Genomic DNA, 144,179 nt, shown 5'->3' on the forward strand with positions numbered 1-144,179 from the left:
CATTTGGCATGACCACTCGTCATGCTTCAGTGTAATCTCGTGAAACTCGGGGAATATTGAGCTCTCACCATGTCTTCCAAAACCCATAAAAGCGGATTGTTCGCCACAAAGAAATCAGACGACAATTCAGCGAGGAAAGATGGCCCGATTGAGCAGAGAAGACCGCCAAATTGCATTGGGTCGTTTACAAGCAGGCCAAAGTGAAAGTGCGATCGCCAGGCACTTCCACGTGTCCCAGAGCACCATCAGTAGACTGTGGGTCAGGTTTCAAGCCACTGGCTCCGTTGCTGACTTGCCACGAGCGGGAAGACCAAGGGCGACAACTGCTGCTCACGACCGCTTCATACGGCTCCGCCACCTCCGGAATCGTTTCCTGTCGGCCTCATCTTCTGTCCAGGCTCTCCCCGGGCCACACCGATTATCGGACCAGACCGTGCGGAACCGCCTGCATGAAGCTGGTTTGAGAGCTCGCAGACCTCACAGAGGAGCTGTCCTCACCCGCCGCCATCGCCAGAACCGAGTGCAGTGGGGCAACCAGCACCTTCGCTGGACCGTCCGGAATCACTGGAGACACGTGTGGTTCAGCGACGAGTCCTACTTCCTGCTCCAGCGACATGATGGTCGGAGGAGGGTCTACCGGAGAGTAAACGAACGTTACGCGCCCAACTGTGTGGATGAGGCACCCGTTCATGGTGGTGGAGGCGTCATGGTGTGGGGGGCGATCAATACCGCTGGAAGGAGCACCCTGGTGCACGTCCAAGGGCGCATAACTGCCCAGCGATACGTGGAGGAAATTCTGCGCCCACACGCCCTTCCTCTTCTGGCTGACCAGGATGCCATATTCCAGCAGGACAACGCTCGCCCGCACACAGCACGACTCACCACCCAGTTCCTCACCGACCACCATGTCCAGGTGCTTCCCTGGCCATCCATGTCGCCAGACATGAACCCGATAGAACACCTCTGGGATGAATTGGACAGACGTGTGCGCAGGCGAGAAGAAGCGCCGGCAAATCACCGCGATCTATTGCAGGCACTTCAGGAGGAGTGGGACACCATCCCACAGCAAGATATTCGGCATCTGATCCAGTCCATGCCCAGAAGGTGCCGGGCAGTTGTTGCTGCTCAAGGCAGTCACACCCCCTACTGACTTGACAGCCTCGGCACCCAATCGTATTGATTGACTGATTGATTTGAAGATGCAAATGAACTGTGTGTGCATTCAACTGTGTCCATACCAAATTTCAAACAAATAATCTAAATATTGGATTTTCTGTTAATTTTTTCGAAAAATAAAACAAATTTGGCAAGTAGCAACTATGCGTTTCTTTTTTTGAACAGTATAGCTCTACAAGTTTACAGAGGTAAAGAAGCAGAGGGGGGAATAAAGTGGTTTAAATGTGTTGAAGGTTAGCACTGCAAGCAAAACTAGTACTAGAGGTTCGCTCAAGGCTCTTGCGACACTGTGGATAGACTGACTCGGAACGCTCTGATTGTGACAGCGTGGTGGAAAATACTCGTCAACACCAGGGACCTATATCTAATATAGGTCTATGTCAACACTGACTGCATGGAATAGCTTACAGTGTTTTGGTGTGGACAAGTCGAGTGAATGGAATATTGATCAGGTGCATGGAGTGATTGAGTCTCTATTGGCGAGCTATTGTCAGTCCGTGATACAGCGAATACAAGGTACGTTTAGTTACGTAACCTTCAGTCCGTGATACAGCGAATACAAGGTACGTTTAGTTACGTAACCTTCAGTCCGTGATACAGCGAATACAAGGTACGTTTAGTTACGTGATACAGCGAATACAAGGTACGTTTAGTTACGTGATACAGCGAATACAAGGTACGTTTAGTTACGTGATACAGCGAATACAAGGTACGTTTAGTTACGTGATACAGCGAATACAAGGTACGTTTAGTTACGTAACCTTCAGTCCGTGATACAGCGAATACAAGGTACGTTTAGTTACGTGATACAGCGAATACAAGGTACGTTTAGTTACGTGATACAGCGAATACAAGGTACGTTTAGTTACGTGATACAGCGAATACAAGGTACGTTTAGTTACGTAACCTTCAGTCCGTGATACAGCGAATACAAGGTACGTTTAGTTACGTGATACAGCGAATACAAGGTACGTTTAGTTACGTGATACAGCGAATACAAGGTACGTTTAGTTACGTGATACAGCGAATACAAGGTACGTTTAGTTACGTAACCTTCAGTCCGTGATACAGCGAATACAAGGTACGTTTAGTTACGTGATACAGCGAATACAAGGTACGTTTAGTTACGTGATACAGCGAATACAAGGTACGTTTAGTTACGTGATACAGCGAATACAAGGTACGTTTAGTTACGTAACCTTCAGTCCGTGATACAGCGAATACAAGGTACGTTTAGTTACGTGATACAGCGAATACAAGGTACGTTTAGTTACGTGATACAGCGAATACAAGGTACGTTTAGTTACGTAACCTTCAGTTTGTGCACAGGTATGTGCTTTTTGGTTTGTGTTAATCATGGGCGGATCAGTTTAATATTGCAAAACGGCCATGCATATGCTATACAAGCAGCGCATTTTCTTAAGTGATTACGGTTTCGACGCGGATATGCCATTGTCGCATTTTAATTATTGGAGACTCAAGCGGTGGCTCAAGTTAATCAGAGACATACATGTCTCTGAGTTAATGAAATAAGCTCCTTAAAAAGACAATAGTAGTTTGTGATTGGATTTCTTATGAACCTTTCAACTTCTGCACTCACTGATTTTTTTCGAATGCAGTGTATGTCAATGGGCATGGCATTCACAGCTTTGTTACGTCAGTGCAATCTACTCTATAATTCTTAACTCATGTCAAATGAACTTACATTTTTCATTTAAGCAATGTATTGTATGTAAATTGATGATATGTTCTTACTTTCATTTTATTATAATCATGTAGTAGTAGTTTTCTTTGACTTGCTTATTCTTTAGCAATTTTAGACTAGTCCCTCGGGGCGAGGGCCAGATGTAAAAAAGCAGATCACTGCTTACTCTATTATCCTCGTTAAATAAAGAATTGTTCTTGTTCTCTTTCTCTGTCTCTCTCTGTCTCTATCTCTGTCTCTGTCTCTGTCTGTCTCTGTCTCTGTCTCTCTCTCTCTCTCTGTCTCTCTCTCTCTCTCTTTCTGTCTATCTCTCTCTCTCTCTCTCTCTCTCTGTCTCTATCTCCCTCTCTCTCTCTGTTTCTACTTGTCACGGTTTCTTTACCTTCTTTTCTGTCTGTCTATTTGTCTGTCTATATTTCTGTCTCTCTGTCTTTCTATGATTGTCTCTGTTTCGGTGAGTGTCTCTGTCTCTCTGTCGATGAATGTGTGTGTGTGTGTGTGTGCATGTGTGTGTGTGTGTGTGTGTGTGTGTGTGTGTGTGTGTGTGTGTGTGTGTGTGTGTTTCTCTCTTTCTCAGTCCCCCTTTCTCTTGTTGACAAGTCCTTTGTGTTAATTTTCTGAGAAGGAAAGACAACACCGCCAACACTAACAACAACAACAACAACAACAACAGACAAACAACAACAACAGACACACAAAGCGTTTACATTAGGATCACTGAGTCCATTATACGTATTAACCTTGCACGGTTCGATTTAAAACGCCCCAATCCTGTATACAAACTTCTAAGCAACCTACCATACTCATGTCTTCCGCAAATTAACACAAATCAAACACAGTAGCGGCCGCATTTGGGCCGCTTTCATGCATAACATTGCACAGAGTTTTCTGGTCAGGCTTGTTTTCACGCTTCAGTGAGAAGGCTCGTCGGCAAACCTTGAACTGCTAACCTTCCTTTCTTTTGTCCAGTCACGCATCATTGCAAACGCTGGAAGCGTAGTCTTCGGCCTGGCGAAAGTGTGATCATATTGTGATCGAACAGACTAATACTAATCAAGTTTTATTGAAAAACTGCACCCTGTGGGATTCCCTGTACACTAGATTGCCAATTTTAAAGTCTTAGGTATACAGGGAATCCACCTACAGGAACTCGACCTACAGGGAATCCCACTAGGCTTTTGGTCGACATAGACCCCATCAGCAATACTAATAGAGCTATTACGTTTATACTAGCTATATCGCGAGGTGTACATACACAGGTTGGAACCAATACCGACATTCTGTTTGCACGGTTACTGAAATACACAGTGAACGGATATGGGGAGCTTGAAGTATCTTTGATAGAATAACGGTACGGATTTTCTGAAGTATGGTTAAAGCTTTTGCGGTCAATTGTGTTTTAGGACTAGCTGAGTTTTTAGAAAAATGTACCGAATGGCTTCTACCTGTCGGTTTTGTTTTTTCTGTTTTGCAGTAGAGGTGTGGTAATAACGATTTGTCAGTCACGTATAGCCTACACCCGGTCGGGTCTTTAATCCGCTCAATCTTAGTTCTGTTGTATCAGCTTCCACTGTTTGTAATAGCCTAGCTATAATCAATGCTCACGGCTAAGGGACAATATTATTAATGTGCAGAACTGTGCTGAGAGGAGAAAGTGAATGTTCTCAGTTCAAAATTAGTTGCAAAACAGGGTCTTCAAGCGATCAGTTTGGGTCAACAGCGGGTAGGTACTCCTCTGGAAAACACTGTGTGTTGATAGGAACGGGGCAACGTTTTCCTGTGCTAAAAATGAATGGGCTGACGTGAGAGATGTAGGCCCAGCCTGAACTTTCTCAGTCCAGAGACCGGACTTAGCTACAAAACAGTGTCCACACTGAACTTGAGCGGTCTCTTTCCTGGATGATTTATAGCCCTTGGTTGGACATTGTTTTCTGTGGACAAATAGTGAAACGGCTTTATTTGTCACAACAGACATATCTCAAACGAGTTCTTATTCGTGCAAACATTTGGTTGTCTTTTAGCTGGAAAGCCTTCGAAGGAGAACGAGGGAGAGAATTAGGAGAAGCGAAGCGAAACAATCGACTTTTCGCAGCCTGCCTATGACGAGCAGAAATAATACAGCATTCAAAGGAGAACAATAAAGAAATATAAGGATTAGGACGAATTAGAAACGGAGCTGTGAACAAACTCCTGTCCGCATCGTCTCTCACACCGTGACGTCACAACTATGACGTCACTCACCACGAATCTCAAAGACCCTCGCACGTGCAGAGTGTTCGTGTCTTCTCCATTCGGAGGGATAGAGCGCGAGCGAGAAGAGCTCGTGGCGCTCTATTTTCCCCAGTTAGCCGCGCTATGCCAGGCGAAGGGCGTTCAGTTCGTGACAGTGGACATGCGATGGGGGATCACGGAGGAAGCTGCGAGAGACAACCAGGTCGTTAACATCTGCCTGCGGGAGATCGACCGGTCTGACATCTTCATTGGAATCTATGGCCAGGTGAGCGAGGATGATGAGACACAGGGGGAGGGTGTGTGTGTGTGTGTGGGGGGGGGGTCGTGTGGTGTGCGGGGTGTGGGTAGGTGGGTGGGTTATGGTGAATGTGTGTGTGCATAGGAGGGGAGCTGTGGTAGGGGGGGGGGGGGTATTTACGTCCGTTCGTGCGTTCAAGCGCGCGTGTATAAGTGCGTGTATGTTTCTGTGTATGTTCGCGTATGTGTGTGTATGTGGGGGGCTTCTTTGTCGAAATGTGTGTGTGTGTGTGTGTGTGTGTGTGTGTGTGAGTGTGTGTGTGTGTGTGTGTGTGTGTGTGTGTGTGCGAGCGTGCGTTCATGCGAGCGTGGGTGCGTGTGTGTCAATGTGTGTATGTGTGTGTGTATGTCACAGTGTGTGTGTGTGTGTGTGTGTGTGTGTGTGTGTGTGTGTGTGTGTGTGTGTGAATCAGATTTATTCGTCACGAAAAACGAATTTAACGGAGCAGATTGACAGTAACCGACTGATTTCTTCCATGGGTAGATGTTTTCGTGTGACGGTCGTGCGTGTAATTTATGTGGGGGCGTGCGTGCGTGTATGCGTGTGCGTTTTCTGTGTTTGCGTTCGCCATTGCTGTACAATCTGGACGTTCGCCATTGCTGTACAATCTGGACGTTCGCGTCATTTACAAAATGTAGATTGCATCTTTTTTTCTCAGTGGCAGCGTTGATTTGGGCACATAGCAAACATTACATTACAAAATTAAAAAAGAAGAAAGGTAGGTTGTTGGAACGTTTGTTATTGACAAAACAATACATTCACAAATATATCGACCCAACGGTCTTTTAAGTGCACAGACAAACAATTAATAACGAAAACCTATCTGGCTGATTTTTCGTCACACGAAAACATCTACCCATGGAAGATTCATTCGCTTGCGGTTTCGTGGCTTCGTGGCAGGCGGAAGAAAAAATCAGCCAGATAAGTTTTCGTTATTAAATAAATGTTGCCATCTTCAACATTACAAATTATATTTTCATTGAAGCATTGAAGCATTTTTGACGGTTCACCTGGTACACAGTAGTAGGGATTTCACAGTAATGAATAGAAAATATTAAAAATGTTATCCAGGCGTTTCATCAAACGTTTTTGACTTTTTGTTTACGTAACAGTTTTGAACACACTTTGACATAGTAAATAACTCTTCTAGTAAAAGGTAGCACATGGTAAACACTAGTGTTTAAATGAACACTATAGTGTTAACCATGTGCCGCCTTTACTACGAGGGCTGTTCCATTATTATTTAGAATCCAGGCTCTTGGCGTTGAATACAAAATCATGCCGTCAGAAAGTTAATTATCGTGAGACTTGACACGCAAATTAAAGTTTCATTGATTACTGTGTTCAAAAATGGTTACAGAAAGGGTGTTCAAAAATGGTTACAGAAATTTGAGAAAAAATGGTTTTGAACACCCTTTCTGTAACCAAAAATGGTTTTGAACACCCTTTCTGTAACCATGTTTGAACACCCTTTCTGTAACCATTTTTGAACACAGTAATGAAACTGTAACGCTTGATGGTTACAGAAAAAGTTTTCAAAACTGGTTACAGAAAGGGTGTTCAAAAAGGGTTACAGAAAGGGTGTTCAAAAATGGTTACAGAAAGCGTGTTCAAAAGTCGAACACTTCAGTTAAGAGTGTAAACATTATTACTGATTTTTGTTTTTCTGTGTGTTTATGTAACAGCGTTACGGGTGGCACGGGTCCAAGGATGAGGAGTTACAGCGTAACGTGGACCTGTCCATCAAGCGTTACCCGTGGCTGAAGAGCGTGCGTGACCGCAGTGTCACGGAGTTCGAGTTCATGCATGGCCACCTCAACAAGCCCGGAGCTGTGCCTGCCGCTTTCGCCTTCAGGGCTAAGGTGAGTTGTTGTTGTTCAAGGCTATAAGGTGAGTTGTTGTTGTTGTTCGAGGCTATAAGGTGAGTTGTTGTTGTTCGAGGCTATAAGGTGAGTTGTTGTTGTTGTTGTTGTTGTTGTTGTTCGAGGCTATAAGGTGAGTTGGTGTTGTTGTTGTTCGAGGCTATAAGGTGAGTTGTTGTTGTTGTTCGAGGCTATTAGGTGAGTTGTTGTTGTTCGAGGCTATAAGGTGAGTTGTTGTTGTTCGAGGCTATAAGGTGAGTTGTTGTTGTTGTTGTTGTTGTTGTTGTTGTTGTTGTTCGAGGCTATAAGGTGAGTTGTTGTTGTTGTTCGAGGCTATTAGGTGAGTTGTTGTTGTTCGAGGCTATAAGGTGAGTTGTTGTTGTTGTTCGAGGCTATAAGGTGAGTTGTTGTTGTTGTTCGAGGCTATTAGGTGAGTTGTTGTTGTTGTTCGAGGCTATTAGGTGAGTTGTTGTTGTTGTTCGAGGCTATAAGGTGAGTTGTTGTTGTTGTTCGAGGCTATTAGGTGAGTTGTTGTTGTTGTTCGAGGCTATTAGGTGAGTTGTTGTTGTTGTTCGAGGCTATAAGGTGACTTATACATAACATGTATGTATGGCCACCCTTTCGTACAGTCCACTACACAATACGCAGGATTCCACTTGACCTTCCGCAGGACTACACATAAGTTGACCTGGAAGATCGAACCCGTGACCGTCCGCATGGAAAGCCTGCGTTTTATCGACTAGGCCACCGCGCCCGTCTAAATTCTCATTAATTTTGAAATGTACCCCTCTGTCTTTAGCCCACCCGCAAATTTGAAGCTATGCCTGCTTAGCGGGTTGCCTTCAAGGTATACGTAAGGTATTTTGTTCTCAGGGTATTTACTAGAACATTTCCTATATTCTCCATATTAGTTACGTCATAGCATTTGGCCACCTCAATCTATTCCAGGGCTATTCGAATTGTGTTTGCGTTTAGGACTATGGTAAGCTCTTTTGTTCATTCTCTTTGTTGTTTTGATCACTTACTTTTCGGGGAGATGTCTATGGTACACTATATTCGTCAACCCTTCTACAGTTTAAAGGGTAGACTACATCTATTCTTTTTTGACATCTCAACAGAAGCGGAGTTTCTTATGTGATTTTGCGTGTGTTGTTTGTATATATGTATGTGTGTGTGAGAGAGAGAGAGAGACTGAGAGAGAGAGAGAGAGAGAGTGTGTGTGTGTGTGTGTGTGTGTGTGTGTGTGTGTTCGTATGTGTGTGTGTGTGTCTCTCTCTCTCCGTCTCAGTCTGTCTGTTTTATTCACCAGATGAAATGTGCGAAGATGCCTCAAATTAGTGAGACATGGAAAGATCTCTCTCGCTCTCTCCTGACAAATGTGACAGGAACTTGCGTAATATTAGCGGTGGTATAGACAGTGCACCAGCTGATTGACAATCTGGGAGATAAACGATATCACTCCACGATGCGAACGACTGTGCTAAACCTGAATGACACAGACTGCGATATGGTTTCCATGCCGCGACGGAAACGTTGAATATTTTGCATTGTTTTAAATGTCTCGCAAAGCTATACCCTTTACCTCAACCAACCCCTTTTGAAATGAACCTTCGTGTTTATTAAAAAAAAAAAGAAGTCAAGTCTGTCTGTTTGTCTGTCTGTCTGTCTGCCTGTCTCTCTCTCTCTCTCTCTCTCTCTCTCTCTCTCTCTCTCTCTCTCTCTCTCTTTCTGCTCTTCTTACTTGTTCTGTTCTATAAATAATCGACAGCCCTGGTATAAACTAAATGATTGTTGGTGGAGATAGGCTTGGAACGACCGAGTGTGTATGGTCTCATTTATTTGTGTATTCTTGTTTTCTTGTGATTCGCATGTATCCCCCAACTGAAAGGGGCTGTTGGCCTATCTCTGCCCCCACCCACATTTTCACCCCTGTGTTTCTGTAGGAAGCACGCACACCCGATTGTATTTCATATCCCATACAAATATCTATTGTTTATGTCTTTGTCGCGACAGCAAATGTTATTTAAATATCCTTCACAAATGTCTAGTGTTGATATCTTTGTCTTGTGCAGGCGTACGACAAGACTATGGCGCAGACGGCAGACGACCAAGTGAAACGCAAATACGAAGTGGAGAGCGCACAGGCGAAGAAGCTGTTGGATGATTTGAAAGAACGAGTGAAGAAAACCAAGACTAAGGTCGGTATTTCATTTTCGATCATGCGTCTAAAAACTGCAACAGTTTAGTCTACACTGTCCTAAAAGACCAAACAATTAATACTGTACTGTACTGTATTGACGAAGACAATTCGAATTTCAAAGCACAACGTTTTGACCACTGCGATCTTCCTCAGGTACACAAATCAGACAAATCAGACAAATCAGACAAATCAGACAAATCACACAAATCACACAAATCACACAAATCAGACAAATCACACAAATCACACAAATCAGCACACTGTACTGGCATTGGCCTACTACTTTCCTTCCTCTAAACATACTTTTCTTTCTTTCTTTATTTGGTGTTTAACGTCGTTTTCAACCACGAAGGTTATATCGCGACGAGGGAAAGGGGGGAGATGGGATAGGGGAAAGGGGGGAGATGGGATAGAGCCACTTGTTAAGTGTTTCTTGTTCACAAAAGCACTAATCAAAAAATTGCTCCAGGGGCTTGCAACGTAGTACAATATATGACCTTACTGGGAGAATGCAAGTTCCAGTACAAAGGACTAAACATTTCTTACATACTGCTTGACTAAAATCTTTACAAACATTGACTATATTCTATACAAGAACCACTTAACAAGGGTAATAAGTGAAGAATTTTATGGGTGAGAAAAGGAAAGTAAAAGGACTTTGGGGAGGCAGAAATAGAGAAGAAACAAGAAAAAGATCCTAATTAGGTTCACGGCATCGAGAGTGATGCGACCTTCTCTCAGAAATTAGTAGAGAAGGCTCCCCCATCCACCACCCGGGGGACGCGCCTCTACGCCAATTAGGGGGCGCGAGGCTCTGAACATACAAGAAGATAAACTTACAGACAAAAACGTAGACAGCCAGAGGGAAAGACAGACCAAACAGACAGACGGAAAGACAAATGCATGCTTACACGTAGCAAGCACGTACCATTGTGAGTGGAGCCCCCCCCCTTCCCCCCTCCCCCTTTCCCTTCTTCTGTCGTGTTTGGGTTGAATCTCAGTTTGGTGAAGAATTTCGCTGCTTCTTTAGTGAAGAGCAGATTGTATTGATTTTATGACACCGACATGACGTAACATAAGTATTGTTATGTTATTAAATAATTTTTTTTAATGATATTCCTTCGCATTATCTTTATTTGTCACCTAATGTTGTTGTTGTTTGTTATTGTTTGTTGTTGTTGTTGTTGTTGTTGTTTAATGATCGACATAGTAAAGATTTATTTTTGACCCTTTTGCGCCTGTGATGATGATGATGATGATGATGATGATGATGATGATGATGATGATGATGATGATGATGATGATGATGATACTTGTTTAATTTTTATCTATTTAGTTTTCTCACCTCACTGCAAACAACATTTTTACATTTTTATGTTTCCAGTGCTTCGCCATTCACGACAACTACAACACACCAGAAGAAGTGAGTAAAGCATGGACATTTTCTGAGACTTTTTGGTTTTGAATCGCGCGATGTCTGATCGCGGTACCAAAATGTATGGACGTCGACAACTGTCAGATAATTTACTTACGCCAACAATTGATAAGGATCAGTTGGCAAAGAAAAGCCTGGATGCCTGATGCGGAAATTTGTCAAGCTTGGCCATGAGGGTTTTCAACTTAAAATTGAATTGTCAAACACATACACTTAAATATAAGCCTAAATGAGACAATCGTAGAACACATGTACGTAAGATAAGGTTCAAGAAAAGTGTCCCAAATTGTGTTCCAAATTCAGGGAAGATGTTGCAAAGTGCCAGACTTAGTTCGCGAAGAAAACCGTGGCAGTGTGTTAAAAATAAGGTGGACTCATGACGACAAGCAAAAATCTTGACTCATTCCGTGAGCATTATTTCACGTTTAAAGGACACATCTACATAATAGACTCTGGACGGAGAGAGTTAATTTATTTGGGATACTGTCCTTAAACTGTGCCCATACGGGTTCTTCTTAGTATTCAGGAACAATCATAGTACTTTGGGATAAGCGTAGTATCTTGGGATAACCATCGCATTTTGGGATAACCAGAGTATTTTTGGATAACCATCGCATTTTGGGATAACCAAAGTATTTTGGGATAACCATATCGTTTGCAGGCGGCCAAATTTTTGTTCGAGGGCATGAAAACTTTCATGGAAAACGTCCTCTTGAAAGACTCGAAGGCTCAGAGCCCACGTGACCTTGAGCTTGCGTGTCATGACGCCTACATGGCCAATCGTACGTCGCTTTTCATTGGTGGAGACGCCTACATGAAGGAGCTCAACCAAACTTTGCAGAAAGGTCAGCTCTCATTGGACGCTTTTGTAACTTACCAAAAAATTAACTTGTGACTCGTAGAAGCGGAAGTAAGGATGCGGAAACATAAAGCAACACCCTGGGGGTCTATATTGTTTTGTAAGAAGTTTCATTCAAAATCATATATTATAGTGTGAATCCATCAGAAGTCGTCTAACGGTTCGCCGGTCTCTATGGTTATTTTTTTTAACGATTCCAATGTCAACACTATAAACAAAATCGTTTCAAAATGTCTGTAATTCAAGACCAAAGTCTAGAATCTGTATACTTAGAAACTGGTCAAATGTATTTAAACTGAAATGTACTGCGACAAATCTGCAACCACCGATTTTTGGCCCTCCATTTTTTCTAAGAAATAGTTACCGTTTCGCTTCAACACGGAGAGCGGAACTCACTTTCTGATTGATGACAGTGGTACCTCCCATAACGACCCTTACATTTTACGGCTCGATCCCTCCACATGACAACTCATTTTTCTCTGACGGATTATTTCTCCTTCTATTTCTTAGTATTTCTTACCCGTATATTGCGTCACTCTCTCTATTACGATTAACGTCCGACCATCAGTGGACTTATAACGACTTTTCCACACATTAAAATGATTCTGGTTCCATTATCTACACAATCTCTGAAAATGTTAATCATGCCGACAGGTGGTGTTGGTCACCTGGTTGTGGGTCCGGCGGGCAGCGGCAAGGGCGCAGTGGTCAGTAACTGGGTGGCCGCGGTGAAGAAAAAGAAAAGCCACGAGCTCATCTATCACTTTGTGGGCTGCAGCAAAGATAGTACCAGTAAGTCCGCTTTACTTCACATAAAATCAACAAAACTACTGTACGCACGTGTTAACGAAGACGATGCAAATCACAATGTTCGATGTTTCGACCCGAGGGTCTTCCTCAGGAACACAAAACACAATGTTCGACGTTTCGACCCTAGGGTCTTCCTCAGGAACACAAAACACAATGTTCGACGTTTCGACCCTAGGGTCTTCCTCAGGAACACAAAACACAATGTTCGACGTTTCGACCCGAGGGTCTTCCTCAGGAACACAAAACACAATGTTCGACGTTTCGACCCGAGGCTCTTCCTCAGGAACACAAAACACAATGTTCGACGTTTCGACCCTAGGGTCTTCCTCGGGAACACAAAACACAATGTTCGACATTTCGACCCGAGGGGATTCCTCAGGAACACAAAACACAATGTTCGACGTTTCGACCCGAGGGGATTCCTCAGGAACACAAAACACAATGTTCGACATTTCGACCCGAGGGGATTCCTCAGGAACACAAAACACAATGTTCGACATTTCGACCCGAGGGGATTCCTCAGGAACACAAAACACAATGTTCGACGTTTCGACCCGAGGGGATTCCTCAGGAACACAAAACACAAAACAAAGCGAATAAAAGAAGAGGACAGACGATAGAACAGAAAGAAGAACTACAGATGTCACGATTTACGAACCAAAACAAACTGTCCGTGTAACTTTCTTGTGTGTATTGTGTGTGTTTTTTCTTGTTTTTTTTTCTCACATCCTAACATCACATTTATATCAATAGGCCGACCATATCTATATCCACACACACACACACACACACACATATACACACACTGTGTTGTGTTTGTGTTTGTATAGCATCATTCCGCCTTCTTCATTTGGAGATAAGTTCAGTTGTCTGTAATGATGTGTCTGTCCATTATAAAGACCACTGGGTCGATGTACTTGTGAACGTCTTGCGTTGGCACATACTAAATGTTCTTTTAACTTACCTTTGTTGTTTTTTAATCTGGATTTTGGAACATTAGCCGTCTATCTGTATCCGATGTCCGCATTACTTCATCCCGTGTATACTACATTGGGTGTGCACGTTAAAGATCCCACGATTGACAAAAGGGTCTTTCCTGGCAAAATTGCTTAGGCACAGTTAATAATTGTCTACCATACCCGTGTGACTTGGAATAAGGCCGTGAAAGGTAAATATGCGCCGACATGGCTGCAATCTACTGGCCGTATAAAATTTCATCTCACACGGCATCACTGCAGAGCGCCTAGAACTGTACCCACGGAATATGCGCGATATAAGCTTCATTGATTGATTGATTGATTGATCTTTAACTTTTGCGGCGAAAGCCAGACGTCCTATGAGAGATGATAGAGGTTCTGCAACCTCCAAACAGGGGTGGGGGGTGGGAGGGGGGGGGGGGGGGGGTGGAGGAGGTGGCGTTGGAGAATCGTACTGACTTCCAGTGCTCTGTTTCACGTGTTTGGTAACTTGTGCGTGCTGTGAACAGGATTTGCCAGAAAGAGTAAGAGGACAGTGATTGTTCTTTGACGCACTGTCATATACTCCCTGTAGGTGTGAGCGGCATCTCTCTATCTCTCTCTCCCTGTAGGTGTAAGCGGCATCTCTCTATCTCTCTCTCCCTGTAGGTGTGAGCGGCCTCTCTCTATCTCTCTCTCCCTGTAGGTGTGAGCGGCATCCTGAGCCGGCTGATCGAGGAGCTGGAGACCCTGGCCGGGGTGGTGAAGAAGCGCAAGGGTCTGGAGGAGCGCGAGGAGGAGGACGCCAAGCCCAGCAACCTCAGCGAGATGTTCCAGCAGCTCCAGGTCGTCATGGACAAGGCCGCCAAGAGGAAGAAGATCCTCATCGTCATTGACGGCGTCAGTCGCATCGAGCAGCAGTCCAGAACCTCCAAGGTAGAGGGTAGATACTCTCTTTTCCGTACGCATGTTATGGTCACTGGCCTGAGGTTAAATCTACCTACACCATGACTTGTAATTCTAGATTAAGACATGGGTTTACAGGAAGCAGCAGTCCAGAACCTCCAAGGTATAGGCTCTGAAGATACTCTCTTTTCCATTTGCATGTGTAACCGAAGCACAAAAATCACTTTTGGAGGCAAAGCCAGTCAAACAGGATTGTGATTTTAGAGCTAATTTCTCAGCCCTTCAATAACTGCTATAGGAACGCGAAGATTCCCAGGAGAATACCAGGTGACATCAGCAGCCAGTCCCCATCACAAACAGTACTCTACGATTGACAGGTGGCTAGCCGGTGTAACACGAGAAAATTACTCCCACGAGATTTTTACTCCGGAGTAAACATTTCGTACGAAAAAGTTACTCCCTTTACGAAAAAAAGCACTCCCCCATTGCACGAGAAAATTACTCCCCAAGACAGGTGAGTTCCGAGTAAACATTTCGTACACAAATGTTACTCCCCTGACGAATAAATAACGAATAAATTACTTCACCCCAACACGAGCAATTTAACCTCCCATGCCAGGTGTACGAAATTTTTACTCCCTTGTTCCCTGTTAGTCTTGGTGGTGGAAGGGGTGGAAGGAGGGTAGCGCGACATTCGTGTGCGCGAGATCACCTATTGGCATTATCCCTTCGCCCGCATCCCATTTTTGCGTACGATATTTTTACTGGAAGTAAAAAATAATGGGGAGTAAAAATTTCGTGGAGGGAGTAATTTTGTCGTGCCTTGGGGAGTTCTTTTCTCGTACGAAAAGTGTACTCGGAGTAAGAATTTCGTACGAAATATTTACTTCAGAGTAAATTTTTCGTGGAGTAAACATTTCGTGTTACACCGGCAACGTAGGAGAAACGTGTGAGCTACGACAGAGACTATACAGTCTGTGTACTCTACAGTCTCTGGCTACGATAAGTAGCCCGTGCTCTTGCTGGCAGGCAGCAGTCTGCCTGTAACACATGTAATGGTCATTGGCCAGGGGTTAAATCTACCTACACCATGACTTGCAATTCTAGATTAAGACATGGCTTTACAGGGAGAGAGAATCTCTTTAGTGGTGTTTAGGTTAATCCGACATTTCCGTTATTTTATCAGACAGACTCTTAAAATACAGGTAGAAAATGGTCAAATTCTACGCCTGAAAACACTTTTCTGGCCGTTTGTGATCTCGTACTGATTACATGTATAGCTTGATCGAAGAGCATACAACTTACGATGGTTGTACAGGTTGGGAAAGTTCGGGAAACTTTTTTCTCTGCATTGTCTTTTCATCTATTATTCCTCACAATTGTCGTGATTATCCATTTACAAAGACTCTCTGATGTAATTGAGCGATTTGACGTGTTTTTTTTAGGTCCTGGGTGCAATGAAACTTGTTGGCAAAAAGTCTGATTTTCAAAGAGGGTATTAATTTTAGGCCTAAAAAAAATTAGGTGTGGTTACGGTAACCCGACCTACCCTATGTTTAGGGGCCGACCCTATAACTTTTTATTACATTTGTCCAACAAAAAACAAAAAAACAAAAACAAAAAGCGAGAAAAAAGCAGAAAAAAACGAGTGCAGAAAACGCAATGAAAGCGAAAGCGCTAGAGTCGCACACTTATTTCCCTGTCAAGTAGGTTTAATTTGTACACATTAGAAAAAAAAAGTAAAAAAAAAAAAGTGATTGCCTACCTTCCTACCCTATTTTTTTGGGGCTGTTACCTTAACCACACCTTTTTTGGGGGGCCTTATAACCAGCGATCACAAGGGGTGTAATCAGGTCTGAAGAATGTGTGAGGCAAAAATGGGATCATTTGGTCTCAGTTTAGGAATGGAGTTACGGGCCTTCTTTTGAGGAGACTGACATTTTCATAAAGGGCTGTCTGGGTTTCGCAGTTTGCTCGCTGACTGCTAAACTCGTAAGTAAGTTTGGGTGAAAAGGTTTCTGCATAGTACGTGACAATGACAGTGCTGTTAGTAAACAGAATAGCGACAGCAACGGGACCTTCGTGGTAAAAACAATACGGCGAATAGCCCTGTTTATACTTGGAAAACCTCGCTTACAAATGTGATGCAACGTTGAAGTTCTTCTTTTATTCCACAGCCGTTGTTCTGGCTGCCCACTACCTTGCCCCCTAAAGCCGTCACGGTCGTGATGACGTGTCGCGAGGATCATAGTGACGTCATACAGGAACTGACGAAGCGAGGTTTCAGTATCACCAAAATGAAACCACTGACGGAACAACAACAGAAAGAGTTTTGTGTGGTGAGATTGTGCAGTACAAGTTTACATTGTGTGATCTTATACACTGTCTAACATCTGACTTCCTGCCGTTCTGTGCGTCTATGTGTCCGTGTGTGTATGTGTCTGTACGTCACGTCCCCCGTCCGCCGCCCCGCCCCCCACCTTCCCCCTCCCTCTCTCTCACTCTCTGTGTATCTCTGTTGATCTCTCGATCTCTGTCTCTGTCTCTCTCCCTCTGCCTGTATATATATACATCTCTCTCTCTCTCTCTCTCTCTCTCTCTCTCTCTCTCTCTCTCTCTCTCTCTCTCTCTCTCTCTCTCTGTTACAAATGTTCTTTTGTCTCTCTGCACAAAGGACATCCTACAGCACACGCTTATTTCTGTGCTCATGAGTGAAAGATGACAGTAAACACGCTTTATTAGAACATTTTGGTTTTAACAAATTGTATTCAAGAATTTCAAATCACAATACCGCATTCATATAAAGAAGTTTAATTATATCAAAGTACATATAGCACAACAAGCAAAGAATAGTTTATGGCACTTTGCATTTTAGCAACAAAACTGTGCCTCTCACAATTGTTTTGTGTGTATTTTCTCCCTCCACATAGGGAATCCTGCAACAGAACAGCAAGGAGTTGTCCCCCGCCCAGCTGAAGAAGATTGTGGAGGTCAAACAAGCGGAAAACCCGCTATACCTCAAGATTGTTATTTCGGTCAGTGATCGTCTGTGTGTTTTTGTCTGCCTCCCCCCTCAATCCCTGCTCTTTCTGTCTGTCTGTCTGTTTATCTGTCTGTCTGTTTGTGAATGAATGTAAATGCGCTAATATGCTATCACTGAGGTACAAACAACAACTCCAATTATACGTTCCCTCCACTGTATTGGGTAAATTCAAGGATACAGTTATGATACATACACACATATACACACAATCATGAATAATAGAAAGATATCAGGGTTATATATTCAAAACAGGGTACTCACAGGTTTGAAGACAGATTTGAAAATCCCGTGCAAAAACTAACCATAATATTACCCTGAGTGTATCAAAATCGCTACCCGTGAGGTAGACAGAAAAACAACCACACACAGTCCGTGAAATCACAAGCACACTATATCCACAGTATAATACCAACACACGGCAAGTGTGTAAGTAGAAAACATACAGTCACTGTTCACAGTTATGATTCTGACCAGACTGCGGCAACCATCTGATCTAGATGCTAAACACTAATCATATCTTAATTAAATAGGTTCTCCTGAACATGGCTTAGCTCAGCTAGAGCACACACAAAAACTGCCGATGTGTCCTTCACTTGAAAAAGTAGCGGTGTACTTCATTCTCCGACTGGCGATCTCGACCTAACCAGTTCACTTCGTCCTGTGACCTCTCGGTTCCAACTATCCGGACTGTAACCTCACTGCTAGCTTCGTAAAAGTCCCGTCGAACTTCAGCTAAACTGATCCATAGAAATAAGATATTCGGCGGCTTCTCAGATTATTATTCTTCCCCAGCATCTGGCCGCAATCTTCTTCTTATGGACAGGTTACTGGACGCACTGCACAAACATGAAGAGCGGACATCTTGTTTTTACAATCTGTCCTCTACGAACTAGTTTCTGCAATGTTAATCGGTTCAGCTTACGCAATACACAAAATATCGATATTCGAATGCCTATGAAAGTTACCTGTTAATGTGAATTGACGATCGCGTCTCAGAAAACACAAGTAAGGGCTGGAACCTGTTCCTGCATTCTCTCCGGGCATTTTATCCTCCCGCGCGATTAACATCGAGACCTTTCTCCTCGATGGACAGTCGTCAATTGTGCTGCTAAACTAGCTCCGATTCACGAAGTCAACTGTTCTCTGGTTTGTGAGCTGTGTTAACTCCGTGCAATACACTTTCCACGTGTATCTGGTTGGCTTCCGTGTTTTGTGGAGGGAACAAATGCTAACTCGGCATGACTCAGTTGTTAGCTGTTTCTTTCTTTATTTGGTGTTTAACGTCGTTTTCAACCACGAAGGTTATATCGCGACGGGGAAAGGGGGAAGATGGGATAGAGCCACTTGTCAATTGTTTCTTGTTCACAAAAGCACTAATCAAAAATTTGCTCCAGGGGCCGGCTTGCAACGTAGTACAATATATTACCTTACTGGAAGAATGCTAGTTTCCAGTACAAAGGACTTAACATTTCTTACATACTGCTTGACTAAAATCTTTACAAAAATTGACTATATTCTATACAAGAAACACTTAACAAGGGTAAAAGGAGAAACAGAATCCGTTAGTCGCCTCTTACGACATGCTGGGGAGCATCGGGTAAATTCTTCCCCCTAACCCGCGGGGGGAGTTAGCTGTTTGATTTCCTTTACACTGTTTATCTGTCTGTCTGTCTGTCTGTTATCTGTCTGTCTGTCTGTCTGTTATCTGTCTGTCTGTCTGTTTGTCTGTTTGTCTATCTGTCTGTCTGTCTGTCTGTCTCTCACTCACTCTCTCTCTCTCTCTCTCTCTCTCTCTCTCTCTCTCTCTTTTGCTCTGTCGCTGTTTCTCTGTCTCTCTCTCACTCTCTCTCTGTCTCTGTCTCTCTCTTTTGCTCTGTCGCTGTTTCTATGTCTCTCTACGGCTCATTTTATGTCTGTTTCTCCGCTCCCCCTTGCTTTCATCTTGAAGTTAAGGAACTGTTAGTGTTAGGAAACGCTACCGTTGCTGAGCTTTGGTTCAGTTTTGTGTGTTGCATGTAGTTGACTTATTTGTACTTTGTGGGAAAGTACCGATATTATATTTTGTAAACACAATATTTATGCTTGGACGAGAATGCAGGTGAACTTTCTAGTCCTGTCAAAACAAGTTGTTTACCATGCTGTTTTAGTCGTGAGTTCGTGGCGTTCGTTCGGATTAAGTGCGTCGGCGCTTTTTGATGTACGTCATAGAGAATGTCGCTAGTTTAGTCCATGCACGGCTCGTATAATGTAGTTGTATCGTGTTCGGTCTGGAATATTCTCGAGATTGAGTATTTACTATATATGCCAGCGCGATTTGAATGTTAAAAAAAGCTTCTATTTGAGTTCTGCTACGATGTGCAGTTGTATGTATTGAATGCTGAATAAATCCTCGAACTCAATTTGACGAGTTGTTTTCTGCTGCTGCGAAGACGGGCGACGTAGAATAAAAGAACACAACTATACGACGTTTGAGAACTTGTGGCAATCTCAAGTGTCGTGTAACAATTGGGGGCCAAGCCAAGGATCTACGTTTAACGCCAAGGGTTTTCCAGTAACAAAGACCAGTGTCAAGACAGTCACAGGAGGTAGCCATCAATCGGGTGTATCCTGAGGGATCAGTATTGAGACTACGGAACCGTGGATTCGGTGTGACTGGTGAAGAGTTTGGTAATCGCCGCAGCTCGGTACGGTGAGCGACGCCGGAGTGTATCGGGATTACAGAGGTTAGCTGCCGTTTGGACGAGACGGACTTCGTCGCGGAGCTAGTGCATTAATACTACGAAATACGACTGGGGTACGTCGTGTACGTATCGTGAGCAGAGTGCGCCGTCACGTTAGACGAGGAGGGTGGCAGCCTGCGTCTACGAAGGTGAACAGCGACGAGAGAAGCATCGGAGGTGCAGTAGAGACTGTGTTCTTTTAGAAGACTACATTCGTCTACGTTCGGGGCTGTGAAAGAATACAGACGAACGCACCGGAAAAGACCAGAATGGCTGAGTTCTGGGGAAAAGGAATTGAACTGGGACTAAAAGGCAAGCAGTTGACGGAGTTCGTCGAGTCCCAGACACGACTGCTGGCGCAGCGTGAAGAAAGACAAGCGCAGCGTGAAGAAAGACAAGCGCAGCGTGAAGATAAAGAAAGACAAGCGCAGCGTGAGCGTGAACGTGAAGAAAGAGAAGCACAGCGTGAAGAAAAGCAAATGGAGCTGAAACGCTTAGAGCTCCAGATAGAAATGGAGACCAAGCGCTTAGAGCTTCAGACAGAAATGGTGCGTGTTCAAAATGAGCACGAGGCACCACGCCAAAGAGATAACCAGCAGCAAATGCTACACAGGGCACCGAAACTTCCAGCATTCGCTGACGGGAAGGACCAGATCGACTGCTACCTTGCAAGATTCGAGAGGTTCGCTGAGAGTGCTAGATGGCAGCGCGACGACTGGGCGATTCAACTCAGCGCACATTTGACTGGGGCAGCACTTGAGGTCTACACTAGACTCTCAAACGATGACGCCAGAGACTATGATGTACTGAAGGAAGCTCTGTTGCGTTGCTACAACTTCACTGAAAGGGGCTACCGTCAACGCTTCCGCGAATGCCAGCCATTGTCTGGAGAGACACCGAGCCAGTTTGTGGAGCGCCTGTCGTCATAACTGCAGAAGTGGGTGGAGTTATCAGGTGAAGAGCAGTCATACGAGAGTCTGCGGGACTTGATCGTGAAGGAGCAATTCCTTAATGCCTGCCCGAAGGACCTGGCGACCCGCTTGGAAGAGCAAAAACTGCGGGGTTTGAAGGACATTACTGATGCTGCTGAGCGTTATCTCATTGCTCATGGAAGGACCCTGGGGACGTCAAAGTCATCGAAACCTTTCCAGAAGAGCGGGAACCAGGGAAACCAACCTGCCAAGGGACAAACTGAGTCCGCACCATCATCCAATGAAGGGCAGAACATAACGTGTTTCCATTGCAATGCCAAGGGCCACCGAGTCGCCAACTGTCCCCAAAAGAAAAATAACGGACATGTCAATGACAAAGCGCAAGAACATCGACGGAGATATTACGACAACAAGAGGCAAACGAGTGGCTCGAACCAACAAGTATGTGCGAGCAGCGTCATACTTCCAAGGGCTGCCGAGCAAGTGGCTACACCATCGGACGTTGAAGAATGTATATCTGATGGCCAGCTTCTACTCGCCAATGGCAGGTCAATCTCTGTCGTTGCCAGCGCAGCTGTGTCAGTGTCGAACATGCCCGTGTCGAAGGGATTTGTTGAGAAGCAGGAAGTGACTGTTCTCAGAGATTCGGGCTGCAATGGAATCATTGTCAAAGAAGATCTGGTGCCGACAGAGAAGTTCACTGGTGACTTCAAGTGGACGCTCATGGCTGACAGCAAATGCGTGAAGGCACCAGTGGCAAAGATCCAGATAGATACTCCATACTTCACCGGAGAAGTTGAGGCCGTCTGCCTGAAGAAGCCCTTGTACGATCTACTAATTGGGAACATTGGGGGTGCGAGACGTCCTGATGACCCTGATTTCGAATGGAGAATGGGCTCAGCTCAGCCTGCTGCTGAGGAGGAAGACCCACTGCCATTCGCGAATGAAGATATCAGCGAACTGTTACGAGATGACAGAGCAACTGTGCATCGCCGCGACCAGCCGCAGGTTGTAAGCGCTGTGACGACCAGAGCCCAGGCGAAGAAAGACAAAACAACTACGCCACTCAGGGTCACCAACAGTTCTGCAACTGCTGTCGTGGACAGGGATCGGCTGATTCAGCTACAGGAAGCTGATTTGACCTTGACAAAGTACAGGAGTCGTCCTGTCAAGGAGATGACTAAGGGCGAAGGCACTGTGCACTTTGAAGTGAAGGCCAAGATTCTGTACAGAGTGTTCCAGCACGCGAGAGTCAACGGTGGGAAGCCATTACGTCAAGTTCTGGTGCCTCAACCACTTAGGCGCCAGGTGATGGAGGTGGCCCACGACTCTATTATGGGAGGTCACCTGGGGGTCAAGAAGACATCGGACAGAATCCAGGCTGCGTTTTACTGGCCAGGACTGCATGCAGATGTGACTCGATTCTGCCGATCGTGCGATATTTGCCAGAAAACCATACCTCGAGGAAGGGTCCCGAAAGTGCCGTTGCAGAAGATGCCTTTGATCGACCGACCTTTCAAGAGGGTGGCCATTGACCTCATCGGCGAGATCAAACCGCCAAGTGAAGAGGGTCATCGTTGGGTACTGACCCTGGTAGACTATGCAACCAGGTACCCAGAAGCCGTGCCTCTGAAGAAAATTGACACCGAGACTGTTGCCGAGGCACTTGTGGACATTTTCAGCAGAATTGGGGTTCCTGAAGAGATCCTCACAGACCCGGGGACACAGTTTGTCTCTGAATGCATGGAAGAGGTCAACAGGCTGCTGAGCATTCGTCACTTGACTACGACACCCTATCACCCGATGTGCAATGGGCTGGTCGAAAAATTCAATGCGACGCTGAAGTCCACGCTGAAGAAACTATGCAGTGAGCAGCCAAGGCAGTGGCATCGCTACATCAATGCCTTGCTGTTTGCATACAGGGAGGTGCCACAAGAGTCCACTGGATTCTCCCCGTTCGAGCTGATGTACGGGCGGACCGTGAGAGGCCCGATGCAGATACTGAAGGAATTGTGGACGAAAGATGTGGACACACCTGAAGTGAAGAACAGTTACCAGTACGTGTTCGAGTTGCGAGAGAAACTGGAGGAGACTCTCGAGATTGCTCGAGAGAACTTGAGAAAGTCTCAGGATAGTGGAAAGCACTACTACGACCGCAAAGCCGTAAACAGGAAGTTTACACCAGGTAACAAAGTGCTGATACTGCTTCCCACTGATCACAACAAACTACTGATGCAGTGGAAAGGCCCATACGAGGTTGAGGCCGTGGTAGGGATCAACGACTACAAGGTGAATGTCGGCAAGAAGTCCAAGATCTACCACGCTAACCTCCTGAAACTGTATGTGGAGAGACCTCCGGAAGCAGTACAGGTCGCAGCAAGTGCGGAAGAACCAGCCAAACTAGACGAGTTCGACGGTGAGGAACTACTGGAGTTGGGAGACCTCCACAAGAAAGAGGGAGTGGATGACGTCAAGTTAGGACCTGACCTGACGGAAGACCAGCAGAAGGGGCTTTTGTTGGAAAACGTCACCAAGATCCTCAATGCGCCACGTCCTGAAACCAAGAAGCAGGTGCGATCCTTCCTTGGATTGGCTGGGTACTACAGAGAGTTCATTCCAAACTTCGCCGCCATAACGGCGCCTTTGTCGGACATGACCCGAAAAGGATGCCCCAACCGAATACTCTGGGGACCAGCTCAGGAGAAGGCATACCAGACCGTGCGCGACCTGATGTCACGAGACCCGGTGCTACGCCTTCCTGATACTGCCAAAGAGTTCATCTTGCGTACAGACGCATCGGACGAAGGGATCGGCGCCATGCTGATGCAAGAGCATGGAGGTAAACCGTTTCCGGTCAGCTATGCCAGCAAGAAACTGTCAGGAGCCGAGAAGAACTACTCGACCATGGAGAAAGAGTGTTTAGCCATCGTGTGGGGAATCAAGAAATTTGAACTCTACCTCCAAGGGGTGAAATTCGTCTGATCACAAACCCTCACCTACCTGAACTCTGCGAAGTTTGTGAATAATCGTATCATGAGGTGGGTGATGTACTTGCAGAACTTTGATATGCGAGTGGAATCGATCAAGGGTTCAGACAATGTTGGAGCAGATTTTCTCAGCCGAGTATGTGATTAAAACTGTGTTCATTCTCCAACAGACTAATGTACATACCTGGATTTCAATCTGTTATGTATACATAATATGTGTACAGGTAGCGTTTCAATGATTGAAAGAAATTAGGTAAATTTCTTCTGGTGTTGGGGGTAATGTTAGGAAACGCTACCGTTGCTGAGCTTTGGTTCAGTTTTGTGTGTTGCATGTAGTTGACTTATTTGTACTTTGTGGGAAAGTACCGATATTATATTTTGTAAACACAATATTTATGCTTGGACGAGAATGCAGGTGAACTTTCTAGTCCTGTCAAAACAAGTTGTTTACCATGCTGTTTTAGTCGTGAGTTCGTGGCGTTCGTTCGGATTAAGTGCGTCGGCGCTTTTTGATGTACGTCATAGAGAATGTCGCTAGTTTAGTCCATGCACGGCTCGTATAATGTAGTTGTATCGTGTTCGGTCTGGAATATTCTCGAGATTGAGTATTTACTATATATGCCAGCGCGATTTGAATGTTAAAAAAAGCTTCTATTTGAGTTCTGCTACGATGTGCAGTTGTATGTATTGAATGCTGAATAAATCCTCGAACTCAATTTGACGAGTTGTTTTCTGCTGCTGCGAAGACGGGCGACGTAGAATAAAAGAACACAACTATACGACGTTTGAGAACTTGTGGCAATCTCAAGTGTCGTGTAACAGTTAGCACGAATGTAGCCTCGCCATTCGTATTGGTGCGTTCATTACGCTGTAAAAACCGAATATTTGACAAACTTGCTCAGGTTGGACTTTTAAATCCTGCCATATTAAGTCGGCTGATCAAACAAACAAACAAACAAACACACACACAAACGAACAAACAAACAAACAAGAAACATGCAAACAAACAAGTAAACATACATACAAACAAACAAACAAACAAACAAACAATCAAAAATACTATGAACAAAAGAAAAAACATTTTAAACTCGAGAGAAAAAAAGCAGAAAGACAGCAGTTATTTGGACCCAATGAAAACAGAATCGAATGATATTCTGTGTCTGGAGATAGCTAATAGTACGTTACGTGGTGAGAGGAACAAAGTCATGCACATTTACAGGGCCGGACCAAATGAGTTGTAAGGGGGGGAATTCCTCCTTTTTTGGGGGGGAAATTCAGCGAAGTAGCAAAGCCACAAGCGCGCGGCGCGCGAACTAGGGGGGTCCGGGGGCATGCTCCCCCGGAAATTTTTTGAAAAACGGTTAAAATCTGTGCAATCTGGTGCATTCTGGGCCTTGTTTTGAGGGTTAAGAGCAGCATTGTTTTGGTGCTAAAACTATTGAATAAAATTTGTTAGAGACACACACAAAATTTATTAAAAAAACCAAAACCACTCAAAGCAAGGTACATGCTTTTTCCAGGGGTGGGGTTTCGGAACCCCTGGAACCCCTCCCTGGGTCCGGCCCTGCATTTATGCAAGTCTGTGTCTGAGTGTGTGTCTGTGTCTGAGGTGGTCGGATGAATTACACAATGCAGCTGAACTATTCTGTTCGTCTTTTTGCAGGAGCTGTGTTCATTCGGTAATTTCCGGTTACTGGACTCCAAAATTTCCAGTCTCATGGAGGCAACAAAGTTTGTTTCAGATATAATGGTTAATTTAACTCTGTCTCGTCTGTCCGTTAACCTTTTTCTCGAGTTATCCTGACTCTCCTTAACTACAACGTGGTTGGTGATAAAACTTCCTGATAACCCAAGTCTTCACCAGTTATCCTAACCGCAAAGTAGGCCTACATCCCAATATTAAGCGGTTTGATATTATAATAAACTATTTTTCCTCCATGAATACCAGCTATTGTGTTTTCAGCGTAGCAATAGGGTCCGATATTTAGACGAGACAAGTATAATGCGACGAGTCGAAGACGAGTCGCATTATACTTGTTCGAGTCTAAATATCGGACCCTATTGCTACGCTGAAAACATAATAGCGATTATATAGCTGTTATGACCTTGATTTGTTGTTCCAAACTTACAAAATGACAGTTTTTGCGTCGATGCGTTGATCTCAGGTTTTGATAGCAGACAAACTTCTTACGCGCATCATGTTCGCGCAGACATGCACACCGCTACACGCTTTCTGACTTTGGAAGAAAAACTGACTCCAAGTGCATTCGATTTCACAACACAGTTGTTGAAACAGCTTTTTAAGTTGTCAGTGTATGCTGTTGTCGATAGAAACATCGCCGCGTGGTACAGATGTGTAAACCGGAACCATGCGTCGGCCATTTTTCTCAATATGCTTTTGGATATTGAGTAAAATGGCCGACTTCGGCAGCAATATGCATTGATGATCTGGAGAGACCATCCAATCACAGCCCCCGAATTCCCCCACGTGTTCATCAGAATAGCTATATTTGTTTCATACTCAGGGATGTCTAAATCTGCTGCAAGAGCTGAATGTCCATGCTTCTTATAGTTTAAAAAGCCAGCTAGGACACTCTCTTTGTGAAACCTGCGCTGTGCCTACATTTGTAACGCCTGTTGACCGGCTTGCCTTCATTGTTATTTGATTGTGTCTGCATCTGATACTGCAGCTTCTACATAAAGCCTTTGCTGAAATCTGTCGAGGCTCTGTTTATAAGAGTGTTTCTTAAGTGATGGACAATTGTCACTTTGAATTGCTGTTTGATTGACAGGGCGACGCGGCAGTAGTCTCCCTTTCACAGCAGCTGCCCTGCAGAGTTGTCAGCCGACCTTCAGCACTGAGCTATTTATAGCGCTAGCCCAAGCGTTCAGTGGCAAGAAGCCTACTTCAGCATGCCACAAAGCCTCTGGAACAAACTGGAACGCCTGGAGCTCTCAGCCTTAAAACTGGCTCTGGGCGTTCCAAAAGGGGCCATAAACTGTCTCGCCTATCAGGAAGCAGGCATGATCCCCCTGAAGGAAGAATGTCACCTCCGCTGCGCTCAGTTCGTTGCTCGAGCATCGGCTGTACCCAACACTGTACAGGAAGTGTTCACGGCAACCTTCCATCCGACACAAACCTCCTGGCACGAGACCTGGAAAGAAAAGAAAACATGCTTGGCGGAGCGGTACGAAACCCTCCACGACCATACCATAGATGTACTGACCCAGTGCCAAATTGACCAGACACGAATGGCTGAGCTGCCAACCAATCCGTACCCATCATGGCTGATCGAAAAGCCACAGATCAGCCACACGTATGGCGACGCAGTTTCCAAAAAGGAGAACCCACTCCTCCTAGCGACCATGGCCAGGGAGATTCTGGACGGCAGGCTCCGCAACTACCTCAAAGTCTACACGGACGGCTCTGTCCTGGACAACGGCGAGGTGGGTTGTGCTTTTGCGATCCCAGAGTTCAACTTGGTGCGAAAATATAAACTAAACGAGGGGGTCAGTATCTTCACGGCGGAGATGTATGCCATTCTCATGGCCTGCTCCCACGTGAACGACAACATGGCCATACCCATGGGAGTGGCAATCCTCTCAGACTCGAAATCCTCCTTGCAAGCGCTGGCAAGCGAGACAGGCAACAGACCAGAACTCCGCATGGAAATCCAGGCTCTATGTCACCAAATTATGGTTCGGGGCACCGACCTCGTTCTCATGTGGTTACCATCCCACACAGGCATCAGGGGCAATGACCTGGCTGACAGGGCAGCAAAAGCCGCGGCCCTCTCCGAGGGCCCGGTCCTAGACCTGAAATATTCGGTCACAGAAGCGAAAGGCAAACTGGCTAAGGCTGTGAGAAAAGGGTATGGCGAGACCCTCAAGGAAAGATGCACAAAGCACGGATGGCTAGCGCTGCCTCCGGACAGAAAGGGCCACCATCACCCGTTCCCCCTGAAGGAGATGCAGTTGCTCCGGCGCATTCGCACCGTGAGCTCCTACTACTCCTTCACCTTCCCCCGCTGCGAATGTGGAATGGCCCTAGACTTCCACCACCTCTTCGCAGGTTGCCAACCTCTGACCCCGGAGATGGCAACACTCTCCCAGTACAGGACTTCCCACGGACTAAGTCTACACGACTTCCTCCGACCTCATCAGTCCCTCGGCCTGATACCGATGAGAACCTTGACCCGTTCCATCCTGAAATCGTCTGTTGCCAAATGGTTCTGAGGATGCTGGAGATGCAGGCCCAGCCAGAACCAGTTCAGACTTTCGAAGGATACCCCCAAACACCCCATCCTGTCAGGCCCACCCCCATTCCTGAAATCGTCTGTGGCCAAATGGCTCTGAGGTTGCTGGAGGCATAGGCCCAGCCAGATCCAGTTCAGACCTTAGAAGGACCTCCCCCCAATCCTCCCTCCTGCTGCCAACCGTCGAAAGGACAAGGAACCCAGAGGTCTGTTGGTAGAGCCTTGGCCCTGGAAAGGACAGGGTTCCCGACCCTCTATCTTGCACAGGCCGGTCGAGCCTAGCCTCTGGACAGGCACGGAACCTGGCAACCTGCCAGTTGAGCCGTGTCCATGGAAGGGGGAAGGTTCCCGGACCTGTGCCCCATGGTTTTTTTTTGTTTGTTTTTTTTATTGTTTTTTTTATATTTTTTTTTTATATGTGGGTGTGGGTAAGTACCACAACCACTTAAGGTTCCCCATATTAAACTATGTGTATCTTTTTTTTTTTTTTTTTTTTTTTTTTTTTTTCTCCCTCGTACCACAACCATCTAAGGTTCCCCATATTAAACTATGTGTATCTATGTTTATATCAATAGTAAATGTCTATGTGTTTATTGTTAGTAAATGTTCTACGTTACATGTATTATGAGTGTATCTTAGGTCTACATATTAATCTAGCTGGATGATCTCGGCATAGCACATCTTACTTCATTAAGCTACAAATTATTTGCTATTACTATTATTATTGCTATTATTATTATTATTATTATTATGAACCAACCACTTCCTTCGCTGCACCTGCCCACCTGCCGTGTTTTCCGCCGACGGGGCCGAAATCGCGTGTGGCCCGTGCACTTGTAAGTTATTCCTTACTCTTTAATTATTTACTATTATTATTATTATTGTTATTACTATTATTTTTATTATGAACAAATCATTTCCTTCGCTGCACTCGCCCACCTGCCGTGTTTCCGCCGGCGGGGCCGAGGTCGCGTGTGTCCCGTGCGCTAGGCTTATAGTTAATGCCACGTTACATTCATATATTCCATGTGTCACCTTAGGTGTATATATTAGATTAGACAGCCAGCCTCTGCCTACCATATCTGAGACGTCCGTCTCTTTTGGGAGGAGGAGGGTGGCCTTTGTAGCTGTGCGAGAGTATGCGAACGACTGTGTATGACAGTGTAAATAGCCTATCCTCTTTTTCTCACCCCCACCCCAGAGGGGGTTACAGAGACACATCTCTGGCCTCCTCACCTGATCCCCTTCCCATGCCTCTGTAGACAGAGGGTGCCATAAAGGCGTTGATGAATAAACCGACACAAAGTCGCAGCCCTGTACATATGTTTTTAACCGGCCAGTATAGGTCCTAGGGAGGACCGGGTTTGCTTTTCGCCAGTTGACTAGCCGCCGAATCCACAAGTACGTAGAGGGTGCCTCAGCTTCTCCACCACGACCCTCCTTGGTCTGACACTCACTCCTTTGCCATGATCAGTCGGATGCCACTTTTCACAATTTTATTCTAAAGTACCAACAAATCAAATCAATTCCCTTCCGGAATAGCAACGTTCCACGTTTCTTGAATACAAAAGCATTTCTGCCTCGGAATGAAAGAATAAATCTCTACAATCGTGTATCTCCTGCAAGGAATTGATTTTAAATCCTGTTCTTCCAGCATTTCCATTACGGAAAGTAAAAGTTTTTTTGTTTTTTGTTTTTTTGTTTTTTGTTGTTGCTCATCTTCACCCAGGCACACATCGTAGAGCTTCGGCTCTGATATCTTTGACCCAAATTGCTCTAAGCAGAGAGGTCGTTAAACTGTATTTTCGTCGTTCAGTGGCTGCGGGTTTGACATCTGTGGATTCTAGAGAGTTGTTTGTGATAGGGTCTGACGACTGCTGTCCCCTGATACGCGCTTGCAAACCTTTGAGTTCACATAGCAGATTTTTTTTATAACTAATGTATTTTTTAATTTTTTTTAGATGCATCATTATCTGGATTGTCTTCGATCGAAAAAAACGAACTTGCTGTGCAGCTTATCCGCTGTCTGCGCCTTTTTGCGTTAAATAAAATCCAGTTTCTTCTTCTTCTTTCGCGTACAATGTACAATACGGTACATATAAATTTTGCCCAAACTCACTGCTTCACTGGCTTTGTCTCCTGATGTAATTGGAGTGTTTGGGGGGCAAATGGTTACACTTGATTGATGTGTGGCAGTGTGGCCGGGCTGTTCGAGCAGTTCCTGGTACGACTGGAGGAGGACTACAATGGACAAAAGGAGACGATCAAGACACTCATACCCAAGGTACAGGGTATCGTGTGTGTGTGTGTGTGTGTGTGTGTGTGTGTGTGTGTGTGTGTGTGTGTGTGAGTGTGTGTGTTGTGTGTGTGTGAGTGTGTGTGTGTGTGTGTGTGTGTGTGTGTTTACCGTTATTAGCATAGAGAGAACATTTTGGCAAAGAAAGTTTCGACAGAGACATCAGAGACCAACTTTGTGTGATGACCTACTTTGATTTGTGTGATGACCTACTTTGTGTTTCACGTGCAGGTGATGTGCGGCCTGACACTGACGAAGAAAGGCCTGACAGAGACAGAGATCAGAGAGATGCTGGACGTGCCCTCCGCCGCCTGGTCACCCGTCTATTTCTCCATCAAGGACTTCATCCTTGACCACTCCGGTCTCCTCACGTGAGTTTATCGACACACGCCGCTCGATGAGAAAAATGTTCAAGTAACGAAGGGTTGCCTTTCTGTTTGTCTTTTTAAATCTCCCTTCCCTCTCCTTCTTTCTTCCTTTCATTTTTATTTTCCCTCCTTCTTTTCTTCCGTTCTTCTCTCCTTCTCTTCTTCCTGTCTTCATTCCTTCTTCCATCCTCTCCTCACTTCGCCCAAAGACACTCCAGGCTACGCTTGGCATATTCTTGATTCACTGATGGCTCCCTCACTGGTGTGGCCACTGTGTCTTTTCAGCATGGCTGTTTTTCTTCCTCCCTTCCTTCCTTCCTCCCTGTCTTTCTTCCTTCCTTCCTTCCTTCCTTCCTTCCTTCCTTCCTTCCTTCCTCCCTTTCTTCCTCCCTTTCTTCCTCCCTTCCTTCCTTCCTTCCTTCCTCCCTCCCTTCCTCCCTACCTTCCTTCCTTCATCCTCTCACCACTTCGCTCCAAGACACTCCAGGGTAGGCTTGGAAAATCTTTGATTCACTGGCCCCCTACTGGTGTGGCAACTTAGTTATGAGACCAAGGGTAGGGCGGATGGTTGCGAGAGAGGTCATAGCTGTCAAGGGAGGGGGGAATGTTTACAGCGCCGTTTGCGGGGCTGTGCGCAGTACACGCCAATATTAAGCTCAGGCACCGTCGCTACTGACGCGCCTCAGTTATATACCGGACAGCGCATCCTTATACCAGAACAAAATGCACCGCACTATTCTGGCCTTCTGGCCTCATCTCCAAGGCAGATTGATAGGAAGAGGTGTAAGTCACACCGGCCCTACATAGTCTTGAGTCGAGCGTTTGAAAATGCCTGAGCTTGAAGGCGGGTGTAACTTACACCTGTTGGTATCAGTCTGCCTTAGAGATGAGGACGACAGATGGCCAGAATAGCGCGCTGCATTGTCCTGCATAGAACTAAGGCGGACACCAGTTCTGGGGACAGAAAAACCAAGGTAGCATAGCAGCGTCAGTGCCTGAGCTAAACATTGGCGGGCACTGCTCTCAGCCCGGCACAAGACACTAAACATTTCCCGTCCCTTCACCTCTCTCGCCCCTAGGCCTACCCTTGGTCTCATGCCTGTACAGGCTCAGGCATTTCCAAACGCTGGACTCAAGACTACATTGTGTGTCTCCAGCCTGGCCTTCCAGGAGCTGCGCGAGGCGGTCCACAGGAGGTACATGTCCACCAAGAAGGAGAAGGACCAGTACCTCAGGATCATGATTGCCTATTTCCAGAAACAGCGCAAGGTCAGTTTACTACATAAGACATACGATTGTATTGTGACAACCACGTGCAGGACACAGGAATGTTGCTTGGATTTTAAAAAAGAATAGCGAAAAGGAAATGCAAATGGCTACCTACAAAAACCACTTATTAACATAATCTTTATCTACGGTGGAACCCCCCTTATAAGACTCCCAATTTAAGACTTCCTCTCTTTTAAGACGTTGCTTTTTCAGATGTTCTGTTTATAGCGTCTTTTAATTTACCTCCAATGAAAGACTCGCTCCTTTTTAAGACCTGCTTTTATTGAGATTTGTGAGGATCTTTAAAGGGGGGTTCCACTGTATCATTGGAACATAATGTAAGCCTATGAGTCCTATTGTTGGAACATAATGTAAGCCTATGAGTCCTATCGTTGGAACATAATGTAAGCCTATGAGTCCTATCGTTGGAACATAATGTAAGCCTATGAGTCCTATCATTGGAACATAATGTAAGCCTATGAGTCCTATCGTTGGAACATAATGTAAGCCTATGAGTCCTATCATTGGAACATAATGTAAGCCTATGAGTCCTATCATTGGAACATAATGTAAGCCTATGAGTCCTATCATTGGAACATAATGTAAGCCTATGAGTCCTATCATTGGAACATAATGTAAGCCTATGAGTCCTATCATTGGAACATAATGTAAGCCTATGAGTCCTATTGTTGGAACATAATGTAAGCCTATGAGTCCTATCATTGAAACATAATGTAAGCCGTATGAGTCCTATCATTGGAACATAATGTAAGCCTATGAGTCCTATCATTGGAACGTAATGTAAGCCTATGAGTCCTATCATTGGAACATAATGTAAACCTATGAGTCCTATCATTGGAACATAATGTAAGCCTATGAGTCATATCATTGGAACGTAATGTAAGCCTATGAGTCCTATTGTTGGAACATAATGTAAGCCTATGAGTCCTATTGTTGGAACATAATGCGAAAATTTGCGATTTGTCGGCTGCTCCGTCATCCTGCTCAAGAGGAGAAACCGCAACACTGTACATCTTGTTGCTACATGTTGACTCAATGTTATTTATTGGCTCACACGAATGGATTTGTTTGTTACTTCACACAGACGATGTTTGTTTGTTGGTTGACACAACCAAAACATACGTTTTTGTTACCTATAACTAGTTCAATTTGTTTATCCTGACTGCATTTTGTTCGAAATAAGCTCTAAATGTGAAGCAAATAAAACTTGTTACTATATACTATGGCTTTTTGTTATCTGTTTTGTGTGTTTGGATCCCATGTTACGTTAAACATGTGTGATGTTACACAACTTTCTGACCACCCCTCGTATCCAAAAAGCATAAACGTATCTTTTGTTTGGCATGGCAACGTGACATATGTCTATATCTTTTACATAAACCGTAAAAACAACCTATTCAGACACTTTCAATTTTCACGAAGCATGTCACGCTTTTGGTCGTACACAGCTTTGTGGAAGGACCCACATGTGTCCGTGTGTTGCACGTGTCTGCCTGCCTACCCGTATACCCGCGTGCCTGCCTGTATGCCTGCATTCATGTGCGTTCGTGTGTGTGTACAGTTGTTTGCAGCGTCAGTCAACCTGGAGAACGCCGCAGTGGGACGAGTGGCACAAGAACTCCCCTGGCTGCTGCAAATGCTGGGTGACAGGGACCTGCTGATCGACACTCTCGTCGACATGGTGGTCTTCGGACGAATGTTTATGTAGGTAGCCATTTGCATTTTCCTTTTGCTATTTTCTTTTTAAAGATACAGCCCTGGCTGATTCCCTTGAATTCAAAGGGCTGAAAAAATCAAGAATTAATCAGTTTTGCAATATATATGCTTTAAATACCATTTTAGTGCACCATGCGATTAATTTGACCAACCAGGATTGATTATTGAATACCGCCCTGAATCGCTCTCTCGAGTTCAAAGGGGTGAAATACCAAGAATGCATCAGTTTTGCCATTATATGTTTTAAAGACAATTTTAGTGCACCATGTGATTAATTTGACCAACCAGGATTTATTATTGAATTCCGCCCTGAATCACTCCTTCGAAATGAAAGGGATGAAAAGGCACGAGTGAAACAGAACCAAACAACAAGCAATTAAGGTCTGTTATAGGAACGTCTAATTGTGCAAAACAAAACGTTTCGGTCACTGATCTTCGACCCAGCAGTCTTTTAAGTGGACAGACAGAAGAACACATATAATACAGAAAATAATCAATCTCGTTTGTGTCTTCGGGACGAGCTTCTGGACAATTTGTCAGATGATTTATTTTCTGTATTATATGTGTTCGTCTGTCTGTCCACATAAAAGATCGTTAGGTCGAAGATCAATAACCGTAACGTGTTGTTTTGTCACAATTAAACGTTCTTTTAACGTACCTTGCTTGTTTTTTATTCTGAATTTTGAAACGTTGACAGTTTATTTGTTTTTGTATGTCTGATCAAGAATGAATCAGTGTTTCAATACATCTTTTACATACATTTTTGTGCACAGTGTGACTTATTTGACTAATCACGAATTATTTTAGATGACGGACTAAATCGTTATGCGGTCAGACCGGAACCCTTTTGTTTATTTCTTAGAATATAACCTGACAAAACGATAACTGTGTGTATATATATATATATATATATCTGTGTGTGTGTGTGTGTGTGTGTGTGTGTGTGTGTGTGTGTTTGTGTGTTTGTGTGTGTGTGTGTGTGTGTGTGTGTGTGTGTTTCAGGGACGAGGAGTACGAGCTGATGGAGATGTGGCGTAGCACGGGCATATCGGGCGAGCAGATCGCACAGCTCTACCTGACCTCCATAGAGGAGCGCCGTCAGAGGTTCGTCAAGGAAGCTACCAAGAGCACCGTCAACCAAGTGATTGAGCTATTTGTAAGTTGTCTGTAGGAATGCGTAACTGTAGAAATATTATTATTAAGGTTTATAGCCAGCCTCCCACACCTGTATGTATGCAGGTGTTGTTCTGTACACTTTATAGCCAGCATGTCACACCTGTTTGGTACCTGCTGTGTGCAGGTGTTGTCCTACCTGGACGCCCTGACCTACTTCTTGGAGCTCAACCATTTCACACAGGCTGCGGAGGGGGTGCTGCGACAGCGTCTTGCTGTACTGGTCAGTTGGAATCAGCTAGTTGTCTCTGGGGCCGGATCTTGGCAGGGGGCGGGGGGGGGGGGGGGGGTCGTCCTGTGTTCCTTGTTATATGTATGTGTTTGTGTTTGTGTGTGTGTGTGTGTGTGTGTGTGTGTCGGGGGGGGGGGGCACATACAAAATGATGGTGATATGTTTCGCTTGTGTTTGGCCTATGACTAATACGTTATGTCACAGCATACACGTGTCAAGTGAGACCAGAAACGCACTGAAACGCAACCTCTCACAGAGCTATCAAAACATACCCGCAGTTTGAGGCAGATCTCGCAAGACCACGCAAGGTATTGCAGAATATCGCGCGACTTCGCGGCGCTGGCCGATAGGGCTAGTCGCCTTTTTCATTGCCCGCGGCCGCGTTGACACTTTCACTCACAGAAAGTGAGAAGCCAGTATAGCGCAGTAGCGTATAGCGCTTCACAGGAAAGCCCGCTTTTCTCTATTCTTTTTAACTTTCTGATTTTTTTTTAATCCATGTTTTTGGAATCAGGAAATGTTGGATCGATCCTTCTTGGTGACGTCACAAGTTCTCCATCACGCGAAGGTCACAATTTGAACCTCTCTACTGATCGTTGAAAACAAAAGTGATTATGTCCTTGCTCTGTGCAGGAGAGTGTGTCAGGTAAGATCCCGGAAGACCGACGCCAGAGCATGCTCAGCATGGTGAAGGTCAAACTCAGCTACATCTACGCAGAGACAGGCAACTTCGATCAGGCACAGAAACTGCTAACGGACGTTCTCAAATTTCGCATAGAGTGAGTTCTTGTTATGTTTTACTGTTTCTGCATTTTTTTTTTATTTTTTTTTTTAGCAATTACTCGTGTTGGCCCCGTGTGAGGTTCACGGTTCCACTGTCAGTCATTGGCTAATGATCTAGTTTAGTTACCAGGTAGAAAAAGCCTCGACGTGCGCCAAATTCGCAGTTGATTCTACCGTACCAGAGACTGTAGATTACACACTCTGTGTACTCCACAGACTTGGATTCTGCCGGCTAAAACATCAGCTTTAGCGTTCCATACGAATCCATATAAGGTCAGGAATAAAAGCAGGTTCTTGTCTATGGCTGTGTTCGTAAGTGTCAGTTAGAGTGCCTTGGAGAATGAGGACTATAATCATGCGCTTGCGGCGATCATCCTTTTTATGAGGATGACAGGCGCATGTTCTTTTCAATGCTTGTTATTTTCTCAGGTGCCAGGGGGCTGGTTCCGCACAACTCTCGCTCATTCTGTTACAAATGCCGTATGCAATAAGAGCGCCCCCTTCCCTATTTGTTTATCAGTTCCGTACGACTGCGTGTTTCAGTCTGGTGGAGAAGTCCAAGGGGGAAGAAGCCCTGCTGGCGCTGAAAGACCTGGCGGGCTGTTACCACGCCATAGGCCTGCTCCACTCCAAGACTGGCGACCTCGACAATGTCAGTTGGTCTTCATTACGCTTTGCTCAGTTACATCTCTATTTGTAAGATGCCGTGATGATGATGATGATGATGATGATGATGATGATGATGATGATGATGATTGAGGAGGAGGAGGACGTACGCTGACGACGATGATGATGATAACAACGACGATGGTGACGACGGCGATGATGACGATGATGATGATTGATGATGAGGAGGACGACGACGACGAAGGCGATGATGGTGATAACAACGACGATGGTGACTACGGCGATGACGACGATGATGATGATGTTGATGATGATGATGATTGATGATGATGACGACGACGGTGATGATGACAACGACGACGACGACGACGATGATGATGATGATGATGACGATGATGATTATGATGAGGAGGAGGAGGAGAAGGAGGAGGAGTATATTATTCTGCTTTGTCTACAGCAGAGTTTTAACTCCAAACACTGGATTTGTCCACCGCGTCTTAGTCCGTCCATTACATAAATTCTTCCATCCGTCAATCTCCCCCCCCCCTCTCTCTCCCTCCCTCCCTTCTGGAAAATATGACCACCACCAAGAACGAAACCCGTGCAGTAAAGAAACAATCTCGTGTAAGCGATCCTCTTCACCATGGCAGATCGCCCAACGCTTTTACACGAGAGAAGCTAAGCACTTTCACCACGACACTCACCAACAACCTGGCTACACGACACTCACCAACAGCCTGGCTACACGACACTCACCAACAACCTGGCTACCACGACACTCACCAACAGCCTGGCTACCACGACACTCACCAACAACCTGGCTACCACGACACTCACCAACAACCTGGCTACCACGACACTCACCAACAACCTGGCTACCACGACACTCACCAACAACCTGGCTACCACGACACTCACCAACAGCCTGGCTACCACGACACTCACCAACAACCTGGCTACCACGACACTCACCAACAACCTGGCTACCACGACACTCACCAACAACCTGGCTACCACGACACTCACCAACAACCTGGCTACCACGACACTCACCAACAACCTGGCTACCACGACACTCACCAACAACCTGGCTACCACGACACTCACCAACAACCTGGCTACCACGACACTCACCAACAACCTGGCTACCACGACACTCACCAACAACCTGGCTACCACGACACTCACCAACAACCTGGCTACCACGACACTCACCAACAACCTGGCTACCACGACACTCACCAACAACCTGGCTACCACGACACTCACCAACAACCTGGCTACCACGACACTCACCAACAACCTGGCTACCACGACACTCACCAACAACCTGGCTACCACGACACTCACCAACAACCTGGCTACCACGACACTCACCAACAACCTGGCTACCACGACACTCACCAACAACCTGGCTACCACGACACTCACCAACAACCTGGCTACCACGACACTCACCAACAACCTGGCTACCACGACACTCACCAACAACCTGGCTACCACGACACTCACCAACAACCTGGCTACCACGACACTCACCAACAACCTGGCTACCACGACACTCACCAACAACCTGGCTACCACGACACTCACCAACAACCTGGCTACCACGACACTCACCAACAACCTGGCTACCACGACACTCACCAACAGCCTGGCTACCACGACACTCACCAACAACCTGGCTACCACGACACTCACCAACAACCTGGCTACCACGACACTCACCAACAGCCTGGCTACCACGACACTCACCAACAACCTGGCTACCACGACACTCACCAACAACCTGGCTACCACGACACTCACCAACAACCTGGCTACCACGACACTCACCAACAACCTGGCTACCACGACACTCACCAACAACCTGGCTACCACGACACTCACCAACAACCTGGCTACCACGACACTCACCAACAACCTGGCTACCACGACACTCACCAACAACCTGGCTACCACGACACTCACCAACAACCTGGCTACCACGACACTCACCAACAACCTGGCTACCACGACACTCACCAACAACCTGGCTACCACGACACTCACCAACAACCTGGCTACCACGACACTCACCAACAGCCTGGCTACCACGACACTCACCAACAACCTGGCTACCACGACACTCACCAACAACCTGGCTACCACGACACTCACCAACAGCCTGGCTACCACGACACTCACCAACAACCTGGCTACCACGACACTCACCAACAACCTGGCTACCACGACACTCACCAACAGCCTGGCTACCACGACACTCACCAACAACCTGGCTACCACGACACTCACCAACAACCTGGCTACCACGACACTCACCAACAACCTGGCTACCACGACACTCACCAACAACCTGGCTACCACGACACTCACCAACAACCTGGCTACCACGACACTCACCAACAGCCTGGCTACCACGACACTCACCAACAACCTGGCTACCACGACACTCACCAACAACCTGGCTACCACGACACTCACCAACAACCTGGCTACCACGACACTCACCAACAACCTGGCTACCACGACACTCACCAACAGCCTGGCTACCACGACACTCACCAACAACCTGGCTACCACGACACTCACCAACAACCTGGCTACCACGACACTCACCAACAACCTGGCTACCACGACACTCACCAACAGCCTGGCTACCTCTTGTGCAGAGTGGGATTTTTGTGTAAAACCAATTGCTTAAATTCATATGGGTGTCACGAAAGAAATCAAAACTCTGCGCAGGAAGCAGCCAAGCTGTTGATCTTGGCTTTATCTCATTTCCCCGTGAAAGCCTGAAGAGTGTTGATCTTGGCTTTATCTTATTCCCCCGTGAAAGCCTGAAGAGTGTTGATCTTGGCTTTATCTCATTCCCCCGTGAAAGCCTGAAGAGTGTTGATCTTGGCTTTATCTCATTCCCCCGTGAAAGCCTGAAGAGTGTTGATCTTGGCTTTATCTCATTCCCCCGTGAAAGCCTGAAGAGTGTTGATCTTGGCTTTATCTCATTCCCCCGTGAAAGCCTGAAGAGTGTTGATCTTGGCTTTATCTTATTCCCCCGTGAAAGCCTGAAGAGTGTTGATCTTGGCTTTATCTCATTCCCCGTGAAAGCCTGAAGAGTGTTGATCTTGGCTTTATCTCATTCCCCCGTGAAAGCCTGAAGAGTGTTGATGTTGTAAATAAGATCGCCTACACGAGAAGTGATTTCTGACAAGGAATTTCGAGAACAAAGTTTGTCCCGGTGACGTCATTACAGCGTTGTAGAAAACTACACGCAGGATCACCGCCAGGCTGTGCATGTTTCGGTATTGTATCTCATTAACCAAGTGTTTTCCCCCAGGCTGTGCGTGTTTCGGTATCGTATATCATTAACCAAGTGTTTTCCCCCAGGCTGTGCATGTTTCGGTATCGTATATCATTAACCAAGTGTTTTCCCCCAGGCTGTGCGTGTTTCGGTATCGTATATCATTAACCAAGTGTTTTCCCCCAGGCTGTGCATGTTTCGGTATCGTATATCATTAACCAAGTGTTTTCCCCCAGGCTGTGGAACACTACAAGAAGTCGATGGAGATTCACGGCAAGTTGGAACGACCTGTGGAGTTCGCCGACAGCATGAACAACCTGGGCGTCATGCTGATGAAGAAAGGCGACTTTGACCAGGCCGCACAACTCTGTCTCAAAGCTCTCAAGGTATTTATTTTTTGGGGATGTAAAATTATTGATTTGAAAAAATTGTTTTAATGAAATGCGTATATTAAGTAGGAATCTTATTTGTCATTGGCAAAAACGCCTAAATTTATTTCAAATTGCAAACAACGCATCCGTCATTCAGGCGGGACTTCCGAGCTTATATAGAACCGCCTTAAACTTCCAAAAATTACCGAAACTTGTATGGCCATTTCGGCAGATTCACTAAGTAAATATCATCTGGCAACACACCTGATTATGCGTTGCCACATTGCGCTGTGATTTTATGTCCCATCATTTAGGACAAATACTTCTTGATTCATTTTGATGGTCTTCTTCTTCTTCTTCTTCATCGGCGTTCCAGGATTAATTTGATGGTCAAATGCACAAAGCACTAAAGGTGCTTCAGTAGTTTCAAATGACAGTTGTGTTTTTCGTCTATGTTTCTAGATATTTTTCTTCAGCGTCTTGAACTGGTGGTTGTGCTGCTGCTCCAGCTATTTTGTGTTTTGTTTTGTTTTGTAAAATCTTTTTGACGCTGCTGCTGTTGTCGTTTTTGAAGCACAGGCTCTTTGTATTTTAAAGTTGTTGTTATAGTTGTTTGTTTGTGTCTGTTTTTTGGGGTTTTTTTTTTTTTTGAATTTGCCAAGCACATCATGTGGGGCGTTTAATAAATACCACTGATTGTTACAATATTCCTTATAAACAGTTATAAATATATTTGAGCTACAATGGACATTAACATTTTCATGTACAATACCTCTTTATGGTCTCCCATAAATTAACTCATGTTACTCCATGGTTTGTGCCAGAATCTACTACATTTATGGGTTTGTTCACGAATTGCCTCCCCTGTCATACTCCGCCTTCCACACTCATGCTATGAACAAACGCAAACACATTGGTGATGGTATTGTCGCTGAGTGATTTCACTCAGCGACTGCATTATTGAAAGGCACCATCTTGATGTATATCATCAGTCAAATAATATACATTTAACACATACATTTTTTTTATACATATTTCAACAAAGACATTTTCATCATGTACCAAAATTAATGTAAGGGCATGGGCTGACTAGATAGATGGACACATGTACCCTGTTTTATCACACCCGCCCTTACACACAAACAATGACTGCCTTTCCACTTGTATATATGCAGCTATTGGAAAAATGGCAAAAATATTTACAACAATGCAAAAAACATGTAAAAGCTGTCTCGATATGCAGCGGTTGGTTAAGTGTCACACTTTCTTACAACATATTTACACCAATGCAATAACAGGTCACATTGTGTTTTAACCCCAAGGGCGATAAAATTAAGCCACCAACCAGCCCAGCTGCAACCGCCTCATCAGTCACACGCACACTCATATATAGCTGTTATTCAATTATTTGTTGTTGTTCTTGGTGGTGATTGTTGTGTTATTTTGTAATTGTTGGCTCTCAAAAGTCTCACAATTCGTTTCCCATCGTTCCATGTTTAACCTTCTTGACAGATTTACGAAGCGGAGTACTTTGGTCACCTGCCTCCTATTATCGGCGTGCTGACTGGCAACATCGCTGTGTGCTACCGAAACCTCAACAGATTCGAAGAGAGCGAGCTGATGTATAAAAAGTAAGACTGTCATTTTAATCATACATTTTCTTTCAATTAAATACTTTCATATCGAAGCATTTATGGCAAAATGTGCCCGAATGTTTGCATTAGAAAGGCAGAAATACAGTTTTCTTGCAATTTTCGTGTAACCTTTTCTTCTTTCTTTGTGTGGGGGAGGTTTGGTTTGGGGGTCGAGGGGAATCCACAAAAAAGACAACTGCAGAACGTTAGTTTTCACTGAAGCCAGCTGTCCTTGTGTGTGTCGTATGCAAGGGCAGTTTCTGTCCTAAATATCTGGTTGGAAGCATTGTGTGAGATTCTCAACGGTTGTCTTTCTCTATGAAGTCTTGATTTTAAGCTTGCTCTATTGTTTTGTGTCATTAGGTTAACCTAGTTTAAATCATCTATTTCAAAATTCGTGCAAAGGTATGTGAAATGATCGCACATACTTTGTCAATGTGTCGTGTCCCGAGCAGTACATTAAATTTAAAACCATCTATTTGAAAGTGCGCGCAAAGGGACGTGAAAGAATTGCACAAAGCTCAGTGCGTTGTCTAAAGTTGAGCAGCTACAGTGGAACACCCCATTTAAGACCTAAAAGAATGTGAGAATATCAGGTCTTATGTAGGAGGAAGTCTTAAAATGGAGCTATATTTAGGCCTACAGACATTATCAACAAAAAATCTGAAAAAGTCGGGTCTTAAACTGGAGCTATATTTAGGCCTACAGACATTATCAACAACAAATCTGAACAAGTCGGGTCTTAAAAGGCGAGGTCTGAAATTGGGGGATCTTAAAAGGGGCTTTGACTGTACTTTTGCTGTTGTCACATCTCTGTTGCAGAGCAGTAGACATAGCAGAACGAGCGCTGGGGAGAAATCATCCCAACGTCGCAGTCGCTCTCACCAACCTCGGTACCCTGGAAGTCAACAGAAACATGCACGAAGAGGCTGACAAATACTTCAGTGAGTCTCTGGCAATACACAAGGTAAGAAGGCGTACAGTCAGCAGTGTTTTTGTCGCCGATCTTGTTGAGATGTTACATTTAATAATACAAAAGCCTAGATCTAATGATTGTATACAACTGATTACTGACAATCTCTAAATTACCATTTCACGGGCCTAGCCTCATTTCCTAGTTCAAAATAGTGCCTAAATCTTCTCTTGAAACTTTATAGTCCTTGAAGAATCATCCAACCGGTCTACAAGGAGTCACATGTTCTGGCACGAATTATGGCCTAAATTTTCTTTCAGTAGTACCCCCTCCAAAACACCCTCCCCCCAACCCCCCCCCCCCCCAAAAAAAAAACCTCCCCCTTCCGGAACCATTCCACAGGTGTTACCGTATTCCCTGATTTTAATTATAACCTAATGCATTGCTTTTATTGTAACAGTCTTTTGTAGACTTCAGATGAAAGTACGGCAACAGTTTCTTGATTGTAATGTTAATATTACTCGCATACAAGGTACCCACTTTTGAGAAAGTTCTGTAAGTTTGTTAAGACACTTTTTATTTTATTTGTGAAGACTCTATAACGTGCCCTTTTCATCTATAAACCAATCTGATTGTATATGACAAACTGGCGGGTCCCCATGTGGCAGATAGGGGAACGGCCCCCAGATATGGGGGCCAGATGCGAATATAGAATAAGCAGTCCCGGACGCCCGGACCAACTAGCGGTGTCTCTACCAGGACGGGATGGTTTGGCAGATGGCACTGACTACCCTATAAATGCCCTACGTGTCCGATCAGTGACGGTTACACCATGCGAGTAAGAACCGGATCACAAGCTCTAGCCCCGGGGTCCCACCCCGGTAAGAAATCCCCCATGTGTTCCCAGGGTTAGGTTTTTGAGCCAGGAACTTAAGGGCGGGGTAACCCAGAAAGAAACATAAGGGCTGAAGTCGGAGGATCTGGGCCAACAGGCGCACCTTAACCAACCATAGATCCAAGCAAATCGCAAAAAAGCGAACGACAAGAAGAAGTATGACAAACTTGGTATCTGTATGTGAGACTGTACATGAGGCGGAAACATTGATCTGTGGCACAAACAATGCCACTTACTTTTGGCACGAAGCCTTACATTACATTGCGTGTGTGTGTGAAAACAGCATTGGGACACGATCATATTGATCATATTGATCATATTGATGTCGCAAAGGTTGACACCTACAGACACAGCAGTCTATTCATTTGTCCTGACACTTGTTTCAGGCGTGTTCGTCTGGTCCCACCAACAACGACTTTTTCAAGACCAGGGAGAAATACGTCTACACGCTCATCAAGCTCAACAAAGTCAAAGAAGCTATGGCGGCATTCACTGACCTTCGTAAGTAGGCTACATGAAAAATAAAACCAGGGCTGTGGTTTGGCGGCGGCATAATGCTGAAACTGATTTGAATAAACCAAAAATATTGCCGCATCTGCCGAATTTTGTTAAGGATGGGCAAAATTGACGATATGGAAATGTTCTTACGCCAGACTGGTTCTGCTGCCACCCTTGTAATTAGCACCCCTGCTACTGTTTTGTTCCTTATTAGGTCATATCGTTATGGTCTTTATAGTTTATGAACCATTTCGAAGCTGGGTTGGGAGAGGGGAAGAAGACTCTCTGTTTCAGCGCACCGCGTGACACCACTAGACGTGTGAAGATTTTCTAAATGGTCGCTAGGCTATTTACGTCTATTCTAGGGTGGTACCTGTGGTGAAAGTACTCCCTTGGAATCAGCAACAAGTTTTTCCGTACATTGCAGATGGCATTCCATGACAAGTATATTTTAGCCGCGATGAGAGACTCTATTTAGGGAGCACTAAAAGTGTTCTGTATTTGGCGTCCTACCATCACAGAAACCAGCTAAATATATCTACATTACCTGTGACATGTTGTTGTGTTGTTGCTGCTGCTACTGCTGCTGCTGCTGTTGTTGTTGTTGTTGTTGTTGTGAGTGCCCAGTAATACATTCAAACGTTGATAAGAACACTTGCCAAGGGCTAGTTTTAAAGAAAGAAACCTGTCTTGAATTTGCCTCCCAGATGACCAGACCCGCAAGGCCAACCTGTGGTCCAGAGCGTGGCCAGTGGTGTGGCTGGAGGTCATGTCACTGATGCTAACCAACGGTCAAGCTGCCAAGGCGGCGGCCGTGGCTGAGACCTTGCTGAAGGAGGGTCCGAGCAACGACGTGGTCTACACCTTTCTGGACAAGGCTGACCGGGCTATGAAGAGGAAGGAGAAACGGCCGGCTGAGATGACCGTGGCTTACGCGTTGGAAAAGTATGTGAATTGGTTTATGGGGGTGAGGGTGGTAAAGGGTGGGGTGGGTGATTGGAGGGAGGTAAGGTGGGGTGGGTGATTGGAGGGAGGTAAGGTGGGGTGGGTGATTGGAGGGAACGACTGCTTGCGCGAGTTCGGTTGTTCTTTGGTTCTGTGACTGTTAGGGCCCGTCCGGATGGTCCTTTGTGTGTGTGTGTGTGTGTGTGTGTGTATGTGTGTGGGTGTGTGTGTGTGTGTGTGTGTGTGGCTGGCTGTTTATGTGTGTGTGTGTGCGTACGTGCGTGCGTGCGTGTGTATGTGTGTGTGTGTGCGTGTGTGTGTGAGCGTGTGTGTGTGTGTGTGTGTGTGCATGCGTGCCTTGACTTGAAAGTGGCTTTTTCATGGCATTGCTTCTTACTCTTTAAGGTGCCAGGAGACTGGTTCCGTGCAACCGTCACCTAATTTTGTCGTCTACATTTAGAGCGCTTAATCAGTGACTTCCACTTGTTATTTCATCTCCTGGTTGTCACTCTGTCTCACGTGGTCATGATTCTCTCCCCAGGAACCCAGCCAGCCAGCTGCTGCTCACCTACCAGGCGCAAGAGGTTCTGATCCCAGACGGGAAGACCGCGGAACTTCTAGCGTTGCTTGACCAGTCCGAGGCCGCTCTGAAGGCCGGGTCCAACCTGTACCACGCGGCAGTCACGTGGTGCCAGGACAAGGGCAAGAAACAGATGGCCGACGCCGTTATAGAGCACGCGGCGAACAAGTTTCCCGATGACGTTGTGAGTTTTGTGAAGAATGGCTTTGTGAACTTTGTCAAGAATGACTGTCAAATTTATAATTAGTTTGAGATCTGAAAATGAATTCTATTTCTTCTTTTTCTCTCTCCCCTGAATCCAGTCATATATAAATAGGTAATGTCTACTCTGAAAAAGTGCTCAGAATGAAAGAAAATCGGTGTATGCAAATCAGGTGTTCGCTTGCTTCGCCGAGACGAGCGCTATCCGTTTCGGTCTTCGAGTTTGGGTTAGCAAAGTCTTACTACACGTAGTCTCGGCGAAGACTTTTTTTTTTAGGGTTGATGTTTTAGTTTCAGGCCGACAGATTGACTAATTGCTTTGATATGGCTTCGCGGGACTTGTTTGTGGATCAATTGTTGTTGCTTTGTGTCAGAACCTGGCGAGCCAAATGGCCAGCAGGCTGCGAGACGAGGAGAAATTCAATGAAGCCATTCCCTACGTGCATCGACTTCTGAAAGCCAAGTCCGGCGAAGCTAACGTGCTCTTGTTCTGTGGCGAGATACTTATGCGCTCTGGAAACCTTCCCAAGGCCAAGGAAATCTTCACCAAAGTCACACACTTGTGCAAACCAGACTCGGGTGAACATAAGCAGGTACGAATGAAGTACATCAAGATGTTTGCAGATATCTTCCTTCGTGTGTTAACCACAGTATCAGAATTTGTTTCTGAATTTATTTCGTAAAAGATACCTATGTCAATCTGCGAAATTCATTCGACACTGACAAAATTCTAATCTGCACAGGAACCAGCCAGGCTGTGGTCGTGGTTGTGTGTCCAATTCGTAAGATTGACTCATCCCGAGAAAAAGCCTTGAAAGATCGTGATCATGGCATGATGGTTTATATGAATGGTTGCACAAAGGGAAGGTATCTTTAATTGAAAACCTTTAAAAGGTAAATTGTTATGATAAATGTTTCTTTGTTTCTTCCTCCGCACTCTCTGCCTCTGCACTCTCTGCCTCTGCACTCTCTGCCTCTGCACTCTCTGCCTCTGCACTCTCTGCCTCTGCACTCTCTGCCTCTGCACTCTCTGCCTCTGCACTCTCTGCCTCTGCACTGATTCAGTCGTTACAGTGTCATAGTTTACCAGACACAATGAAGCTGTTATGTGCATTAACTACTCAGCGTCCCTTTCGCTAGTTCATGACTTCCAAAATTAATTTTGTTAAAACATTCCCATATATACAATCTTTTTTTGTTTTGCTTTCATAAATGGTCTTTCGTGAATAGGTCTTATAAATTACTTTCTTCGTTTTCTCTGCCAACTTGTTGGATTTTGTGCTTCGCAATACTGAATTTCCTACCGTCCCCATTCATCCGTCAACACCTAAACACCTTTACACCTCCTTCTAAAATGTTGAACATGACATACATGATTGTATTTAATTTCTGTGTTTGTTGTTGACAGGCAAAGAGCGCCCTTAGTATGGTCGACATGATGGCCCAGCAGAAGAAAAAATGAATCTTTCTTCAGCGAATATAGACAGTGTTCCGGGGGGGGGGGGGAAACTCTGTCTGGATTGTGTGTGTGTGTGTTTGTGTGCGTGTGTGTGTGTGTGTGTGTGTGTGTGTGTGTGTGTGTGTGTGTGTGTGTGTGTGTGTGTGTGTTGCCGTAGAAGAATTGCACCCCATCAAAACGGCGACTGAGGCATTCATGACGTCACAATGTATGATGAGCTCCGATATGTATACGTCACGCAGTCGCTACCTGCGTGGGTTCGAACAGAAATACTACAGATCTCTGGTTCGAACCACAGGTTCGGCGAAAGTTTCAGGGCTGGGAGAATATGAAGACACGTATGCATAATCTCTCGTCTCTCATTATGATGATCGTATCTGGAAACATTGACGAGACAAGCCTAATGCCGGCGTGTCAACGAAAACAGCCTCAGTGGGCTTGTTCTAATCAAAGTAACACATGGCATATCCTCAGCGTATTACAGCGTATAGGCCAACTGGTCCAAAAGGACGTTGAACTCTAATAGTCAGTCAATCAGTCTGGTACGCCTTTTTTTTTTAAAGGGGTCTCAAGGGAGCTTATTATTCATTGCCGCCATGGTAGCTTTTCTCCACTGATAAGTGCCTGAGACCGACGTTTGCCTCACTATTTGCAAGGGACGCAACCTCCCCCGAAATCTGCGTATGCTGCCTGTATGGCGGGGTAAAAACGGTCATACACGTAAAAATCCACTCGTGCTAAAATCATGAGTGAACGTGGGAGTCCGTATGCCCATGAACAAAGAAGAAGAAAAAGGGACGCAACTCTTCTACAGCGAGTCCAAACTCCGACAGAGTTATTTCTGGAATTCGTCTGATGACCTCAATCCAAGTTGGCAGCATTGTGCGGCATCAAATCTGCACGTGATTCTCGAGAAGAAGAGAATGTCAGTTCGGCAGAGCTTGAACGTATGAAAGTTTCTGGCTGAAAATGTAAGAGCCAGATAGCCTACTGAAACGATTTGATTGAATCGTCTCCATAAATATGCTTTGTGATTTTGTTAGAAATTGTAGCCTATGTCTTGCCATGTTTTGAGGAAAGTTTTGTGAGCAAAAGAACAAATTTGATAATGACTGAATTGTCCCCAGAGCAGTTATAATGTATGGTCTTGTCATGTTGTTTATGAAGATTTGTAAGATATAAATCGATGTTCGTTTTCGTTGTGGTGATGCTTAGGTTATTTTCTGTGTGTGTGTGTGTGTGTGTGTGTGTGTGTGTGTGTGTGTGTGTGTTACCGCATTTGAACAGTTTAACTGCCGCATCTTCATCATCATCATCGTCGTCGTCGGCGGCGGCTGCGTCGTCATCGTTACAGCTACCAGTACCACTATCACCACCCAACCACCACACCAAATTAATTGAATTAACACTTACTCTGCGCTCAATATGAGAAAAATAATCTCGACTGTAATGCAGTTTGACGAATCACAAAATGAGATCGCAATGTGATACGGTCTTGTTCTTGATAGGGAGAGTCCACTGTATTCTAAAAGTAAAACTGAGAATCAGTATTATTTTGTATTTGATGTTGTCTTCAGATCTGTGGCTGATGTGGGCGTTTTTTCCCCTTTGTTTCAGTGTGTGTGTCAGATAGAATGGTTAATAGTGTTGGCATTGTAATCTCAGATTGTTTCTAACATTTAATTGTTTCTTACCGTTATGCTATCCGTCCCGTGATTCCAATTGTTATGTGCTTGGTTTATTGCATAATAAATTTGTATCTAGAATCCGTTCATCTTTATTCCGCTTTTGGAGGTAGAGGTGTGTGTGTGTGTGTGTGTGCCTGTGTGTGTGTGTGTGTGTTTGTGTGTGTGTTTGTATGTGCACGTGTGTGTGTATGTGTGTCAGTGTGTGTGCGTACGTGTGTCACTGAGTGTGACTGAACTTGATGTGTGTGTGTGTGTGTGTGTGTGTATGCAGTATTGTGGGCGGTACGTGCACGCGTATGTGTGTGTGTGTACGTGTGTAAGTGTGTTTGTGTCAATGTGTGTGAATGTGTGTGTGCGGGGTGTGTGTGTGGTATGCAGTATGTGTGGGTGCGTGCGCGTATGTGTGTGTGTGTAGGGCCCTACGTCGCCGGCCGGTCGGTGAGTGTGACGGCCGGGTGTACGTGTGTCAGTATGTGTGTGTGTGTGCGGTGTGTGTGTGTGTATGCAGTACAGTGTGGGTACGTGCACGCCGGCGTGCGCGTATGTGTGAGTGTGTGTGTGTGTGTGTAGTGTGCATGTGTGTCATTAATGGAGTGTGCGACTGTCAAGGGTCAAACACAACATTTAGAGTATTGTGTGCAGACTGTTGCACATTCACTCCGTGCAGACCGTGATCATTAGACAGACTGACAGCCAACCAACCAGTCAGTCTCAGTCGGACATACCCCACTGACCCCCCCCCCCCCCTCCCCCCAACACACGCACACATCCCACAACCACAATCATTTAATAAAACGGCTGCCGGTTTGGAATTTATTGTACAAAGGCTGATATTTTGCATTGATACATTCACAAAAACTTCTGTAGAAAAGACCCGCTATCTCTTCATCATTTCAACATCTGCCCGATTGAACGGAAAAATGAGTTCCCGAAATCAAGGACAGCAACTCCGTTCGGCACGCGACGCAGCGCCATGACAAACGCGAACTCCGAAAGCTCAACAGTTCTGTGTCAATCCGTCAGGTGCCTGTGGCATATGTCGTGCAGAGTTATCTTTTCCTTGACGACTGTTTACGTCTGAGAAAAGATGGCCGACTGACATAAGGTCGGTTTCAGTTGTGAAGAGAACAAGAGCGTTTGCCCTGAGGTTTGTGTTATTGCTGTTTTGCAACATTTGTTTCGTACTAGAAGATAAAAGTAAATTATTTGACTCATTTGTTTCAACGATTTCTGTCAAGCAACATTTCTTCTCGGATTCTTACGTAAATGCCTCGTTGTAAACTGCACAGCAGTTCGATCAAGGTTTCATTTTCGTTGTGAATTATGCGATCATTTGAGAAGATCTTAGCTATAAAAAAAAAAGTGGATAACGTTGCACTTTACAATTCGACTCGTTGGTTATAATGATGTTTCGCACTGAGGCCAGCTCAAGGAGAAGCTCATTTTGGTTCAACAGGAATGAACTTTTTACAAAGTACAATTTAAACATGCTGAAAATGCATGTTAACCAAAAAAGAGATTGTGCATTTTAGCAGTGTGTTAATATATGTCAGGACTACGTACGAAGTCTTTAACAAAAAATGTTTTTTCTTACTTATAAATACCTAAGCCGAATTGAAGCCTGACGATCAAATTATCTTTTTAATAAAGATCAAAGGTCGTTGTCTACATTTTTATACCGAAATTGCCATTTGATCATTAAAATGCAGAGACTATTATCTACAATTATCAACAATACACCCCCTTTCGATCAGGAAAGACGAAGCCAGTGTAGCCGTTTGAAAATTCATTGTAGTATTCCAGCGTAGTACTCATAGTACTAGTAGGATATCCTTATTTGGAAAATGCTAAGCGCAAAACTCCTCTCAAATCCCGTGCATTTCGTGCGTTTAAAAAAAAGCGTGGACAGCGCTCAGTGTCAAACTGTTGGTGCACTTGTTTGGGCGTGGCTATAAGCATAGTGACGTGAATTTGATTGGTCAGTATTTTTAGGCAAAGCACATGTGCACATCCTAGATACTGGGTCACAACTATGGGACATGGACACCAGGAAAAAAAGTAGGACTGAATTGAGTGAAATACTCTTTTTTAAGTGCAAAAGACATGCCTGTATCTTTTTCTGTCAAAGAGAGGACCTTTCATATCGGGGTTTCTTTAGAAATGACAATTAGACACATGCAGTATGCTCTATGTCGTGGGTTACATGGTTTCCACTTTAGGCTTCAATATCCCACAGGAAAGAACTTTAGCTCAGTTATTGCATGTGGCATGTGGACAACATTGATAAATAAATATGCAAACATGAAAGTTTGAAATTACAAGTTTCCATAAGTTAACTAGATCGAAGTAGAAAGTGGAAACCGTAACCCACGCAATTTCCAGGTGCAAAAGTTTTTCTTGTAGGTCAAATGTAGCAACTAGCCTTTTGGGCACCCTTTTGGGTTTTAATACATGATAGAAAGATTTAAGTGAGCAAAAAGTTTTCGATCTGTGCTCACTGGGTTTATGTGTATAGAGATAATACTGTCGTGAGTTACATGGAAACCATAGTTTGTAATGTCTTTTATTTCCAAAGAAAAGAACTAAAACTTGATTATTGCAATTTGCATGTGGACAACATTGATAAATAAATATGCAAACATGAAAGTTTGAAATTACAAGTTTCCATAAGTTAACTAGATCGAAGTAGAAAGTGGAAACCGTAACCCACGCAATGTCCAGGCGCAAAAGTTTTTTTTTGTAGGTCAAATGTAGCAACTAGCGTTTTGGGCACCCTTTTGGGTTTTAATACATGATAGAAAGATTTAAGTGAGCAAAAAGTTTTCGATCTGTGCTCACTGGGTTTATGTGTATAGAGATAATACTGTCGTGAGTTTCATGGAAACCATAGTTCGTAATGTCTTTTATTTCCAAAGAAAAGAACTAAAACTTGATTATTGCATGTGGACTACATAGATAAATAACTATGCATACATGAAAGTTTGAAATTTTCAAGTTTCCATAAGCGACAATCCTAAATGAGAGAATTAATCGATTGTCGATCGTGCGTTGCAGAAGAATCGAAAATTTCATAATGGCGCCGATCATGAGAACACATGTGCTGCTCAAACTTTGCACCAGATCAAGCTTTAATCAGCAAAATATCGCAAAATTCGTCGATGAATATATGCTACAATTGTCAAAAAAGATTTTACAGGTCTCAAACAGTAAAGATACAGCGTGGTCTGTCGTGAGTTACGTCTCAAAAACCGGAAACGAATACGATTGGGTGGATAAATTCTCATTGTCTATTCACATGACCGGGTCAAACGTCATGAATGGAACTTTCGACGGTGTTCCCGCGATCTCACAACGCGTGTGTGATAGGCAATGCGGGATTTGTCGTCTGCTGTGGCCATGCTTTCGTGGGTTACAGATGGAAACGAAACAAGGGTGGGGTACATTCAAGCGCGATTATAAGCTGAAATAAATTTGTTTCCTACCGTAGTGCTGTGTTTTGAAAACCTAAATGTTGTTGAAATAAATAAATAATGACTTTGAATAACTTTGAGATTTCCTTTGTTCAGCAGATCGCATTTTTTGATGAAGTTGAAACCGGAAACGACGGTAACCCACGATTACGTGTTTTCTTTGCCGATCAAACTCCCAGAAGAAGAAAAATAGATGTAATTCTTGAGTGTGTATGTCGAGAATAATCCTTCAGCTGACCCATAAACATCACAATAAAATTCACAGAGCTTTATTCTCCATTATGTACAGCTGCAACACAGACTGGTGTATTTTTGTCCCAGTTTTAGGTGCTGTTTTGGGGGCATTTTGGCTAAAAATTAAATCGTTTAAAACCCACAGCAATGTTTGGAAACCCAAACTTGGTTGTTACAGTAAGTCAAATCCATCCCCTTTGACATCAAAGCATCCCCTTTGTCATCCATTGCTCAGAGATATTGTGACAGTCATTCAAAGTTGACAACCCATAGTATTTCCCAGTATCTAGGACGTGCACACATGTTCTCAGCAAACAGAAAACAAAATATTAGAAGCGTGAGTCACACTACCCAAAAATAAAATCTTTTTTTACATATTTTTTTTTTCTATAACTTTTTTCCCCATGGTTCATTCATCATCTGACATAACTTTTCAGCGAAATCTTAAACCATGAGATTATTGAAAAAAAGCAAAAATGTAGACGACCACCTTTAAGAAATGATAACTTGCAATTTGACCAATCACAGAATCTGTTACATTCTTACCCCATCTTGATTAAATTAGAATGGAGTACATTGTATTGAATGCCATCCGTTCCAGGGAGAAGGAAATCAGCAAACAGTGTGAAAACTATACACACAGCCCAGCCATGGCACGGCTGGTATTGCGGCCAGGTGACCAAGAAGGGGTGACGGAACTGATGACAGCTGTGGCAGAATGCAAGATAAGGACAACCGAGAGGCTGTTGCTGTCAGGAGCAGACCTTCAGGCCAGAGACAAGAACGGCAGGAATGTGATTTACCATGCCTTCAGCACCAGTGAGATGACTGAAGGTATGTTTTGGTAGCTAGAGTAAAGTGCAGGAATGTGATATTTGCTAGCAGTGATATCATTTAAGGAGAGTTTTCGTAGATCAGAGGATTGTGTTCTCCAACATCGTTACTGGTGGTGAGATGAGAGATGTGTTTGTGTGAGTGTGTGTGGTGTGTGTGTGTGTGTGTGTGTGTGTGTGGGGGGGTGTTTCAGTGTGTGTAAATGTACATGCATGTTATGATGTGTGTGCACATTACAGAAATAGCATATAATCACCTGAACATCTAAAACAACATAACTTCTCTCAACATTCTCTCACAGACGTTCTTTACATTCATTTTTCAGAAGTCCTGGAAGTTTTTGAACTGCTAGGAAAGCAGGGTGTGGACTTCAACTCCAGTTTGGACACGGACGGTTGCTCAGCTCTCATCACAGCCATCACGCTTGACTGGCCGATAATAGTCCAGCTCCTCATCACGCTGGGCGCAGACATCCACGACGAGGGCATGCCCAAGTTTGGAGCGTCAGTCTCCACAGACCTCGCACTAGCAGGCGGATACGTTGAACAGGGAGATAATCAGCACAGAGACCATGACAGATTTGTCTTCTCCAAAGGCTGCGGTCAGCACGTATCTCCTCTGCTGTGCGCCACCATGCTAAGGAGAGATGCCATCATCGACATCTTGTTGTCGGCTGGAGCAGACTGCCAGCAGACTTCCCTGTGTTCGTTCTGGAAGTCGTCCAACGTTGGTGCGTGTTCTGTGTGTGATGTGCGCATAAGCCCTGTCCACATTGCCGCGTACCATGGTGATGTGGAACTGCTGCAACGTCTGCTTGAAGTGTGTCGGGAACATTGTTTGCAGGGGAACAGTGACACCAGCAGACCCCTGGTGGGCTCTGCACTGCCGGAAGAAGACATTACTCCGCTGTGGCTGGCGCTGCTTAGAGGGGAGACAGGCGCTGTGAAAACGTTGCTGGCATACGACTACCCAAAGGCCCCACCGTGTCATTTCGGATCAGGGCTGCATGTCAGCCTGGAGGAGGATCACTATGACAACGCTCGCTTGCTGCTCTGCTCGGGCTACGACCTCTGGGAGGACCTGGAGTGGATTGAGAGCGAGCTTTATCCAACGACCAACAAAGACATCATTGAGTTTATCGGCGATTTTGTTACTCAGCCTCCCAGTCTGGTGGTGTGCAGCAGGAACGCTCTGCGTCAGCACATGGGACCCAGGCTACCCGCGTACTTGTCCACTCTTCACATGCCACAGAAGGTGGCCAATGTCATCTTGCTGAAGGATGTTTTGTCCAGTGACAATTCTGCGTCTGCTGATGATGTGTTGTTAACCGTGTAGAGTCTAAAGCTAAACAAAAAAGGCTGTTGATTAGGCAATATACATGCAATATCAGGGCGAGTGTAGAGGCTTGCACAAAGCATGGTTTACATGTGTTTTCTGTGATGATTTAATTTGTATATATATATATCATGCCCCTGAGACGCAAGGCATGGGCCAATCCAGTGGAGGCCCACGAGACACCCTGGGGGCTGGGAACGTCGCTGTGGCGGACTTTGCGCTACAGACCGGATTGAAGATTGAGAATGCAGAAGAAGAAGAAGTATATCATGCGTTCATTTCTGTCACTGGAGAATCAAGAAAAGGAGCCTGATTTCATGTTGCTAAAGGATGTACGTGTATGTTCTATTCAGTGAAGACTCTGCATCTGAGAGTAATGTAACTTTTATAACCTTGTGATGAAAACTTGTGTTTTTTGCAATGGCCATAGAGTGTGTGACAAGCATTTATTCTCCAGATTGTTTGGGTTGCTCCGACAGTGGTGTCCTGGATGATATAACAGTCATCCTATACGAATACTCAACTTCAAGGTCTATATGAAATGTGGAAGGTGATACACATGTTGTGTTATCTCTCATTGGTAACATGGTGAAAGATGGTTAAGTGACAGTCTTTCTTTCTTTCTTTCTTTATTTGGTGTTTAATGTCGTTTTCAACCACGAAGGTTATATCGCGACGGGGAAAGGGGGGAGAGGGGATAGAGCCACTTGTCAATTGTTTCTTGTTCACAAAAGCACTAATCAAAAATTTGCTCCAGGGGCTTGCAACGTAGTACAATGTATTACCTTACTGGGAGAATGCAAGTTTCCAGTACAAAGGACTTAACATTTCTTACATACTGCTTGACTAAAATCTTTACAAAAATTGACTATATTCTATACAAGAAACACTTAGGAGAAACAGAATCCGTTAGTCGCCTCTTACGACATGCTGGGGAGCATCGAGTAAATTCTTCCCCCTAACCCGCGGGGGGTGGTTAAGTGACAGTCAAGCCCTAGATCTTCATACGGACACAATAAGGGGTGAAGGTTGTTATTGCAAGACTATTGCCAGTCGTTTGGAGAAAAGAGAGAGTCAGAGAGATCTCGAGAGAGAGAAAGAAGGAGAGAGAGAGCAGAAAAATGTTTGCTTATATATATATATATAATACATATACTGTGGGGCTTTTCACAAGAGATGGAGTGAAGGAGACGAACAGCAAATGATGAATGTTATTTTAATCAAACTCATATAGGGGGAATCTTACTCTGCCAGTTATTGCCAAAGCACTGTGGGATACAACCTATTTAATATGCTCTTTGTTGATTTGCGGTTTAGATGCTTTGGTTTGGAGAGTTGTTTTGTTTTGTGTGAAAGGGGGGCGATGATGTGATGGCGGTGAGGGTGAGGTTTTGAGTGAGTCAAGTGTGTATATATATATATAGGTGTTTAGAGAGAGAGAGGTGGGAGAGATTCACTGCTGTACACCTGTAGTATCTTTTCGTGGTGAAGTAGCTGTGTCTGTTGCTGTGTTTTTTGTCGTGTGTTCACCTGTTTTGAAAATCAAAACAGCAAGTGAGACAAGTTCCGTTTTAACAGTATTACACTTATTGTTGTATGACTTCAAAATTTAATATGAATGCATACAAATCAAAATTATCAAGAAGTGGCTTGTTTGTCCCTGAAGTATTCTGTGTATGTGTGAGAGAGAGAGAGAGAGAGAGAGAGAGAGAGAGAGAGAGAGAGAGAGAGAGAGAGAGAGAGAGACTGACTGACTGACTGACTGACTGACTGACTGACTGACTATTAGGGTTTAACGTCCTCTTAGACCAACTGGTCTATATTGGGACAGGTATTGGTAATACGCTGAAGATATGGTGTGATACTTTGATTCGAACAAGCCCGCTGTGGCTGTCTTCTTCGACACACCAGCATTGGGTTTGTCTCGTCAAAGTATCGAAATACGATCATGATAATCAGAGACGAGAGATGATGCATGCGTGTCTTCGTGTTTTCCAAGCCCTGAGACTTTTTTTTCGTGCGCATGTGTGCAGACGGGGGTGTTTGGACACCGAAGAGAGTCTGCACAAAGTTGACTCCGAGAAATAAATCTCTCGCCGAACGTGGGGATCGAACCCACTCTGATAGCGACCAACTGGCTACAAAGCCAGCGCGCTACCAACTGAGCTACGTCCCCGAGAGAGAGAGAGAGAGAGAGAGAGAGAGAGAGATTTTCTGAGTTGGCCCTGGCGGTGACAAATCCGCATTTACTATGACTACTATCACACACAAGATAAATCAAACGCCTGTTGAAACGTCTTCATTTCATATTTTGAAAGTGATGTTTATAATGAACACCAGCATTGTCTCATGATGTATGTGTTTTATAATGTTTTATCTGCTTTCATAAATCACAGGATTGCATAACATTAACAACAAGAAATTCCTCCGAGGTAGGAAAAACACCCCCGTCAAAGGGAAATAACCTTCTCAGTTGGTGGCAGTGACTGAGTGAGAATGGTTATTTCCCTTTGACCATTAAGATGTCCCTCTATAAGTCCTTGTAGAATCTTAATCCACCAATAACTCCCTAACCGTGTGTTTGACTGGTTCCAATTTTTGTAAGGACCGTCTCAGGAATGTATAGAACCTGTTCACCAAGTTTGGTGACGATCGGTCCGTTCATTCTTGAGATCTATATGCGAACACAAACACACAAACACATCGACCGAAACCTATACACACCCCTATACCGGGGGTGTAATAACCAGGCCTGCCACATGCTGTACTAACTGAGTAGAGAGGAATGTCATAAACATCAGCTACGACTGTCAGTAGCAATCACACATAAGCATTATAAGTAAATATATCACACTCATATCCATTAAAAACACACACGCATACACAAATGCCCACATGCGTGGTTTTGACAACTTTGGCTGACACATTGTTAAAGGCCCACTCCGCCTTGTGAAAATAATTAGCCTCACCGTCTCAGATCTTGTAAGGCTTTTACATGGGATAAGACCATCCCTCCACTTGGTCACATACCAAAAAACAGCCTAGACGGGTGATCTCTGTGCACAGTGGATTTTTGTTTACGAATTAATTTAGTAAAAGGCACTGGTGCCTTTTCTTGGAAATTAATTAATATAATAATCAAACTCACTGCAGCAAGCAGTCAGGGACTTGATTTTTAGTATTTTAAGTCTTATCCCATTTTGACAGTCTGGCAAGATCTGAGATGATCAGTTTTCACGAGGCGTAGTGGGCCCTTAAGTTGTTCAGGTCACACAGGGAGTCACACAACTTTCAAACATTTAACATCAACCTTTTACACAACATAGTGATGCAGTCCAGTAAAGATAACACCACATCTTAATGCTCAATGATCTGTTCCGTACTGGGCCTTTGCTCACAAAATATATGTAGTCCACAGACTCACATAGAAGCACATAGTCTCTATGCACAAGTTCACATCCAAAGTTCACCTACATGAATGTTTACTCGAATACCTCACATTATATTCCAATAGATCCTCATGTGTCGGTTTATTTTTCAAAAGCTTGCCAGTTCACACACATGATTGTTCACTCAGATGCCTGAGATGATATTCTCATGGATTCTCATGTGTAGTTTTTTTTCAAAGACTTGCCAGTTCCCCTACATGAACATTTACTCAAGAGTCAAATTCCTCAGATGATGTTCCCATAGATCCGTATGTGTAGGTATTCTTCAAAGACTTGCCAGTAGCGTTTGATGAAGGCTTGTCGCAGGTCTGTACTGGTGGAGAGTTTCTGTGTGATGTAGGACTCGCTTTCAGTCACCTGGACCAGGTCAAAATGTGGGAAACACCTGTTGACAGAGACCTTTGCTTACAAGCATGAAATTCATGTGCTCTTTTTATATTTAGTCAAGTTTTGACTAAATATTTTAACATCGAGGGGGAATCGAAACGAGGGTCGTGGTGTATGTGCGTGTGTGTGTGTGTGTGTCTGTCTGTGTGTGTGTGTGTGTAGAGCGATTCAGACTAAACTACTGGACCGATCTTTATGAAATTTGACATGTGAGTTCCTGGGTATGAAATCCCCGAACGTTTTTTTCATTTTTTTGATAAATGTCTTTGATGACGTCATATCCGGCTTTTCGTGAAAGTTGAGGCGGCACTGTCACGCCCTCATTTTTCAACCAAATTGGTTGAAATTTTGGTCAAGTAATCTTCGACGAAGCCCGGACTTCGGTATTGCATTTCAGCTTGGTGGCTTAAAAATTAATTAATGACTTTGGTCATTAAAAATCTGAAAATTGTAAAAAAAAATAAAAATTTATAAAACGATCCAAATTTACGTTTATCTTATTCTCCATCATTTGCTGATTCCAAAAACATATAAATATCATATATTCGGATTAAAAACAAGCTCTGAAAATTAAATATATAAAAATTATTATCAAAATTAAATTGTCGAAATCAATTTAAAAACACTTTCATCTTATTCCTTGTCGGTTCCTGATTCCAAAAACATATAGATATGATATGTTTGGATTAAAAACACGCTCAGAAAGTTAAAACAAAGAGAGGTACAGAAAAGCGTGCTATCCTTCTTAGCGCAACTACTACCCCGTTCTTCTTGTCAATTTCACTGCCTTTGCCATGAGCGGTGGACTGACGATGCTACGAGTATACGGTCTTGCTGAAAAATGGCATTGCGTTCAGTTTCATTCTGTGAGTTTGACAGCTACTTGACTAAATATTGTATTTTCGCCTTACGCGACTTGTTTACATTTAAATAGTCACTCTCATGGGCAAAGGCTGAATGTAAAAAAAAAATTAAAACATTCCTATTTGCTCATTCGATAACCCTTGTAAATAAAGAATTATTTATTCATCAGTACAGTATCTGGTTGTGAATTTTCACAATAATTTTCTACATCTGCTACAATGTACCAAGTGCTTCTACACATGCACACACAGTGGAACCCCCTTTTTACATTTAGTCAAGTTTTGACTAAATGTTTTAACATAGAGGGGGAATCGAGACGTCAGGGTCGTGGTGTGTGTGTGTCTGTGCGTGTGCGTGTGTGTGTGTGTCTGTGCGTGTGTGTGTGTAGAGCGATTCAGACTAAACTACTGGACCGATCTTTATGAAATTTGACATGAGAGTTCCTGGGTATGAAATCCCCAGACGTTTTTTCATTTTTTCGATAAATGTCTTTTATGACGTCATATCCGGCTTTTTGTAAAAGTTGAGGCGGCAATGTCACACCTTCATTTTTCAATCAAATTGATTGAAATTTTGGCCAAGCAATCTTCGATGAAGGCCGGACTTCGGTATTGCATTTCAGCATAGACGCTTCAAAATTAATTAATGACTTTGGTCATTAAAAATCTAAAAATTGTAATTAAAATTATTTTTTTATAAAACGATCCAAAATTACTTTTATTTTATTCTTCATCATGTTCTGATTCCAAAAACATATAAATATGTTATATTCGGATTAAAAACAAGCTCTGAAAATTAAAAATATAAAAATTATGATTAAAATTAAATTTCCGAAATCGTTTTAAAAACAATTTCATCTTATTCCTTGTCGGTTCCTGATTCCAAAAACATATAGATATGATATGTTTGGATTAAAAAAACGCTCAGAAAGTTAAAACGAAAAGGTACAGTAAAGCGTGCTATGCAGCACAGCGCAACCGCTACCGCGCTGAACAGGTTCGTCACTTTCACTGCCTTTTGCACTAGCGGCGGACTACGGTCATTGTGAAAAAATGCAGTGCGTTCAGTTTCATTCTGTGAGTTCCACAGCTTGACTAAATGTAGTAATTTCGCCTTACGCGACTTGTTTAAGACCTTGCTTTTTCAGATTTTCTGTTCATAACCTCTGTAAACTACCCTCCATTTAAAGACTCCCTCCATTTAAAGACTCCCTCCATTTCAAGACTCCCTCCATTTCAAGACTCCCTCCATTTCAAGACTCCCTCCATTTAAAGACTCCCTCCATTTCAAGACTCCCTCCATTTCAAGACTCCCTCCATTTCAAGACTCCCTCCATTTCAAGACTCCCTCCTTTTAAAGACTCCCTCCATGTAAAGACTCCCTCCATTTAAAGACTCCCTCCATTTCAAGACTCCCTCCATTTAAAGACTCCCTCCTTTTAAAGACTCCCTCCATTTAAAGACTCCCTCCATTTCAAGACTCCCTCCATTTCAAGACTCTCTCCATTTTAAGACTCCCTCTCTTTAAGACCTGATTTTCTCAGATGTTTGGAGGTCTTAAAAGGGGGATTCAACTTTAAGCACAAGCCACATGTCTTTGCGCACACAGACAGAAAGATAGATGAAAACACACAGGCAGAGACACACTCATGAACACACACACACACACACACACGCACACACACACACACACACTCCAACTAAACTGAATAAAAAGGAGGGAAGAAATGAAGCCTGCAGTACACTGTACAGGAAATGATAACAACAAGAAAGAAAAGGAAAACAAAATAATCTGAGGTAAAGATAATAAAGATAATAAACATCCAAACAAAACAAACGGTGCAGTCTTCCACACTTACACCTCCTCTCCTCCATCTTGTCCCCCGAAGTCCGCCAAGGTCAGCTTGTCCTTGAGGGGTTGACGATCGCTCTCCCCAAACATGCTGAGATGGAGCGCACGTAAAGACTCTTGCCGTGTCAGGTTCAAATCCACACACATGTTGATGGCAGCAAAAAGAAACACCTCGGCCAGTTTGGGGTTAACCATGACGACTTGGTCTGAAACAGTGAACGAGACCAACAGTCGACATCAAGAGGCAAACACAATACAGTGAAACCACCTTTCAAGACCTTACTTTTTTTTTAGATTTTCTGTTCAAATTTACTCCCAATTCAAGACTCCCTCCTTTTTAAGAACTGCCTTTCTCACATTTTTGGAGGTCGTAAGGGGGGGGGGGGGGGGGGGTTCCTCTGTATACATTAAACGCCAAACTTCGTGAACCAAATTCATAATTCCTAGTGTTGTTCTCACTTTTCAGGTCATTCATGCATACTTTTTTTTTAATCTGACCCCTGGCCGGTCAACTGACTGATAATTTTTGACATGTTGGCAGTGTTCTGACCATGAAACAAGGTTTTTGTAGCCAGGACATCAATAGTCATAGACCTATGCGCTGTGACGACCATGAATATTAAACGGAGAAGAAGAAGAAGACCTCGACTACACTTTTTTAATCCAGGTCATAGTGTCCCATTGTCCTCTAAGGGCGGGTGCTAGGTTCAAAAACCAGTTGTTGCTATTAATGTGGGTTCAATCCCCACGTTCAGCGAGGGATTTATTTCCCAGAGTGAACTTTGTGCAGACTCTCCTGTGTCTGAACACCCCTGTGTGCACGCATGCGCACGGTAAAGAGCCTAAGTTCACAGCGAAAGTCTCAGGGCTTGGAAACATGACTACACACATGCAGGAAAAAGAAATAAAAGGGTAGCGCCGTACTGTACGCTAGCTCGTTTTCCCCACAGAGAAAGCAACCCGAATTTCCATGAGGGTAACCTCACAGGTCTATTTAAAATCTGATCCGTATGTTATCCAAAGTCTGGGAACAACACTGACTCCCCATACAGTCACACATCTTTAACCCAAAACTTTCTTCTTGAGATAGCTGGCCTGTAGCCGAGAGTCAACATGGAAAATGTTCCACTGTTTTGTTACTGTCCGTTTCAAAGTTCTCACCTGAAATATCATCACAAATGGGGCATGTCTTCTCCACCAGGTCTTTCTTCTCCAGCGCCATGTTCACATTGACGCTGTGGTTCCACGGCTTGTGGCGGTTCTCGTCAGGCCACCAGTACTCAGGCTGCACGATGTTGGTCGTGTCAAGCATCTGCCTCAGCCGTCGCAGAGAAATTCCGATGGTGGGTACGTACATGATGGTGCTGGAAGGTAGTAAGTCTTTGATCTCATCAGCCACCCCTGTCAACTGTGACGGCAGCACACCCACAAACACCACATGGGTTGACGAGACCAGGCGGACGTTGTCATAGTAACAGTCAACTCCCCTCTGCTGTAGGTACTCTGTAAAGTAAAATGTGTCGGTGAGAATGATGGGTTGTGCGCGAAGATAAGATAATATGACCTATTCTTTCATTGCCTTAGAAAGAGAATAATACCTGTTATTTTTCAGTCAAATCTGTGCCTTAAAGGTCCTTGTCTACATTTTCATACCGAAATCGCCATTTGACCATTAAAATGCAGAGTCTATTATCTACAAATATCAACAATACACCCCCTTTCGATCAGGAAAGACGAAGCCAGTGTAGCCGTTTGAAAATTCATTGTAGTATTCCAGCGTAGTACTCATAGTAGGATATCCTTATTTGGAAAATGCCAAGCGCAAAACTCCTCTCAAATCCCGTGCATTTCGTGCGTTTAAAAAAAAGCGTGGACATCGCTCCAGTGTCAAATTGTTGCTGCACTTGTTTGGGCGTGGCTATAAGCATAGTGACATGAATTTGATTGGTCAGTATTTTTAGGCAAAGCACATGTTCTCAGCAAACAGAAAACAAAATATTGGAAGCGTGAGTCACGCTACTCAAAAATAAAATCTTTTTGTACATATATTTTTTTTCTATAACTTTTTTCCCCATGGTTCATTCATCATCTGACATAACTTTTCAGCGAAATCTAACCAAAAAATTATTGAAAAAAAGCAAAAATGTAGACGACCACCTTTAAATCCCCTTATTTGGAAGGATAATTTAGAGCTGATTTTGGTCAGTGTTTCAAGCAGTCTTCATCATAGTGCAACATGTAAAAGTGTTTCAAGCAGTCTTCATCATAGTGCAACATGTAAAAGAAAACTGACACAACTGTGAAGATTTTACAGCAATTTTGCTCAGTAATTTTGCTTCATTTCATCATTTCTTTTGACTCTGACCATCTTCACACCAGAATGCCTGTTCATGTAAATCTTGTTATTTGTCTTATAATTATTCGTATGACTGTTTAAAAAAAAACCATGAGGTGGACGTATTAGTGAGTGTCTAGTTTTGTCCAAAATAAATCATTCCAAAAACTAACTTTTCTTGTTTTTTTAATTCTAGTAATTGTGTGTGTCAAACAAACATTTTTTCAGGAAAAAAATAAGTAGCAGATACACAGGGATGGCCAAATCGTCCGCCAGATCGCCAAGGGCGAGTAAAATATCCGCCGGGCTAGTAGAAACCGCCTGGCATTCTCAACATTCTGGTCTAATGGAACACTTTTGGTTGTAGTATTGAGTTTCAAAGCCATATAAACACTGCAGATGCAACAACTGTGGTATATTGTACTGGGCCAGCAACATTCCTGGTGGGCTAGTAACTTACTGAAGTTACTCACCCGGTTGGCGAGTTAAAATTTTTTTTAGATTTGGCATGCATCCCTGGATACATAAAATGAAATTTACCCTGTGTTTCTGGTCTTCGTGTAGATATCTGAAGTTCGCTGGGGTTGAGTTTTCCATATGTCAGGAGACAGTGAGCAATCTGGCTGCCCAGTCGTCCACATCCAAGGATTCCGATCAACAAGGGGTCCTTTTTGTCATCCTGCAGAATTCTAGTCCGTTTGAAGTTTGGATTCTTAAGCTGATTCTTTAATTGCCTAAGAAAGAGAAGGATTTGCATTAGGCCTGAACACACTGCAGAAAAAGCATTAAAAACACAGATCAATATAAGTTACAAACAGGAAATTACAGGTATGCTCCATTTAGGAACCTACGCTAAACAAGATGGCGCGAGCTTCCAATCAAGGTAGTGTAGACAACGAAGATTCGATGACGTCAACCAATAGAAATATTACAGAAGGATATGTACAGTGCATTTTCATTTTTTGGCTTGATTTTATAGACGAAGAGGCTTGAAGAAAATAATAATAATAATAAAAAAAGACTCGAAAACAATACATTTTGTGTTATTAAGACCAGTCCGGTCTGATTTCGGGTCCAGTCTTGTTTATTATTATTCTCTTCAAGCCTCTCCGTCTACAAGATCAAGCCAAAATGCGCTACCTTCGCCCGCTGTCCATTTCCTTCTCTAATATGACTATTGGATGACGTCTTTGAATCTTTGTTGCCTAAGCTAACTTGATTGGAAGGAACGCCATCTTGTTTAGCGTAGGTTCCTAAATGATATGCTTCTTCTTCTGATTCCACCCGCCTTCATAATATTAAAGATTCTGGTGTACTGGAGGTTTTCTGCTGCATACATGGAGGCGTGGAGGGGGGTCAGGAGGCTAGGGAGGGTTTTGAGAGTGGGGGGGGGGGGGGGGGGGAGAGAGAGAGGGTGGGCGTCTAGATCTGGATTTTGAAGGCTTTTGCTCTATCTCTGGGGTGTGTAGATCTGGGTTTTGAAGGCTTATGCTCTATCTCTGGGGTGTCTAGATCTGGGTTTTGAAGGCTTATGCTCTATCTCTGGGGTGTCTAGATCTGGGTTTTGAAGGCTTATGCTCTATCTCTGGGGTGTCTAGATCTCGGTTTTGAAGGCTTATATATACTAGAGGAATACCCGGCTTCGCCGGGGTGAATCGCGAGACAGAGACAGACAGCGTGGCCAAATGTAACCGAGTGCCGAAACACCACAATCATATTTGAAGCCGAAGTCCACTCAAACGGGATTGAGAATAACTGTTACGGCTTCTGGAAGGAAGGCCTGAATATTCAGTCACACACCAATGCCGCCAGACCACATCACAAACAGAACTCTACAATCCACAGGTGTTGCCCACACACACACACAAACACACACACACACAGAGAAGCCGTATATATATATGTATATCTATATCTATAAATATATAGAGATAGGTGACAGTGTATTTTTCGCGTGGCTATAAATTGATTCGACCTTTTCACTTTGACAGTAAGAACAACTTCCGGGTGCAAGGGAAGCGTTCTGGACAGCGCAGTGACATTCTAAAAATAGTAACGTAGTAACGGGAATATGGATTGACGCCACACGAAGGAAGGGAGATAAACGCTGAAAACACTGGAGAAGATAAAGAGAAAAACCCAAATCGGTTCAGCGCTGCGCGCTGAGAGCACGTGTTGAAATATCTCATGTCGAGTCCCATCGCTGTCGACGACGCCAAATGTAACCGAGTGCCCAAACACCACAATCATAATATTATGTGAAGCCGAAGTCCACTCAAACAATAACTGTTATGGCTTCTGGAAGGAAGGCCTGAACATACAGACCCACACCAATGCCGCCAGACCACATCACAAACAGAACTCTACAATCCACAGGTGTTGCCGACACACACACACAAACACACACACACACACACAGAGAAGCCGTATATATATATGTATATCTATATCTATAAATATATAGAGATAGGTGACAGTGTATTTTTCGCGTGACTATAAAATGATTCGACCTTTTCACTTTGACAGTAAGAACAACTTACGGGTGCAAGGGAAGCGTTCTGGACAGCGCAGTGACATTCTAAAAATAGTAACGTAGTAACGGGAATATGGATTGAAGCCACACGAAGGAAGGGAGATAAACGCAAAACACTGGAGAAGATAAGGAAGAGTTACTGGGAATGGTGAAATGAACAGAAAAACCAAAATTGGTTCAGCGCTGCGCGCTGAGAGCACGTGTTGAAATATCTCGGTCGATGAGGTTGTGTCCGGGGTGTAGCTGAATACGGTGTCCAAATTTGAAAAAGATCCACCGAGAGCTTTGGCGTTGTGATGTGGTCTAGCGGCTTTGGTGTGTCGGTATGGGGGCCCGGGTAGCTCAGGTGCAACCAAAATCGGTTCAGCGCTGCGCGCTGAGAGCACGTGTTGAAATATCTCATCAATGAGGTTGTGTCCAGGGTGTACCTGAAAACGGTCTCCAAATTTGAAAAAGATCCACCGAGAACTTTGGCCGTGCATCGCGGACACACACACACACACACACACACACAGACAGACAGACAGACACAAGTCGTATATATATATAGATGCTCTACTCTTTCTCACTGTCTGTCTTCTTCCGGTTAGTAGCAAAGTCCACAAGGACCATTACTGCCACTAAGGTGTGAAGAGAGATCAGACTAGCAACGACAATTAAAAAAGTAAAAAACAGAAAAAAAGGAGAGGGGGGGGGGGGGGAGGGGGGGGGGGGGAGCTGTTGATTTTTAGGTACAAATCTAGACTAACCCGGCTACCGTAGCTGGCCCCCGGGGAAAACCCTGTCTGTCTCTCTCCCAAGAGGGCATATAAAACGGCCGATGAAGCGAATGTAATACAGGAATTATCAAAAACTCGTCCAGCTACTGAAATAGTTATGAATACGCTAGTAAATGTGAAAGTAAACAAACCTGATTTCTTTGAGAATCTCCACAAAATATGTCGCTTGAGCACACTGATAAACAGCAATCGCATGTGATCTTGCACGGAGATGCAGAAGTTCCTTTTCTTCTTCTGTCAGTGCGCTTTCAAATTGTAAGGTTAACAAGTTCTTCGTGATATCATTCGCATTGTCTTCGGAAGACTTCTGCAACCGCGTCATGAGCGCCATTTTGTTTCTATGTGCGAAAGCGCATGCGTTAGTACATCTTCCGCTTCACTATATCCGGTTCCGGATGAAGAGTATCGTCTGGTTTTGTTTTTGTCAGGCAATTCTGGCTTTCTTGTCTTTTAATTTGCCCTACCTGAAAAATGGCCCAGTATAAGGGAGCTTCATCGGAAGCCGGAAGAGCGGCCAATCTTATCAAAAAACGGCAGAAGGAACAAGAAGATCTCGAGGCAAAGAAGAAAAAGATTGAAGAGGAATTGAAGATTGGCAGCATCACCAACAAGTTTGCTGCACATTATGATGCCATTGAACAGACGCTGAAATCGAGCACGATTGGTAATCTTATTTTGATCAAAACTCTCTCCGTGTCTTCTAATGTCTTTGTTTCCACCCGCATACACAAATACAATAAATAACTCAATAGGCCACACACACATACAAAAAGTATAAGGATATCAATATCATTTTATAAACATGGAAACTATACAATAGAATTACACTCAAAGTATGTACACACATTTATTGAAGGGGATGCGCTGTATAAATACTGCATTTATCTGGGGCAATGTACACACTTTACTGTTACCGCCACCCGGTGTCCTAGTGGCCTAGTGGTAAGGCGTCCGCCCAGTGAGCGGGAGGTCGTGGATTCAAACCCCGGCCGGGTCATACCTAAGACTTTAAAATTGGCAATCTAGTGGCTGCTCCGCCTGGCGTCTGGCATTATGGGGTTAGTATAGTAGTGCTAGGACTGGTTGGTCCGGTGTCAGAATAATGTGACTGGGTGAGACATGAAGCCTGTGCTGCGACTTCTGTCTTGTGTGTGGCGCACGTTAAATGTCAAAACAGCACCGCCCTGATATCACCCTTCGTGGTGGACTGGGCGTTAAGCAAACAAACAAACAAAACCTTTTATGCATTAAACCACACAAATAGGTCTGCGTGATTGACCCCTTATCTATATATATATATACGACTAGTGTCTGTGTGTCTGTGCGCGATGCACGGCCAAAGTTCTCGATGGATCTGCTTCAAATTTGGTGGGCTTATTCAGAGAGACCCCGGACACAACCTCATCGATAAGATATTTCAACACGTGCTCTCAGCGCGCAGCGCTGAACCGATTTTGGTTCCACCTGAGCTACCCGGGCCCCCATACCGACACACCAAAGCCGCTAGACCACATCACAACGCCAAAGTTCTCGGTGGATCTTTTTCAAATTTGGACACCGTATTCAGCTACACCCCGGACACAACCTCATCGACTGAGATATTTCAACACGTGCTCTCAGCGCGCAGCGCTGAACCAATTTTGGTTTTTCTGTTCATTTCACCATTCCCAGTAACTCTTCCTTATCTTCTCCAGTGTTTTGCGTTTATCTCCCTTCCATCGTGTGGCTTCAATCCATATTCCCGTTACTGACTACATTACTATTTTTAGAATGTCACTGCGCTGTCCAGAACGCTTCCCTTGCACCCGGAAGTTGTTCTTACTGTCAAAGTGAAAAGGTCGAATCAATTTATAGCCACGCGAAAAATACACTGTCACCTATCTCTATATATTTATAGATATAGATATACATATATATATACGGCGTCTCTGTGTGTGTGTGTGTGTTTGTGTGTGCGTGTGGGCAACACCTGTGGATTGTAGAGTTCTGTTTGTGATGTGGTCTGGCGGCATTGGTGTGGTAGATGAGCGAGAGTGTGCAGGGGGTGGGTGGGTGATGAACCACTGTACATAAAGGGAAAGTTTGTGTGCGCGCCTGTGTGTGTTTTTGACTCACATGCGAAGCAAAAGTGAGTCTATGTACTCACCCGAGTCGTCCGTCCGTCCGTCCGGACGTCTGTCCGGACGTCCGTCCGGACGTCCGTCCGGACGTCCGTCCGGCCGTCCGGAAAACTTTAACGTTGGATATTTCTTGGACACTATTCAGTCTATCAGTACCAAATTTGGCAAGATGGTGTATGATGACAAGGCCCCAAAAAAACATACATAGCATCTTGACCTTGCTTCAAGGTCAAGGTCGCAGGGGCCATAAATGTTGCCTAAAAAACAGCTATTTTTCCCATTTTTCCCATTTTCTCTGAAGTTTTTGAGATTTAATACCTCACCTATATATGATATATAGGGCAAAGTAAGCCCCATCTTTTTATACCAGTTTGGTTTACCTTGCTTCAAGGTCACAGGAGCTCTTTAAAGTTGGATTGTATACATATTTTGAAGTGACCTTGACCCTGAACTATGGAAGATAACTGTTTCAAACTTAAAAATTATGTGGGGCACATGTTATGCTTTCATCATGAGACACATTTGGTCACATATGATCAAGGTCAAGGTCACTTTGACCCTTATGAAATGTGACCAAAATAAGGTAGTGAACCACTAAAAGTGACCATATCTCATGGTAGAAAGAGCCAATAAGCACCATTGTACTTCCTATGTCTTGAATTAACAGCTTTGTGTTGCATGACCTTGGATGACCTTGACCTTGGGTCAAGGTCACATGTATTTTGGTAGGAAAAATGTGTAAAGCATGTGAGTCGTATGGGCTTTGCCCTTCTTGTTAATCTAAGACAAATGTCGCCAATGTTTTTACAGAGTGACGTTAAATAAACGATTTTATTTATCTTTTATCTATCTGTGTGACTGAATATTCAGGCCTTCCTTCCAGAAGCCATAACAGTTATTCTCAATCCCGTTTGAGTGGACTTCGGCTTCAAATATGATTGTGGTGTTTCGGCACTCGGTTACATTTGGCCACGCTGTCTGTCTCTGTCTCGCGATTCACCCCGGCGAAGCCGGGTATTCCTCTAGTATATAATATATGTGGTAGTTTTTTTGTGCGGAATTGATATGTGTGACATTTTCTTAAAGTTAGTTACTTATACTGTTATAGTTATACAAGTTATAGTGTGTACTTTTTTCCACGACAGTCTGGCCTTGTTTTAAGGCCACAGCTAGATGATGAAGTTGTGAAGGATAGTGTTTATGTTAACGAAGGGTATCTAGCTAAGTTTTTATGTACAACATACTGGGAGTAATAAAGTTTATTTTCAGTTTCAACTTTCATGTAAGCGTACAGTGTATTATTAATAAGTCATTTTGCATGATAAGAATGACGATAGATTTAGGTGATGATGTGAGACTGCAGCTAGTCTAAAGAGTCCTCTGCCAATTAAACCAGAAATAGATAACATTTTAACACAATAACAAGCAACAGACCCTATCGATATTTCCAAGGTCTCACAGTCACAAGCTCTTGCAAACTTCAAAGCATTGTAAAACATTAGGTAAAGCTATCTCGCCAGAGCTGCAAAGACTCGAAATTCTTGCGAATTTTGAAGCATAGTTATGAGAGAGCATGTCTCACAAATATCTTGCAAGAAATGCTGAGATTCTGCAAAGGTCTAAAAAGAGTACATGTACTAATAAAATAAACTACCACAGGTGAAGTGGATATGATGTGAACTCGGTATAATGTGGAGTGTGTGTAAGAGTTTGTGTGTATAACTGTAAAGCAATTCAGTGAGCATTTCTGTACTTTGTTGTGTTTGAATGTGCAAATGTACTCAAGCAAGGCGACATTCCTGTGTATTGCACGTGGTTGTAATTAAGCCATATGTTTATTGGAAAGTTGTGATGTGTTTTTCCAGGTCTGGTGACCCTGACTGAGATGAGGGCCAAGCAGGAGACTGTGGTGAAGGAGCGAGAGAAGCAGATGGCTCACAAGCAGTCGCAGCAACACAGCGCTGAACAGAAACAGGAGGACAAGAAGAAAAAGGAGCAAAGAAAGGTGAGCGGTGTCTGCATCATCAATCTGCCTTTGATGTTTTCATTTTGCGCTTGACTTTGCTGTTTTATTTGAAAGCTGACCGGTAGAATAGATATATATAGTTGAACCCCCATTTTCAGACCTCAAGAAGCCTGAGTAAAATCAGGTCTTGAGAAGAACGGAGTCTTACAATGGAGGTAAATTTACTGAGGCTAGGAACAAGCAATCTAAAAAATCAAGGTCTTAAAAGAAAGGGGGGGGGGGGGTGTGTTGTGTGTCGAGCGTTCATATATATATATATATTATATATATCACACTCAAACAACAGGGAACGTTAATGGCGAGTTTACTTCGCTCGTAAACGTTACAAAATACAACTCAAACATAACTCAGTTCAGGGCACGCCATGCCGAGAGTGGTGGGCGGAAACACGTGATCTCTATGATTAATGTCTTGGTACACGACCTGTAGTCTCGGTCAGACTCTTTCCATGACAGAGGGGGGGGGGGGGGGGGGGGGGTGTCTTACATTAAGGGGTGTTGATAAAAGGGAGGTTAATTGTACTGTATGAATTATGTGGAGGAAAGTTGCATGCTTGTTATACATGCAGTGCTTCTTTATTTTCAAACATGCCAAGAGACTGTATGGTTACTGTGTAGTTGTCAATTGGTCAGTGTTGTCTTATTAAAGAGGGACGACGTCCTTGTTTTTATTGACCAGTACTTAACGACTGTTGAAGTCAGATGTTCAGTGATTTAACTATGTTATTTTTTGATGTGGTATCTTCCTGCCTTTTTACATTTAGTCAAGTTTTGACTAAATGTTTTAACGTAGAGGGGGGAATCGAGACGAGGGTCGTGGTGTATGTGCGTGCGTGTGTGTGTGCGTGTGTGTGTGTGTGTGTGTGTGTGTGTGTGTGTCTGTCTGTGTGTGTGTGTAGAGCGATTCAGACTAAACTACTGGACCGATCTTTATGAAATTTGACATGAGAGTTCCTGGGTATGAAATCCCCAGACGTTTTTTTCATTTTTTTGATAAATGTCTTTGATGACGTCATATCCGGCTTTTCGTGAAAGTTGAGGCGGCACTGTCACGCTCTCATTTTTCAACCAAATTGGTTGAAATTTTGGTCAAGTAATCTTCGACAAAGCCCGGACTTCGGTATTGCATTTCAGCTTGGTGGCTTAAAAATTAATTAATGACTTTGGTCATTAAAAATCTGAAAATTGTAAAAAAAATATTTTTTTTATAAAACGATCCAAATTTACGTTCATCTTATTCTCCATCATTTGCTGATTCCAAAAACATATAAATATGTTATATTTGGATTAAAAACAAGCTCTGAAAATTAAATATATAAAAATTATTATCAAATTTTTTTTTTCGAAATCAATTTAAAAACACTTTCATCTTATTCCTTGTCGGTTCCTGATTCCAAAAACATATAGATATGATATGTTTGGATTAAAAACACGCTCAGAAAGTTAAAACGAAGAGAGGTACAGAAAAGCGTGCTTTCCTTCTCAGCGCAACGAATACCCCGCTCTTCTTGTCAATTCCACTGGCACTGCCTTTGCCACGGGCGGTGGAGTGACGATGCTACGAGTATACGGTCTTGCTGCATTGCGTTGCGTTCAGTTTCATTCTGTGAGTTCGACAGCTACTTGACTAAATGTTGTATTTTCGCCTTACGCGACTTGTTTTCTTTTAATGAGAAAACTTTTGGCTTTTGTGGCTTCAAAGTGAGGTTCTCTTCTGCTACTAACTATGTAATTTTCTGTGGTGATCTTACCCTCAAATTCAAAAATAGCAGTAATGAAAGTGAAACAGCTTGCAAATCAATTCTCAGCATCTGTGGTACCTGGGCATTATTTTCAGATGGTCACCGTGAAAATGAAAACTTTTTTGTTTGTGTTTCAGATCAACATGTTGTCCTTTGACCTTGATGAAGATGAGGATGATGATGATGAGGAGGAAGATGAGAAGGAAAAGGAGAGAAGAGAACAGAAAGAGGCAGAGGCAAAGGCAAAGAGAGAGGCAGAGGCAAAGAAAAAAAAGCGATTTGGTGAGAATTAATTCAAGGCATTAAAACAACTAAAATTAAGCTTTCAGAGTTATTGCATAATTTGGGGGGCTTTTGAGAGGTTAAGAATGTGTTTCTTTTTACATTTATATATGGCAAAAGTTGCTCTTCTGTGTTAACCTGATGACACAGATAATGGTAATTTTCCCCTCCCTTATGGTAATATCGAAGTTTTCGAAAAAATTTTACAATAAATATATATGATAGAATATTAAACTACTAAACCATAAACTTCTGTGTTTAGCTTTGCTGTTTTTACATTTAGTCAAGTTTTGACTAAATGTTTTAACGTAGAGGGGGGAATCGAGACGAGGGTGTGGTGTATGTGTGTGTGTCTGTCTGTCTGTCTGTCTGTGCGTGTGTGTGTGTAGAGCGATTCAGACTAAACTACTGGACCAATCTTTATGAAATTTTACATGAGAGTTCCTGGGAATGATATCCCCGGACGTTTTTTTCTTTTTTTCGATAAATGTCTTTGATGACGTCATATCCGGCTTTTTGTAAAAGTTGAGGCGGCACTGTCACACCCTCATTTTTCAATCAAATTGATTGAAATTTTGGCCAAGCAATCTTCGACGAAGGCCGGATTTTGGTATTGCATTTCAGCCTGGTGGCTTAAAAATTAATTAATGACTTTGGTCATTAAAATTCTGAAAATTGTAAAAAAAAATAAAAAATGTATAAAACGATCCAAATTTACGTTCATCTTTTTCTTTATCATGTTCTGATTCCAAAAAATATAAATATGTTATATTTGGATTAAAAACAAGCTCTGAAAATTAAAAATATAAAAATTATGATCAAAATTAAATTTCTGAAATCGATTTAAAAACAATTTCATCTTATTCCTTGTCGGTTCCTGATTCCAAAAACATATAGATATGATATGTTTGGATTAAAAACACGCTCAGAAAGTTAAAACGAAGAGAGGTACAGTAAAGCGTGCTATGAAGCACAGCGCAACCGCTACCGCGCCAAACAGGCTCGTCACTTTCACTGCCTTTTGCACTAGCGGCGGACTACGTTCAGTTTCATTCTGTGAGTTCCGCAGCTTGACTAAATGTAGTAATTTCGTCTTACGCGACTTTTTTCTTTTGGTCTGGTGATTGTTGGTATTGTGTATGAAGGAGCCAGCAAGGTATGAATAGAATTACAAGGGAAGGTGGCATCTGTGGAATTTTACTGATGTTTAAAAAAAAAGTGATTACTTTGAATTACTTTCAGGAATGAACCCAGCGGTTGACACCAGTTTTCTACCTGACGTAGACAGAGATGAGGAGGAGAACAAACTCAGGTAGAAACATGTGTACAGCAATACCTGTCATTTAAAGCCCCTGTTACCTTACAGCATCTCTAAACAAGGACAGTTTTTGTTGCCATCTGGGCCGAGATGCTTGAGAAAGTGAGCAACCAGTCAGGAGCCAGCCGCGTTGTTAGATTGGTTCAAGTTTGTTTCTTCGTTCATGGGCTGAAACTCCCACGGCTTTTACGTGTATGACCGTTTTTACCCCGCCATTTAGGCAGCCATACGCCGCTTTCGGAGGAAGCATGCTGGGTATTTTCGTATTTCTATAACCCACCGAACTCTGACATGGATTACAGGATCTTTTTCGTGCGCACTTGGTCTTGTGCTTGCGTGTACACACGGGGGTGTTCGGACACCGAGGAGAGTCTGCACACAAAGTTGACTCTGAGAAATAAATCTCTCGCCGAACGTGGAGACGAACTCACGCTGACAGCGGCCAACTGGATACAAATCCAGCGCGCTACCGACTGAGCTACATCCCCGCCCATTGGTTGAAGTTGAGATTTGTTGTGATTTCAACAAATCAGACGCCGTGGTTTGATCTCTCCCTCTTGGGTGGCACCCACTTTTGGTTCATGCACCTCGGCCAGGAGCAACCTCTCATACAAGAGTTCGAAAATCAGTATGATGATCAAATGGCGATCCTTAGCTCATAAAGGTTGCAGGATGGGACACTTTTCCTTGAAATTGTTGTGCTTTTAACATTGCGGTTTAGGGCAGAATCCAGAAACAAAAGGCAGTTTACAGAATCTTCAGTGAATAAACAATACAACACAGTGCACACTGCCACTGCAATACAACACGGTGCACACTGCCACAACAATACAACACAGTGCACACTGCCACAACAATACAACACAGTGCACACTGCCACTGCAATACAACACAGTGCACACTGCCACAACAATACAACACAGTGCACACTGCCACAACAATACAACACAGTGCACACTGCCACTGCAATACAACACAGTGCATGCTGCCACAACAATACAACACAGTGCACACTGCCACTGCAATACAACACAGTGCACACTGCCACTGCAATACAACACAGTGCACACTGCCACTGCAATACAACACAGTGCACACTGCCACAACAATACAACACAGTGCACGCTGCCACAGCAATACAACACAGTGCGCGCTGCCACAGCAATGCAACACAGTGCACACTGCCACAACAATACAACACAGTGCACACTGCCACTGCAATACAACACAGTGCATGCTGCCACAACAATACAACACAGTGCACACTGCCACAACAATACAACACAGTGCACACTGCCACAACAATACAACACAGTGCACACTGCCACTGCAATACAACACAGTGCATGCTGCCACAGCAATACAACACAGTGCACACTGCCACTGCAATACAACACAGTGCACACTGCCACAACAATACAACACAGTGAACACTGCCACTGCAATACAACACAGTGCACACTGCCACAACAATACAACACAGTGCACACTGCCACAGCAATACAACACAGTGCATGCTGCCACAGCAATACAACACAGTGCACACTGCCACTGCAATACAACACAGTGCACACTGCCACAACAATACAACACAGTGCACACTGCCACAACAATACAACACAGTGCACATTGCCACAACAATACAACACAGTGCACACTGCCACTGCAATACAACACAGTGCACACTGCCACAGCAATACAACACAGTGCACACTGCCACTGCAATACAACACAGTGCACACTGCCACAACAATACAACACAGTGCACACTGCCACTGCAATACAACACAGTGCACACTGCCACAACAATACAACACAGTGCACACTGCCACTGCAATACAACACAGTGCACACTGCCACAGCAATACAACACAGTGCACACTGCCACTGCAATACAACACAGTGCACACTGCCACAACAATACCACACAGTGCACACTGCCACTGCAATACAACACAGTGCACACTGCCACTGCAATACAACACAGTGCACACTGCCACAACAATACAACACAGTGCACACTGCCACTGCAATACAACACAGTGCACACTGCCACAACAATACAACACAGTGCACACTGCCACAACAATACAACACAGTGCACGCTGCCACAGCAATACAACACAGTGCACACTGCCACAGCAATACAACACAGTGCACACTGCCACAGCAATACAACACAGTGCACACTGCCACAGCAATACAACACAGTGCACACTGCCACAGCAATACAACACAGTGCACACTGCCACTGCAATACAACACAGTGCACACTGCCACAACAATACAACACAGTGCACACTGCCACAACAATACAACACAGTGCACACTGCCACTGCAATGCAACACAGTGCACACTGCCACTGCAATACAACACAGTGCACACTGCCACTGCAATACAACACAGTGCACACTGCCACAACAATACAACACAGTGCACGCTGCCACAGCAATACAACACAGTGCACACTGCCACAACAATACAACACAGTGCACACTGCCACTGCAATACAACACAGTGCACACTGCCACAACAATACAACACAGTGCACGCTGCCACAGCAATACAACACAGTGCACACTGCCACTGCAATACAACACAGTGCACGCTGCCACAGCAATACAACACAGTGCACACAGCAATACAACACAGTGCACACTGCCACAACAATACAACACAGTGCACATTGCCACAGCAATACAACACAGTGCACACTGCCACAGCAATACAACACAGTGCACACTGCCACAGCAATACAACACAGTGCACACTGCCACAGCAATACAACACAGTGCACGCTGCCACAGCAATACAACACAGTGCACGCTGCCACAGCAATGCAACACAGTGCACACTGCCACAACAATACAACACAGTGCACACTGCCACAACAATACAACACAGTGCACACTGCCACAACAATACAACACAGTGCACACTGCCACAGCAATACAACACAGTGCACACTGCCACAGCAATACAACACAGTGCACACTGCCACAGCAATACAACACAGTGCACACTGCCACAACAATACAACACAGTGCACACTGCCACAACCATACAACACAGTGCACGCTGCCACAACCATACAACACAGTGCACACTGCCACAACAATACAACACAGTGCACACTGCCACAACAATACAACACAGTGCACACTGCCACAGCAATGCAACACAGTGCACACTGCCACTGCAATACAACACAGTGCACACTGCCACAACAATGCAACACAGTGCACGCTGCCACTGCAATACAACACAGTGCACACTGCCACAACAATACAACACAGTGCACGCTGCCACAACCATACAACACAGTGCACGCTGCCACAGCAATGCAACACAGTGCACACTGCCACAACAATACAACACAGTGCACGCTGCCACAACAATACAACACAGTGCACACTGCCACAACAATACAACACAGTGCACGCTGCCACAGCTAGGGCCTTCAGTGAACACGACATACGTCAACAAATAGCATGAAAATACACAATGAGCGAAGAAAAGACCGTAATCATAGGCAATGGTCAAAATGTTGACTAACTCATTCTGAGCTGCTCAGGTAAACAGTTGTTGGCTTGTTCAAATATGTTAGAGCACCCTGTGAAAAAATCATAGTAATAAATGATTAGACTGTCCACCTGGTGTGGAAGGTTTGAGGTTCAAATAGCGGGGGAGAAATGGTCACAAAGCAAAAGCTGGCTTGTGTCTACAAGTCTACAAGTCTACATCAGAGTTGCAGTCCGCAAATGCAGAAGAAAAGAAAAAAGTGATACATTATTTTGACATACATTGTGTTCCTACAGAGAGAAGCTGCGCCAGGAGTGGGAGGAGAAGCAGGAGCGCATCAAGTCGGAGGAGATCACCATCACCTACAGCTACTGGGACGGCTCGGGCCACCGCCGCCAGATTAAGTTAAAGAAGGGCAACACCATGCAGCAGTTCCTGCACCGTGCCCTGGACACGCTGCGCAAGGAGTTCAACGACCTGAAGCCGGTCAGCGTGGACCAGCTCATGTACGTGAAGGAGGATCTCATCATCCCCCACCACTACTCCTTCTATGACTTCATCGTCACCAAGGCAAGGGGCAAGTCCGGCCCGCTCTTCATGTTCGACGTGTACGACGATATCCGGCTGACTAACGACGCTAAAGTGGAGAAGGACGAGTCTCACGCGGGGAAGGTGTGCCTAAGAAGCTGGTACGAGCGCAACAAGCACATCTTCCCGGCCAGTCGCTGGGAGCCGTATGATCCCGAGAAGAAGTGGGACAACTACACCATCTCGGACAAAAATGCTGCCATCATTACTGTAAAGTGAGGAGTTTTTGTTTCGGTCTTGGTTTTTTTGTCAGTGACTGGTGTACGTAATGATACGACATTCAGGCTGGGGAGTTCTCCTCGGATCCGCGCATTACAGAGGAAACCCGATTGCTTTTGCGAGGGAAAAAATCATCTTCAATGAAAAAAAATCCAATTCGCCCCCTACCCCCATTTAAAAAAAATTAAGCCTTTAATGAAAAGATTTCTTAAGTACTGATCAATGTGCTATGGTTCGCTATCCAAAAATAATGAAATTCCCTGCCAGGAGAGGCCCGATACCTTCCAGAAATGCACAGCATCAATTTCGGTTTCCCCCATCGGGGCCTTGCCCCTGCACCCCAACAGGGTCTGAATCTTGGCAGCCTCTGCATGGGCCCAGTCTATTCCCTAGGTTTTTGTAAGACAGTAGTTCCCCAGTATGAGCATTACTGTGGACACAGCTGGGCTTTCATCAGCAACATTGTTTTAGTTGTTGGTGGTGAAGCTACTGTTTTCCAATGTTGTTGCTCCATTGGCTTGTGGAGTAGGATGGCTTTATTTTGTGGCTTCAAACGCTCCAAGCGAAACGAATTACACTTTAACGGGAGCTAGTCTACCTGTTATGACTTACTCTATCACTGTCAAATGAAATTACTTTTGTGAGGTTTACCTGTCAACATTTGTTTCTAACTGGCCAGTAGTTTGCCTTGATGCTAGCACATGATTCAGACATGGGACTGGTCCGAATTTTATCGGAATTCCGATATTTTCCTTAGCTCACAGACCATTCTTGAGATCGATGCAAATTCGTTGAGAAAAAAAAAAGGGGGGGCGGGGGTGGTGGTATGAACCGTTCAGCTGAAGCTGTCTGCGTCAAGTCAGTGCATTCGCACCCCAGCACTCGCTTGAACCCATAGCAGTATCATGGGTCGATTGATTGGCTGTCGATCTCCAACGATTATTGCCTAGGCTTAATTATTCACCGATGGCGGTTTGCGGGTTGTTTTGATTGGCTTTTCTTTATTTGGTGTTTAACGTCGTTTTCAACCACGAAGGTTATATCGCGACGGGGAAAGGGGGGGGGGGGGGGGGTGGTGGGGAGATGGGATAGAGCCACTTGTTAATTGTTTCTTGTTCACAAAAGCACTAATAAAAAAATTGCTCCAGGGGCTTGCAACGTAGTACAATATATTACCTTACTGGGAGAATGCAAGTTTCCAGTACAAAGGACTTAACATTTCTTACATACTGCTTGACTAAAATCTTTACAAACATTGACTATATTCTATACAAGAAACACTTAACAAGGGTAAAGGGAGAAACAGAATCCGTTAGTCCCTCTTACGACTTAAATTGTTCCCCCTAACCCGCGGGGGTTTTTGCCGATCTCCAAACGCCGAAGGTGAAAAAGGTAGCATCATGGCGTCTTGATTCCGTATTGTTTTGTCGGCTTTGGAAGCTCTTACGATCGACGACCAAAATGTGAAAAACAAGTGGAAAGCCAACTGGCTGTCAGAAGAAGTGACTGTCATTATCAACAAGAAAGAAAGGCGCCAGCTCGGCCAAGATATCCATTCCCGGTCAGGCCGTGTGCACGTGGTGCGACAACGGCCACTGCGTGGTGAAATACGGACTTGGTGGAAAAAATTTGTTGGTTCTGAAAGTTTTCAAGTAAGTTTTGTGTGTGTGTGATTGTTATAAATTACACTTTTGTTTAAAATGCTAAAACATATTATTCTTGTGGTTTTTATAACTTTTTAAAAAGGCATGATCTAATTTTTTGCTATCAGGAGAGGCCCCAAAATGGCCTTTATAATTCTAACATGAACCCCCTACCCGGGCGTTGCCCCTGGACCCCACCAGGCCCCTGGACCCCGGCTTAGTTTCCTACTTTTGGAACATTTGCTGGTCTCATGTCTGATGATTGTTTACTCTTGCATGTACGCTCATGATGCTTGGCAGAATTAACATCCAACATTCATTCATCATGCGTTCATGAGACAGGTAATGTGTTACAGTTACCTGATCAAAGGATGGTTGTTGGTGATAATTGTAAAGGTAAATGTTTGAACTCTGTGTTCTTCAATGAGTATGTATACAGTTGTAAATGATGGGAAAATGTCCGTGGTAACTAGTTGTGCGTGAATGGAGTTGAATAATAAAACTATAAAAGGACTGCTTGCTTTGAGTGCTGTTAATGAATTCTGTCTTCCATTGTTCCTAAATATCTTATTCACTCAATTCTCATCGTGCTACCTAAATTTCAGTCAGATACAAAACTGTCATTTTTACATGATCAACCACATGCACACACACACACACACACACACACACACACACACACACACACACACACACACACACATGCAGACAACAAAAAGTCTATTCTTGGAAGCAAACAACAGTTTATTGTTGTCTTTCATACCCAACCAGTAAAGAAACCAGTATGATTGTTCAGACTTGTGAGAACTGCACATTTTCTGACAGTCTTATACACAGACAACAAATATCTTCACGCCAGAAACTAGGTTGGAAGCAACGCCAGTGAACACAGGATCAAAATACTGAACTGCTTCTATACACACGGTAGTATAAAATGAGAAGTCTTCATGGATGCTTGACAATATCTCGGACACTGGCCAAATGTTCACATCTTATCAATACAGACATAACATGCACAAAATGATTTACAAGCTGATGCTACATTGACTTGTTATTGACAAGGACATAACATAAAACATGACAAGAGGAGACTAAGTTGACATGATATCAACACAGACACAACATACAATTACATAAAACATGTCAATTGATACCAAGTTGACGTGTTTTCAATATAGACGTTACATTCACAACACATGACAGATAAACTTGACATGTTAACAACTGACATGCTCATGCTATTGTGACATAATACAGACATAACACATGTTAATCATGACAAGCAGAGACTAATCCTGAACAATATAAAACACAAAAACAATGACAATTATTACTGTCTGTATCTGAACATTACAAACACAATACAATGTTAGCCATCGCCCTGACAATTCAAGCCTTTCTATAAACTCTAAGCTAACATGAAAATAAACTATACACCCTATGCTAACATTAAAAACAAGCTAACACTGTATTTCACAACTTCATCATCTAGCTGTGGCCTTGAAACATGGCCAGTGTCAGGAAAATGCCCTTCAAACGGCAGTGTTTCAAATGCTCTGGAAACGGCAGTGTTTCATGGTTGCATGTTTTTGCTGCACAATGTGTTGAGAGTTTGGGTTTATTATGAGTCCCAAAAAGAGGCTTGCACTTAATTTCTAGAGTGTCTCATTTTTATGCTTAAATTCTTGCAGGTAAGTTATATATTGATTTGTAGTCTGCCCTCCAGGAAAACCTTGCTTATGAGTGTTCTTATACGGCCTGTGAGTTCATGAAAGATGAATGGATCTTCAGCTACTTTCAGTGCATACATATTTATATTGCGAGGTCTTATAAGGTGAGATTTACGAGAGCATAACAAAGGTGCTGCAAATGTTGTGTATCTAGGCACAATTTTAAAATCAAATTGGTACGACAGATGACCATGAAGCTAAATCTCTTCCTTAACTTTCTCCTTATAAATGTGATGAATCGCATTGTTAACCTTCGCCCGTCCGGGTTATCGACTACACACGGAAGTCATCGTGGGGCCGTGTGGACCCATGCTTCTCATTTCCTTCTTTGAGAAACATGGGTCCGCACGGCCCCATGATGTTTGTAGAATAAATATGACTTTTTTTTTTAATTACTTCTCGCTGACATTTTAGAACATAAGAGCTTTTTAGGTGCCTGAGGCATTCTTAAAAGCTCATTACAAAATTCCAACTAGTTTAAGAGATGTTTGCAATTAAACACCCTTCTGGGTCCACACGGACCCACGACCACCGGCGAAGGTTAAAACCATTCACGACATACAATGAACAAACTTTGCCTAGATAAGCATTAACACATGGCATGAATATTGAAGACAACACATAAACTTAAGTAGAAAACCCAGGTACTTAGTAAACTGCCAAATGCATTAAAAAACAAGTCAACATTAGGTCATGATAATCATATGGACAAGTATTATTATACAGTAGTGAAAATCTGCAGCTCTTTGGCAAGGCCCTCATATGCAACACAACAAACAGGAAACCCAACACGCCTGGACATGGATGGCCAGGTAACTGTTTCTTCACGTTACAACAAAAACAAGCTCACACGGGTCAAGAATTTCTTTAGGCAAACCAACCTGCCTCCATCAGGTACTGGAGGCAACAAAGCACACAGTTCAAATACTTCCATAAATCTGTTTCATTCAACTTCAAATAAAATCAACCATTATACCACCATGCCCATCAAAACAAATGGATTCACACTTTTATAAATCAGTTTACTTCAATTTCAGATAGCGAACATATCCTGTGCATGCGTAAATTGCAACACATACACACAGCCCCTCACCAGGACAAGCGAACAACATATCTGTAGCTCCCTTTTTTCCAATTTGGTACAAAATGTGTGGTAGAAAACAACGACACTTTCTTCAGTTTCAGAAACTAAGTTAAGGCCTAAAAAAAAAATAGGTGTGGTTACGGTAACCCGACCTACCCTAATTTTAGGGGCCGATCCTATAACTTTTTATTACATTTGTCAAAAAAAAAAAAAAAAAAAAAAAAAAACGAGTGCAAAAAACGCAATGAAAGCGAAAGCGCCCGAGTCGCACACTTCTTTCCCTGTCAAGTAGGTTTAATTTGTACACATTAGAAAAAAAAGTTAAAAAAAAAAAAAAGTGATTGCCTACCTACCTACCCTATTTTTTTTGGCTATGTTACCGTAACCACACCTATTTTTTTTTTTGTGCCTAACTTGCCTCTTCTAGGTCAGGCACAATGAACACTGTATACAACATTGAAACAAGCAGCACCAAACTTCTAACTTAGCCCCCTGCAAGCTTGGTCTTCAAGCTGCATCAATCTCTAACTTAGCCCCCTGCAAGCTTGGTCTTCAAGCTGCATCAATCTCTAACTTAGCCCCCTGCAAGCTTGGTCTTCAAGCTGCATCAATCTCTAACTTAGCCCCCTGCAAGCTTGGTCTTCAAGCTGCATCAATCTCTAACTTAGCCCCCTGCAAGCTTGGTCTTCAAGCTGCATCAATCTCTAACTTAGCCCCCTGCAAGCTTGGTCTTCAAGCTGCATGAATCTCTAACTTAGCCCCCTGCAAGCTTGGTCTTCAAGCTGCATCAATCTCAGCATGTTCTCTCTTCTTTCAGTTATATGCCGCACAGGTGTGTTGTCTAACTGAATGAATCTCAAAGTGTTCCCTCTTCTTTCAATATGCCACCTAACTTCCATGGGACTAATTCAGGAGATTGCTCTACCCGTACAGAAACAGATCCAGTGGAAAAAAACCATTATCAAGACAGAACACCATAACAGCTGACATAACGTCGCTGACATTGCACAAAACACAAACAGGTCCAGCCTGCCGATTGCAAGAAATGAAAAATGTCCGTGTATACTAACTCACTACATGCATCAAACAAACACATTTTCACAAGTTTTGTGCAACCAGCAATGGTGAAATGTGTGGCCCTAAGAAACTGGACTGTTGGCCCCAAAATAGTAACAGACTGATTGCAGTATGTATTAGTAAATACATGTATTGAGAGAGTTATTCATTTCATTAAAGGGGTGTATCTTCATATTGCAAGCCCTTTTTCAGATACAAATCGTGTGGTCTTTTTATAATGAATGTGCGCTGTACTCTGTGAAAGATTTACTTCATGTGATAAACTTCAATGATATGATCATTGATTTCAAACTATACAGTTTAATATCGGCATAGTTTTCATAAATGTAAATCACTAAATTTTGGAATGTACTACGCATGTGAGAGAACGGTCTCCAACTGTTATAATGTAGAGGAAAAACAGATGAATAGGGTTAAAGAAAAGTATTTGCATTGTTAGTAGTCTTTTTAACGGCAAGGCTAGCTATTTGAACTAAGACATTTTCATCTTTTTTTTTTAATGTCATTGTCAACCGTACTTGTTTAATCTGAAAACATATCATACAAGCTGGACAGATTTGACTCATGATAACACATGGACACACGTACAATCAAAGTGCAGAACAGCAACACTTAAACAAATAAGGCCAAAAAAAAAAATAGGTCTGTTTACGGTAACATAGGCCAAAAAAATAGGGTCGGTAGGTCGGGATTTTTTTTTTTTTAAACCATATTTTTACGTTATTTTGCAAAAAAAAAAAAAAAGATTCCCCCAAATACCAAAAAAAAGTCAAGGGTCGCACGAAAAAAATAGGGTCGGTCGGGTTATCGTAAACAGATTTATTTTTTTTGTGTGCCTAACAAACATAAAAACAAAACAAGACAGATTAACTTATCAGCAAACCATAAAGACTATAAAAGAAATTAAGCACCAACCACAAACAACACATGGAAGTGCATATCAATTCATTGTTACAGACGCAATCACTTTATCACAACAAAATCTACACTCGTATTCAATATAAAATAATACAAACATTTAAACTAAGTAATCAACACTCATATTCAAAACAAAAAAATACAAACATTTAAACGAAATAATGCCACGTAAACATGAAAAAGAAATCATTGCAAAACACTAAGTGTGGATTAAAACGTTGTCAGCAGAACTAAACACAGATACATTTCAACCCAGAAAACAACACCTATGCAACGCAATGCAAGCAAAAGAGAGGCGGATTAAAAAAGTTTTCACTCAATTAAACAGTGACACAAAACAACAGCAAAACGGGCAAAGCAATTAACACAAATGTGGATTCAGGAAACAAGGCAGTACAATGCATACATGTATTAAATACAGTTCAATGCCAATAACACATCACTTGGGTTCCAATTTCAATTTTCATGTCCAGTCAAAATGTAGTTCTTCTGCTAAATATACTCCTGCAGCAAACGGTAATGGATCTATAAACACAAAAGAGTAAAAAAAAAAAAAAATAAAAATAAAAAAAAATAAAAAATAAAAAAAAGAGTTGAGGGTGTAACGAAAACATTTCAAATATATATCGTATCACTAAGACAGAAAATGTACATACAACTGTTAATTTTGTATCTTTTGTGCATTAATTCACACAGAAACTGTCCTTAGCTCCTTTGCATGCATGTGTGTATGTATGTGTGTGTGTATGTGTGTGTGTATGTATGTGTGTGTGTATGTGTGTGTGTGTGTGTGTGTGTGTGTATGTATGTGTGTATGTATGTGTGTGTGTGTGTGTGTGTGTGTGTATGTATGTATGTGTGTGTGTATGTATGTATGTGTGTGTGTGTGTGTGTGTATGTGTGTGTGTGTGTGTGTGTGTGTATGTGTGTGTGTGTGCAATCACACAAGTAAGTGGGCAGTATTAAAATACCTCTGTAGGTTTTATCTTAAAAAAAAGGTTTCTATTTGATCTTTGTTGTTTTCACTTTCATCCTGCATTTCCAATTAGTCACCCTGCTTGAAGTACATGTACAAAAGCACTAGGCAGAAGAAACAAACTGTCGAGAAGATTGTCTGTGCGTTAAGAAATTCAATTCTTGAATAAACGTATATAACTGAAGTCAGGGTCCCCACTGGTTTTTAGAAACAAAATTCCATGACTTTTCCATGACTTTCCATGAGCCTCAATAACATTTTCCATGACTAGATCCACAGGTCGCCATTTCCGAACACGCACACTTTTTACGTCTTGTCACTGCCAGTTTTGACACTGGCTTGCTTTGCACTGAATTTGAGTCAGTTTCTACGCAGTGTCTCTTCGACAAGCAAGTCAAGCATTTGCTACGCAGTCAGATTATCGGTAATGTTTGCTGGTCCTGTCATTTCACTAAACTGGACCAGCCACTGTTTGTATCCATCTGCACTTTCGTAAATTCCGTTTCGTAACCGTCACTGTGACTTGACGAACTGTCATTTTTTTCACCGCGATACACAGTTCATTGCGAAGATCTTCCTCGGTAATTCGTTCCAATTCCGCATACTTTTTGTTGTCAAGAAACAACTCGAAAGAAAGTTTCAAACTCATCATCCTTCCATCTTGCTTGTCGAAGCGCTAAAGTACTTTATCGATGCAAAAACAAAAGCAGAAAACTTCGACGAAACCGACTCAAATGCAGCGCAGACGACACGACGAGATAACGGAAGGAAGTGAGCCTCGCTTTGGCTCAAGTGCCGTTAAAAATACCGTTATTCTCGTATGCAAATACGAACGAGAAGTTGGTCATACGAACAAGCCTTGTGCTGGCGACGCAAATCGCTGCTGGATGGCAAAGGGCGGGGGGGGGGGGGGGGGAATGGCTGGGCAACGAAAATCGCCGCTGGCGTGCTAAAGGTTAATTTTTCTTCCTTTCTTATTTTTGTTAAATTCCATGACTTTCCATGACTTGAATTGAAATTCCATGACTTTCCAGGCCTGGAAAATCAAAAATCAAATTCCATGACTTTCCAGGTTTTCCATGACCTGTACGAACCCTGTGAAGGATAAACTGTATAAATATACAATTTTTGCCTAAAGTTAAGAATCAAAGTATATACAAAAATCTATATTTACGCATTTATATGTCTTGAATCAAACAAAACCAACACTTGAAGACAAAGCTATCTTGATTCTAAAGTCTTTATTGCTCATTTAAATATCTTAAAACTTCATTCGAAACCATTTATACATGAAGTAATTGTTCTTGCTTGGTTCTGACAATTGTTTTACACAATACGTTTACTGTCATTTCAACACACATTGCAGCTAAAGGTTTATTTCAACTCAAAGCGGCAGTCAGTATGGATAATCATTTTGCCTTTTAGCCTCTAGAGCAGTACCTGCGATGTGTGGACCCTCCCATGAGAGGACACCTCCCTTAAAAGGACACTTTATCTTGTCCCTTTTTGTATTATCTCAACCAAAGTATACTTATCATAAAAGGCCACCTGCAATGTAGGGACATTTTTGGCTGTTACCAAGGGTGTCCTTTCATCACAGGTACCACTGTATAATGTTTCCCTGTGGATAATCTTTCTTTCTTTCTTTATTTGGTGTTTAACGTTGTTTTCAACCACGAAGGTTAATATCGCGACGGGGAAAGGGGGGGGGGGGGGGGGGGGGAGATGGGATAGAGCCACTTGTTAATTGTTTCTTGTTCACAAAAGCACTAATCAAAACATTGCTCCAGGGGCTTGCAACGTAGTACAATATATTACCTTACTGGGAGAATGCAAGTTTCCAGTACAAAGGACTTAACATTTCTTACATACTGCTTGACTAAAATCTTTACAAACATTGACTATATTCTATACAAGAAACACTTAACAAGGGTAAAAGGAGAAACAGAATCCGAGAGTTTTTGATTCATTTGGCTTTAGGTCTAAACTTTTTTTTTCTCAATCTCTGCAGTTGTTATCAGCACCTTCCCCTCAAAACAACAGCAATTACCAACCAGGCATTGTCCGCTTTTCACAAGCAAAAAATTGCACAAAATAGGACAATAAAGACATTTCAGGAATATTAGGCCATTGCATGGGACAAGACTTTTAAACATATACATGTGAGAGGTACAGTTGTACACACAAGCTTTTTTTGGTTTTCAAGATTGACATACTCAGATTACATGAACAAAACACAAATGATGTGGAACATTCAATATTGCACAAGTAAAATTACTCCAAACAGTAGGCACGTATTTGACAAGCGCAAGGATCAACACACTTACAACACGCGTAACTAAAGTAGTCATTTCATTGAGGGGCAAGACAGGCTATTTCTGTTTACGCTTTTACACAATACAATGACACATATTTATCAAACTTCAACTAAAATCCACCTAAATCACACTAAAAAAAACCTAACAAAACTCCAAGAACAAATCCATCTACTGTCTTTTTCTAAATCATGCGCTAAACTTGTTCACACAGACAACTACAAACACATCTGAGAAAATTCAAATAAATGGAAGACAACAAAGAACAGAAATCGATCTAAGAGCATTGAGTTAGTCAGGAAGACAAAACAACAATTAGCGTACACTGGACTTAGTTCAAGATTTATACTAAAGTTTTGATCATGATAGGCCAAGACAAGAACGAAAGTCTGAACATGGATTTCTCTGAATAAATGCATGGGCATGCAGCAAGACACACACACACACACACACACACACACACACACACACACACACACACACACACAGACACACAGACACACAGACACACAGACACACACACACACACACACACACACACACACACACACACAATCTTAACACTAACAATAAGAGGGGGACAAAAGTAAGCTTAGTCAATTACCAGTCACATGAGATCTTCTGAATACTGCAGAGGCATTTGGGAACTGTCTAAACTGCTTATAGCAAAATTTTCCCAGAACAAAATACCTGCAAACTATTAGCATCAATGCATAAATTAGAAAGGTTAAATAATTCATATGTACAAACTCACTAAAAAGTCACCCAAAGAAATATTACCAATCAAAGTATCTTCAGCGCTCCTGCAGAATATTTCCTAAAGTCTATTTTACCAAAAGGGTCAAGCCAACCATTTTTAATTTATTCTGAATTTTTGGGATAGTCACACCTGAAAATAATAATGCAATACAAATTATCATCTCTTCATTTTAGAGCACAACTTTTTGGTTTGATGACAGACAAAACAAACATCATATGACTGTTTAACTCTCCTAACCTCAAGCTTACTAGTCTGGCTGTTACCTCCACTTTGTAAACATTAACCTTTTCTACATCTTAGAAAAAAGACACCCCCCCCCCCCCCCCCAAAAAAAAAGGAGTGAATTCAAGGTTCAAAAATGTGTTTCATTTTTGTCTGGTGATAAACTGCTACAAGCAAATGTGACCAATGCATGGATGAAAAAAAAGTTTATCATTGTTTTAGGAACATTAAGTCTACATATCAACTTTTACACTTCACGAACTGTGCATTGCCTTTGACGAGTGTACTTCTGCGTAATGCCCCTACCGCAAGAGAACTGAACGAATCGCACGGCACACAATAACTTAAGCACCACCAATGTACACAGATCACCTATTCTCACTGAGCAAAGTCATATTACACTGAACACTGAATGCAAGTGTTTTCACCCCTTTCCTCAGGATGTAATTATATCCTGTGATCTTGATCATATCCAGTCTTTTTTTGCATTAACACAATAATATCACAAACACAACACCTTCATATTGCCGTTATGAGCAAGCAAAGGAATAAAACAGACCTAACAAACTCTACTTTTATACACAATTCAGAATCTAAACACAAACTTCAAGAGACATTCTTAAGTATGCTGTACCGTGTACTCAAATGATGGAATTAGTAGGAGGCAGGCAGAGATACAACTACATTACAAAACTGGATGGTACTCAATTGAGCTGCAAACAACCTCTCTGTTTCCACTTGGTTTACACACTGAAACATTTCCTCACATTTATACTGACCTGAACAAATGTTAATGCAGCTTTCAAATCAACCTGATTAGAGTTTCTGAAGCCTGTATCCAGGGTCCCCACTGGTTTTTAGAAATAAAATTCCATGACTTTTCCATGACTTTCCATGAGCCTCAATAACATTTTCCATGACTAGATCCACAGGTCCCCATTTCCGAACATGCAAACTTTTTACGTCTTGTCACTGCCAGTTTTGACACTGGCTTGCTTTGCACTGAATTTGAGTCAGTTTCTACGCAGTGTCTCTTCGACAAGCAAGTCAAGCATTTGCTACGCAGTCAGATTATCGGTAATGTTTGCTGGTCCTGTCATTTCACTAAACTGGACCAGCCACTGTTTGTATCCATCTGCACTTTCGTAAATTCCGTTTCGTAACCGTCACTGTGACTTGACGAACTGTCATTTTTTTCACCGCGATACACAGTTCATTGCGAAGATCTTCCTTGGTAATTCGTTCCAATTCTGCATACTTTTTGTTGTCAAGAAACAACTCGAAAGAAAGTTTCAAACTCATCATCCTCCATCTTGCTTGTCGAAGCGCTAAAGTACTTTATTGATGCAAAAACAAAAGCAGAAAACTTTGACGAAACCGACTCAAATGCAGCGCAGACGACACGACAAGATAACGGAAGGAAGTGAGCCTCGCTTTGGCTCAAGTGCCGTTAAAAATACCGTTATTCTCGTATGCAAATACGAACGAGAAGTTGGTCATACGAACAAGCCTTGTGCTGGCGACGCATATCGCCGCTGGCTGGCAAAGGGGGGGGGGGGGGGGGGGGAATGGTTGGGCGACAAAAATCGCCGCTGGCGTGCTAAAGGTTAATTTTTTTTCTTTCTTATTTTTGTTAAATTCCATGACTTTCCAAGGCTTAAATTGAAATTCCATGACTTTCCAGGCCTGGAAAATTAAAAATCAAATTCCATGACTTTCCACGTTTTCCATGACCTGTACGAACCCTGTGAATCAGTCACAATATTACTCTTTCTTTTTTTTTTCCTAACAAAATAACCATACTCTCTAAGAAATAGAAGTACACACTATTTCTCACGATCATTCGCTTTTGCTATATTTCTTGATGATTCATGCAAACATTATGAAGGCACACATTCCCACTTTCTGAATTTCAAAACATACATTTCACATGGTGATGTCTCTTTTGACCCAATCTCTCCCTCTCTCCTGGTAGGCCTATTGGTTGTTTGACCCAATCTCTCCCTCTCTCCTGGTAGGCCTATTGGTTGTTTTCTAAGAATACTTTCATTCTTATCAGATTGGGGGAATGCAAGGAAACAGTCATAAAAACCATGTGTCCATACAGAGAGTGGGGGAAGGGGAGGGGGGTTGGTGAAAGAGTGAATCTTGACATTTTGACATGACTGAGACGAGACAGATGGAGAGCCAAGAGATCAGACAGTAGAGAGATTGTACTTTGTAGACTTGCTACAGCTTTGATAGTAAGTATGCACACACGGGTACAGATGATTATAATTATCCTGTAACACTTTAACTGTACAACACAGATGCAACACGCCATATCAATACATGACTCTATATACACACCAATATTAACATTGCGCAATCAGTACGTGAGTGTGAGTGAGAAAAAAGGGGGGTGGGGGGGGGGGGGGCAGATGACAGAGAGAGAGGGGGAGTGAGAGAGAGGGGGAGTCAGAGAGAGAAAGAGGGACGGGAGGGGGTACATCATGAAACAACTACATGTACTTGCAAAATGTTCAATTCACAAAAGCATTGTTCATATTCAAGATCAATTGATAAGATGTGGAACTGTGCGTGTCCAGTCATCAATCTATCAAACAAACAAACTCAATTCTTAAAGCTCGGTTTGTCCCGTTCACTGGGACCTGGATCAATAACTTATGTACATACTTCACACAGGGTAATGTCAAGTTTTATACAGGAAGGACTAAATCCTTCAAGGCTTACCTTTCCGTTTTGTCATCGTCACAAAGAGAAGATTCCTTCCAGTTTTTGTATTATACACAGGTCCCAGCCATCTGTCAAAGGTAATGTCATATGGGTGATTAGGCGCCAATGTTCTGACATTCTCCTTTACAAACCAGCTGGCATTCTACGACATATGGGTGATTAGGCGCCAATGTTCTGACTCTCTCCTTTACAAACCAGCTGGCATTCTACGACATATGGGTGATTAGGCGCCAATGTTCTGACTCTCTCCTTTACAAACCAGCTGGCATTCTACGACATATGGGTGATTAGGCGCCAATGTTCTGACTCTCTCCTTTACAAACCAGCTGACATTCTACGACATATGGGTGATTAGGCGCCAATGTTCTGACTCTCTCCTTTACAAACCAGCTGGCATTCTACGACATATGGGTGATTAGGCGCCAATGTTCTGACTCTCTCCTTTACAAACCAGCTGGCATTCTACGACATATGGGTGATTAGGCGCCAATGTTCTGACTCTCTCCTTTACAAACTAGCTGGCATTCTACGACATATGGGCGATGAGGTGCCAATGTTCTGACATTCTCCTTTACAAACCAGCTGGCATTCCACAACGTATGGATGGTTAGGCGCCTATGTTCTGACATTCTCCTTAAAACATCAGCTGACACTGCATCACTGAATTCATTTCATGAAAATTCCAAGTCAGAATGTTTCTGAAATGCACACTTTGCACTGTAACAGCACACATACACCGTGTCTTATTTCTCACATTCTTCAAAGGTTTCAGTCCTCCAAAATACTGACTTTCAGGCGAGACAAATCAATTGCTGAGCGTCTGGTTTCAAAGCTCAGTAACAAGCGTTGAAAAGGTTTGCAACGTTGCAAACCGCTTATTTCTCAACAGAAAGGCTTATACTTTCAATATTCTTTATCTCAAGAAAATGAGATTTTCTGGTATACTGTTCACTTTCCCATTCTGAAGCTGAAATTCTGACAGACACGGCTTCAGTGTTGATGGAAATACTGAAAGAACCCATCACATATGCATGTTTCAGGTGGTCATCTTCATGAGTGTGTGTTGAGCAATGCCATTCGGCTGGTACTGCATGATCAGCTCATTGTGTAGCACAACAATCTCACCATTTCCATCACACAGTTTCAAGTATTCATGAGCTACACTAATAATCATTTGTCATCAGAAGACTTCACAGTGCCACTTCTATTTCTACAGCTTCCTTGCTTGTCCCGAAATGCAGAAATGACTATGCGTGGGTTAGGCCTCAAACGTTCACATTTCTTGGTATTCTTACCCTGTTTATTAAAACACGTGCCTGTCTGAATAAGAGCCAAGGCAAGTTATCTTTGGTCTGAAGATGCCAGTCACAAAAAAGCAATGAAACTGTGGTGCCAAATACAATCAGTGCGGACACAGCTGTCTGTTGCTACACTTGCAGGCAGAGTGGCCGCTAAACACACGTGCACAACCATCACGTCTTGCCTGCAGACATGATCAATTACACCAAACACGTACATATATAAGTTGTTGCTCATGCGTGTAGATTGTGGCTTCTTGCGTTTGAGTTTGCGTTTCTGCATGAATTCAATGTCAACATCAAAGTTTTCAAGTCGGCGCACATGCGTATTCACTCAAGATCGGTGAACAGAAGTACAAGCACAAGGAAGTAAGTGCTTCACATACACATATGTGGCTTCTTGCGTTGAGTTTCTACGAATATTCCACAGACACAACTGCTACTGTTCAGGTTGATCTTGATACACACACATATGTTTCTGTCTAATTCTACACACTGTCACAAGGCACAGTTCACGCTCTACGCCTTATTCAACACTTTAAAAATGCAGTTTACATGTTAAACCATTTCCTCGGTTTTAAGAAGACATCTTAAATGGTCAAACACTTTGACGATGCAGTTCATATGTTAAACCGTTTTCTCCTGTTCAAATTTCCATCTTAAATGGTGTAGCAATTGGGCCTTATGAGGACACTTTTGCCTTATGGGGGAAGAAAGGTTGTCGCTCCTAAAAAAAAAAAGAAAAAAAAAGTGGTCCTAAATACAGGTGGTGGTGGTAATACAAGGCTATTCTCACGCTCAGAGCGCTGAGGTGCTCAGAGTACACCAATCTCAACTCGTGTATGTGTGAGCCTGGCACTCTGTGTATATAATGGTGGTTTCTGCACGGCTGTGTTGATCACTGTGAGTTCAGAAAGCGTCGATGGATGTGAAGATGGCGACGGGGAAGTTCTTGATGTGCGTCTGCCACTGCGACGACAGCTGGAAGAACTTGACGTTGTACCACTCCACTCCGTCCACCACCACTGCAACATGACATGGAAACATTCGTAAGGTGATGCTGGACTCTGTGCATGTGTGCATGTGCATGTGCGTGTGTGTGTGCGTGCGTGCATGTGTGTGTATTTGTGTGTGTGTGTTTGTGTGTGTGTGTGTTTGATACACCTTTTATCAAAAATAACAACTCATAAGCATCTAAAAATAGAGTCCTTCTTAAAAAATAGTTTCATTTGTTTTATAATGTCTCATTTTTCCCACACAGACGACTGCCCACGTGGAACAGGCATGCAGACCCCAGAACATGTCCTCCAGGCATGCCCGACCTTTACGGACCTGAGAAGCCAATTCTGGCTACAGATGGTGGACCTGAAGGTAAAACTGTGGTGCCCAGCAGAGTCCCTGGGGCGAACTCAACTGCAGACTTTTTCACATCAACAACGTTGACAGTGTGATGGGAACACAGAAGAAGATTTGCCTAAGGAATCTGACCTGTGAGCGTGACGTTCTGACTCTTGGTGGTGCACACCATGCGACTGATGCCTTCAATCACCTGGCACTTGGACTCCAGATCCTTCGCCTTCTTCCCGATACGCATGACTGAAACACACGCAACCCTTTCACATGTGAATCACACACACACACACCATCCAGCCAGACATACAGTCGCTCAGCCAGCCTGCAAGCTCTTGACATAGGGTGGGTGACACACACACACACACACACCAGCCAGACATACAGTCACTCAGCCAGCCTGCAAGCTCTTGACATAGGGTGGGTGACACACACACACACACCAGCCAGACATACAGTCGCTCAGCCAGCCTGCAAGCTCTTGACATAGGGTGGGTGACACACACACACACACACACCAGCCAGACATACAGTCACTCAGCCAGCCTGCAAGCTCTTGACATAGGGTGGGTGACACACACACACACACACCAGCCAGACATACAGTCACTCAGCCAGCCTGCAAGCACTTGACATAGGGTGGGTGACACACACACACACACACACACCAGCCAGACATACAGTCGCTCAGCCAGCCTGCAAGCTCTTGACATAGGGTGGGTGACACACACACACACACACACACATACACCAGCCAGACATACAGTCACTCAGCCAGCCTGCAAGCTCTTGACATAGGGTGGGTGAAACACACACACACACACACACACACCAGCCAGACATACAGTCACTCAGCCAGCCTGCAAGCACTTGACATAGGGTGGGTGACACACACACACACACACACACCAGCCAGACATACAGTCACTCAGCCAGCCTGCAAGCACTTGACATAGGGTGGGTCACACACACACACACATACACCAGCCAGACATACAGTCACTCAGCCAGCCTGCAAGCTCTTGACATAGGGTGGGTGACACACACACACACACACACCATCCAGCCAGACATACAGTCGCTCAGCCAGCCTGCAAGCTCTTGACATAGGGTGGGTGACACACACACACCCACACACCATCCAGCCAGACATACAGTCACTCAGCCAGCCTGCAAGCTCTTGACATAGGGTGGGTGACACACACACACACACCAGCCAGACATACAGTCACTCAGCCAGCCTGCAAGCACTTGACATAGGGTGGGTGACACACACACACACACACACCAGCCAGACATACAGTCACTCAGCCAGCCTGCAAGCTCTTGACATAGGGTGGGTGACACACACACACACACACCAGCCAGACATACAGTCACTCAGCCAGCCTGCAAGCACTTGACATAGGGTAGGTGACACACACACACACACACACACACCAGCCAGACATACAGTCACTCAGCCAGCCTGCAAGCTCTTGACATAGGGTGGGTGACACACACACACACACACACCAGCCAGACATACAGTCACTCAGCCAGCCTGCAAGCACTTGACATAGGGTGGGTGACACACACACACACACACACACTACTTGCTTCCTGCAAGGTTTGAGCATCATTTCCGAAAACTTGCAGTAGTTACTTTGCTATGATTTTTTTTTAGAGTTTGAAACTGATGGTGTTACTTTCCACTACACGGGGGGAAAAGGAATAATCTCACTGGAAAAGCCCAACAGCATACACACCAAAGACAAAACATATCCACAACTCTTGACTCACTGGAAAACGCCAACAGCATACACACATAAGATAAAACATTTGCACAACTCTCGACCAAAAATGGCACAACTCTCCACTCACTGGAAAACAGCATACACACAATAAGACAAAACATTTGCACAAATCTAGTACATTATCATTATCAACTCTCCACTCACTCTTCTGTTTCTTCTCCTTGGTGACGACCATCATGGCGAAAGCGGGTGGCGCCAGACCAGTGATGGACATTGCCGAGGACGTTCCGGCGCTGGTGGAGGGAGCCATGCGCGACACCACCAGCGAGCGGAACGCTGTCTTCAGCGAGAACTTGCTGCTGGCGTCACGCTTGTCCTTCTTGTCACGGTCCGACGACTCGGACTTGGGCATGGTCCACCAGTAGTCCACCTGCAGGTCCATGAATTCTCCGCTGTTGTTGGACAGCACCGCCGTGTTCGACGAACCGGAACCTGGCAGGCTAGAAAGAAAGGAGAACCTGACGTACGTCAGTGTGGTTTGTGTTAGAGGGCACCTTTCATGCTGGGGTTAAGCAAAGCAAAGCAAAGCAAAGCAAAGCAAAGCACATTCATATGATGAGAGAAAACAGAAAAAGAAAACAGCTGCTGCCCACATATGGGTAAACCTTTTCCAGAAACAAAGAGGGAAAAAGAGGAGAATATAAGCCCACACAGCCAAAGCCCGCACATGACAAACTGTATAGAAAAGGGAAAAAGAAAACAGAACAAGAAGAGCAAACGCTCGATCGAGTCACTTTCGCAGTTCTGAATATTATATGAGGCATCAGATGGACAGGAAGAAATTGCTATTCACAACACAATACAGATGTAAATAATTTGATGTAAAGAATAATCCTATAAAGTTTGAATCAAATCCGATGAATAGTTTCAGAGATATGATATTTCAATTTTTTTCCTTCAAGACATACCTGTGACCTTGAAAAAGGTCAAAGGTCACCAAAGCAGACGTCAAAGTGTAGAGGTCACTGGGAGTCACGTTCACATAAAATTTGAGCCCGGTCACTTTTATAGTTTCCGAGAAAAGCCCAACGTTAAGTTGTGTGTTGCCGAACAGAAAAGGCTAGTTATCTCCCTTGTTTTTCTGATAACGTTCGTAAAAGGCTACAGATGTAAATACTTTGATGTAAAGAATAATCCTACAAAGTTTCAATCACATCCGATGAACTTTGTCAAAGATATAAAATGTCTAATTTTTCCTTTGACGCTGACCTGTGACCTTGAAAAAGGTCAAAGGTCAACGAAACCATCGTTAAAGTGTAGAGGTCATTGGAGGTCACGACTAAACAAAATATGAGCCCGATCGCTTTGATAGTTTCCGAGAAAAGTCCAACGTTAAGGTGGTGTCTACGGCCGGCCGGCCGGGGCCGGACAGACTAACACTGACCGATTACATAGAGTCACTTTTTCTCAAGTGACTCAAAAACAGCTAAAGCCAACGCATGGTTTCAATTTCTTCCAATAATTTGATTCCCCGAATGAATACACATATGAAAGCACACATTCATATAAAGTTAAAAAAACAAAGGATTACTGTACTCACCAATACAAAGACGACACAAGACGATTACGAATTTTCGCTTCTGGAAGCTTCACCAGAAGCGAAAATTCGTAATCGTCTTGTGTTGTCTTTGTATTGGTGAGTACAGTAATCCTTTGTTTTTTAACTTTGTTCATCTTACCACTGTCACTTCGTTGTTTAGATTTTTACACATTCATATTGTTGAAGAAAAATAGAAAAGGGGGAAAATCATCCCAAGCCGATATACGGGTACACCTTTTCCAGAAAAAAAAGCAGAAATGAGGAGGAAATAAGCCCACACACGCATTACCACTTTTTCAAATGTTTTTTTTTTCTATGAAAAAAAATAAACGTATGAAAGGGCAAAAAGGATAAAAAAAACAATCAGACAAACCTCGCACACAGTTACCACTTTTTCTGATACTGTTTTCCCTCCAATTAATTAAATGATGAAAAGGCAAAAAGGATGATATGCCCAAACAGCCAAAGCCCACACATGGTTGCACCTTTTCCCATTTTGTTTCCCAAAATTAATACACATAAACAAAAAAATAAAAAAGGATACAATCCAAAACAATCAAAGCCCACATATCGTTACAACATTTTCCATTCAATTTTTACCAATTCACATACAAATGAAAGAAAAAGAGAATAAAAAATACAGTATTAGTAAGCCGAACAACCACACACGATACATGGTTACAACGTTTTTTAAACCAGTATACTTAGTAAGAAGGGATGGATACACATTCTGATAAAAAGCTGGGATAGGAAAGATGCAGAAATGGAGTCAAAAGACATCTGAGAATTGTTATGACAAGATTTTCATTTCCTTTGCATAACCAAATGGCTTAAATAAAAAGAGAAAGCCCAAACATGGTCACACCATTTTTCAATCAAGCCCAAACATGGTCACACCATTTTTCAATCAAGCCCAAACATGGTCACACCATTTTTCAATCAAGCCCAAACATGGTCACACCATTTTTCAATCAAGCCCAAACATGGTCACACCATTTTTCAATCAAGCCCAAACATGGTCACACCATTTTTCAATCAAGCCCAAACATGGTCACACCATTTTTCAATCAAGCCCAAACATGGTCACACCATTTTTCCATCTCCAGATGACGATCAAAGAGTAACAAGCAGGGATTGACAGACATTCCCATGATAAGCCAGGATCAAGTATACCACAAGAGGAAAACAACACCTCAACATTCTTATGAAAAACCTATTAACGGAACCCCGTTTTTTAAGACCTCCAATAATCTGACAAAACAGGTCTTGGGAGTGCGACTAAAAGCTGGAGACTGTGTGGTTGGGAAGGAGGTGTGAGTGCAAGTGAGACTGAAAGCTGGAGACTGTGTGGTTGGGAAGGAGGTGTGAGTGCAAGTGAGACTGAAAGCTGGAGACTGTGTGGTTGGGAAGGAGGTGTGAGTGCAAGTGAGACTGAAAGCTGGAGACTGTGTGGTTGGGAAGGAGGTGTGAGTGCAAGTGAGACTGAAAGCTGGAGACTGTGTGGTTGGGAAGGGGGTGTGAGTGCAAGTGGGACTGAAAGCTGGAGACTGTGTGTGGTTGGGAAGGGGGTGTGAGTGCAAGTGGGACTGAAAGCTGGAGACTGTGTGGTTGGGAAGGAGGTGTGAGTGCAAGTGAGACTGAAAGCTGGAGACTGTGTGTGGTTGGGAAGGGGGTACGGTGTGAGTGCAAGTGAGACTGAAAGCTGGAGACTGTGGTTGGGAAGGGGGTGTGAGTGCAAGTGAGACTGAAAGCTGGAGACTGTGTGTGGTTGGGAAGAGGGTGTGAGTGCAAGTGAGACTGAAAGCTGGAGACTGTGTGTGGTTGGGAAGAGGGTGTGAGTGCAAGTGAGACTGAAAGCTGGAGACTGTGTGGTTGGGAAGGGGGTGTGAGTGCAAGTGAGACTGAAAGCTGGAGACTGTGTGGTTGGGAAGAGGGTGTGAGTGCAAGTGAGACTGAAAGCTGGAGACTGTGTGGTTGGGAAGAGGGTGTGAGTGTAAGTGAGACTGAAAGCTGGAGACTGTGTGGTTGGGAAGGGGGTGTGAGTGCAAGTGAGACTGAAAGCTGGAGACTGTGTGGTTGGGAAGAGGGTGTGAGTGCAAGTGGGACTGAAAGCTGGAGACTGTGTGGTTGGGAAGGGGGTGTGAGTGCAAGTGAGACTGAAAGCTGGAGACTGTGTGGTTGGGAAGGGGGTGTGAGTGCAAGTGAGACTGAAAGCTGGAGACTGTGTGGTTGGGAAGGGGGTGTGAGTGAAAGTGAGACTGAAAGCTGGAGACTGTGTGGTTGGGATGGGGGTGTGATTGCAAGTGACTGAAAGCTGGAGACTGTGAGCGAGTTGGGAAGGGGGTGTGAGTGCAAGTGAGACTGAAAGCTGGAGACTGTGTGGTTGGGAAGGGGGTGTGAGTGCAAGTGGGAGGAACCCTTATATGGGTTTTTATACAGAACAGCAGCTGGGTAGAAGTAGGAACATTCAGGTTGGAAAATGGTCAAGTAGGGAGTGCGCGAGTTATTGTGTTTTGCTGTTGCACATACACACACACACGTTCACACACACACACACACACACACACAATGTTCACACACACATGTTCACACAAACACACACATACATACACACACAAATACACACACACACACACATGTTCACACACACACACACACACACACACACATCAATTTTGTTACCTGTCCACTCAGGTGGACGGATGTGTGTGTGAACTTACCCAGTGGACGGCGAGGCTCCCCCGATGTTGGGGGAGGAGGGAGGGGTGGAGGGCTCTCGCGTCCTGTCCAGTACAGGTGTGGAGAGGGGCGGGGAGCTGGACATGCCAGGGGAGGTCACTGCGTTGTCCTCAATCTCCACTGAAAGACAAACCTCAACGTATGTAGATCATATGACCTTTTTGTTTAGACTGTTTTATTTTCATTTTATGTACAAATGCATATATCATTGTACATGGCTATGTGCTCCAGTGATAACAGGGCAACTTACAAGTAAACATTCTTTTATTGTTATGATCACTTTTACGTTTTATTGCTTTCATCTCTTTCACTTGCTGATACAGTATCTGTAACACCCACACCATTATCATCTCTTTCACTTGCTGATACAGTATCTGTAACACCCACACCATTATCTGCAAACATTCTAATAACCAGCCAAAATAACTAGTTTTGTTGTTTGCAATCAAGGTTTGTTTGTCCGTCTCTCCAATTCAATCAGCCACTAATCCTGTGAAAAGACAACTAATGTTAACGTCAGACTCACCCGAAGCAGATGTATTCAGGGTATCCAAAGTCCCGATGCGGACCTCCTGTAGACAAAAACAAGCAAAATGTAAACTAATGTAAACTATCGATCGTTCAACCAAGGCATTTGTGTAATCGTTAAATCAACATTCGCCTCCCGTCCTCCGCTAGTTCTTCACATCCATTAAAAAGTCAGAACATCTGAAAAGCACGAATTACTGGAAATTAAAGGTGCATTCCTGGGGAAAGACATTTTTCGGAAGAACATAAAATTCTTAATGTAGGAAAATCATACAATGGTACCAAAGACTCTAAAATAAATTTAAGGCAGGGTTTCTGAAAACCACATGCACCCATGCATTATTTTTATGAGGGGAAAGGGCGGGAAGAGGGATGACTTCAAGAGCAGAAAGGGGGACAACTCACACTGATGAATGGAATGAAGATCTGGGTGGAATTGTCATCGTTTCTGAAATGAAGCACACAGTCACGTCCTTGTTACCAATTTCTGTCATGAATCTCAAGATGATTTCAGTTAACGTTCGAACAAAATTCCTGCCATCATATTTGAAAAGAATACTACACTTGCTTTCTTTTTGAAACAAAGTGCTTCTGATGCACAGAAAATATACAAGTGAAGTTGCTGACATCTTGAGATACTTTCCTGAAAGTCTATCCTGGTCACACATAATAACAAGCCACAAAGCCTATTTGCAGCAAAGAATCTGTATTTTGTGCTCAGACACACTTGCATCTTAAAACAATAATATAATCGATTACAGACAACCTTGATCTTATGGTGATTGGGTGAATGACTGGCTCAAATGCCTGAACTGAAAAATATGAACAATAAACCTCTATGCCCTAAAGATAATATCAATGAGTTTCATTACAATCCCATACTGGTATGAAAATGACATTTTGTCCCAGAATGACGGACATGTGCACACTCTTTCCAACACTCAAAGTCTCAAGTACAGTATAGTGGCAACACAAATTCAGCCTCACCCTTTGCCTTTGCACATGATCAAGGCTTCTGCCACAGGCACCTGCTGAACGGAGTTTGCCCCACTCAGATAAAGCGATATCCTGTTGGCAATTTCTGACGGCTCTGAAAAGATATATTGAAACATTCTTTGAAAATCTTTTAAAGCACTTCAGTATTAAAAAATGTGAGGAAAAAAACTGCAACAAAGATAAGTGGTTGATTTCAGGACACAAGTACAGTCTCACATTCCTCAAACTATCTAAGACTCTTTGAACCATATTATCAATTTTCAGGTTTACCTTTCTGTAACTTCCGTCAAATCTGCATGTTCAGCTAAGAAAAAATAAAACATGTCAAGATCAGTCAAATCCTGCTTGACACTTGTCTAGTCACCGTTGAAGCAAGAATTTATAGCTTAATTTGTAAAAAAAATAGTTTTTAGTTGTTTATTGCTGTGAACCTCCAAGCCTCGTTACTGTTTCTTCTTCTTTTCTATTTTTATTTTTTTTAGACACTGGGCAAACTCCAGTTTATCCATGTACAGGGTTTAACCTGGGAGAAAAAGGCAATGGGACATTTGTCCCCCTCAACCAAATTCCAATGGGACATAGTCGAAGGCAAGAAGTGCCAAAGAGGCCTGTACTAGACCAAAGATGCAAAATGGTGCAATTCGGTGTGAGAATTAGCCGCTATATCGTGTTATCTCTGTATGTGTGTGAGTGTGTGTGTAATCCGATGTAAAGTGTACATTTGGTGGCGCAGTGGTAAGTAATCTCAATGCGCCCTTTGACACACTGAAGGGAATTGTGATGGGACATTTTCAGATTTAATGCGTCAATGGCGCAGGGCACACTAGTAAATGAAACCCTGCATGCATCTTACCCAGTTTGAGAGAGTCTTGCTTCTCAAACATGTCCCTCCACTGAGAGTCCATGAAGAGACTGCTGTAGGTGCTGTCGATGCTGCCCAGGTACTTGGCTATTGCGCTGCAGCCTGAAACAACATCATTGGGTCATTAACGCTTTATACACTGGCTGAGTTCTTTGTGCAGCCTGAAACAACATCATTGGGTCATTAACGCTTTATACACTGGCTGAGTTCTTTGTGCAGCCTGAAACAACATCATTGGGTCATTAACGCTTTATACACTGGCTGAGTTCTTTGTGCAGCCTGAAACAACATCATTGGGTCATTAACGCTTTATACACTGGCTGAGTTCTTTGTGCAGCCTGAAAGCTTTATACACTGGCTGAGTTCTTTGTCCTAACTACATCACTGTTGTTGTTGATTAACACGGCCAAGTCACACCCACGGTACATCATATCAAATGAAATCAACGTTATCATCTCAAGCATGAGCAATCACAATGGTGGTGCAAATGAAAAACACAACTCTACAACATTATAAACATTCAAATATGTACTTAACGAATAAAAACACACAAAAAATTGAGAATTTACCCACCAGATGCAGCCCGGATTTCAACACTCAACCTTCTGCACAGGAGGCAAGCGTCTTGGCCACTAGACCATTGCGCCTGTCCTCATGCCCACAAACTTCTAACCTGTGTATACCTCAAACAGCAATGAACAAAGACTGACCCAGGGGGATCAGAAGGAATTTGATGTAGGTCTGCCAGTCGGGCGTCTTGGCCGAAAAGTGCTCCACATAGGGCCGTAACACAGAGTTGATGTACGCGTCCCCTCCGATGATTCCCACCCTCAGGGGAGCTGGACTCCGGGCGTTGCTGTTGCAGCTGTGGAGAGAGTTATCCATTTATAGTCTGCAACACTCAACTCAATGATTTCCACGCTGTTTAAAATGAAGGCACTACAACATTTCTAATATTTGCAAAATCTTCAACCAAAAATAGCATAATCATTACCACCATGAGTGATTTAAAAAAACAGAAGGTTAGTTTTATCATTTAAAAAAAGATTATTTGCAAATTAGAGTGGAACAAACAAACAGACAAACAAACAAACAGACAAGCAGACAAACAAACAGACAAGCAAGTGAGAAAAGTAAGAAACAAGTCGCGTAAGGCGAAAATACAATATTTAGTCAAGTAGCTGTCGAACTCACAGAATGAAACTGAACGCAATGCCATTTTTCAGCAAGACCGTATACTCGTAGCATCGTCAGTCCACCGCTCATGGCAAAGGCAGTGAAATTGACAAGAAGAGCGGGGTAGTAGTTGCGCTAAGAAGGATAGCACGCTTTTCTGTACCTCTCTTTGTTTTAACTTTCTGAGCGTGTTTTTAATCCAAACATATCATATCTATATGTTTTTGGAATCAGGAACCGACAAGGAATAAGATGAAAGTGTTTTTAAATTGATTTGGACAATTTAATTTTGATAATAATTTTTATATATTTAATTTTCAGAGCTTGTTTTTAATCCGAATATAACATATTTATATGTTTTTGGAATCAGCAAATGATGGAGAATAAGATAAACGTAAATTTGGATCGTTTTATAAATTTTTATTTTTTTTTACAATTTTCAGATTTTTAATGACCAAAGTCATAAATTAATTTTTAAGCCACCAAGCTGAAATGCAATACCGAATTGCGAAGTCCGGGCTTCGTCGAAGATTACTTGACCAAAATTTCAACCAATTTGGTTAAAAAATGAGGGCGTGACAGTGCCGCCTCAACTTTCACGAAAAGCCGGATATGACGTCATCAAAGACATTTATCAAAAAAATGAAAAAAACGTTCGGGGATTTCATACCCAGGAACTCTCATGTCAAATTTCATAAAGATCGGTCCAGTAGTTTAGTCTGAATCGCTCTACACACACACACACACACACGCACACGCACGCACGACCCTCGTTTCGATTCCCCCTCGATGTTAAAATATTTAGTCAAAACTTGACTAAATATAAAAAGGACAAAAAGAAAGAAACCTAGGGACGTACAATTTCTGTAAACTGCTCCACAGAAAGAAAGTGACACATCCCCCCACCCCACACAACCAAAAGAAACCCCCCAAAAACAAACAACAAGAAATAAACCCAAAGAAACCCCCAAAACAAGCAAGCAAACAGGCCTGCCAGCAAAGAAACTTACAATTTCTGTATTTTGCTGACTAGAAAGACAATGGCGGCCTTGACGTCTGCCTCAGAGCAAGTTCTGATGAACTGGAACCGATCCTGGGCTCTCTGACACAGTAACTGCAACACAAAACACATGCACATTGGCTTAGCTTAATGATTCATATACAATTTTCACTTTAGGCGAATCTTTTATTTTATTTCTGTACATTGTTTGATAATTTGAAATGCTGACAGTACACTAGTTTTCACTTGATGCCCCCTTAGTTATGTTCCAACAAAGAAATTTTCAAACAAATAGTAAACCGTGTTTTAAGCATACAAAAAGCTAAGTTTGAAGGGTCCAAACAAAAAGTCACCACTTTCTTTGATTAGTGCATGGTTTTAGCAAGCCTTAATCCCAGTGCCCCACTAAAACAAAGAAACTGTCTTGAGATTCCCAAAGTGAGTCAAAGAGAGTTGTGTAATCTCAACGTAAGATCTTGGTTTTTCCCCCCGATGTTTCTGCTCATAAAAGTGTAATTAAAAAGACTTTTTCAAAGATAATTCTCTCACATTTTTTTATGTCTGAAAAGGGGGTTCTCCTGTAGCACAGACTGACAGCTGGGCTGCCGGAACCACACAACAAGAACAACACTAAGGCAGGATACAGGTGGCAGGGCCTAGCATTGGAAAAAGTGAGTTGGGCGTATAATTATAAAAAAAAAAATCCTTGAAAATTGGGAATTCCCAATCAATTCCTTCTTTACAAGACTAAAAAAAAAAAAAAAAAAAAAAAAAAGAATAAAAAGTTTGTGTATTTACGCCGTTTTGCATACAATACTAGGCCCTGAGGTGGGCAACCTTTACCTGTCCGGCCCAGTCGGCCGTGTTGACCAGGAAGAAGCTGTCCGGCAAGCGGTCATCCGCGACGTCCAGGACTTTGTTCAGCTGTTCTAACAGCGCTTTGCCTGGCTGCACACACAAACACGCATAATACAACTGACTGCATACGTAACAGCCATCCGTGCATGGTCACACACACACAATTCATTCTTTTTCAGCAGCATATACATGTATGACATCCAGTGGAACCTGTCAATAACAACCACCCCAAGGACTGACCAAAAGTGTTTGTTAAAGAGACGACGGGCGCGATGGCTTGGTGGTAAGACGCCGGCCTCCAAAGCGGAAGGTCGTGGGTTCGAATCCCGGCCGCGCCTGGTGGGTTCAGGTGGAGATTTTTCCGATCTCCCAGGTCAACTTATGTGCAGACCTGCAAGTGTGTCCACCCTTCGTGTGTACACGCAAGCACAAGACCAAGTGCGCACGGAAAAGATCCTGTAATCCATGTCAGAGTTCGGTGGGTTATAGAAACACGAACATAGCCAGCATGCTTCCTCCGAAAGCGGCGTATGGCTGCCTAAATGGCGGGGTAAAAACGGTCATACACATAAAAATCCACTCGTGCAAAAACACGAGTGTACGTGGGAGTTTCAGCCCACGAACGCAGAAGAAGAAGGTTGTTAAAGATAGATGGTTTCTATGTAAAGTTGTCTATAAAAGTAAGTCCGGACAAACAGACAGACAAACAGACGGAGTGAAAGCTCTACACCCCTGAAATATACAGGGCTGTAAAGAACAACACATTGGGGATGTTTTGGGGTGGTCGTTGTTGGTAGGTGGTTATTATCAAGAGGTGGTGGTTGTTGGTAGGTGGTTATTATCAAGAGGTGGTTGTTGTTGGTAGGTGGTTATTATCAAGAGGTGGTGGTTGTTGGTAGGTGGTTATTATCAAGAGGTGGTGGTTGTTGGTAGGTGGATATTATCAAGAGGTGGTGGTTGTTGGTAGGTGGTTATTATCAAGAGGTGGTCGTTGTTGGTAGGTGGTTATTATCTAGAGGTGGTCGTTGTTGGTAGGTGGTTATTATCAAGAGGTGGTCGTTGTTGGTAGGTGGTTATTATCAAGAGGTGGTCGTTGTTGGTAGGTGGTTATTATCAAGTGGTCGTTGTTGGTAGGTGGTTATTATCAAGAGGTGGTCGTTGTTGGTAGGTGGTTATTATCTAGAGGTGGTCGTTGTTGGTAGGTGGTTATTATCAAGAGGTGGTGGTTGTTGGTAGGTGGTTATTATCAAGAGGTGGTGGTTGTTGGTAGGTGGTTATTATCAAGGTGGTGGTTGTTGGTAGGTGGTTATTATCAAGGTGGTGGTTGTTGTTGGTAGGTGGTTATTATCAAGGTGGTGGTTGTTGGTAGGTGGTTATTATCAAGGTGGTGGTTGTTGTTGGTAGGTGGTTATTATCAAGAGGTGGTCGTTGTTGGTAGGTGGTTATTATCAAGAGGTGGTGGTTGTTGGTAGGTGGTTATTATCAAGAGGTGGTGGTTGTTGGTAGGTGGTTATTATCAAGAGGTGGTGGTTGTTGGTAGGTGGTTATTATCAAGAGGTGGTCGTTGTTGGTAGGTGGTTATTATCAAGAGGTGGTGGTTGTTGGTAGGTGGTTATTATCAAGGTGGTGGTTGTTGTTGGTAGGTGGTTATTATCAAGAGGTGGTCGTTGTTGGTAGGTGGTTATGATCAGGTGGTGGTGGTTGTTGGTAGGTGGTTATTATCAAGAGGTGGTCGTTGTTGGTACGTGGTTATTATCAAGAGGTGGTCGTTGTTGGTAGGTGGTTATTATCAAGAGGTGGTGGTTGTTGGTAGGTGGTTATGATCAAGAGGTGGTGGTTGTTGGTAGGTGGTTATTATCAAGAGGTGGTTGTTGTGGGCAGGTAGACATTATCAAGAGGTGGTGGTTGTTGGTAGGTGGTTATTATCAAGAGGTGGTGGTTGTTGGTAGGTGGTTATTATCAAGAGGTGGTCGTTGTTGGTAGGTGGTTATTATCAAGAGGTGGTGGTTGTTGGTAGGTGGTTATTATCAAGGTGGTGGTTGTTGGTAGGTGGTTATTATCAAGAGGTGGTCGTTGTTGGTACGTGGTTATTATCAAGAGGTGGTCGTTGTTGGTAGGTGGTTATTATCAAGAGGTGGTGGTTGTTGGTAGGTGGTTATTATCAAGAGGTGGTCGTTGTTGGTAGGTGGTTATTATCAAGAGGTGGTCGTTGTTGGTAGGTGGTTATTATCAAGAGGTGGTCGTTGTTGGTAGGTGGTTATTATCAAGAGGTGGTCGTTGTTGGTAGGTGGTTATTATCAAGAGGTGGTCGTTGTTGGTAGGTGGTTATTATCAAGAGGTGGTCGTTGTTGGTAGGTGGTTATTATCAAGAGGTGGTCGTTGTTGGTAGGTGGTTATTATCAAGAGGTGGTCGTTGTTGGTAGGTGGTTATTATCAAGAGGTGGTCGTTGTTGGTAGGTGGTTATGATCAAGAGGTGGTCGTTGTTGGTAGGTGGTTATGATCAAGAGGTGGTCGTTGTTGGTAGGTGGTTATTATCAAGAGGTGGTCGTTGTTGGTAGGTGGTTATTATCAAGAGGTGGTCGTTGTTGGTAGGTGGTTATTATCAAGAGGTGGTTGTTGTTGGAAGGTGGTTATTATCAAGAGGTGGTCGTTGTTGGTAGGTGGTTATTATCAAGAGGTGGTCGTTGTTGGTAGGTGGTTATTATCAAGTGGTGGTCGTTGTTGGTAGGTGGTTATCATCAAGAGGTGGTCGTTGTTGGTAGGTGGTTATTGTCAAGAGGTGGTCGTTGTTGGTAGGTGGTTATTATCAAGAGGTGGTGGTTGTTGTGGGCAGGTAGACATTATCAAGAGGTGGTGGTTGTGGGCAGGTAGACATTATCAAGAGGTGGTGGTTGTTGGTAGGTGGTTATTATCAAGAGGTGGTCGTTGTTGGTAGGTGGTTATTATCAAGAGGTGGTCGTTGTTGGTAGGTGGTTATTATCAAGAGGTGGTCGTTGTTGGTAGGTGGTTATTATCAAGAGGTGGTCGTTGTTGGTAGGTGGTTATTATCAAGAGGTGGTCGTTGTTGGTAGGTGGATATTATCAAGAGGTGGTCGTTGTTCGTAGGTGGATATTATCAAGAGGTGGTCGTTGTTGGTAGGTGGTTATTATCAAGAGGTGGTCGTTGTTGGTAGGTGGTTATTATCAAGAGGTGGTCGTTGTTGGTAGGTGGTTATTATCAAGAGGTGGTCGTTGTTGGTAGGTGGTTATTATCAAGAGGTGGTCGTTGTTGGTAGGTGGTTATTATCAAGAGGTGGTCGTTGTTGGTAGGTGGTTATTATCAAGAGGTGGTCGTTGTTGGTAGGTGGTTATTGTCAAGAGGTGGTCGTTGTTGGTAGGTGGTTATTATCAAGAGGTGGTGGTTGTTGGTAGGTGGTTATTATCAAGGGGTGGTCGTTTTTGGTAGGTGGTTATTATCAAGGGGTGGTGGTTGTTGGTAGGTGGATATTATCAAGAGGTGGTCGTTGTTGGTAGGTGGTTATTATCAAGAGGTAGTCGTTGTTGGTAGGTGGTTATTATCAAGAGGTGGTCGTTGTTGGTAGGTGGTTATTATCAAGAGGTGGTCGTTGTTGGTAGGTGGTTATTATCAAGAGGTGGTCGTTGTTGGTAGGTGGTTATTATCAAGAGGTGGTCGTTGTTGGTAGGTGGTTATTATCAAGAGGTGGTCGTTGTTGGTAGGTGGTTATTATCAAGAGGTGGTCGTTGTTGGTAGGTGGTTATTATCAAGAGGTGGTCGTTGTTGGTAGGTGGTTATTATCAAGAGGTGGTTGTTGTTGGTAGGTGGTTATTATCAAGAGGTGGTCGTTGTTGGTAGGTGGTTATTATCAAGAGGTGGTGGTTGTTGGTAGGTGGTTATTATCAAGAGGTGGTCGTTGTTGGTAGGTGGTTATTATCAAGAGGTGGTGGTTGTTGGTAGGTGGATATTATCAAGAGGTGGTCGTAAGGGCAGGTTCCACTGTACTGTGTTACTGACTGTGACACCATGCTGCATTATAATCCAAACTTCCCTTCCAAGTTCCAAATATATGAAATAGGTAAAGGTAAATGCTATTATGCTTATACAAAAACTGATTAAATATTGGCTACAAATGGTGCCTCATACTGTCAACTCTTATTCTTTTGTGACGGATGCCTGTTCTTGGATTACAATGCCAGCATCTCTATCTTTATTTGCAATTGTCTGTCAGTAAAAGAGCATTTAGTACAAAAACGAACAGCGTAAATATGAGTGTTGAAATGAATATACAGTAGTCCCTTCCATTTCCGGCCCTTTCGTGGGCGTGAACCTACCCGGAGCGGCCAGCTTTCCCATGACTAATGAGTTTTCCTTCTATAATTGACTCTTAATGGCCGTTAACCTGTCTGACGCGGTCAACGGTCACTGATTTTTGCCCTAAGGTGCCCCTCTTACTCGACAGGAGCGGCCACTTAACGGCCACTTGTCACTTTCGCGGGCGAGCGCCTGTGGTGTGTGTGTGTGTGTGTGTGTTGTGTGCACAGACGGCACAGCACGAGCAGACGACATGAATACTTACGCATGCGCAAACTGTAAATACAGACATGCGCATACATGTACATTTACGGCAGTCACTTCCGGATCGATCACAGCTGATGTGAGTTTGAAACACTTGTTTATCTGACACTCAAATACATATATAATAATCCAAACAACACACATAGAAACATACGAAACAATAGCTTAGCCAAGACGATCGAGTTAAACACGCAAATAATTAAGATGTATAAACGAAAGCAAAACTAACAGAGACAATGAATCGGCGGCTCGTGGATGATCGCTTTCTTTTCTTCATGAAAACTTGATCGTGTTTTTTGGGTTTTTTTGGAGGAGGAGGGGGCCTGTAATGAACGGCCACCTGATATTTGCGGTCACCTTTGCAATGACTAATGGGTGACCGGATATGGCAGGTACTACTGTATATATATATATAAATGCAAAGAGCGAACACTGATTTATGAATGCTTTTTATCTGAAGACATCTTTGGTAGTTTCACGAAAGCTCTGTGACAAAAATACTTTATCTGTGTGTGTGTGTGTGTGTCTGTGTGTGTTTGTGTTTGTGTGTGTGTGTGTGTCTGTCTGTACATGTGTGTGTGTGTGTGTATGTGCGTGCATGCATGTGTGCACTCATTCATATGCATGTATTCATGTACAAGCATTTTCACATGAACAATGAATTACTGGGATGCCGCAAAGATCAAACAGCATCAAGCAATAAACCTTTGACAAACTTACAGTACAAATAAGAGTGGAAAAATGAATAATTAGCAACACAAAATTCGTCCAAGCTTGCAGCAACTATGTGTGAAACATCTTATCAAACAATATTACAGACACTGACATGTCAAGAGTCAAAAAGAGGCTATACCAGTTTAGGGGAATCTAAATATGGATTCAAACAGAAAATGTAGAATATGTTTTTTATAAAATCAAACAAAACAACATGGCAGATAATTTCCCAGCCTGGGAAAGTGTGTTTGTTTCTAAGTCTACAAGGTGAGAAGTCATTGCACACAAACATTGCAACCACAGAAAATCAGTGTTGAATGTAGGACAGTCCACAACACACCATATTTCAATCCAAGTTATGCTTTGAGGGGGGGGGGGGGGGTGTAGGTTAGTCTAAATTTCAATAGACTGGATAACAAAATACAGAGAGTACAAGGGAAACCACTTAATCACGGCTCTATCTGTACCCTACATTGCATCCATCCCTTCCTCTCACTGCTCTATCTGTACCCTACATTGCATCCATCCCTTCCTCTCACTGCTCTATCTGTACCCTACATTGCATCCATCCCTTCCTCTCACTGCTCTATCTGTACCCTACATTGCATCCATCCCTTCCTCTCACTGCTCTATCTGTACCCTACATTGCATCCATCCCTTCCTCTCACTGCTCTATCTGTACCCTACATTGCATCCATCCCTTCCTCTCACTGCTCTATCTGTACCCTACATTGCATCCATCCCTTCCTCTCACTGCTCTATCTGTACCCTACATTGCATCCATCCCTTCCTCTCACTGCTCTATCTGTACCCTACATTGCATCCATCCCTTCCTCTCACTGCTCTATCTGTACCCTACATTGCATCCATCCCTTCCTCTCACTGCTCTATCTGTACCCTACATTGCATCCATCCCTTCCTCTCACTGCTCTATCTGTACCCTACATTGCATCCATCCCTTCCTCTCACTGCTCTATCTGTACCCTACATTGCATCCATCCCTTCCTCTCACTGCTCTATCTGTACCCTACATTGCATCCATCCCTTCCTCTCACTGCTCTATCTGTACCCTACATTGCATCCATCCCTTCCTCTCACTGCTCTATCTGTACCCTACATTGCATCCATCCCTTCCTCTCACTGCTCTATCTGTACCCTACATTGCATCCATCCCTTCCTCTCACTGCTCTATCTGTACCCTACATTGCATCCATCCCTTCCTCTCACCCTCCAAGAAAAAATGACAGAGCAGCCTGGGAGGGCTGTATGTGTGAGTGCGTAATGGATTGGAGGAAAGGGCGAAGAAAGGTAGAAGGAAAGATGGAAAGAAAATGAGACAGAAAGAGCAACAGTAAAAAAAGCACGTTTTGACTGATCGAAATATCTGCTTTGGAACATTGTGGTATGTAGCTGTTCTGCTATTGTAGACTTTCTTTGCACAAGAACTGAAACAAAAAGCAATAATAAAAAATAGAAAAATAGGGGAAAAAAAGTTGATTTCCGCAGATGGGTCATGTATACATTAGCCCTGGGTTTCATTACAAATCAGAAGCTGAATCTAACCAGACGTTCAAATAGTTGCTGCTTGAAAATGTCCATTCTTACAGCATACCGGATGACTCAAGGTAAAAATCAGAAGCTGAATCTGACCAGACTTTCAAATAGTTGCTGCTTGAAAATGTCCATTCTTACAGCATACCGGATGACTCAAGGTAAAAATCAGAAGCTGAATCTAACCAGACTTTCAAATTGTTGCTGCTTGAAAATGCCCATTCTTACAGCATACCGGATGACTCAAGGTAAAAATCAGAAGCTGAATCTAACCAGACTTTCAAATTGTTGCTGCTTGAAAATGTCCATTCTTACAGCATACCGGATGACTCAAGGTAAAAATCAGAAGCTGAATCTGACCAGACTTTCAAATAGTTGCTGCTTGAAAATGTCCATTCTTACAGCATACCGGATGACTCAAGGTAAAAATCAAACCACAGAATGCAAACCCAAGCTGCTAGTTTGGCAACCAAAAATGTCAGTCATTACAAAGCCAACATCCCACACATCAAAACAAGTCTACACATCTGAAGAACAACATACAGTATTATGTACAGCATGTGCAATAAACACACACACAGGTCAGGCACAGCACAAAATTCAGTTACATTTACAATCTCTAATTCTAAACACACATTCAAATAACAATCAGCACAGCTGTTCAAAATTCAGTCTCACACCAAAATGCAAGGCCTGCATTCTACGGCACAGTACAACTTGTGCAAATCTACTCTCTACATCCAAGCAAGCGTAAACAGCTCTACTGAGGTGATGCATAACATCTGTTAGAAGCAAACATGAATAAGTTTTGTTAATCCTTTATTACAAGCATGAAGGCAAGACGCTACATTCAAACACAATCCGCGACATGCCAGTTAACACGTCTGAAGCAAGAGCTTTAGTGAGTTGGTTATAAGGCAAGCCAGCTACTCAGTTGCTACAGTAGATAGTGTAGGAAGCCAGGCAAGTTGTCTAGTGGGTTAACCATGAGTTCCAATTCCAGCGCTATGCAAAATGCCACCAAAGGAGTGTTGCCATAGCGTCTCGTCATCAAAGTAAACCCGAGCTTTCAAAAGTTCTTCAGTTCATTTTACAAAAATGAGTAGCCGACGTCAGTTTTCTGAGTGTTATCAATAAGATGATAATATCATATTATGCTTTAGTCCTCCATACATGATGCAGCTATGTGCCCAATACAGGCCATATTATTGTGTGGGCCTCTGATAGGATATCTTTGTTTTGCAAGCACCAAAAAGAAACAACTATATTCCTGAAACACGATAAACATTTCAAGCTTTTCTGAATCGTTTGCACACTGAAGATGATGCGAGCTTCACTATTTTGCATTTTTTACCAGGCACTGCTGCATCTAGAGGATTTGAATACGCATCTCGAAACGTCAGCCAACTTAACTCCGAGTGCTTTGAGACCAATCTGCTTTGACAACAACCCGCTAGACCCAGACTGGCATAGAAGAGCGGTGTAGGCGGGTATATACTTGTAAGAAGTTTGAAGTGAAGTGAGCAAGAGTTTAAAAAACGAAGGAAAAGGGGCAGCCAGCCAGACACAAACCAGGAGGTCGTCGGCTCCGCAGAAGCTACGGTGTCGCCTCAGCTCCCGATACTGCTTCTTGCTCCTCTTCTCCCGGTAAGACGTGCTCCGCTCCCCGAAGCGTTTGGGTTTGAGCTGGCTGGGGGACTTTGGCCGAGCGGTGGCGGGGGAGCTGGTGGTGGAGGAAGACGATGCAGCGCCGGTAGATGCCGCTGCCGAGCCGACGAAATCTGGGTCTCCTTCCGTCGTCATCAAATACTGCTCACACCCATACACCAGTTATGGGACATTACTCTGCTGCTTTTTCCCGATGTGCGCGTAAACTGTGTCATTTGACACAAAACACCTTTTCCTTTCATTTGATTTGTTATCTTATTGCTGGAAAATTCAGGTCGCTTCCTCCCAGTAGAAAGCTAGCAGCAACATGAGTCGCGCTACCCAGGTGTGTTAGATGTTTAGGTGTGATCCGCCACCTGCACTTATGGCAGAATGACCGAAGTCTTTTATGTGCCAATAAGGTGACACAGAGGTGAGACACTGATACGTCTCAGAGTCTGCACATCAAGTTGACCTGTGTCCGTCCCGGCCTAGATTCAAACCTGTGACCCGTGGATCACAAGTCCAGTGCTTTTCTTACTGGGCTACCCACAATCCATTTAGGGTTTATTGGAATTATAGTCAAGCTTTTGGGGACGTTTGTGCAGATCCTGGCACTAGACACTAAATATCCATATAGGGTTTATGGGACAATACTGTGATGATCTGTGGGGACGTTTCTGCAAACTGTGCACTTCCACACCAACAAACTCCCATGAACAAAGTGTACATTTGTGCATTTGCTGCACCGTACTGCATTCTTACATGTGTTGTTTTTCCAGAAAATTTGATTGCCACTGAATCTGCACATGCCTTTTCCAAGAAATAAAACGTACATGTTTTTATTTCTATAGATGCCAGCTTTCAGCTTAAAAGACAGGCACAATGAAATATCAATTGCCCAAACACACCTTGAACAGGATTTTAGAACAAGTCTGCTGCGACAGACTCTCGGAACAAGAAATATCACTCAAAATCATGCAAGCATGCTATCAGTAACTATATGTATTTGAGCATGCAGATATGGAAGATCACAGTACATCAACATTATCCAACACACACTAGTAAGGATAACAGTCACAGCAATTCTCTCTGATGATAACACAAGACAAATCTGTCAAAGTTAACCAGTGTTACAATAACAGTGGAAATTAACAGGGACTGCAGCAACAATAACGCTCATACAAAGATCCATAATAAATAACTAACAAAGAAACAACGATGAAAGACGTGTGGTAAGAACAGGGAACAGGGAACACAGAACAGGGAACACTGGATGTTTACTCTGCAAATTCAGTCACAGGTAGGAAAAATAAGGCAATAAACACAAATTTGTGAGTTTGACTGGTACCTCTCAACTTTTAAATTTGGTCTGGTGACTCACTCTGATATTGTTTATGGTCATCCTCAGACCCAATTATCCAGTAAAGAAACAATGTAAAAACGGTTCCTGGAATCTTGTTAATGTATTTCAAGTGTTCCCTTGTTCTTTTATACCATTTTATACTTAGATATTACATCAACCAATAACAATTTTCTCCCTCAGTCAAAATTTGTTTTCAAGAAAAGCTTTAGTTAGCAGCTCACAAACGTAACAAAGAGCAACAATTAAGTTATTACAAGTTGTTCAGTTAAATTGATCTGAAGCACAATCAGTGACCATGATTTAGTGATGAAGGCCTGTCAGGGACCATAGCAAATGAAATGACACGAGAAGTTATATATAAGCAAGTAGCGCTGACTACAGCGGCGGTTTAAAGTCACCTTCAGCAGTTAAGAACAGCGGCAGAGTCGCATAACCTGCCAGTGCTAGCATTTATTTCTTTTGCAAAATTTGCCAAAATGGACTGTTGACAATTTTCTTAACTTTTAGACAGTCCTTTACATTTTTTTGACCCCACCATGGAATGAGTTTGAGCTATTCTGCCAAAATAAAAGCAACGTTTTTTGGGGTGTTTTGTGGTTATTCTCCACGTTTTCCAAACGTCATCCCTGCTGGTACATTACACACATACTAAACTTGACCCACTTAAGTGTGTACACCGGTTTGAGAATTCTTCAGAACAGCTGAAACGAAGGTTTCCTCTGGGTTCACTCTGCAGTAACCAATGGCAATGCTAACCAAACACACCCCCCCCCCCCCCCCCCCGCCCTCCAATTCATGTTGTGTTAATCATCACTGAGATCATGAGCACTGGCAGTCATGCTTTAGAATGAGATAACTCACACACATACACGCGTAACCAACCAAAAAGCTCAGGTTTAACAGCAATACAAGTTCACATTCATGTTGTTCAGGACACTCAAGACGACCAGAACACCAGCTACGGTTGGTTGCACTCACCGTCTGCCAATCAGATTCGCTCCGCTTGACCACATTTTCTGAGTCATAGGACATTCTGGAGGTAGGGGTGGAGGGATCCTAAAACAACAGAAAAGGGGAGATAACACAATAATGATGGATAGGGGATAACACAATAATGATGGATAGGGGATATATATGTACAGTGCCTGAGGATGAGAGCTTTTCATGCAAAGAGAATCACAAAAAGCCCGTTTATATGTACATAATTGATATCGCAAGCTTTGGGACAAAAATGTATGAAGCTGCCAACATATTCAGACAATCCTTTTCCATACTTTTTCAGAGTGCTTGTGTTGTTCCCAGGCTCATAGGACAATATGTCAGAAGACCTACATGTCAAAAAAATTTGACTTTTGACCGACCCGGGGTGAGAGCAATGCGTCAGATATAAAAAGGATGCGTAACTGACCGAAGACCGATGCCTGGGAACACAGTGCAACAGGTTCCAGAATAAAATCTGGTTATTTCCCCCTCTCTTGTCTGAGTGATACAAAAGAAAGAAAAGAATCTATGTAAAAATTGTCTTTATTCCAAACAACCCTACAGGTACCAACACTTAGTTTTAATCACATACAGTGCTCTTTTCTCCTTTTCTTCTTCACAATTTCTTGTATTGATGCAGTTTTAAAAATAACAGTTGATAAAAACTGTGTGGAAGACAGTATTCAACTCCTCTCACGCACAGTCACCATTATCGTTTACTTTCAGATTGTGTGTTTTGATGAAGTCATACTCTGATAAAGAAACTGATGGAGTCCAGCCGACTGGAGAAATCCAACAACATGCAAACAACAATGTTAGTATACATTGGGAATATTACAACAGTTTCTCTTTTCTTTCACGGATTGCACAGATAACAACAGTGTCACTCACATGTTTGGATGGGATTTCAACTTCGGGTGTGGTACTCCTGCCAGTAAAGAAAGGCCTGCACACACACAGAATCACAACTGTCTTACTTAAGGCCAAAAAAATAATTGTCTGTTTCTGGTAACATGGCTAAAAAAAATAGGGTTGGTGGGTAGGGATTTTTTTTAAATTTTTTTTAATTATTTTTTTTACCCCAAATGTAGACCAATAAAACTAACTTTAACAAGAGGCGAAGCCATCAAGGCTCACGTAAGAAATCGACAAACAGTAACACAAACTCAATCACTCCGTCACACACACACACACACACACACACACACACACACACACACACACACACACACACACACACACACACACACACACACACACACACACACACACACACACACACACACAATAAGCGCCATAGGTGAAACTGTGCAAGAAAGCGAGACCCTGGATCTGCCAAGTAGTCTCGGCCCGCTCACAATAACAATGACCGAGACTTTCAGTAATTCCTTTGCGTGACGTCTAACCCTCTTACGTCATAATGTGACGTCTTCAAATAGTTTCTATCACACACGTCAAACACTTTTGACCGAGACTGACGTAATCATAGACTCGGAAATGTTAAAGTTTCTATCACACACACGCACGCACGCACGCACGCACGCACAGACAGACAAAGTTTATCATCGCATAGGCTACACTTACGTGAGCCAAAAATCGCGCAAAGAGACTGGATTCACTATACATAGAGACAAGACACTCAACACATTTACAAATCGTCAGCGGACTTTCGTTTTCACACGTTTTTGTTGTTCATTTTCTCACCCTGTCCTTTACCACCAAAAAAAAATAAAAAATTTTTGAGTTTGGAAAAAAAAAGTTTAGGGTCGGCGCCGAAATTTAGGGTCGGTCGGGTGACCAGAAACAGACAATTTTTTTTTTTTTGCCTAAAGGAATACAAGTAATGGGACAGTTTGGGGGGACTTTCTAGCAAATGTAAGAATCTGGGGAATCCACTGTACCTTTATTTAGATACACACTGCACAATTTCTCAAAAACACAACATGAAGTATTGCAATTAATTTTATCGAAGTGAGTGAATTGGCGTCACACCCCTGCTCTCTGGTGCTGCAAACCGAAAACTGAAACTCACTTGCAAAACACTAACACTGCTTATAGACAGATTGCCACTGTTCTGATGTCAGAAGTTAGTCAAATGTCTTTAAGTCTTTCTCACATCTCTCTCTAACATAGCTCAAAGTTCTACTTTTACTGGCCAATGGCAGATGAACCAAAGAACACCTGAGTGTGAGGGGGGGGCAACTCTGACCTCCATGCTAGACTGACCTCAATGTGTGTAAACACCAGAAATCTGTTTCTGATAAAAAGAAAGAAATTTCCCTTTCCTGCATGAACCACGTATGGCTGAAGTCGGCTCCTGTGACGTAAACCCCTCACAAAACATACAGTGGGTGTCCAGAATCAGATCCAGAAGAAGAAGAAGATCGATTCGAACCCTCCCCCCAATCATAGAATGTGATTGCTTTGAGGTTCATGAACTACATTTTGACACGTGGTCCACACAAGAGTGTGGAGAAAAAGGAGATGTTTCTAAAAGCACACTTGATGGCAGATGTATATAAAATCAACTGCCTAGCGGTAAACATGAAAGGAAAGCTGGCAGTACCTGAGTCGTGGTTTGGGTGTTGACATGACACTGATGGTGTCGATCTCCGGCCCGCTGTCGCTCAGGTCGTCAAGTTCGTCCAGCATCTCGTCAATGTCAGGTGGATTGTTGTCAGGATCGTGGTCCGCTTCAGAGTCCAGCTCCAGCACCTAAAGAATACAATTATAATACTATACAATACAATACAACACTTTATTATCCCAAAAGAGAAATTGCATTAAATTAAGTAGGAAGCAACAATGGCATCAGATATATGGTTGTCATGAATAAACGCTCATGCAAACATGTGTCCAGCTAGCTAACAAAAAGATACCACAGCTATCACAGCTCTGGCACAGGTGTGTACGTTAACATTGTATCACAGATAGTTTGTTCACTTTATAGTTTGTGTATTCAGCAAATTCCACAAGCATTGAACTTTCTTTAACTTTATGAGGTATTGTTTTCATACAATTACATGTAGCAAACACTGTAAGTTTCTCATCTAATATCGGTTGGCAAATACCTTGCTCTAAGATCTTCAAATTTCATGCACTATTTGTTCAGCTAGCTGTATTTCCTTCAAATAAATCTCACTGTTTTCAACCAAATCAGGTACGGACAAACAAACATACAAACTTGAGATCTGGACACAATAAGTGCTGTTTTAGCAATTGGAAATAAACAGCAACCACAACAACAGATACAAAAATATGTAGCGAGAAAAACTCACATCTTCGGACAGTTTGAACTTGCGGATCAAGGCTCTAAACCTCTGCTTCAAGTTCCTTTGCTGAAAAACAAACAACAACCCATTTTGATGAAACAGTATTCATTATCTGAAAATAAAACCCAAACAGACTCCCAGATCAAATAAATATGAAAATAAAACACACAGACGCACGCACGCATGCACACACCCACGCACACACACACATTTCCGGCAAGCCCCAAGGGTGTCCTCCCATGACAAGTTCCCCTGTACTTAAAATAAATACAAACATCCAAAACCTAAAATTAATGACCCTTCTGAAAGACACACTGAAATGACATTTCTCACTGGTACCAAGGGTGTTAACTCTAACAGTTACCATTGTACTTCGACACAAAAACCTAAAGATCCCGTAAAAAACCAAGGGAAGTAAGCCCTGTAAATGCGTATCTGACATGTGTAAAAGAGTAAGTGAAAGTTATTCGGAACCGGCCTTCTGGCACCTGAGAGAACAAGCATTGAAATGAACAAGCATGTTTCATCCTCACTAACACCTAAAACTAAAATGTCTTACCCTTGACGTTACGGTGGCAGGTCGTGACTTGATGCGTCCAGCTTTCCGTGGTCTGTGCTCGTCAATCATCATGGGCTCGCTGTCGCTCATTTCATCATTGGAGGAAAACTCATTGTAGTCGTGGACTTCGTCATCATCGCTGTCGTTGTCGACGTCCGGGGAACGATCTGGAGAAGATGCTGGGAACTGAGGGTAAGGCTACTTGCACACTTTCACTCGGTAAGGCTACTTGCACTTCTTTCACTCAGTAAGGCTACGTGCACTTCTTTCACTCGGTAAGGCTACTTGCACTTCTTTCACTCGGTAAGGCTACTTGCACTTCTATCACTTGGTAAGGCTACTTGCACTTCTTTCACTCGGTAAGGCTACTTGCACTTCTTTCACTCGGTAAGGCTCCTTGCACTTCTTTTACTCGGTAAGGCTACTTGCACTTCTTTCACTCGGTAAGGCTACTTGCACTTCTTTCACTCGGTAAGGCTCCTTGCACTTCTTTCATTCGGTAAGGCTACTTGCACTTCTTTTACTCGTCAACAGTTTCAAACTTGTATCTCATTATTCATTTCATTTCCATTACTTTGTTATCCCATTGCTGGAAACTCAAGTTGCTTCCTCCCAGTGGAAAGCTTGCAGCAACAAGAGTAGCGCTGCCCAGGTGTGTGTTGAGATTCCTACTAATTTTGTTTTATTTGGTCACAGCATCCTTAAAATGATGTGGCATCAACTAACTGCATCAGATCTAAAAAGCCTGTGTCAGTGACTGAAGACCGAGGCCTGCAAACAGTTGTAACAGCTATGAGCACTCACCAACATCGGACGATGCCTGCTTGCGATGACCGTTCTCCTCGTGGTCAACTGGCTGACTGGACAGGCCGGACACTGCCAGCTGGGCCACAGGGTTGGTCTGTTCCTTGGCGTCACTGTACAGGTTGAGGCGGTTGTCCACTGACCGCTGCAGTACCTGTAATATCCACACCCGGTGTTAGTGTTGACTAGAAATGTTGAGTATTTTACTGGATTTACCTGTAAATATCCAGTTTACCTGTAACACCCACATCATGTATTTGTGTTGGCTGGAAACGTTGAGCATTTTACTGGATTTACCTGTAAATATCCAGTTTACCTGTAACACCCACATCATGTATGCGTGTTGGTTGGAAATGTTGAGCATTTTACTGGATTTACTTGTAAACGTCCAGTTTACCTGTAACACCCACACCATGTGTTTGCGTTGGCTGGAAACGTTGAGTATTTTACTGGATTTACTTGTAAATGTCCAGTTTACCTGTAACACCCACATCATGTGTTTGTGTTGATTGAAACGTTGAGCATTTTTTGGGGTTTATCTTTAACATCCAGATCCAGTGTTTGCGTTGACTTAAAATGTTCAGCATTTTACCAAGTTTACCTGTAGCATCTGTAATGTACAACGGTTTTCAATCATACTGCTACATAGGCAGTCGTACTCTGTCCTCAGAAGAGGTATGGGTGTTACAAATCACAGAGATAAAATAAAACGGAAAAAAATGCATTCCAGTTTCATGCAAAAAGTAAAAAAAAAAAAATAAAATAAAATAAATTCTAAACAAAAGCGTGCTTTCCTGCGACATGTTAACATGGCCAATCATAATGAACGACCCCGAAATCAGCGTATGCTGCCTGAATGGCAAGGTAAACAAGAAGGGCAAAGCCCATACGACTCACATGCTTTACAAATTTTTACTACCAAATTACATGTGACCTTGACCCAAGGTCAAGGTCATCCAAGGTCATGCAACACAAAGCTGTTAATTCAAGACATAGGAAATACAATGGTGCTTATTGGCTCTTTCTACCATGAGATATGGTCACTTTTAGTGGTTCACTACCTTATTTTGGTCACATTTCATAAGGGTCAAAGTGACCTTGACCTTGATCATATGTGACCAAATGTGTCTCATGATGAAAGCATAACATGTGCCCCACATAATTTTTAAGTTTGAAACAGTTATCTTCCATAGTTCAGGGTCAAGGTCACTTCAAAATATGTATACAATCCAACTTTAAAGAGCTCCTGTGACCTTGACCTTGAAGCAAGGTAAACCAAACTGGTATCAAAAGATGGGGCTTACTTTGCCCTATATATCATATATAGGTGAGGTATTCAATCTCAAAAACTTCAGAGAAAATGTGAAAAATGTGAAAAATAGCTGTTTTTTAGGCAACATTTATGGCCCCTGCGACCTTGACCTTGAAGCAAGGTCAAGATGCTATGTATGTTTTTTGGGGCCTTGTCATCATACACCATCTTGCCAAATTTGGTACTGATAGACTGAATAGTGTCCAAGAAATATCCAACGTTAAAGTTTTCCGGACGTCCGGACGGACGGACGACTCGGGTGAGTACATAGACTCACTTTTGCTTCGCATGTGAGTCAAAAAACCGGTCATACATGTAAAAATCCACTCGTGCATAAACATGAGTGAACGTGGGAGTTTCAGCCCATGAACCAAGAAGAAGATAACGAACAAAATGGATTCCAGTTCAGTGTAAAACGTTTTACATTTTTTTTCTCCAATTAAATGAAATGAAAGAAAAGCGCGCTTACCTGTGACATGTTAACATGGCCGATTGCCAGAGTCTTGAAGCCCAAGATGGTCCTGTTTTTGTATTTCTTGCGCCTCTGCAGCATCACTAGCATCTTGTTGCCGTCTCTCTTCAAGAAGTGAGGATACTGCAACACACACATTTACACATGAAAATATTTACAAGCAAACACATCACTCAACTGACAGGCTAACCAAATGAAAATGTTTACAAGCAAACACATCACTCAACTGACAGGCTAACCAAATGAAAATGTTTACAAGCAAACACATCACTCAACTGACAGGCTAACCAAATGAAAATGTTTACAAGCAAACACATCACTCAACTGACAGGCTAACCAAATGAAAATGTTTACAAGCAAACACATCACTCAACTGACAGGCTAACCAAATGAAAATATTTACAAGCAAACACATCACTCAACTGACAGGCTAACCAAATGAAAATGTTTACAAGCAAACACATCACTCAACTGACAGGCTAACCAAATGAAAATGTTTACAAGCAAACACATCACTCAACTGACAGGCTAACCAAATGAAAATATTTACAAGCAAACACATCACTCAACTGACAGGCTAACCAAATGAAAATGTTTACAAGCAAACACATCACTCAACTGACAGGCTAACCAAATGAAAATGTTTATAGTGGGACCCCCTTTATAAGACCCCCAATTTAAGACTTCCTCCTCTTGAAGACCTGATTTACTTTCCTAGATGTTTCTGTTCATAGAACCTGCATATTTACCTCCATTTTAAGACTCCCTAACTATAAAGACCTGATTTACTTTCCTAGATGTTTCTGTTCATAGAACCTGCATATTTACCTCCATTTTAAGACTCCCTAACTATTAAGACCTGATTTACTTTCCTAGATGTTTCTGTTCATAGAACCTGCATATTTACCTCCATTTTAAGACTCCCTAACTATGAAGACCTGATTTACTCTCCTAGATGTTTCTGTTCATAGAACCTGCATATTTACCTCCATTTTAAGACTCCCTAACTATTAAGACCTGATTTACTTTCCTAGATGTTTCTGTTCATAGAACCTGCATATTTACCTCCATTTTAAGACTCCCTAACTATTAAGACCTGATTTACTTTCCTAGATGTTTCTGTTCATAGAACCTGCATATTTACCTCCATTTTAAGACTCCCTAACTATAAAGACCTGATTTACTTTCCTAGATGTTTCTGTTCATAGAACCTGCATATTTACCTCCATTTTAAGACTCCCTAACTATAAAGACCTGATTTACTTTCCTAGATGTTTCTGTTCATAGAACCTGCATATTTACCTCCATTTTAAGACTCCCTAACTATAAAGACCTGATTTACTCTCCTAGATGTTTCTGTTCATAGAACCTGCATATTTACCTCCATTTTAAGACTCCCTAACTATAAAGACCTGATTTACTTTCCTAGATGTTTCTGTTCATTGAACCTGCATATTTACCTCCATTTTAAGACTCCCTAACTATTAAGACCTGATTTACTCTCCTAGATGTTTCTGTTCATAGAACCTGCATATTTACCTCCATTTTAAGACTCCCTAACTATTAAGACCTGATTTTTTTTAGATTTTTTAAAGTTGTAAAAGGGGGTTTCCACTTTAGAAACAAACATACAAATATGTATTAATTTACTGACAGACAAACAAACTTAAAATCACAACTCTGAGAATTATTCATCAATAAAGCTAATATTATTTGTAATATTAATCTTTCCTGTACAGTGGAACCCCTCACAAGGACCCCCCTCTCTAACGACTACCCCGCCACAACGACCCTTTTTTTTTAACCGATGTGTTTCCTTATATAGTTGTCACCAGTGTAGCGACCACCCCGCTCTAACGTCTAAGGACCGACCTAACAGCTTGTGTAACGACTTTGTCAGACAAAGCCAAGACTCTCAGTCAGCGTAACGCATCACTGACAAACCGGTTATAACCAGTTATAACTGTCTCGCGTAAGCAAAGGCACTAAACCGCTGAGAGGTGTGATGGTTGGGTGGGCTGAGTAAACATCACAAACCAATCATCGAGAAAACAAACTCACGTGACCAACATACACCGTTCAACTCAAGTCAGAATAGACAGTCTTTGGACAGAAGAGCAGTGGAGATCGACATGGCGTCTACAAATAAAATAAAATATTCAACTCTCGAAAATCGAGTGAATGTTGTGAACAGACACAAAAAGGGAGAAACTGCCATCGCGATTGCAAAAAGTCTTGATGTTGGAAAATCGCAAATTCAAAGAATTATCCAAGACAAAGAAAACATTCTGAAAAGGTGGGAAAGTGGTGACAATGCCGATCGAATGCGATCAAAGCGGCAGAAGACAACATACTCTGACGTAAATGAAAAGGTTTGGGATTGGTTCCTGGCTGCCAGAAAAAAAGAATTTTCCGATCTGCGACCCAGTTTTAGCTATGAGAGGTGGTTCCCCTTTCATATCTGAGAGAGGAAACACTTCCTGCAGTGACGGAGTTTAACCTATGGGGATTTTAACCTATGGGGATTTTAACCTATGGGGCTGTCTCTTTGATGTCTTGAGAGGAAACTTGGCCAGGGTAGTACATGCACCGGAAATGGGGGACACCATGGACAATGTCAAACATGAAATCGAAGCAGTTTGCTTGAGGGAACGGTCGTCAGCAACTCAAACGCCTCTGTTTTCTTTTTTTAAGAAAATCTGACTTTCTTTGTGGCCCCCTGACCCCGCCCTCTGTAAGGACCCCCCTCCATAAGGACCGATTTTTGTCAACATTTTCAATGTCGCTAGAGAGGAAGGACCGATTTTTGTCAACATTTTCAATGTCGCTAGAGAGGAAGGACCGATTTTTGTCAACATTTTCAAGGTCGCTAGAGAGGGCTTCCACTGTATTTCTCATTCAACTTTCTTTCAAACTGGCCAAAACTATTTTCTTTCATTTGTACTTCAAATGCTAATTGATTTCCTGCTTGTATCTAGTTCCCTGTTGACAATTTACTGCACGGTTATTAATACTAATTACACTTCACACTGGTTATTAGTACTAATTACACTTCACACTAACAGGTAGTGATCGCTAAACACATGCGTTTTCCTAAATTCATATGACCCCAAGCCAAACCCTACGTCAAAAATATGTCATCAGCAAACACTGCAGGCCAGTGATCATTGCTGCAATGAATCGTCACCGTGAACTCCAATGAGTATATTAACGCAAGAAAAGGGTATCATATTACACGCACACTGTATATCACTGCAGAGTTCTCAAATGCCTGGGACATCATCACACTTAGACAACTAGATACTCGAATGGATAGATATTGCAATAATCGATAAGTTATGGCAAGTTATTGCAGAAAGTGTAGTTTTCGTGCATTTCCGAAGTTATGCTCGACACAGACCAACATAGACCATACAAAACATAGTAGGGAGGTAAAGCAATGTTAATGCAATGTTCTGGTGACACAAAAAGTAACAGACTGGCTGTCGCTTTTGCGAAATGGGCAAATTTTAAAAGTCTTTCCGCATTTTCGGCAAAACGCTGCCGATTTCACGTAATGGGCACCATTTTGCCGATTACGCGAAATGGGCAAAAATGTTGCCGATTCCGCGAATTCGGCAATTCCGTGAATTCGGCACGACAGGTATACTTGCTTCGCCTCGCTTTGAAAAGCTTGCCTCTATAAAAGGTGATATAGCTTACTTTACTCTGCCACACCACTTGAAAATCCTGACAGAGTTATTTCCGAACATGGTTTATTCTCACCTGCAGAGAAAATGATAAGTCCAGTCCCGTGTCAAAGACACCTGCTGGTGGGACGTTAATTTCGTTGGAACGAAGAATGCGCTTGGAGTTCTGGAACAAAAACACCGTGGCTTTGAAATGTACGTTAACTAAAACACAGCAACAGAAAAACGAACAAAACAAACCAAAAAACAGCAAGAACAAACAAAAAACTGCAGAACAGTGGTGCTCTTCTAGTCAACTTGGTGATGCATGCACACAATCTGCAACAAACTATAAAATGCAAAACATTATTTGAAACAAATAATACAGTCAAACCTGCCCTTGCGACCACCTCTCAAGCCACCACCTGCCCACAGCAACCATCCAGAGGATCCCAAACAAGTTTTTATTCTATATGATTCACCGTTCCATAGCGACAACGTGTCCACAACGACCATCCAGAGGATCCCAAACAAGTTTTTATTCTATATGATTCACCGTTCCATAGCGACAACGTGTCCACAACGACCATCCAGAGGATCCCAAACAAGTTTTTATTCTATATGATTCACCGTTCCATAGCGACAACGTGTCCACAACGACCATCCAGAGGATCCCAAACAAGTTTTTATTCTATATGATTCACCTTTCCATAAGCGACCACCTGTCCATAGCGTCCACTTTTGGTCGGTCCCTTGGGGGGTCGTTATGGACAAGTTTGACTGTACAGTAAAAACAATACTACCCAAAAGAACTCACAATTTTGGTGAAGGCTTCGTAGTACTGCAACAAACACAGATTGTGGCGTGTTTTTCAGTGGAGTTAGTGCTGAATTATTGCACATACAAAGCTCTAAAGTGAATTTGAAGATTGAGATCACTGTTAGCAGCACAAATCACAAAACAACAGCTTTACACATTAGATTGTACAAGGTATTGCAAACAAGCGCTGCCTTTTCCTTTTGTTACGCATCACTGGTCACAGAGAGGAAAAGTCTAATCTGATCACAACACAGCAACAGAATTAAAGGTAACACACACACATATACCTGAATAAAGAAGAAAAATTGCTGTGAATCTCTGACACTACAGTTTGACTTTACTGTTTCCATTTGATGAAAGGAGTCATTACTATGTACACATGTTTCATACCCCAATGCACAATGTTCAAGGAATGTATGATTACTCTGTCACTGTTTAACATCTGGACACATGTTTAATTTTTTTTTTTATATACAAATGAACATCCAAAAGTACAGGTCTGTGTGCGCGCGTTTGTGTGCATGTGTGTCTAGGAGGGTTGGGGCTCAAAACAATTGAGTGAAATGTTAGGAAGAGAGAAAGAGAGAGATAGGGGGGGGGGGGGGGGGGGGGGCGCACAGTCACAGAGGAGAGCTGGAGAGAGAGTTGAAGAGAGTCAGAGACTGCAGATGAAAATGATTGACAGAAGCCATACCTGCATCTTCACAGCCACAACTAGTGATGTCAACTCGTTGTCCAGTGGCTTCAGCACGTGCAATCGTGTCAGGGTCATGGTACATAACCTGAGATAGAAATAAGCAATCTAAACACAGTTTAGAATATTGAACAATGGTCGTGAATAACCAACAGACAGGCAATGCACAGAGGGAGAGAGAGAGGCAAAGAGAGAGAGAGAGAGAGAGAGAGAGAGAGAGAGAGAGAGAGAGAGAGAGAGAGAGAGAGAGAGAGAGAGAGAGAGAGAGAGAGAGAGAGAGAGAGAGAGAGAGAGAGAGAGAGAGAGAGAGAGAGAGAGAAAATAAATTAGCTTTATTTAGGCAATCATGAAGATGATTGAGTTGTGTTAGCACTGTATCTAGCAATTAAATGTTATGAAAATTGGGAACCTCCGAAAGAAGGGGTTTATGCATCATGTATAGAAGAATTAGAACATTGCGATGTAGAAATATGTTAATTGCACTAATTAGCACCTGGGGCAGCAATTGAACCCAGCGTTTTATGAGTTTGCACCCCCTGGTGCAGAGTGCAAACTTTGATTGCCCTGGCATCCAAGGAATGTTTATGTTGCAGCAGATTATGACCGGCAGCAGCTCACATGTAGCACCCAGAACACCAAGCCTGAGGTCAACATCACTGAATGGCTTGATCCTGTGGATCCCCCCCCCCCCCCCCCACAAGGCTGTCAAAAATCAGAGAAAGTCCAATCTTCAAAGAGAGTGAGTTTTCAACATGGGCTTACATTTACAAACATTCTGAATGGGAAATCTCTTAAAGCAGGGTCTTGAGTGTAACAGCAACAAGAGAGGTCGTGGGGTAGGGGTGGGGGTGGGGGTGGGGGGGGTATTATGGTAAGCCTGCAGCCTTTAAATTGGGTGTTTCAAAACTATCAGGGAGAATCTACTATAATAATGTCACTGCTGACAGTTGGAACTTCTTTTATTCAAACAGGAGATGAAAACTTGTCGGAAAATGTCACAGTGGGAATATTTGCTGAAGAAAATTACTGCCACAGTTACATGTTCCCGGAAGCACAACCCTGTAAAACTGGCTGTTCTATTAATATTATACCCCATGCATTTTCTGCTCAATTAAACAATCCATGTTATCTTCTTCTCGTTTGCTAACAATCCATGTTGTTATAAAAGGGGAATATTTAATCATGTCTGACTGTGTTTAACTGTGCATCCAGCAGGTAAGATCTTTGTACAAGTGCATGCATGTATACATATGAGTAAAAAAACAAATGCTAATACCTGTTGCCGGTGCAGAAGGGAGAGACATATATACTGCAGTAATTAATGTTCCAGGGGCAATAATGTAATGCACTGTTTTATGGTTGTACATGCCTGCGGGGCAGGATGCACAATTCCCACACCCCTGCATCTAAGGAATTTTTATGTTGCAGCTGATTATATTTACCTATACAGCTGATTATATTTACCTATACAGCTGATTATATTTACCTATACAGCTGATTATATTTACCTATACAGCTGCACTGAGCCACATCCAATAAGGCTTGGTTGAACAGGGGAACGCATTTCCTTTACCAACAATTTTCTGACACTAGCATTGAGATTGTCAAATTATTTGCAAGTAGTACTTCCCAAAGCTGTCTGATTAAAACACATTTACCATTAAAACTTACTTTATATCTCCAATAATCTATCCCAACAGATAATTATCTGTGTACACAAACCATATCCAGTTAGCTCAGTCAAACAAGAAAGACAGAAGAACAGAAAGAAAGAAAGAACAAATTCAAAGTAAAAAGAATGAAAGTATTGAAACAATGACCAACAGATGCAAAAGAGCGTTAACAATAGACACAAATTCCACACTGCTATGAAACGAACAGCATGCACCCTGGAATGTGTATAGGTCTGTCAAAAGCAACAGGTGTTTCCCTTTCAAACAGCAGCTGCCGCAGCACACAACCACTGGTTATAAATTATACCATTTGTGTATTATGTCATACCATTTTTGTGGCCGAGGAAAAAGGGGCCGGTGATAGAAACTGAGTGCAACTAGAGATATGGAACTTATACAATAGTTGTTCTGTGCATTCCACTCAACTAATCAGCCCTGAAAGTCCAACAAATAGTGTACTCGCCTTTGACTAAGTGATCCTGAAAATTGACTAGCCAGAGCAAACTTTACTAGCCAAACCATCAATTTGTTCAGCAACGTTACTTGCATTTGGCGAGTAGATGAGCATTTCTACTCGCCAGTTACGTATTTCTACTCGCCATGGCGAGTAAAATACTCGTCACTTTCAGGCCTGCTAATGTTTAAGTAATAAGTCTGCACTACAGTTGTTTCTCTGCAGAGAAAATTCCTTTGCTCTTAATTCTGCTTCTGCTGAGTAGCTGATTTACTGCCATTTTGCCTCGTGTGCAAATGCATTTAATAGCATACAGGTGCAAACACCATGAGGTAGAACAAGTGCAGAGCTTTTACCTCTTGGCATTATCAAGCAAATGTGGGATGGAATAAGGGTGGAGGGTAGGGATGGGTGTGACTGTGAACAGGTGCAAGAAGTAGTAGAAGAAGAAACAGAAAAACTAGAAGAAAAAGATGACAACAAAGGGGAAACCTTCAACTAAAAACATTCATCTTTTTAATCTTATTCTCTTTCATTTCATTTTCTGGCATATTCAATATAAAATCATACCGAGGATGCGGCATCCGCAGCCTATGATTCAACACTGAAACGTATTTCAAATAGCCCCAAACTCCGCTGTTTTTCCTACAGGATAAAATGCCACACATTCACACAGTGGGTGAAGCTTTCGAGGTCATTCCAGCAAATCTGGCAAAGAAAATAACTGACAGCAAAGTCCGTGCATCAGCAGCATGTACAGTGGAACACCCTTTTAAGACAACCTAATTTAAGACTTGATCCCTCCCTTTGAAGACCCCATTTTCTCACATTTTCTGTTCACAACCAGGCATGGGAATTGAAAATTGTAAAAAAGGCTGAAAATTTATAACTGAAGACGCGAAGCGTCAAGTCGACGGCGCGAAGCGCCTAGCCTTACTAGGGGGGTCCGGGGGCATGCCCCCCCGAAAAATTTTTTTCTCCAAAGAACCCAGATGGTGCAATCTGGTGTCATCTGAGCTCCAATTTTGCCATTAAATTCTGTTTTTAGAATCAGAGTTTTTAGTACAAAAATGTACCAATTTTTGCTTTTTTGAAGAAAAAAAATATATACATGTATTATATGGTTTAAATTTGTAAAAAAAATTGATCTGTTGAGACAAACAGGAAAATGTAACTTGTAACACAATCTGTGCAATCTGGTTTACTTTCAAACATAAAAGTTCAAGTATAACTGAGGCGGGCGGTAGCAGTGCGTGAACAAAGTACGGAAAGTTTTCGCGGGCATTTGCGCAAAGGCCAAAGTAACCGGTGCTTTTTTTGTGTGCCTCCCCCCTTTATTTTTTCGGCGGACACTTTTGCATTTTCGGCGGAACAAAAAAAAAATTCGGCGGACAATTCCCATGCCTGCAGGACATCTGTAAATGTGACCCTGGTATTTTAAGACTCCCACCTTTTTAAAACCTGTATTTTCTCAGATTTCTTTCTTTCTTTATTTGGTGTTTAACGTCGTTTTCAACCACAAAGGTTATATCGCGACGGGGAAAGGGGGGAGATGGGATAGAGCCACTTGTCAATTGTTCACAAAAGCACTAATCAAAAATTTGCTCCAGGGGCTTGCAACGTAGTACAATGTATTACCTTACTGGGAGAATGCACTGAACTTCATGGTAATAAAAAGGCACCACCAAGCACTGTCATGGCTGCCATTACCCAACTCTGAGTACCTGTGCATACACTGTCCACTGGCTGAGGAGGAACCCCATGCATAAACAATCACTCATAAACAGCACTTTAGTGCTCCAAGATGATGTGATGATAATTACTACTCCTCTGAAGATAATGATGGTGCCTCATCAAAAATTACACAGTAAGCGCAAGGCAATATTTGCTTTTCACTTGAGCAATAGTAATAGATTCTGAGCCAAGCTAAATAATGAGAGGAACACTTCAAGTCTGAGAGTAAGAGGTTTCTAGAGTAGCAGGCATACACAGGTCAAGGCTTTACACTTTCTACCCCACCTATGTTGAGCAATTTGTTTTTAGCCGAGACCAGCTGTGCTGCAGTAGGTCACTCAGAATTGTAGTAGCTGTGTAGAAACTGTGTATCAACACGCTGGAATGCTGGCGTTAGATCGACGTTACAGGAAGCGACTGAAGCTAACACAGTAACAGTCTGAGCGAATATATCCGTACCTGTTCAGATAGAGCCAAATGAGTGGGTACGGATATATCCGTACCTGGAAGGCAATGAGTTTAAACTCAGTTGACATCTGAATAATGGGTGATCATGCCTCTGAGTAATTTGCTATAGATCTACAGCAGGCTTGATAAATTGCTTTTCAAATGTCACCAAGAAGCTCTGCTAAAGTGCAACATAATCCCAATTTAAGGGCAGCTCATGTGCTTTACTTTTCATGCGCTTTCCTTGTGAGTTCTAAATTTGAAGTATTTTACATAAGTCAGTGAAGCTTCAAATCAATGATACTCCACGAGACTTGACATTATGGTTACTTCCTCTTTAAACAAACTCTGGTTAGCATATTAGTACTGACGCGTGATTAACTTGGACAGATTATGTATGTGTATACACACAACTAATAAGATCACATTTTGTGCAGTGTGCACGGTCCTGTAATCCTTTAAGATCCTTTCTACATTTGAGTGCTTATTTTGACCAGTCAAAACCCCTTCAGACGGGGCTTTGAAAAATAACTTACAAATCTGTTGTTGGAAAAGTGAATGCAAAGTGGCATACATGACCAGCTAGCATGCTCTACATCTCTTTTCTCCTTCCTGATCAAAATTGGGGTTATTTCAAGTTCACAGAGCTCTGAAGATAACATCTTGCTCTACCAAATCAAAAGAAGACCTATGTCTGTGACTCATAACTTTGACAGCAGCTGGTTTAAAAAAAACCTCATACATTTATTTTAAGAAACCCGCCTTATATTTAAAATCCTTATAGTTTAACCCTTGCATGATTAAAAAATCCATTGGACACTGATAAAGAGCTAAAGTCACACACAATGGAAACAGTCTGTTAGGTTTGTTAGGATTTTAAGACTAAATAGTGAAACAGGAATTGCTTCATACAGGTACAGCTGTCAAGATGAAAAAAAAGCTAATTAGTAATACCCTTACATAAAATATCAGATCAAAATACAAAATGTAACTAGTAATTCAAAGCAAGGTAGAAAAGGATAAAAGGGTGATGGGACTTTAGGAGGTTACAACTTACAACAATGTCAGTGGAAGGAAAACGGAGTGGGTGTGTGAGTGGTGGTGGGTGGGGGGGGAGTTCAGAGAGATGAAGACCAACAAAGACTAAAACTTGCTACTTTAATTTGCAAGCAGCAACAATACAGTGGAACCCCTCACAAGGACCCCCCTCTCTAACGACTACCCCGCCACAACGACCCTTTTTTTTTAACCGATGTGTTTCCTTATATTATAGTTGTCACCAGTGTAGCGACCACCCCGCTCTAACGTCTAAGGACCGACCTAACAGCTTGTGTAACGACTTTGTCAGACAAAGCCAAGACTCGCAGTCAGCGTAACGCATCACTGACAAGCGTAAGCAAAGGCACTAAACCGCTGAGAGGTGTGATGGTTGGGTGGGCTGAGTAAACATCACAAACCAATCATCGAGAAAACAAACTCACGTGACCAACATACACCGTTCAACTCAGTCAGAATAGACAGTCTTTGGACAGAAGAGCAGTGGAGATCGACATGGCGTCTACAAATAAAATAAAATATTTAACTCTCGAAAATCGAGTGAATGTTGTGAACAGACACAAAAAGGGAGAAACTGTCATCGCGATTGCAAAAAGTCTTGATGTTGGAAAATCGCAGTAACAATTTGAAGCAAAACAATATCTAATCATATCAAACAACATCATTTAAACTACTTCTGAAGAAAGCATACAAATATATAAAATGTTGCAATAAAAGGACCATGAAAGAGTGCAACTGTAATAATGCTGCAGCTGCTGTATTAATATTCACATAGATTGTGGTTATTACAATTCTCTTCAATAAGTTGCTATCACAAGAATCTTTAATCAACCTTCAAACGACCGACATCCAAGTGTATATATTAGGCCAAACAAAAATATATGTTGGTTGAGGTAACATGACCAAAAATACGGTCGGTAGGTCGGCTTTTTAAAAAAAAAAATTTTTTTAGTTTTAGAAATGAAAACAGTTTTAGGGTCGGCGGGAAAAAATAGGGTGGGTCAGGTTACCCAAAACAAACATATTTTTGTTTGGCCTTAGCTCAAATCTGTGTTTTCTGCAGAAAGTCCGCTCAATATTGGGCTCTTTTTGTTCGAACGTATACACATCGGAGCTGTCTATGCATTGCTGATGTGATCATGTCCCTTAGGCCCTCAATCATTGGCTGAGAAGTCATGTTATATTCTATTACCCAATTTGTTAACTAATTACTGCACTCATGAGGTCATCTTCACACACAGTTATAGGGGAGAGCAAATCTTTTAGTCCATTTTTTCTATTCTTGTGATGCCAATCCCTAATATGTTTGGTTATATTGTTCTTCTTATGCAAAACATTGTTTTGATTTAGTGTTTGTGCACTGACAACAAACAAAAACCCTAGCTAATTTGCATTTTGCAGAATGAAACCCACTATAATAATGCTCATACAGAGTCATAGGGGGTTAGCTTCAGCCTTTATCAAGATCCATCCATCATGTGGTGGTAGTGCTTCAGAAATCAGAGATGATTGAAGGCTGAAATCATCCACTTGAATACACATGTGCTTGGTCAAATAACAGATCCCAAAGCGACACTGGCTGACAGTGTACCACACTGTGTCATGACCAGTGCATGTGGTATGATTTGTGATGGTCATGCAAAGAGGTCAAACTGAAAACATTCATCTTTTTAATCTTATTCTCTTTAATTTCATTTTCTGGCATATTCAATATAAAATCATATTTGAGGATATGGCATCAACACTGAAATGTATTTCAAATAGCCCCAAACTCCGCTGTTGTTCCTACAGGATAAAATACCACACATTCTCACAAGCGGAGGAAGCTTTCGAGGCCATTCCATTACTGTTCAAATCAAAGCTCATGTAAGACATCAGAACTGCAGCAACTAATAGATTCCATGGGTTCATCTACTACTGTCATATAAAATAAACATTACTATCTGATTTAGGATTTCCTTTGGCTTTGTACTTTTTAATCCTGACATCACGTCCTGCAGCTTTGTCACTGCTTCAGAGCATTGTGTCTCATTCAGTCATTGCCCTTTCAAGTATTCAACCTCACCACAACTATGATCACTGCTTCGTGACTGACTACAAAAAGTATAAGTAAGTATCAATCAATAATGTGTCACTTTTACTTTTAGCTTTTTATGATTATAATGTATCAGGATAAGATTTTTCCTGAACCAAATACCATTTTTTGTCAAGTAGTGCTCAGCCTTAAAAATAGCAAAAATGACGTTTTGTCCCTTGTTATTCTAACTGACTAGTCTTAAGTTCTATGAACAATTTTCCACAAAACATTGCTGTCGCAAGCTTTAAAGACCAAACGAAATAGTTCATAATCTTACATTGAAAGGATCAGGTATGAAGGTGTACTACAGCTCATGATTCAAGACTCAAATATTAAAGCGTAGGTAAGAAGGTGAGCTGCAGTAGCAGACGCCACTCCCCGCCAATCCTCAACCTTCCGTAACACTAACTAATCACAACTGGAACCAAGAACGACCCACACAAACGAAGTAGCCTAGTCTACACCTAATCGTTTCGTTCATCCTGTCCACTACCGCGGATCGACAGATGTATTCAACCGGCTGTAAAACTGTGGGACATCAATCTTTATTGCATTTAATGCATATCATTTGCAAGGTCTTGAGGCGAAGGTGACGAATCGATGATGCTCGAATCTCGATGACCAGACAGCGATGATAACAAACCAATGGTCATAAGCAGTTGATGTGTGTCCGCTCTGCGTAGCTCGATTGCACCTGTTATTGATGTGACTGAAAAGTAAAGAATTCATTTACCTTGGTATGCAGTTGGGTGATGATTTTTCCACTTCCCATGTCGCAAATAACTTCATGGGGACAGGCTGATCCCCCGAACCCACCACACTTCTGGCTGCTTTATCCGCCATCTTTATGAAAATGCCAAACGCATGCGCAGAAGTGACCATTCCATTCATAAATGCCGGAAGCTGTCTGCATCTTCTGCGGTTGCAGACGACGTATCTTGGGTTGTGCAACCCCAGGGTACGGATTCGCGTATTGCGCTCAGATAAACAATTCTTTCTACCAGTGAAGTATGTGTGTGTGATTGTCTGCAAGAGAGATGAAATACTTTGGGCTCTCGTTGTATCGATCAAAGCAGCGCTTCTTGTGAGTTTTCTTTTGTGCGGAGTTTTAATCACGAATGTGCTTATAAAGCCCTATATTTATATATTTTGTGTGTGTGGTAAGAACAGCAGAAACATCGACATTTATTCAACAAAGGTGATTATCGATGATGCTCAGCAGCTAGTAACTTGACATGATATGCAATGCAATTTAGTTAGCTGCTGTGCGTGCCTGTCAGCAGGTGTACTGTGTTTTATTGTGAATGCTGTGCTGTGAGAGTGCATGTGTGTCACAGTAGAGTGGGGAGGGTGGGGGGTGGAGGAGAGGTTGTGTGGTGGATGTGATGTGTGTATGTGTGTGTTCGCAAGGTGAGAAAGGAAATTAAGACCTGGGGTATATTTTGTTTTTAATACTTTCACATGAATTAGAAACAAACTTGAGCAAAAAATAATAAAGTGATAAAAATAACACACACACACAAACACATCTCATATCAATACAAGTGGACATCATTGCATTTATATATGACACGTGCAACTCAATCACCACATGCAGAGAATTGCACCAGACAATTTCATGAGAAAAACATTTAAGTAAATGGATTCCAAAAACAAAACAAAAATACCACACAAAAAACTAAAACAAAAAAAGATTTAAGAATATGCACAAAAAGGAATGTACTGTAGAAAAAAAACCACTTTTTGTTAAAGCCATATAGCCAACTTTGACCTGAAGGCAGTAAATACTGTAGTAACAGTATTTTTGTTTAAAATTAACAAAAAAACAAAAACAATTTTCTACTGATTGATACATTCTAACATGTTTATTCTAGCATAAACACATACTTCTGCATTTCAAGACATCCCACAATGCATGAATTTACAATAAAGAGACATTTGAACAAGGCTTTATATTTATGAACATTTACACTTTATTAAAAGTCTTTAAAAAGAAGAAATGGAACATACATCAACCCAGCAGTATCTCCCACAGGATCATATAGTATATGATTTCTACATTATATAAGGCCCCCCCAAAAAAATAGTCTGTTTACGGTAACCCGACCGACCCTATTTTTTTCGCTCGACCCTAGACTTTTTTTTGGCATTTGGGAAAAGAAAACAAAAAAGAAAAATAACGTAAATATATGGTTTTTTGGAAAAAAAAAAAAAATCCCGACCTACCGACCCTATTTTTTTGGCCTGTGTTACCGTAAACTCAACTCTCACCTTCTTTGCAACAATCTTCTCTCTCCGCTTCAATCTGCCTATCGTCCTCACCACTCCACCGAAACTGCCCTTCTCAAAATCACTAATGATCTCCTCCTTGCCACTGACCAAGCTGAAATCTCTGCCGTCGCTCTACTTGATCTATCAGCGGCCTTTGACACAGTCGACCACAACATCCTCCTTCAACGCCTTCAGCACACCTTTGGTATCCATAGCACAGCTCTTTCTTGGTTCTCTTCTTATCTTACCGACCGCTACCAGACTGTTTCGATTGACAAACTGAACTCTGACCCCATCAGGCTTGAGTGCGGAGTCCCTCAGGGCTCAGTCCTTGGGCCTGTACTATTTACTCTCTACACTCAACCTCTTGACCACATCCTTGACCGACACAACGTTCTCCACCACTCTTTTGCCGACGACTCTCAACTTCACAACAGCTCTTCCCCTGACCAGTCTGAATCTCTTCTTTCCTCTATCTCTGACACTATCACTGACGTGCAGAATTGGATGACAGAAAACAAACTTCAGCTCAATAGCAACAAAACTGAAGCTATCCTAATAGGCACTACATCCAAACTCTCCAAAGCCACCTCCGACTCTCTTCAACTCTCTGACTCTTCTGTCCCTCTGTCTTCTGCTGTCAAAAACCTCGGAGTCACTCTAGACAACACCCTTTCCATGAAACAACACATCTCTTCTGTCTCTCGCACCTGCTACTTCCAACTCCGCCGCATCGCCACTATCCGCAAGTACCTCACCACAGATGCTACCGCCAAACTGGTCACTTCCACCATTCTCTCACGTCTTGACTATTGTAACTCTCTCTTGGCGGGTCTTCCCTCTTCTTCTATCTCTCGTCTCCAACGCATTCAAAATAGCTCTGCCCGTCTCGTCTTACGAAAGAAAAAGAGAGATCACATCACCCCCCTCCTAAATCAGCTCCACTGGTTGCCCGTTCCTGCCCGTATCACCTACAAAATCAACACTCTCACCTACAAATGCCTCCATGGTCTCGCCCCTGCCTATCTCTCCGACTCTCTCTCTCTCTATGTCCCTTCACGAGCACTCAGATCATCTGCCGACTCCCTCAAGCTCAACATCCCCCACACCAAACTCAAAACAGCAGGTCAACGCTCATTTTCTTTCCAAGCACCTAGCCAATGGAACACACTACCTCTCCCCCTCCGTCAACAACAGTCCCTCGAATCATTCAAATCTGCACTCAAGACATTCCTTTTTTCCAAATAATCCATGCATTCTACACTGCCCACCCCATCCCACCCTGAATAACTGTACATATTTTAATGGTTGATGGTGTGTGTGTGTGTGCTAGTGACTTTAAGTCTCCGTGTGTGTGAATGAGTGTATGTGCGCCTTGAGTCGCCTGTTGGTGAGATATGTGCGCGTTATAAATATTCGTATTATTATTATTATTATTATTAAACAGACCTTTTTTTTTTTGTTGGCCTAATACAATTTATAATGTCCAAGTGTAATGATTGTGCCTATAAAATCCAAAAACAAATAGACTGCCAACGTTCCAACATTGAGAAAAACAACAAGGAAGGTAAGTTGTCGGAACGTTACGTTCACAAATATGTCGACCCAGCGGGATGAAGCAATCATTGCTTCATTGGCTTGTGTCTTCACTGCAAGCTGCAGAACATTTTGTCAAGATAAGTGTTGTCTAATTAGTGTTTGTCAGTGCACTTAACCTTCGCCAGTCCGGGTTATCGACCACACACCGGAAGACATCGTGGGGCCGTGCGGACCCACGCTTCTCAAAGATGCACGCTTTTCCTTCTTTGAGAAACATGGGTCCGCACGGCCCCACGATTATTGTAGTCTACATTTGACCTTTTTTTTTTTTAACTTCTCGCTGAAATTTTAGGACATAAGAGCTTTTTAGGTGCCTGAGGCATTCTTACAAGCTCATTAAAAATGTCCAACTAGTTTAAGAGATATTTGCAATTAAACACCCTTCTGGGTCCACACGGACCCACGACAAAGGTTAAAAGACCACTGGGTCGATAAATTTGTGAAGGTAACGTTTTGTTTTGTCAATAAATAAACATTCCAACAACTTTCCTTTCTTGTTTTTTTTTATTGTACCTGCACTGCAATGCTGTACAACACTCAATCAATCAATCAATCAATATGAGGCTTATATCGCGGGTATTCCGTGGGTACAGTTCTAAGCGTAGGGATTTATTTTTTATTTTTTTAGTTTTTTTAATATTTTTTTTATTTTGCCATCTTTATTCTGACAGACAATTTTATACAGACAAGCAAATGCAAACTGAGAGGAAGAAGAAAAGAAGAGACGAACCTAACCACAAAAATCACAGTTGCAGACAGCCATGCTTGATAATAAAATCATGTTCTAAATGTACAGTGGAACCCCCTTTTAAGAGCTACACAAATCTGAGAAAATGAGGTTTTACAAACAGGGGGATTCTTCAAATGCCAGTATCTTTACAGAGATTATTAATTATCAGAAAATCTCTAATAACACAGTTTTAAAGGGGGAGAGGGTGTTTCGGTGAGAGTGTGAGAGTGGTGTTTTAACTGGGGGGGGGGTTCCACTGTTCTAGCCTTCAGTTTTCCAAAGGCCAGGTTACATTGAGATTATGGAAATAAAGCAACATGTTGCTTAAAAGAGCAAAAGTATTGACCCTTGTAAAATTGAATTCATAATTTTGTTTTATCACATCATTTTCAGTTCTTAATGTCATGGAGACATCTGTGCACACTATGCATAAAAGGTAACAACAACTACAGGTTCTCTGCACGATAAGCTTAAATACTTTATGTCAAAATACACCTTAGTAATACCATAGTGTTACAATCCAAAATAAGCAACTTGAAAAAATATATCAAAAATGAAAAAAGTTTTCCCAAATGTTAAAATCTGTTTATCACAAGCATGATGAATATAAAGAGGATGGCATTGCAAAGCATTAATTCATGAATAAATCATGATATGTAAATCAATGCAAATCAAGTGACAGTGAAATGTATGTCAAGTGTGAGATTCCTCATGGGACTTCCTTGTAGAGAACTAAGATCTATAACCATGAGAGTAAGTGGAGTATTTCTGCAGCATTACATTGCTGCAATTCACTGAGTGACAATGATTGAAAACCCTCAGACTGGCAGTTAGCCAAGCGTAAAATATAGAATTCGGGCAGTAATGCTGGTGGATTTTCTGCATTAGCTTTCCACACCGACATGCATCTCTGTATACAGTGGAACCTGTCCTGGCGACCACTTCTCCACAGCGACCATGCCTAAGGTCATGCCTAAGGTCATCCCAAAGGAATTTATTTCTATATAACTCGCCTTTCCAAAGCGACCATCTGTCCATACCAACCACTTCTGGTCGGCCCCTTTGGTGGTTATAGACAGGTACGACTGTACATACTTCAAATTCTTCACCCCCACCCCCTCCCCCCCGACACACACTCCCATACACACTAATCCCTTCCCCTTCTCCTTCTAATTAAGCCATACTGGTACAGCAACAGAAGCAAACGTAGAGCAATAGCATCATTTTCTGCATCTGTTATAAATAATGCACAACTGTACTTCCTGCACTCAGTTGCAACTGGAATGACATCAGCTAAGAGGCTGACTGATTAAGACCAGTCGGCTGATATGCTCTCGACAAAACCATTTGTTGCCACATTTAAATTTGTGCTGAGGAGTGTTTGTTCAGAATGAATTCAGTAGTGTGTGAGTGTTCTTTCTTTCTTTATTTGGTGTTTAACGTCGTTTTCAACCGTTCAAGGTTATATCGCGACGGGGAAAGGGGGGAGATATGGGATAGAGCCACTTGTTAATTGTTTCTTGTTCACAAAAGCACCAATCAAAAAATTGCTCCAGGGGCTTGCAACGTAGTACAATATATGACCTTACTGGGAGAATGCAAGTTTCCAGTACAAAGGACTTAACATTTCTTACATACTACTTGACTAAAATCTTTTACAAACATTGACTATATTCTATACAAGAAACACTTAACAAGGGTAAAAGGAGAAACAGAATCCGTTAGTCGCCTCTTACGACATGCTGAGGAGCATCGGGTAAATTCTTCCCCCTAACCCGCGGGGAGTTTGTGTGTGTGTGAGTGCGAGTCTTTCGATCACTACTGAACTACACCTCAGCTCCTACTGTACTGCCAAATGAATATCAACCATCATTTTTCATACCTGAGCCTGTTTTTATGGATTTTATCAAAGTTGAAAGAATAAAAGTACATGGGTACATGAAAGACAGGTCAATTCCAATGGCAACAATATAACTACATGTATATGTATATTATTAGATCACCATATCACCAAAGCATCCCCTATATACAGTGTACATAGTGAAGTAAAAGTTGCAGGAGTCCTGGCCAGAAAACAAGAAGCTTTACCCTGTCCATTTTTGTAACAAGTCCAGCATAAATCATGAAAAGATATAAGGTCTTTGAAGTTAGAAACAAATCTTATGAGAAACGTGTTATGAACTGCTGAGATTTAATCGACCCATTCAATATGATGGCACATAATTTCAATACAATACAGACAACAATCACATTTTTCAACAATTGAAATACTCTATAAAAATAGGCAATGTTCGGAAATATAACTGTCGGGTTATTGTCAGTTATTAAAGAGTTGCTTTTCCTTGGAAACACTGAGGCAAATAAACCCTAATTGTAACGCTGAAGTCAAGCAATCGACTGACATTCCAATGGAAATTGGCTTTAATCTGTGTTTTCTGAACTGTTCACTCAATACAAGGATCTTTTGGTTTCAATGCAAGTGCACCTGAGCTGATTATTTGATGCTGATGCGACTGTGTGCCGCAGCACTCAAGGAAAAGCAACCTTTCCACAATTAACCCATAAAAACCTGACAGAGTTAATTATTTCCGGAATTTGTCTATTACACACTTTCAAGCAAAGACAGCAAACAAAAGTAATTAAGAATATGAAGTGTGCAGGGCCGGACCAAATGAGTTGTAAGGGGGGGGGTTCCTCCTTTTTGGGGGGGGCAAATCAGCGAAGCGGCGAAGCCACAAGCGCGCGCCTGCAAAGCAGGCGGGCGAACTAGGGGGGTAAAATTTTTGAAAAACGATTAAAATCTGTGCAATCTGGTGCATTCTGGGCCTTGTTTTGAGGGTTAAGAGCAGCATTGTTTTGGTGCTAA

At 42.8% G+C, this 144,179-nt stretch overlaps 6 protein-coding genes across 6 annotated transcripts in view; 3 read left to right on the forward strand and 3 right to left on the reverse strand.

Moving 5' to 3' along the window:
- Nucleotides 1-5,108: 5,108 nt before the first annotated feature.
- LOC138953385 (TPR repeat-containing protein DDB_G0287407-like) lies at nucleotides 5,109-49,424 on the forward strand. The gene is made up of 26 exons (XM_070325185.1): nucleotides 5,109-5,378; nucleotides 7,097-7,273; nucleotides 9,346-9,471; nucleotides 10,858-10,896; nucleotides 11,570-11,753; nucleotides 12,422-12,559; nucleotides 14,240-14,469; nucleotides 16,617-16,778; nucleotides 17,370-17,474; nucleotides 25,785-25,852; nucleotides 30,574-30,661; nucleotides 30,905-31,044; nucleotides 32,199-32,310; nucleotides 33,893-34,035; nucleotides 35,050-35,203; nucleotides 35,348-35,443; nucleotides 36,086-36,231; nucleotides 36,779-36,887; nucleotides 40,400-40,549; nucleotides 42,047-42,165; nucleotides 42,991-43,135; nucleotides 44,363-44,477; nucleotides 45,182-45,419; nucleotides 45,961-46,183; nucleotides 46,575-46,793; nucleotides 47,609-49,424. Exons 1-26 carry the CDS (start codon nucleotides 5,109-5,111, stop codon nucleotides 47,660-47,662), a joined length of 3,750 nt encoding a protein of 1,249 aa, XP_070181286.1. The 3' UTR covers nucleotides 47,663-49,424.
- Nucleotides 49,425-50,268: 844 nt separating this feature from the next.
- Nucleotides 50,269-56,194, forward strand: LOC138952292 (ankyrin repeat domain-containing protein 29-like). The gene is made up of 3 exons (XM_070323925.1): nucleotides 50,269-50,494; nucleotides 53,653-53,885; nucleotides 54,211-56,194. Exons 2-3 carry the CDS (start codon nucleotides 53,702-53,704, stop codon nucleotides 55,218-55,220), a joined length of 1,194 nt encoding a protein of 397 aa, XP_070180026.1. The 5' UTR covers nucleotides 50,269-50,494; nucleotides 53,653-53,701; the 3' UTR covers nucleotides 55,221-56,194.
- Nucleotides 56,195-58,338: 2,144 nt separating this feature from the next.
- LOC138952294 (NADP-dependent oxidoreductase domain-containing protein 1-like) lies at nucleotides 58,339-67,772 on the reverse strand. Its single transcript, XM_070323926.1, has 5 exons — nucleotides 67,550-67,772; nucleotides 64,647-64,840; nucleotides 62,933-63,274; nucleotides 61,779-61,977; nucleotides 58,339-59,054 (listed from the first exon to the last, which is right to left on the reverse strand). The coding sequence occupies exons 1-5, from the start codon at nucleotides 67,747-67,749 to the stop codon at nucleotides 58,895-58,897; spliced, it is 1,095 nt and encodes a 364-aa protein (XP_070180027.1). The 5' UTR covers nucleotides 67,750-67,772; the 3' UTR covers nucleotides 58,339-58,894.
- Nucleotides 67,773-67,804: 32 nt separating this feature from the next.
- Nucleotides 67,805-81,392, forward strand: LOC138952295 (protein FAM50A-A-like). The gene is made up of 5 exons (XM_070323927.1): nucleotides 67,805-68,082; nucleotides 71,404-71,543; nucleotides 73,443-73,587; nucleotides 74,830-74,899; nucleotides 78,725-81,392. The coding sequence occupies exons 1-5, from the start codon at nucleotides 67,890-67,892 to the stop codon at nucleotides 79,233-79,235; spliced, it is 1,059 nt and encodes a 352-aa protein (XP_070180028.1). The 5' UTR covers nucleotides 67,805-67,889; the 3' UTR covers nucleotides 79,236-81,392.
- Nucleotides 81,393-92,408: 11,016 nt separating this feature from the next.
- On the reverse strand, nucleotides 92,409-137,560 carry LOC138952299 (phosphofurin acidic cluster sorting protein 1-like). The gene is made up of 22 exons (XM_070323934.1): nucleotides 137,447-137,560; nucleotides 129,273-129,360; nucleotides 127,857-127,946; nucleotides 124,089-124,214; nucleotides 122,308-122,461; nucleotides 121,504-121,670; nucleotides 120,951-121,010; nucleotides 120,239-120,387; nucleotides 118,564-118,618; nucleotides 117,670-117,747; nucleotides 115,251-115,487; nucleotides 106,825-106,929; nucleotides 105,992-106,095; nucleotides 104,516-104,670; nucleotides 103,797-103,907; nucleotides 102,935-103,037; nucleotides 102,353-102,395; nucleotides 101,946-101,991; nucleotides 101,401-101,539; nucleotides 97,285-97,580; nucleotides 95,483-95,590; nucleotides 92,409-95,019 (listed from the first exon to the last, which is right to left on the reverse strand). The coding sequence occupies exons 1-22, from the start codon at nucleotides 137,554-137,556 to the stop codon at nucleotides 94,904-94,906; spliced, it is 2,640 nt and encodes an 879-aa protein (XP_070180035.1). The 5' UTR covers nucleotides 137,557-137,560; the 3' UTR covers nucleotides 92,409-94,903.
- Nucleotides 137,561-141,223: 3,663 nt separating this feature from the next.
- Nucleotides 141,224-144,179, reverse strand: part of LOC138952300 (2-aminoethylphosphonate--pyruvate transaminase-like) — a 15,390-nt gene continuing 12,434 nt past the window's right edge. Inside the window, exon 8 of the mRNA XM_070323935.1 lies at nucleotides 141,224-144,179. This exon is cut by the window's right edge and continues 1,080 nt beyond it. The gene's annotated coding sequence lies outside the window, so the exon portion shown is untranslated.

The sequence above is a fragment of the Littorina saxatilis genome, linkage group LG17, assembly GCF_037325665.1.
Source record: "Littorina saxatilis isolate snail1 linkage group LG17, US_GU_Lsax_2.0, whole genome shotgun sequence".
Classification (NCBI taxonomy): Eukaryota; Metazoa; Mollusca; class Gastropoda; order Littorinimorpha; family Littorinidae; genus Littorina; species Littorina saxatilis.

Coding starts and splice junctions, on each gene's coding strand:
- LOC138952292 (XM_070323925.1), top strand. CDS start 53,702: ATGGCACGGCTGGTATTGCGGCCAGGTGACCAAGAAGGGGTGACGGAA. Junction 53,886..54,210: donor CACCAGTGAGATGACTGAAG/GTATGTTTTGGT, acceptor TTCATTTTTCAG/AAGTCCTGGAAGTTTTTGAA.
- LOC138952299 (XM_070323934.1), bottom strand. CDS start 137,556: ATGGCGGATAAAGCAGCCAGAAGTGTGGTGGGTTCGGGGGATCAGCCT. Junction 121,671..122,307: donor GCAGGCATCGTCCGATGTTG/GTGAGTGCTCAT, acceptor CATCTTCTCCAG/ATCGTTCCCCGGACGTCGAC. Junction 120,388..120,950: donor AGTTCAAACTGTCCGAAGAT/GTGAGTTTTTCT, acceptor TGTATTCTTTAG/GTGCTGGAGCTGGACTCTGA.
- LOC138952294 (XM_070323926.1), bottom strand. CDS start 67,749: ATGGCGCTCATGACGCGGTTGCAGAAGTCTTCCGAAGACAATGCGAAT. Junction 63,275..64,646: donor ACGAAGACCAGAAACACAGG/GTAAATTTCATT, acceptor TTTACTTTACAG/AGTACCTACAGCAGAGGGGA. Junction 61,978..62,932: donor CATTTGTGATGATATTTCAG/GTGAGAACTTTG, acceptor TCACTGTTTCAG/ACCAAGTCGTCATGGTTAAC.
- LOC138953385 (XM_070325185.1), top strand. CDS start 5,109: ATGACGTCACTCACCACGAATCTCAAAGACCCTCGCACGTGCAGAGTG. Junction 5,379..7,096: donor TCATTGGAATCTATGGCCAG/GTGAGCGAGGAT, acceptor TTTATGTAACAG/CGTTACGGGTGGCACGGGTC. Junction 36,232..36,778: donor GTTCTCAAATTTCGCATAGA/GTGAGTTCTTGT, acceptor TGCGTGTTTCAG/TCTGGTGGAGAAGTCCAAGG.
- LOC138952295 (XM_070323927.1), top strand. CDS start 67,890: ATGGCCCAGTATAAGGGAGCTTCATCGGAAGCCGGAAGAGCGGCCAAT. Junction 73,588..74,829: donor AAAGAAAAAAAAGCGATTTG/GTGAGAATTAAT, acceptor AATTACTTTCAG/GAATGAACCCAGCGGTTGAC. Junction 74,900..78,724: donor GAGGAGGAGAACAAACTCAG/GTAGAAACATGT, acceptor GTGTTCCTACAG/AGAGAAGCTGCGCCAGGAGT.